The 131,051-nt window shown below is 37.8% G+C and overlaps 6 protein-coding genes across 9 annotated transcripts; 2 read left to right on the plus strand and 4 right to left on the minus strand.

Moving 5' to 3' along the window:
* Positions 1-5,690: 5,690 nt before the first annotated feature.
* On the minus strand, positions 5,691-6,263 carry LOC121870178 (U1 small nuclear ribonucleoprotein C-2-like). Its single transcript, XM_042371941.1, has 2 exons — positions 6,017-6,263; positions 5,691-5,809 (listed from the first exon to the last, which is right to left on the minus strand). The coding sequence occupies exons 1-2, from the start codon at positions 6,261-6,263 to the stop codon at positions 5,691-5,693; spliced, it is 366 nt and encodes a 121-aa protein (XP_042227875.1).
* A 3,122-nt stretch (positions 6,264-9,385) lies between these two features.
* Positions 9,386-73,388, minus strand: LOC121867476 (E3 ubiquitin-protein ligase HECW2-like). 2 transcript variants are annotated; one of them, XM_042367417.1, is made up of 24 exons: positions 73,315-73,388; positions 71,741-71,863; positions 69,520-69,771; positions 45,095-45,196; positions 44,782-44,979; positions 43,942-44,105; positions 42,811-42,950; positions 39,001-41,438; positions 38,603-38,744; positions 36,094-36,646; positions 35,197-35,314; positions 34,441-34,594; positions 33,694-33,854; positions 32,562-32,866; positions 32,121-32,306; positions 30,445-30,594; positions 23,882-23,983; positions 20,157-20,323; positions 19,688-19,900; positions 17,715-18,080; positions 17,058-17,250; positions 16,627-16,825; positions 15,641-15,839; positions 9,386-13,776 (listed from the first exon to the last, which is right to left on the minus strand). In XM_042367417.1, exons 2-24 carry the CDS (start codon positions 71,805-71,807, stop codon positions 13,665-13,667), a joined length of 6,681 nt encoding a protein of 2,226 aa, XP_042223351.1. In that variant the 5' UTR covers positions 71,808-71,863; positions 73,315-73,388; the 3' UTR covers positions 9,386-13,664. The 2 variants fall into 2 exon arrangements, with proteins under 2 accessions (XP_042223351.1, XP_042223359.1); XM_042367425.1 differs by lacking the exon at positions 23,882-23,983.
* Positions 73,389-74,708: 1,320 nt separating this feature from the next.
* LOC121867497 (peptidyl-prolyl cis-trans isomerase sig-7-like) lies at positions 74,709-81,251 on the minus strand. Its single transcript, XM_042367460.1, has 4 exons — positions 80,897-81,251; positions 79,115-79,231; positions 77,749-77,869; positions 74,709-76,768 (listed from the first exon to the last, which is right to left on the minus strand). The coding sequence occupies exons 1-4, from the start codon at positions 80,964-80,966 to the stop codon at positions 75,421-75,423; spliced, it is 1,656 nt and encodes a 551-aa protein (XP_042223394.1). The 5' UTR covers positions 80,967-81,251; the 3' UTR covers positions 74,709-75,420.
* A 209-nt stretch (positions 81,252-81,460) lies between these two features.
* On the plus strand, positions 81,461-97,664 carry LOC121867487 (protein shuttle craft-like). Of its 2 annotated transcripts, XM_042367447.1 has the most exons (15): positions 81,461-81,599; positions 83,021-84,762; positions 85,824-86,049; positions 86,240-86,403; positions 86,791-86,987; positions 87,406-87,684; positions 88,486-88,625; positions 88,802-89,015; positions 89,187-89,417; positions 90,534-90,715; positions 91,111-91,318; positions 91,711-91,863; positions 93,024-93,121; positions 93,843-93,970; positions 97,403-97,664. In XM_042367447.1, exons 2-14 carry the CDS (start codon positions 83,037-83,039, stop codon positions 93,949-93,951), a joined length of 3,927 nt encoding a protein of 1,308 aa, XP_042223381.1. In that variant the 5' UTR covers positions 81,461-81,599; positions 83,021-83,036; the 3' UTR covers positions 93,952-93,970; positions 97,403-97,664. The 2 variants fall into 2 exon arrangements, with proteins under 2 accessions (XP_042223381.1, XP_042223372.1); XM_042367438.1 differs by having other exon boundaries at positions 93,843-97,664.
* A 14,636-nt stretch (positions 97,665-112,300) lies between these two features.
* LOC121867502 (vesicular integral-membrane protein VIP36-like) lies at positions 112,301-119,806 on the minus strand. 2 transcript variants are annotated; one of them, XM_042367473.1, is made up of 7 exons: positions 119,649-119,806; positions 116,978-117,182; positions 115,887-115,995; positions 114,917-115,082; positions 113,835-114,001; positions 113,613-113,673; positions 112,301-112,537 (listed from the first exon to the last, which is right to left on the minus strand). In XM_042367473.1, exons 1-7 carry the CDS (start codon positions 119,776-119,778, stop codon positions 112,386-112,388), a joined length of 990 nt encoding a protein of 329 aa, XP_042223407.1. In that variant the 5' UTR covers positions 119,779-119,806; the 3' UTR covers positions 112,301-112,385. The 2 variants fall into 2 exon arrangements, with proteins under 2 accessions (XP_042223407.1, XP_042223415.1); XM_042367481.1 differs by lacking the exon at positions 119,649-119,806 and adding an exon at positions 118,148-118,180.
* Positions 119,807-124,515: 4,709 nt separating this feature from the next.
* LOC121870189 (chymotrypsin-like protease CTRL-1) lies at positions 124,516-127,351 on the plus strand. Its single transcript, XM_042371951.1, has 4 exons — positions 124,516-124,644; positions 125,016-125,157; positions 125,451-125,593; positions 126,441-127,351. Exons 1-4 carry the CDS (start codon positions 124,516-124,518, stop codon positions 126,606-126,608), a joined length of 582 nt encoding a protein of 193 aa, XP_042227885.1. The 3' UTR covers positions 126,609-127,351.
* The last annotated feature ends 3,700 nt before the right edge of the window (positions 127,352-131,051 follow it).

Consider the following 131,051-nt stretch of genomic DNA (forward strand, 5'->3'; position numbering starts at 1 on the left):
TATGCGAAGTAGCTTATCATAGACAACGGGAAATTTGTATCATAAAAAATGGGAAATATCTACTTTGCGGGAAAGTAGATTAACGACTTTTTGGGGAAGTAGATTATCGACTTTTGGGGGAAATATTACCTAATTTTGCGAAGCAGATTATCATTGGAAACGGGAAATTTGCATCATAGAAAATGGGAAATATCTACTGTCTGGGAAAGTTGGTTATCTACTTATCATAGAAAACGGGAAATTTGTATCAAAGAAATTGGGAAATATTTACTTTCCGGGAAAGTTGGTTATCTACTTTCCCGAAAAGTAGATTATCTACTTTTCGGAAAAGTAGATTATCGACTTTTCGGGGAAGTAGATTATCGACTTTTTGGGAAATATTACCTAATTTTCCGAAGTAGATTATCATAGAAAACGGGAAATTTGTATCATAGAAAATGGGAAATATCTACTTTCCGGGAAAGTTGGTTATCTACTTTCCCAAAAAGTAGATTATCTACTTTTCGGAAAAGTAGATTATCGACTTTTCAGGGAAGTAGATTATCGACTTTTGGGGGAAATATTACCTAATTTTCCGAAGTAGATTATCATAGAAAACGGGAAATTTGTATCACAGAAAATGAGAAATATCTACTTTCTGGGAAAGTTGGTTATCTACTTATCATAGAAAACGGGAGATTTGTATCACAGAAAATGGGAAATATCTACTGTCTGGGAAAGTTGGTTATCTACTTTCCCAAAAAGTAGATTATCTACTTTTCGGGAAAGTAGATTATCGACTTTTAGGGGAAGTAGATTATCGACTTTTTGGGAAATATTACCTAATTTTCCGAAGTAGATTATCATAGAAAACGGGAAATTTGTATCATAGAAAATGGGAAATATCTACTTTCCGGGAAAGTTGGTTATCTACTTTCCCAAAAAGTAGATTATCTACTTTTCGGAAAAGTAGATTATCGACTTTTCAGGGAAGTAGAGTATCGACTTTTGGGGGAAATGTTACCTAATTTTCCGAAGTAGATTATCATAGAAAATGGGAAATTTGTATCACAGAAAATGAGAAATATCTACTTTCTGGGAAAGTTGGTTATCTACTTATCATAGAAAACGGGAAATTTGTATCAAAGAAATTGGGAAATATCTACTTTCCGGGAAAGTTGGTTATCTACTTTCCCGAAAAGTAGATTATCTACTTTTCGGAAAAGTAGATTATCGACTTTTCGGGGAAGTAGATTATCGACTTTTTGGGAAATATTACCTAATTTTCCGAAGTAGATTATCATAGAAAACGGGAAATTTGTATCACAGAAAATGGGAAATATCTACTGTCTGGAAAGTTGGTTATCTACTTTCCCAAAAAGTAGATTATCTACTTTTCGGGAAAGTAGATTATCGACTTTTAGGGGAAGTAGATTATCGACTTTTTGGGAAATATTACCTAATTTTCCGAAGTAGATTATCATAGAAAACGGGAAATTTGTATCATAGAAAATGGGAAATATCTACTTTCCGGGAAAGTTGGTTATCTACTTTCCCAAAAAGTAGATTATCTACTTTTCGGAAAAGTAGATTATCGACTTTTCAGGGAAGTAGATTATCGACTTTTGGGGGAAATGTTACCTAATTTTCCGAAGTAGATTATCATAGAAAACGGGAAATTTGTATCACAGAAAATGAGAAATATCTACTTTCTGGGAAAGTTGGTTATCTACTTATCATAGAAAACGGGAAATTTGTATCAAAGAAATTGGGAAATATCTACTTTCCGGGAAAGTTGGTTATCTACTTTCCCGAAAAGTAGATTATCTACTTTTCGGAAAAGTAGATTATCGACTTTTCGGGGAAGTAGATTATCGACTTTTTGGGAAATATTACCTAATTTTCCGAAGTAGATTATCATAGAAAACGGGAAATTTGTATCACAGAAAATGGGAAATATCTGTCTGGGAAAGTTGGTTATCTACTTTCCCAAAAAGTAGATTATCTACTTTTTGGGAAAGTAGATTATCGACTTTTAGGGGAAGTAGATTATCGACTTTTTGGGAAATATTACCTAATTTTCCGAAGTAGATTATCATAGAAAACGGGAAATTTGTATTATAGAAAATGGGAAATATCTACTTTCCGGGAAAGTTGGTTATCTACTTTCCCAAAAAGTAGATTATCTACTTTTCGGAAAAGTAGATTATCGACTTTTCAGGGAAGTAGATTATCGACTTTTGGGGGAAATATTACCTAATTTTCCGAAGTAGATTATCATAGAAAACGGGAAATTTGTATCACAGAAAATGAGAAATATCTACTTTCTGGGAAAGTTGGTTATCTACTTATCATAGAAAACGGGAGATTTGTATCACAGAAAATGGGAAATATCTACTGTCTGGGAAAGTTGGTTATCTACTTTCCCAAAAAGTAGATTATCTACTTTTCGGGAAAGTAGATTATCGACTTTTAGGGGAAGTAGATTATCGACTTTTTGGGAAATATTACCTAATTTTCCGAAGTAGATTATCATAGAAAACGGGAAATTTGTATCATTGAAAATGGGAAATATCTACTTTCCGGGAAAGTTGGTTATCTACTTTCCCAAAAAGTAGATTATCTACTTTTCGGAAAAGTAGATTATCGACTTTTCAGGGAAGTAGAGTATCGACTTTTGGGGGAAATGTTACCTAATTTTCCGAAGTAGATTATCATAGAAAATGGGAAATTTGTATCACAGAAAATGAGAAATATCTACTTTCTGGGAAAGTTGGTTGATCTACTTATCATAGAAAACGGGAAATTTGTATCAAAGAAATTGGGAAATATCTACTTTCCGGGAAAGTTGGTTATCTACTTTCCCGAAAAGTAGATTATCTACTTTTCGGAAAAGTAGATTATCGACTTTTCGGGGAAGTAGATTATCGACTTTTTGGGAAATATTACCTAATTTTCCGAAGTAGATTATCATAGAAAACGGGAAATTTGTATCAAAGAAAATTGGGAAATATCTACTTTCCGGGAAAGTTGGTTATCTACTTTCCCGAAAAGTAGATTATCTACTTTTCGGAAAAGTAGATTATCGACTTTTCGGGGAAGTAGATTATCGACTTTTTGGGAAATATTACCTAAGTTTCCGAAGTAGATTATCATAGAAAACGGGAAATTTGTATCACAGAAAATGGGAAATATCTGTCTGGGAAAGTTGGTTATCTACTTTCCCAAAAAGTAGATTATCTACTTTTTGGGAAAGTAGATTATCGACTTTTAGGGGAAGTAGATTATCGACTTTTTGGGAAATATTACCTAATTTTCCGAAGTAGATTATCATAGAAAACGGGAAATTTGTATCAAAGAAATTGGGAAATATCTACTTTCCGGGAAAGTTGGTTATCTACTTTCCCGAAAAGTAGATTATCTACTTTTCGGAAAAGTAGATTATCGACTTTTCGGGGAAGTAGATTATCGACTTTTTGGGAAATATTACCTAATTTTCCGAAGTAGATTATCATAGAAAACGGGAAATTTGTATCAAAGAAATTGGGAAATATCTACTTTCCGGGAAAGTTGGTTATCTACTTTCCCGAAAAGTAGATTATCTACTTTTCGGAAAAGTAGATTATCGACTTTTCGGGGAAGTAGATTATCGACTTTTTGGGAAATATTACCTAAGTTTCCGAAGTAGATTATCATAGAAAACGGGAAATTTGTATCACAGAAAATGGGAAATATCTGTCTGGGAAAGTTGGTTATCTACTTTCCCAAAAAGTAGATTATCTACTTTTTGGGAAAGTAGATTATCGACTTTTAGGGGAAGTAGATTATCGACTTTTTGGGAAATATTACCTAATTTTCCGAAGTAGATTATCATAGAAAACGGGAAATTTGTATCATAGAAAATGGGAAATATCTACTTTCCGGGAAAGTTGGTTATCTACTTTCCCGAAAAGTAGATTATCTACTTTTCGGAAAAGTAGATTATCGACTTTTCAGGGAAGTAGATTATCGACTTTTGGGGGAAATATTACCTAATTTTCCGAAGTAGATTATCATAGAAAACGGGAAATTTGTATCACAGAAAATGAGAAATATCTACTTTCTGGGAAAGTTGGTTATCTACTTATCATAGAAAACGGGAAATTTGTATCAAAGAAATTGGGAAATATCTACTTTCCGGGAAAGTTGGTTATCTACTTTCCCGAAAAGTAGATTATCTACTTTTCGGAAAAGTAGATTATCGACTTTTCGGGGAAGTAGATTATCGACTTTTTGGGAAATATTACCTAATTTTCCGAAGTAGATTATCATAGAAAACGGGAAATTTGTATCACAGAAAATGGGAAATATCTGTCTGGGAAAGTTGGTTATCTACTTTCCCAAAATGTAGATTATCTACTTTTTGGGAAAGTAGATTATCGACTTTTAGGGGAAGTAGATTATCGACTTTTTGGGAAATATTACCTAATTTTCCGAAGTAGATTATCATAGAAAACGGGAAATTTGTATCATAGAAAATGGGAAATATCTACTTTCCGGGAAAGTTGGTTATCTACTTTCCCAAAAAGTAGATTATCTACTTTTCGGAAAAGTAGATTATCGACTTTTCAGGGAAGTAGATTATCGACTTTTGGGGGAAATGTTACCTAATTTTCCGAAGTAGATTATCATAGAAAACGGGAAATTTGTATCACAGAAAATGAGAAATATCTACTTTCTGGGAAAGTTGGTTATCTACTTATCATAGAAAACGGGAGATTTGTATCACAGAAAATGGGAAATATCTACTTTCCGGGAAAGTTGGTTATCTACTTTCCCGAAAAGTAGATTATCTACTTTTCGGGAAAGTGGATTATCGATTTTTAGGGGAAGTAGATTATCGACTTTTTGGGAAATATTACCTAATTTTCCGAAGTAGATTATCATATAAATCAGGAAATTTGTATCACAGAAATCTACTTTCCCGAAAAGTAGATAATCTACTTTTCGGGAAAGTAGGTAACCAACTTTCCCGGAAAGTAGATATTTCCCATTTTCTGTGATACAAATTTCCCGTTTTCTATGATAATCTACTTCGGAAAATTAGGGAACATTTCCCCCAAAAGTCGATAATCTACTTCCCTGAAAAGTCGATAATCTACTTTTCCGAAAAGTAGATAATCTACTTTTCGGGAAAGTAGATAACCAACTTTCCCGGAAAGTAGATATTTCCCATTTTCCATGAAACAAATTTCCCATTTTCTATGAAAATGTACTTCGTAAAATTAGGTAATAATTTTGAACAAAATCTATTTTTTGGACGAAATGCCAATAATTGTAAGGCTTACCCCTAACAGGATTTTTGGCCAAAAATACTTTTTTTCTCAGAACTAAAATTTAATGTACCTAACTATTTAAGTACATCCAGAATAAATCACACGCACCAAGAAATGACCTTGAAAACCCATAAGTGGCGAGTAATTAGCATTGCAAAAGTAAATAAAATTTTCTAAAAGCCCTTTGAACAAGCAATAATCCTTGGAGGGTCCCACAAATCCTGGGAGTGCCCCTGTGGGCGCCGCCGCCCCTGGCAGGGTCCCTAGGGTCGCAGCCTCCCTTGGGAGGGCCTTTGGAGGCCCCACGGCCCATGGGTGGTCATTTGGGGGCGCTGTCACCCCTAAAGTGGGCCCCTGCTAGGGCCCATGGCTGTGCCATAACCCCTGGATGGGTCCTTAGGGGCCCGCCGCCCGTGGGAGGGCCCTTAAGGGCGTCACCACTTGAGAGATGGTCCCTGGTGGGCTGCTGCTCCTAAGGAGGGCCTCTGGGCATGCCACTGCCCCTGGGAAGTCCCCTGGGGGCAGTTTTTGCACTATTTAGAACTCTGGGAGATATGACGTTCAATACACCGCCCATCGCATTTCCAGTATCATCACAGACTGAACAATAATAAAAAGGAGAATAAATATCCAAGAGGAAAACATAAGTTGGGGTGTTGTGCTGACTGACTGCTGTATTCTCCTATTGGCTGAAATTTGTTGGATTTACATTCTAGTCGAACAATCACAGTTTGGTAAGGGATTGCTGGAAGTATGCAATATGTACGACACCAATACAAAGCAAGCTATAGGACTCCTGTTAGGGGGCATCCCTGGGAGGGCACCTGGAGGCACTACCGCCCCTAGAAGGGCCCTTGGGTGTGCCACCGCCCCTGGGGGCTCAACTGCACCTGGGAGGGTCCTTGGAGGCGCTGCGGCCCCTGAGAGGGATGCTGGGGGCGTTGCCGCCCCTGGGAGGGCCCCTGGCATCGCTGCCACCCCTAAGGAGGGCTCCTGGGGGCGTTGCCCCCCTGGCAGGGCTCTCAGGGCGCCACCACCCCTGAGTCGGGATGTGTGGTGTGGGTATGGAGGAGGGGTGTGGGTATGGAAGCAAGATGAGAGGTGTAGGTCGGGAGGAGGGGTGTGGGTATGGAGGGCACAGAGGAGAGGTGTGGGTCAGGAGGAGTGGTGTGGGTATGGAGGGCACGGAGGAGAGGTGTGGGTCGGTGAGGAGTGGCGGGTATGGAGGGCATGGAGGAGAGGTGTGGGTCAGTGAGGAGGGGTGTGGGTATGGAGGGCACAGAGAAGAGGTGTGGGTATGGAGGGCACAGAGGAGAGATGTGGGTTGGGAGGAAAGGTGTGGGTCGGGAGTAGGGGTGTGGGTATGGAGGGCACGGAGGAGAGGTGTGGGTCAGGAGGAGGGGTGTGGGTATGGAGGAGAGGTGTGGGTCGTGGAGGGTGTGGGTATGGAGGCACGGAGGAGAGGTGTGGGTTGGGAGGGGTGTGGGTATGGAGGAGAGGTGTGGGCATGGAGGAGTGGTGTGGGTATGGAGGTGGTGTGGGTATGGAAAGCACAAAGGAGAGGTGTGGGTATAGAGGGCACGGAGGAGAGGTGTGGGTCGGAAGGAGGGGTGTGGGTATGGAGGAGTGGTGTGGGTATGGAGGAGAGGTGTGGGCATGGAGGAGTGTTGTGGGTATGGAAAGCACAAAGAAGAGGTGTGGGTATAGAGGGCACAGAGAAGAGGTGTGGGTCGGAAGGAGGGGTGTGGGTATGGAGGAGAGGTGTGTATGGAGGTGAGGTGTGTGTTGATGAACTTAAACACAAATATATTACACAGGATATTAATAGATATTTTGGATTGCTCATTTATTCCTGATCATTCCATTTCACTTTCATTTTATCTTTTTTTTTTATCATTTATCCTCCATTGAGTAGCAAAACTTCATAAATAAATAAATTACAGATAAATAACACCTCTTATTCTTAAGCAGGGCTTGCTAGTTTGGGTCTTGAAAGTGGGTGGCTCTGTGCATTATGGTACTGTATAATGAAATTTTTTTAGCCAACCCTGCCTAACCATGAGGTTCAACCCACCTCTTGTGGGTTTTAAGTCCCATTAATACCCCTCTACCACTACTATGGCACAAAACTGTTAGAATATTAAATTTTTCTGAAGAGGTCTGTGCCACTTGTCTCCTACAAAATATAATACTATCTTATGAGTGAGATATAGAACACTTGTGATCAATTTGGTTAGGCATGAGGACCAGCAGTACATTTATATGTTCTTGTGGAGATTGAAAATAAGGTACATGCACATAAAAAAAAGTGGGATTGATGCTGAAATCCCTTTTATGACCAAAATCAAGTGTATGGATCTACTTTATGCAGCGTTGCTATATCCAAGTTCCTTCACTTTATCCTGATTGATAATGGATGCCTCAGTACTAAAAGGTATGGATTTTGAAGAATGAGTGTTGTTTATGCAAGATTAAAGATTGAGATCATTACAGTCCCTCCTTGGTCAGAGAAGGTAATTAGATGTAAACCCCATTTTCATTATGCAGTTTTTGTCAGTCTGGCTCCTGCTATTCTGTAAACCATGAAGGATGACAGGATTTTACTCCTTTTCCTTGCTACTGGTCATAAAAGGGATTTTCAGGATAAAGCTCCCATTTAAGACCAGCTGCCAGGCAAATGGTTTCAGAAATAAAAAAATAAGACCAAACCAGGAGGTAGAGGAAACTAATTAGATGTACCCAAAGTCACTAAGAAATAGAACTTAGGATTAGTAACACCTTTAGTCTGTTCACTCGAACCTTGCAAATGAAGCCTAGGGTTAGTCTGTAGCAATGCAGCTTATTGGTTGGCTGACGGACACCCGAAGAGTCACTACGGTTCTTTAGTATGTTGATTATAACTCTTCTGTGTTGATCTGTGATAACTAACACACTTGGAAAACAAAAATTAGCTTGTGAAATGCAGATAACATAAATATTATAAAAAAAGAAAACATTAAAAACTTTCAGTGACATTCTCCACCGTGCTATGTGACGCCACTGGTCGAGGCAGAGTTTATGTCGCTAAACTTCTTTATTATTTTTTTTATTTCTTTATAATATTCTTTTCACCAGACGATCTAACATATTAAGTTTTGCTTCTCAAGTGCAGAAATTATAACCTACATCTACCTTGCCACAACCTAGCTCACCACCTATGCACGGCTTACAACCTACTTATGCACAACCACATTGTACATTATTACAACCATGTCTTGTATCACCTTAACCACCTCCTGCTGTGTTGTCTGTTCTCAACGAATCCTTAGTGCTTTTCAAAAGCTCTCTCATTCAAGCAATACATTCCCTCTAAAAATGCACCGATTTGGCATAAAATTTTCATCCTGTGTGATTGCGAGACTGGCATGAGGATATGATCGTGTACAGTATTACCCCGCCTAACGCGGTTTCACTTAGCGCGTTTTATCATATACGTGGTGCCTCGCCAGAGCTGAACTTTCACTTAACACGGATTTTTTCATCATATACGCGGTGAGTGTCCGGCTCGAGACGCTATTTTTAGATTTGCCCCACCCGCCACCCTGCCTGACTGCCTGTTTTAGCTCATAAAATTCATACAAATTACCCGGCCAGAATATAATTTACATTGCTGGAATTCTTATAATTTGGTGATCATTTTGAATATAAACATCATATATTTTGCATTAGACATACAAATTTTAGATAAAAAAATTTTCTGAGTAACTATGTTATCTTTTGTGCAAAATATATGACATTTATATTCAAAATATTCCTGGTCTTACAAGGAATCCAGCAATGTCAATTGTATTATCCTAACTTTAGTTTGAGGTAGTATTTATTAAAATTTAGTGGTTTTCCCCCAAAAATTTCTCAGAGAGGGAAGAGCCGGCAGTGTAGTGTGAGAGGGGGAGGGAGTTGAGTCCATTATTTGAATGGACATTAACTTGGCGACTGTATTTCTCTATTTCTCTTAAGTATTAATTGTGTGCATGTACCATCATAAAATTAAGATGTTATTTTTACTACAACATAGTTATGTGTCTTCAAAAAGTGGAGTTTGGGGGTCGGGCCGGTTTCTATTGGAATTAATCCCATATGTTCTGTTGTTCACTTAACACGGATTTCACTTAACACGGGACCCTCTGGGTTCTATTGACCGCGTTAAGTGGGGTACAACTGTACACTGGTGCGATGACAAATTTTAAAAGCAATGATAACTGGTGTGTCTGGCATTGTGGTAAAGACAATGATGGAACCTGACATTAACACAGGACATATTTTGTACAAGGACAGTTGGTGCACTCATCCTCTGTTCAGTCAGTACCCTCATGATCATAACACTGGTTCCTGAGGCACAGTTCACACCAACAGGAAAAACAGATCAAAATTCCAGCCATTACTGTCAGTCACAAAAAATTTCATGCTTTCAGATTTGAAGTAAATCCTTCTCTTTTCACTAATTATTATGTACTGTATATCAAGACAAATGAAACCAAACATATAAAGCAACAGATAATAACGAACTATTTATAGAGTAGACTCAAGTATAAACACCACAAATTCACGTAAAGGTGTCGTTTAGGGTGAACATTATGAGGAGGTAGTGCACATGGCGAAACAGCAGCTCAGCTTAGCGGCAACTGAAATACTACAGGTATTTTTATTCAGGCTCTCCATTAGTGATAAACACTATGTATAATGTGTGAATACCCAATTGATATGAACAACTTGGAAAGATTATAAATGATTTACATTTCTTAATTTAAAATGGAGCTAAAATAGATACCGGTACTGTAAATAAATTTAGTCTTTAGCTCACTGAATATTTACATACTGTATATTGTCTCTTATCTTCTCCTAGGTGCTGTGATACCTAGTCGCTTTGACGGAGACAAAATCAAATGTTACAACACACTGACAACTGGGATGTAACTCAGATCTCTGGGAGAGATTTGGGTAAAAACCCTAAGAAAATTCTCAACTCATGTCCCATAATTAACTATGAAAGCTTTGGCACCTTTGAAGAATTTACAAAATTATACCATTTAAAGGAAGCACCAGACACCTTTCTTGAGGTTGATGGGTGGTGCAGGCTTTGTGTCCCAGGATCTCTCACACTATAGGGAACTAGTTCAGTGATTTGGTAAGTTTATAGAATGACTACAAACCAACCCAAACAACCACTTGTTACTAAAACTACAAAACTTCAGCCTAAGATGATTTGCCTAATGTCAAGTAATTATGTGGCTGCTGGCTATAGGAAAAACAAAACAAAAAATTATAAAATATTATAAAGGAAAAATAAATTGATCTGAATCCCTATATTTTCTGTTGAAACTAAGCAGAACAATATGGAGCAATCGCAAACCTTTCTGGCTGTCTTGGTAATAGCAAAGACTAATGAAGGATGGACACTGACAATTGAAGTTTGATCCAGTTACACTACTGGACCAAAGGAAGTTGAGGTATTGTCAGTATCAACACTGGATTCTGTTGGAGTCCCTTTCTTTTAGAACTGAAGCATCCAGTCACGTGATAAAAGATAACTGAAGTCCATTTCTTATAGAGTTGAAGCATCCAGTCATGTGATAAAAGGATAACTATGGTGCTGTTCTCTGGGAAGGTTAATCCTATGAATAATATTGGATACAGCTAATCTTCATAAACCTGACCATTTGCTTCTATAGCTCCGAGAGATCTCTTTACAGATACAAGCATATAAATTGATCTCTGTATCTTAACCATGAGTAATAACACTTGTCTGCTGTTATTATTAATTATATAAATTGTACTAGCAAGCCAAACAAACTCTTTGTTATAATATATTTATCCAGGGCAAACATGTAAAATTCTTTGGTAATACCTGGAAAGTTTCATAAAAAAAAAATAAATAAATAAATCATAACAGTGGTCACGTCATGGCCTTGTGTATGAAAGTGTATACAAGAGATCTTTAGTTTTTTGAGGATTAATTTTACAACAATATATTTGTTGTGAATACTGTTCATGCATAATAATTATCTGTCACACAAACACTGCCATACATAATTTTCTCCATTGTTGGAGCTTAAAAATATAAAGTATTCATGCACCTTCAAATCAAACCTAAAGAAAAAAATATACTGTCAATGCTAACAATAAAGATGAATGGACTCTTTACTTTATAAAAAAAAAAAAATGGAACCTTAGAAACCTAAAGTAAATTTTACAAATTGTTTCCCATTAATACACCAACATGGAAGCATAATGAAATAAATAATAACAGTAATAATAAGGGTTTGTCTAACCTGGAACAAAAAGCAGGTACATGTAGACCAACACACCATGTAAATGAAAAGTTCACATGAACAATTTATGTGGTTACTACTATCACACCATACATAAAGTATAATGAAAACAATTAGAGTTCTGTGTAAGAGTAATACTAAATAACTGTGTATATACAATATGTATCACATTCAAAAGTAAAAATCTTACTGCTGATGGAAGTAAATACTTGAATACTTATACGTATAAATAAAAAAATGTAAAACTAAAACTGCAGATTGATATCACACTAATAAAGCAAAATGCTAAAAACACTTTGAGTACTGTACTTGGCATACATTATATTACAGAAAGACATATATGGTTATCAAAGTTTAACACAAATTAACATTACATAAACTGTACTGGAAGATATGCGCCACATAAGAGGTATACACTTAATGGTATAAACAAACCTTGAACTTCACGAAGTACTGACTGAATGACAGTATATCGTGTAAAGGGCCTTTTGACAATGATAAGGTGCCTGATGCAAGCAATACATCAACAAAACCCTTCACAGGATTTCTATTTCTTAGATTTGTTCTACATTAAAAATTAATGACACAGTAACTGTTAATTACTGCTATGATTGCATTTTGTGTGTATGTGTGTGTGTGAATTCGGTTTTACAGATGTCAATTTCAGTGTTAGCTGAAACATACTATATGTTAAAATCGGTAGAAAATGGCAAAATATATCTTTTTCAAACTATATTTATTTAAACAAAGTATATAATGAACTGACTATATTGTGCACATTTTATGAATGAACTGCTATGACAGAAAAAGTCACTTTAAACATTAGCCAAAAGCTACTATGAAGTTAATTCCAACATTTGTTGGACAGTTTATTGTTATTGCTGAGTGTCACAGTGCATATGGTGACCTATTGTGTCTCACTGCTTGCCATAATCATCATTCACCTCTTACAAACACATACAATATGTACATGCATATATATATATATATATATATAATGGAAATATATGAACCCTTTCTAGTTGCCATCTACTCTAATCAGTAATTCAAGAAAGCTTTCCTAAATTAAACTACCAAAAAGAATGTGAGCTCAAATCCCTCATTTTGAACTATTTACAAATTACAATACTATTATCACTTACATAAAATTGGCTCTTCCAGGCAATGCCATGTATTCATATTAGATAAGTATCATCTTAGTTACTAAGTGCAATATCAATACTTTCAAAACTGGCCTGTGTAATGCCTAATATTTATATGAGCCATTTCTTTGATCCATGGCTGTATCTTAAATGACAATGAATGAAGAGCTGGAAAACATCGCTATTCATTATAAAAAATGTAAAATTTGTGCAGAAAAATAAAACATTGAGTGTAGGAAAATAAAAGGTTAAAGCATTTATAGGAAAATAGAGTAAGACCTTTCTTTGTAACTTAAAAAATTACACTGTACTGTATAAATATTGACTAACTTTTGGACATACTGAAGATCAGAATATCACATGATGGAGCAAAGGTAACAAAGACTTATTAAAATAGAAAAATTATATGAGCTATGAATGTTGATCACACACACAGCCTGTTATAATGTACATGGAAGAAAAAAAAATGCCCGAGGCTGCTTGTCAAAAAACACACTTGAATAAATCCATGAGACTATTGAACTTTGAGTAAAGAAAAAATATGAATAATATCCTTATTTGATGAGCTGTAATATGGATATACAAGACTGAATATATACTGCACTGGCAAGATGTATGACTTCAAGAATGTAAAGTAAATGTGGTGACTAAATAAGATGGGAAGGTTTAAGCATGGATCATTTTATAATGTACAATATGAAAAATAATGATAGGTTACAATATTTCACAAGTATGAGAGACCCATTTCAAAATTGTTATTGAGGCTCCAAATACCTGATAACAGTCATATGTGTTAACACTATTAACAACCCACCATATTTCAGGGAAAAAATAAGTTTCTTGCAATTTACTTCATGAATGACTATTAGCTTCATGAACACATCATTTAAATATCAATGCATGACATGGGAATGACAAGGTTACTCTATGCCAAATGTTGATGTTTCTTCCACAGCCAAGAGCAGCTTGTCATATAACATCTCCGGAGAAGGATAAGGCGGGAGATCAAGACGGTTGAAACATGTGTGAGCCCTGTTCAAAAAAATGTGTTAGAAATTGCGAGCACTTTCTAGAAATAAAATTTATTCTTCTATTATAACTAAGTAATAACACCAAACATGATGTGCAGAAGTATACTTTCTTTTCCATACAATGCCATTACAGGTACAGGTTGACAACCCTTTATCCGAAATTCCGAAAACCGAAAAGCTCTAAAAACCTTAAGTTTTTTTGTGGGCCATTTTTTTTTTTTTTTTTTTTTTTTTTTTTCAGGGATTAGCCCACCCGGGCATAAATCATTGACTCACATCGGGGCCTGGTGGGCGAAAATGTAATAGTAATAATAATTATAATAATAATAATTATTCATAGTAAATAAAATTTTTAATTAAAATACTGTACACCAAAATAAAATAATGATAACAATAATAATAATAGTAATAATAAAATTAATAATAATAATAATAACAATAATACTGTAATAAAATAATAATAACAATAAAGAAATACAAGAATGAAAAAAAAAAGATCTAAAGTGAGAAATGCGACGTAGACCTATGAATAATTATTATTATTATTATTATTATTATTATTATTATTATTATTATTATTATTATTATTATTATTATTATTATATTTTCGCCCCCCCAGGCCCCTATGTGGATCAGTGATCTATGCCCGGGTGGGCTTAAAAAAAAAAAAAAAAGTCTGAAAACCGAAAAATTCCAAAATCCGAAATGCCTCTGGCCCCAAGGATTTCGGATAAGGGATTTTCAACCTGTATATAGCCCTATTTACTGCAGTGGGAAGGGTATCATTTCCTCTCTTGTCTGCATCTGTCCTTAAAATGACTACAGTCAACCCTCACTTTACGCGGTTAATGTAACCCACAGGGTGCCGCGGAAAGTGAGGAACGCGTAAAGTGAATAACATAACATAACATATGGGATTGATTGAAATAGAGTCCGGGCCGACCCCCAAACTCCACTTTTTGACGACACACAACTATGTTGTAGTAAAAATATTATCTTAACTTGATGATGGTATGCACAAACAATTAATAATTAAGAGAAATATCAATAATATTAGGTTTTCTAACATTTACATTAGTAGAAAAGATGGCTGGGCACAAGGGGATGGGCGGTTGGTTCCGAGGCAGAGGGCAGATTATTGGCCCTCACCTGTATCACTTGTATCACTATCCACCATAGAGGCTTGCAGGGCCTCTTTGTCAAACCCCTCAAAGTCCATATAAGTCCATATCTTCACTATAATTATCACTATCACTGATTTGGGCCGGCTGTGGTGGGTGGCGGGTGAAGAACTCGGTAATGTTTTGATGACTGGGCGACCTTGTGCGCACCATGCTCGCGCAGCTTGCACAACATGGCGGATGGCGGGAGGTTTGAATCCAAAAATGGCGCGGCTCGCCAGCCGCTCTCCGCGTAAAGGGGTACACACACCGCGGAATGTGAGCATTCTTGTTTCGGCAGGGTACCGCGTAAACGTTGAAACGCGGAATGTGGGACCTCGTAAAGCGAGGGTTGACTGTACTACAGTGGGTACAAGGACCTAGTGATTGGAAATAAATAACTAAATTTGGCTGAAATATTTAAAAATTAAGATAAAAAATCACTAACTTTTAAATTGTCTGTAGCTATGTATTTAATTACATGTACTTCAAAGTTCATTAATTAACACTAATTACTCGAATTTTAAAATTCTAAACCCAGGTCTTTGACCAGCAAGCAAAAGAGTACCAATGCATAAATTTTGAGCAAAATCTAAATTCTGACCTCATATACTCTGTACTCCATATAAGATAAATGGATAAACGAACAATGCAAGTGCTCCATACTTCCCCTTACTCTGTACTGGAAAGAAATAATTAACTAACCTGGGTAGACTAGATGGCTTGCCCCACTTCTCAATGCAAAATCGACGAGGTCCATTGCTGCCTCTTAGAGCTGCAAAACCCTCATAAGGCACACTGGAGGTGCCTGTAACAAACTGCAATAATCGTAGACGGCGCTCATTGTCGAAACGTTCAATGGCTAGCCAAAACCACTGAATCACAGGATGAGTATCATGGTAACCTGAAATAAAATTTTTAATACAGTACTGTATATGTTTTAACTTTACCAAAATTTATTTTAGAGTATATATCAGTCTTATCATAGGGAAAATTCTTTCTTTCTACATCTACTACTTGACTTGTTCCTCAGTAAGATATGGTTAAGGGTCCATAAAGAGTGACTGATTCATGAAATCCCATTCTTTGCTTGAAGATGATAAGAATGACTCATGATTTAAAGTACTTTACTCACCAATCCCTCATCACCAAGCCACCCACCTTATAAAGTGTAGACACGAGGCTGTGCTTTGGAAAGTGCTAACCTTTCCATTAAATCTATGACTGATCCAATAATTCTCCCATATTATGACTAAGAGATGATCAGATGGTTTGCAATTGCAGGATTTGTTATATGACGGATTCACCTTTTATCATTCCAATAAATGTAAGTGGCAGGTGCTAATGAAGCAGCTGCTTTTCCAATCATACCTGGATCCTTCAATCTAATAATTCTAAAAACAAAAAGGTCTCAGAATGGTGAGGATGTTGCTATTAATCCATTCAGCAGTAACAAAGAATCCTGTCTTATTATGCTGAGGTGAGGCAATACTGTACAGGGTAATAATAATGATATTGTGTGTGTGTGAGGGGAGGAGCTCAGTATGGTAGTCTCATCAGCACTCAGTATCCATTTTTCTTGTAATCCAGTTTTTAGCTGGGTGAATTATGTGTCTAGAACAAAATATTACAAGCAATGAATACACTGACCATAAAAGAGAAGAACTTATAAATAAAAACTTATGAATTACCTGATCTATATTCTGTATTCTTTCTCCAGTCAGTAACATCAATCTCCAGCGTGCCAGCAATGACCAACTCTAATTCTCTTGCATCAAACACTCCAACCAACCGTGGATCAATGACCTCGTAAAAGCCACGAACCATACTCTCTGTCTGCTCACTTACTCCTCGTTCTAAGCGCCATCTTACCATTCTTTCTAGATATTCCTGTCGTAGGATTATAAGGCATGATGTAATTTGACAAAGCAAGTTGAATTTAATAATAAATTCTTATAATTTTACAGTAAAGTAAATTGGTATTGCATTTATAGGTACATATTAAGATATAAAGTATCTGACAAGAGAGATAATCAGGATAATCATGAGCACGGCTCTGTAATAAAGAGTAAATTTCTTTTACATACATACAGTACTGGTAAGTAAACTTGAAATTTTCTACCTTTTTATTTCTCTCAGTAACTGCAATATTTTTGCCTCCTGGTTTTAGATCCTTCTCAACCACATGTCCACATATCTCCTCAGTGACACAAAAGTTGAGTTCCAACATATCAGTGATATCATTGTCTTTCACCCATAAGAGACTCTGATGAAACTCAGAATCAAGTGACTCCACATCAGACAATGAGACAGGACTGAAAGGAAAATTAAATTAATAAATTGAATTTTAAATTATTCCTATCATTATATTGTCTTCGGATGCTACAGACAACAGGGCACTGGTTGGTTATTGGTGCATGGGGTAAGTGTGAGGTTAGCACTGTTGTGTAAGGCAACCAAAATGGATTCCTGGGGAGGGAACTCTTTCCAATTCCTGAACATTCACATTTTAAGACTGACTCTCCCGTAGATAAACCCAAATTTGTAAGAATTTACTGGATTGAAGTAAGGATAGTAATACCTTAGTTAATATATACATGGGCAAACCACTTTTTTTTTTAGCTTACAATTTTACAATGTCCAACTTAACCCGTAGACAAAAATTAATTGATACACCTTAATTAAATTATCTGAAAAAAAAGTGCAATAAAAGCCATGTTAATGGGTTACAACCAAAGTTGAAGAAAATTACTTATCATATATTCGACTTATCACTCACCTGCGAAGCAGACCCTTGTAGAATGGTCTGGTGAAGAAGGCATCAAGCAAATACTGGTGAACTAGAGCCAGGCCTAACACTCTTCCACAAAATCTGAACCAGTCATGGTAATTGTCTACAAATGCAGACATTGGAGAAATCTGAACGGTGTATGTATCATTTGCTGAGTATTCGAAGAGGCCATAGTAAGGATTAAAGAGTTCTCTGGAGAGAAGGAAGAAGAATTCTCGAGATGGACCACCATAGTCAAGTCCCTCTTCACCATAAAATGTAATGTATAATTTAGACTTCTGAAGGTCCTTCTTGCTGGCTCCCATCACCTTATTAAAAGCATCTTCTAATAAGTGATCACGACGGATGTTGAGCCTGAAAAGAAACGGAAACTGCCATTATATAATGTTTTATATTTCATAAACCTCAAGTAATAAGGAATAGTTTTCTATTTATATTCTAATATTGTTAAAATACTTTTGCTTCTGTATTCTATTCATACTGCCTCTTTTTGTGTTCACCTCAAAACTATTTTACTAAGAACAGACAAAGTAATATCCTAATACAGCAATGTGTACATTATACATGTAATACGATTTGGACCTCAATTATGATATATGTTCAAGTTCAGATATGTGTAGTAAGTTGTATGATACACTCCCAAGCACCCATTTATCTCCAAGACTTTAAATATAAGCCTTCTGAACCTAAATATCAATCATTAGCTTCCTCCATCTCCAAATTCTTCATACAGAAAGAAGCCCTGCACAGCACTCATTCTGCTGTTGCTCTATAACAATAGTAACACAATGGCCCTTCCTCAGAGCATTGTAGCAAACAAATAGTTACAGTAAATACCCCAAGTACTGGACACCTGAGCAACGACATGAATCTTGGGGAAAGAAAAAAAAATATATCTTGCAGGTCATTGTTATTGTTGTGGAACAGTGTGGCGGGAACCACATGGTCCTGCCAACCCAGCTGCATCACAACAATACAGAATAGCAAAGGATTGGAGCCTATTCCCTTTTACTCATTGTTAAATCAACCTATAATTCAATCCTAGCTTTTGAGAAATACTAGGTATAATCCTAGACATAATTTGTAGCAAAACAAAAAATTTACTTAAAGTACATATACACTATACAGTATCCTAAGTATGATTGTTTTACTTTAACTAATTTATTTTGAGCATAAATAAGCTAATCTGTGTTAGCTAATATGCTGGCTGTTATGTCCTCCTGCTAATATGGACGTCTGAATAACGGATTTCGTCCGAGTAACGACATCATTGAGGCTTAATTAGTCCGGTTCTCAGGGTTTTTACTGTAAAGACGACCTGTACAAAATTTCTTCTCAATAAGGGTAGAAACTGAACGTTTATAATTAAGTAACTTCTTAAGAGTACCCTTGATATCAGTTTATCCTCAATTTACTGAGTCCTTTTATCATTACTGTATTATGAAATTAAATTCGTTTTGATGTTTTATATCAAGTACCTGTAACACATATACGCCTGTTTCTCCTTCCCTTTCAGCATAATACAGTACAGTAAGTCCTCGCTTAACATCGGGGTTACATTTCTAAAAACGCGACGCTATACGAAACAACGTTAAGCGGATCAATTTTCCCCCAAAGAAATAGAAAATAGTGCATACATATACAAATACTGAGTTTGTATTGGTACTCACTGATGGGTGGAGGTGGTACAGCGAGTGTGTGGTGGGTAGTGAAGCAGAGGAGGTGGATGGCAGGAGGGGAGGAGTATGGCGGGAGCAGAGGAGGAGGGTGGGAGCGGAGGAAGGCGTAGCGCAGCCAGACGAGAGAGGGCGATGCGCCATAAAAAGTAGTCTCTGACGACACAAAACGACGTTGTACCAAGTCATCGGGACGTTAAACGAATTTAGCAACGTAGTACCGAAACAACGTTAAGCGGGCCGACGTTATACAAGGACTACTGTATAGACTTTAAAATAACTTACTTGAGTTTACTTGGACCTTGTCCATAGCCCTTGCCTTCCAGTTTTCTATAAAAATTCCTGAGCTTTGCCTCAAAGTCCCTTCTGTATGGGGCTGGTGCTCGAGCATTTGCCCGTGCCAGTCCTGGTGAGGCTTGTGGAGATGGTTGTGGGGAGCCACGAGGAGATATACCAATCGTGGGTGGTACATAAGACATGATCTCATGTTCAAACAAACTGTAAACAAAAAAATTGGTATATATATATCTTGATAAAATCACACAGGAAAAGGGAAACAACGGAGCACCTTAGCTTTCGTCTTGAATAAAGACGAAAGCTAAGGTGCTCCGTTGTTTCCCTTTTCCCGTGTGATTTTATCAAGATATATATATAAATATATTAATTTGTCTATGTTATCATTTACTTTTCTCAACCAACAAAATTTTATACTTTTCATCAAAAATAATTTACTAAAAAGATATTTAGTCATTACCTAAGAACTATGGTGAGGTCAACATCATGACTGAGTCGGTCCAGAGCTGTGGTGCCGTCAACCCTAATAGCTGTGACTTTGTCCCTGAGAGCAGGCGAGGTACGAAGACCACTATGCCTCTCACACAAAATATCCATAATGTTTGGTTGACGAAGCCAAGCAACCACCTGTGTATGTAGAGAAGCCAATAAGATCTATACAAAATAATGTTAATAAAAATTGGTCATTACAAGAATTTCATCTTGTAAGAACAGAATTTTGGTGACTTTACAGTGTTTGCTTACAGTGCACTTCAACACTCAGTACAAGCAAATAATAAATGAAGTGCATTGTGCAAAAGCCCAAAGGTGTTAGGCAAACTGAAAGTGTTCAGTCTTAAACAGTTCACTCTCAAAGCCACTGATAATATGGAAATACCCATTCATATAAATATATTGCAATATGAATGTGCATTACAAACACATATATTAACAAATTTATTAAACCAAAATGTAATAAGAAATAACATAACTAATGTCTTAAAAGATGTGAAACAAATCCCCTACGCACTTACACTACAGATACAATTTTTAAATATGGAAATACAGTAAATTAACAGATTTTTATCATATAATATTGTACTAGAATTTACCACAAGTAAAATTAACCAAAGAAAAGCAGGATTGTGGTTTTTTTCATAGTTACTTGGCATATTACTTCTCTTTAGTACTCACTCAGTAATGCTAAAAGCAGCTTATCATCAGGCTAACATATTTTCCTTCTCATTCTAAGAAAAATAGAGGATCCGTATATCTAAACACTTCAGTTGAACTTGACTTAGATACTACAGTACTAGCACTATATTGTACAGTACAATAAACCCTCACTATATCATAGCCACATGTACCATGGTTCTCTAGTTCATGGTAAACCAATCAACCCTTTCAGTTCTACAGATGTCTCACACTTGGGGTTAGAGTCCCAAGGAGGAGGAAGCAAAATTAGACTGAATTTAGGACTGAAAGGGTTAAAGAACATATGTTCATATTCCTGTAGTCTATGGCAGGTTGGCTGAGACAATGCAACTGCTGAGTTTTGAATGTTTCACCCATAGCTGCCTGTGGACATTATGGTCATAATAACATTATGACGGCTCCCAATCTCAAATTTTATATACACTTTGAATTTTAAGAACAATATTTGAAAATGTCAATTGTTAAATTACGCAAATGCATTAACAGCTAAAGCAACAAGAAGAGTGAGCAAGCCTGAGCCATAATTGGTTCCAGAAATATGGAGTCACTGGTTGGAATAAATCCAAAAATAATATGAAACCTGTACTGAACTAAATATATTTAGACAACCTCTTCCATCGATACATAACATAACCTCATGCCACTCCCATCAGCTGACAAAACAAACCATCATTACCAAAGCTAAACCTCAAAACATATTGAAAAATTAGCACAGAGGATCTACCCTAACTACATACATTCACAAAATTCTAACACTGCCAATCTGCCACACACAATTCATGGGAGCAGGAGTAGCCAACAGTTACTATACTATTTGACACAATCCTTGCTTGTGACACCAAACTTAACATCTTATGAAATGTGTTCTGAACAGTAACTGCTACTTTATTCCTGGAATACTGTACTACACATCTCACTATCATCACCCCACTCTGAGCCCACCCCAATCAAAGCACATACATAACCTGACCACACTCAGCAACTCATTTCATACCTTGACAATACCACCCACCAGTACACCCACCCAAACAATATGCTAAATCTCATTTTGGTTTATCAATTTGCTCTTTAGTTAAGTTCCTGATGGAAAAGCACAAGCATGATATACAGATAGAGAGACAGGTAAGATTAGTCTCAGCCAAATCTGTAATGGAGGGAAAAAGTATTAAGTTACTGGCCCTTAATATGATATGCTTTCTCTTGTATCCACCACCACCACCACCTTTTTCATACTGTCAGTTCTGCCAATATAGAATTTAACATAAGTAACATACTGAGCCCAAAGATCAATACCTTGAAAACCTACTTCTAACCATGCAAAACTTATGTGATTAATAAATGATACCATGAACATTCCATACAATATATGACAGTAGGTTCCATAATGTTGATGACCGGTTATGAGCAGTGTGGGTACAACGCACTGTATACTAAACCTTTGGTACACAAGGAGGCAGCATGAACGGTACTGAACTTGACCACCTTCATTTACCCAACTGAAAAGCCAGGGGCTCATTTACAGCTGAATGAACAAGAGATGCCCTAGGAATGAACCATCGACCCTTGGAACAAGAGGCGACAGCTGTATCAACTCCACCGCCAAATCCTATACAGGGTATACAGTATTTAATGCCCAATAGAAGTGAAACGCCGGGTAGGGATTAGGAAGTGAAATTCAGCTGCGGTAATAAAATCTTAAAGAACAGGGTCTGCAACCTTTGGATAGTAATTGGCCAGATTACAAACAAGAAATCAGTAATGGCCACAGCCATCATAGTGTAATTATGCAAAAAGTATTAAATTCAGAAAAATAAAACATGAAATTGGGCATTACGAAATATAGAATTAAACAATTTATTCAGGCAAATACTGGTATACAGAACAAAAATTTAAGTAGCCTAATGGGTGGCAATAAATATTAATGCAACATAAAAAATTTATGTTTTGCATTCAACAATACAAGGGAAATGGTAACTAAGATTCACATGAAATTACACTTAATATCTTCTGCAATCTTTGTGAAATCTGGTTCAAATTTAGTAAAAGCTGCTTCCACAAGTTCCTTGTGTGATTATTAATGAGCTTTGAGCAGTATAGTAATTATTCTTTACATAAGAATGCTGGCAGCAGTAAGTTGACCCAAACATTGAAAACACCATGAAATCAATTCATTTCAGTGTTACCTAATTCACCCTCCCCCAAAGTCCAACAATGACTGCATTTCTGTGAACGTGTTACAGGATATTAACCTGCAGGTCCAGGTGCTACAGCTGTCCATCACTAAGATCTCCTTCATCAACATATGGCTGACAATGACTGACCTCGTCTGCTTAAAAAGAAAAGAACTTGAATCAAATGAGAAAAAAATTTTCTTCCTCTGAATCTCAGAAAAACTATCTGTGAATTCTGACTGTAATCATTACAAGTATTTTATGTACTTGTGTGTAGTCAGCTGCCAGGTACAATGTTTTCTGGTCTTACAAAGTGTATCAAGTGAGGTGTTTGCTGCACCAAGTGTTCAACCTTACCTTATCAACTTAGCCTGCCGCTCATCACATATTTTGGATGCCATCATGCGAGCCACAAATACAAATTTTCTGGCTGCATGCGGCCGGAAATATGAGGGTTGCTGACCCCTGTTATAGAAGGATCCTAAACCTGTCTTGTTATCAGCCTACACAAAGGAGATGGGTTACTGACAAAACACAGGAATAACAATATCAACTTATGGGGTAATTTGTAAAATATACATAACTGTAGGTGAAACTTGCACAACAATAAGCTTCTTGAATTCAACTTTAGACTGTTTACTTATTAGCAATACTGAGTGAGTTAAGTAAAACCAATAAATAAATAAATAACAATAGACATCACCATCTCAATATGCCTCATGTGGTTTTAATGTTTTCTTATTGATATTTATTTATATGATGACCATAACATGAGGCTGAAATATTCCTATGGTATCACTGCTGAACTACAATATATCACCTTGTCATTGTAGGCAGTAGGAATGTTAGGGGTGACGTGTGCAGCGATGCCCCCACAAACACTGCCAATTGTGGTAGGTGGGCGTGGCGGGGGAATGGGAACCTGCGTGGGGAGTGAGTCTTGGTAAGAGCTAACTCGGGCTACCTCAACTACTTACTACACTGCCTCTGTGATGATACTAAAAGCAAGCTTCTACATTATGCTCTGTGAAACAATTTGGAATATGCTGCTCTGTCACCATACTTGACACTGTATGCAAGTTATAAAGATAAGCTATGTACAGTACCCAATATACAACTTGAAATGCTGTTTGTAAAAAGTTGCTTATACCTGATGAGAACCCCTGTAACATTATCCATGTGTTTAATAATATGCTTTTAAATGAAACATGCACAATTAATCAAAGGACTAGTAACCTAAGAATGCAAATATTAAGAAGCATGATAAAAAAAAACCACTAAAAGAATATATGTAAACATCATATAATTGTGAATGCAGTGATGAGTAAACAGCAATGAAAGCATTATTTTCTAAGCCACAGTCTTTTAATATTTGAATATATCATTAACATAAATTCATGCAGCAATATTTAAGCACAATGGCAAAAACTACATATATATTCTTCACAAAAAATTGTGTGCTAATCTTTCATGAATGAAACAAAAAGTTAGTGACAGAATTACTATAAAATTCATCTATGCAGATAAAATGTTATGCCCTCCACCACAAATGAATTTTCACTAATCCTGTTTCACCTTAAACATTATTTTATGGTCATTCATACAATTTCAAGCTTAATTCTGTAGAGTATGTGTGCAATTTTCAATGTCATCATCTCTTCAAACAGCTTTCCCAGATAAAAAGTAACTGCTCTGCCCAGATGAATCAGTAATAGTGGAAAGTAACGTTCAAATATCAAACTTTTCAACTAATGAGGAGAGAAAAAAGGAGGACCGAGTCATAAAATCATATTTTATGGGCAAGGGGATGAACGAGTGACCTGCACGATGGACATCCACAAATACCTTTTGGGAAATCCTGTCAATGTTTTGGCTTTGTGCAACATTTAATGGCAAGATGGCATTATCCATACACACATTACATGGCTACAAACTAAATGCTTCAGAGCTTGAGCCTCTTCCTCACCCAATCAAATTTGGATTCAGATCCAGATTCATTTGTTGTTTCAGAGCCTGCTAAAGCTTTGGATCAAGAGTCTTTAGTTCATGGGGTTCATTTTGTTTGAAACCCAATACCCAACACTGTTCCCTGTCAATTTAGGACATTGCAGAAAGGAGGAGCAACCTCATTTATTCCCTTGGCCATATAATGGAATTTCATGCCTCATTCCTTTACGTTTGGCCTAAATCAAATTGGAAAAGCAAGAAGGAAGAAGTCAATTGTGAAATGAATGTCCTTTATGCCCCCTGCCTAGGAAGTGTACCCTTCAATAAGACAAGTACAATGGGCACTGGCAGGATTATAAGGTTAGGCTCCTATCCAGGCTTTAACCCTTAAAATTGACGGCTGGAATTGATAATTCATTAGTACATCTTTCCCATAATAACCATCACCCTTAAAATGGGAGACAAGAAACAATATTGACCCCAGAGGGCTGAAAGTTTATCAGGTCTTGTTGAATTTGGTGCTACAGTAGCTTGTACCACAGTAGCTTGTGGCCAGTCATTGACCACACTGGATTTTTAGTAACAAACCTCAGTCCAGTTAAACTCCACAATAAACCCATAGGGAGGAGCATGGGTTCCAAGTTCCCTATCCTAACTCAGCTTTATAAATGCAATTTACAGGATCCAAGGAAACCAAAGTTTCAAACACCAGCTAGATATAAGGGAGGGGGTGGAAAAATAAAACTAATACAGTATTAATGAGAGCTACAACCCAGAGGGGAAGCAACTAAAATGGTACATTTTTGCATATAAACTTTCCAAAAGCACACAACATACTTGCACTGTCTACTCTATTAGGTTCACCTAATGGTCACTGCTAAAGAACCAAACACTCGTTTTTTCAGAATTGTCTTAGAGACACTCCTCTCAGGAAGGCTGATAACTGCTGCATAACCACTGAGATCATGTGTTTTCAAGAGTGCAGCCTGATGGTTTAAGTCTAATCACCCGAATTTTAATTTTTAGGAAAGAGAGACCTTAAATGCTCTCTGCACTCCTTTGTACACATGAACAAACAATGTGAACCACTTGATAGACCTGATCTCATGAGGTGGTTGTGGAAACCTGCAGACACTTAAAACTGGATACCATGGTAGGTAAAATGATATACTGCACAAATACAAAATGTGGATGCTCAAAACTGCAGTTGGTAAACCTATGGCTGGTGAGGGAGTACTGTATATTTCTTGGTAAAAATTCTTTCTCTTCTCAATGATTGAATTACCAAGTCACTGAGAGAAGAATGGCCAGGATAGAGCTGAGGAAAGTGTGCATTTGTAAAACAATACTGACTTTTCTTTTCCCAAAAATGCCATCCTGTCATACTCAGAAAATACTGTACCTTCTTCTCACCTTCCAAGAAGCTTCAAACACATCATTTTGTCCACAATGGTCAACATACAAGTGATTTCTTCATCAATGACAGTGGTTCAAAAAATGGGTAGTGTCCTAAGGCATCAGTGCATAAATTCTAACCAATAGCACTTTTCTTAAAAAAGCAACAATAATAATATTAATAACAATAGCAATAACAAATAATAATAACAAGTAATAATAATAATTTGTTGCTTTCCACTACTACTGATCTGAATGAGTTTGCAGTTGTACTTTTTAAGTATTGGTTACAGCAGTACTTTGGAAGAAAATATGGAGGATATATCCTGATATCACTTTCTTGTAGAGCCAGTAGCCAACAACTCTCATAATATAGGGCAACTTACTCATGGTCCTTGTGTATTTAGATAAGGCTCCCTAACATCAACCACCCTTCCCACAAACACTAGTGCAAGAAAGTGTCAACAAACATGGGTGATAGGGCTAGCCAATTCTAGGACACTAATCTGAACTCGGAAAGATCAGTAATATACATCATTCCATCAGCATCAAATAGGATGACAGTTTTGTAAAATATAAGTGGCACACGGGATAGTTGGTCTATTGCAACAGTCCTCAGAATGTCAGCCGAGAACTGAATAGAAATAGCAGATAAGCCTGGAATCAAAGAGAATGGACAGCAGCCTCTGCATGTTGAGTGTTAAATTGGGCAGTCAAGGCTCTAAAAAGACCTCAAGACTTTCTGGGCAACCATTACACTACTGTATGTCTCCTTCATTTGATGAAGGTGGTGTTATAGGGGGATCAATCTGTCTGAACAACTTTACAGATTAACCTCTATGATGCTGGGGCCCCCATTTAAAGACATTGGGACCCCCTATTAAATTACCTAGTATTATGAGAGCTCCTGGCTTAAGGACACAAGTCAGAAAGTCCATAACTTACAATTTAATTTTCTTTCTTCCTAATTATACTTTTCTCCTTGACGAGTTGATCATACTCTTGTAGAAATAACCCTCATGATATTAACACATTCTTGTTTCTGAATATGAGAGTTGTAGGATAATTTATATCCATTAAACAGCCAAGCCAAAACATTTCTTTTGATAAAAATTAAGAGAACTAAAAGTCTATCTAGATATATCCTGACATTCACATACAGTAGCTAGGTGGAAAGTTAATCGTAAAAGAAATCTCTGCAGGCAGCCTTCAGCTTTATTTACAGTATACAGCACATCTAATACTGGTAAAATATCTAATCTGCATCATCTAATATCTAAAACAAAAATAATTTATAAGTTTCAGTTTGTACTAAAACCATTATCGTTTTTAAAGACATGAATATATCTTAAAAAGTAGTGTGGATAAGTTAATTAAGCATGCACACATTTCAAATGTATTCTGAACATTATTTTGAATTTACAGTATACTGTATAGGAAATAAAAAATCTTTACTTTTGTTTTAAACCACATTCCATAGATATCGATTAAGATTTTCTTTATATCTGTCTAATGAATATATTAGGTAACTTGAGATTTATCCACTGCACTTCAAATTACATAAAAAATTGCCATAGTAAAATGTAAAAATTTTACAGAAATAAAATCAAGCATCAATATCCACAGCCCTTTGATGATACGAGGAATAAATTCAAGAAATAAAAAAATTACAATGATAAAAATAAGCTATAATGATGGATGTTAATACAATGCATAAAATAAGTAAATAATCTAATATAAGAGCTTTACATTCAACAATCAATGAACCATTGTTTGGGAGATCTTTAAGCTACCCACTGAAAATTATGCAACACGCATGATGAATTCATAATGCAACATCATCAGATTAATACACTCAAAACATATCCGGTTACTGATCTGCCTTTATGTACCACAAGTAATACACAGCAGTGCCTCTAGTTCAGACCTTCTACTCCTAAAACTTTCTGTTAGTGAGAGGAGAAAATTCAACTGGATTTTTCAAGCCTTACACACCTCAAGACACACTCAAAAGTATACTAGCTGCAGTTAGCAATATAGGCCCAGCCAAAAACCAGGCTTCAATTAAGTTACATTTGTTTCAGGAGTGAGTTACCTCTGCCAACACACCAAGTCTTATCCTATGACTAAACTTGCAACTTTCATGTGTGATTGAAGATGTTAAATGTTCTTTATCAAGTCATAACTATAAAGAAATTAAAGAAATCATTAAGTTCTTGTGAGCTTCCTTTACTGTTTTCTATGTAAATACAGTAAAACGTCAGAATCTATTCATCAGTAATCTGAATGTCCCCCCAAAACCACCACAGTACAGCAGACACTCCTCAGTTCCCAACACACAAACATCCACTCAAAACACATCATACTTTAGGACCACGTTTTGATTTTTTTAATGTTTGTTCTGCTTATTCAGCACAAGCCTAATTATTATACATATTTTTTAACATACCACCACCAAACGGCAAACAGCAGGAATTGGGCTGCTTGAATGTGGGAAAACAAATACTGTACTGTATGGACATACTGTACGTACATCACTTTAGCACACAAGCGTCCTCTCATAATGCATCTGCATAGTGATTTTTTTTTTTTTAGTGGCTACCAAAATCGCTACCATTTTTCTACATATTGTAAGAAAAGCCAGACTGCACGTGTTTTACATCAGTCGCACTGTTACAACTACCGTACACTTCCTCAGGTGCAATCCTGGTGTCACTTAGCCTCCGTTCACTCAAAGTCAAGGGCATTTTCTCTTACTCCAATAATTCCTCTAGATTTACCACAGGCACCATTTATCAAGCTGTCTAAATGTTCAGCAGCCACTTCTCTTTCCAGTTCAAGTAAAAAAAAAGGAGAGAAAGAGGTTTTATGAAAGAGAATTGAAAATTTGGAAGAACTTGAAGACGAAGCATATCAGTTGTGGCACATTGAAAAGAGGTAAATGAAAGCATGATTCACAGTATCAGACTGATGGCTGACAACATTCGTGCAGCATAAGCGCAGCCATCCATATGCAAGACCATCCAGCATTCAAAGCTGCCATTGTGCCAAGAAATGGAGAATGCCTTGAAGACTTGGATAACAAACATGAAACAACATTAAGCTGCACTGAGTGGTCTAAGGGTTCAGGTTGAAGTAATGGAAATTAAATTCAAGCTCTGTATCTTGAGAGAGTTGGCAAGCCAACTACTGACGGCAAAGTAAAAACAAAGCAATGCTGGATTCACAGTTTAATAAAATGTGTTGAGCTAAGCTGCATGACTGATTAGGGAGGCTACATCAGCTACACAGGTTTGACAGAAAAAGTGAAGGGAGAACTAACAAAATATAAAGAAGGGAGCAAGAAACCCATAAATTTTTTGGGGGGTTTTTCACGTGTTCAGGAAACACTAAAATAATCTTTGGTTTATTTATTTGAGTGCGCTAGAACACCTTTGTTTCATTTTTTTTTAGGCTTATCAATTAATTCATAAGTGTCAGAGAGAGAGCAAGGATTATACTTGCTTAAACAGTATTTTACATTTTACAGAACTGGAATACAGTGTTGGCATACAATCATTTTCTTATGGTTTGTTTGTATCTGCATGTGCACATACAGTACTGTGTCCTAGTATGGCATAACTGATTATTCACTTTTCAAATATCTTGTGAACAGAAAAGTGTCTTGCAGTGATGACAAGATTCCAATTCTATGTTGCACATTTCAACACTTAACTGGCTGCTATGGATTCCCTACTCCACCTCCATAAGTGTGAAAATGAAATGCAAGGAACTTGAACCGTCCTATGATACTGGCTGCCTTTAAAGGATTAAAAATAAAATTTACCTTAATTTTTTTTGGGGGGTTGCCATCTTTACCTTGGAATCTGCTATACAGTACTTTGGTCTGGGTGCTACTGTAATTAGTCTGTGTCAGGGAGGCCCTACTGTAATCACAAAATTTATGTTTTGAGTACAATTAATGCTAATGATGTTTCCTGAATTTATCCTTTGAATTAAAACATAAACTAAAACTGTGGACCATTTTATAGTAGAACTGACCCGAGCAGCATCATCCTCTCCTGGAGAGCGCGATCTGCGATGATGGGCACTGGGCAGGGCTAACTTGCTGGTATTTATGAAAGGAGCATCAATGGGGAGTCTGGGGTCCATGAATGATGTAGTTTTACTGGAGTGATCAATGAAGAATAACTGAAAAGACACATTCATTCAGTCTTATTGAAATTTTATGCCATTTACTGATTCAGTAAAACAAAATAAAGATTACCTAATTTAAATTCTGAGCTGTAGTTTGACAATCTATGATGGATACATGTGGCTGGTAACGGTTTACTTGTTTAGTTAACTTATGAGAAAAATAATCTAGGTAAAATATCAGTACTATCTAACTGATAGTTTAAAAGAACATGAAAATTTCATGAAGTCGGTGGAATATATAATTTACAATTAATGAATAACTAAAGCATTAAATCCACTTTACAGCTCAAGGATGAGACAAATAACGGGTGAGAAGCACCACTACAGAAGACCCCCTGGCAAAACCTGTCACTGTCTTAGGAAGCTTCTATTACTTAGCAGCAAGACACACTATGCAAGCTCTTAAGTGCCGTACTATCCTAAGGCACAGCAGCCTCATCTAGTTAGTGGAAGTGAGCACCTTTTCCAGTGCCCCTGCCCATGCAAGCCTTTGAAATACTTATTTCAATTATTTATTTTCATAAGTGGCTAAGGGAAACAATATTCCCAAAATTTATGCACATGAAACATACAACCCAACAGAAAAAATTAAGACTTTGACTATGTCACTGAAATTATAAGTCCAGACTCCACACTAAAACAGAATATCTAGGTGCAAAGATTGTTGATTAAGCAATCTGTCAACTGCAAGTAATTCTGAACTGCCTTTATCGAGTGAGGAGATCTACCATCTAGTTTCCAAACCTTGAAATGAAATTGCTCAGGCCCGACGCTGGGAGTTTGATTTTTTAATAAGGCAATAAAGCATTAGACTCAGCAGGAGTCAAACCCATGAGAGGTGGGGACCAAATGAAATAAAACCTCTCACCACTCCTCAATGAGGGAAACTCTTAAGAAGCATCTACAAACAGTGAAGGCCAGGGGGAATTTACATTCAAGGTGTTTATTGTTTCCAGCTGTGACCACTAAGTGCTTCATGGTTTGGGGTTAATTCACACTGCCTTCTGTTAAAGTAACTACTAAGTTCTAACTCAGTTATTCTAAATTCAAAAACATAAGGTGTAGTGATTTATAAATACTATTATAGTATTGTGCTCATTCACAGAAGAATGCCTCAAGTTGAGACCCTCAACAATAGTCACACTATCACATTCACCACACTGATGATCATCACATACCATCTGGACCAGATTCTATCTATTATCTTAAATCCTCTTCTAATCTAGTATGGAGTAGATCAAGGGATACAGAAACATTAAAGAAGGGATGGGGGAGAATAACTGGTAAGATGATACTAAACAAGAGTAGAAATGAACAAGAAATGGCAATGACAAACAGATTACAAGGATACTTATATATATCCTTGACTTGGATAAACTAAACAAAGTGAATCTCTATCATTCACACAGATGCTCCATGCTTCATATTAATTAACTCACATACCATATAAATTACTTAATTAAATTCTTTTTATGAAATACAACAGAAATTAAAATGAAAAAAGACAATTTTCATTATACCTTCCCCGAACGATCATATTTAGCTTCCCAACCCGGAGGCAGGTCACGATCTTTATCTGAAAATTGATTGACGAGATTAACGAGGTCACGGTTGTGCTGGTAACGTGCGAAGGCTGCTGGATCACGTCGTACTCTGGAGATCATATGCCGCAGGGATGCACTCCTCTCGTACACTGCGCAGGCCTCCTGAGGAAAAAAAAAAGTGAGCAGCTTTAGATACACCAAATACCGTACAATACATTATACAGATAGAAAATACAGTACTTTTAAATAAACTTAAACTGGGCAGGTCTTTTCTTTCAACATGCTATCACCACCTACATGAACCACCATAAATAAATAAAATAAATAAAAATAAAACTCTGAATTCACAAGGAATACATTGTCAATACTTATATACAAAATCGACCGAATTTATATACTGTACAGCTACATCCTTACATCATTCATATGCAGAACACTGAAGAAGTCTGATCTGGTAAGAAACTTCACTGCAGGTAACTGTAACAGCATATCCATTCTGTCACTCGTCACAGAAGAGGAAGATGATGACGACGGACCAGAGTTAGAAGAAGGAGGATGAAAAGCAGAAGTTGAAGGTGTTGGTAGGGTGGTGGAGGATGTTGCAAGGGTGAAAGAAGAGGTACATGAGGCAGAGGATGAAGGGGACTGAACTGATGGTGATGATGAGCACGTCATGGTACAAGAAGAAATACTAGATGATGAAGAAGTTGGAGTTGTCACATCTGAAAAAGAAATTATTTAATGAAGCAGAGTACATATGGTTAAATAATGTCAAAACAATAACGCAAATAACTTTTGTTTCTCAACCATGCAAGTAGAGCCACTCCTTGACCCAAATCCAGGTCGTAAGTCGAAAATGCGAAAATAATACATAGAAAATCTAAAATGGGTGTCTCTTTTTCTTCTCAACACCACAAAACTCTCACTTTTAAGCTTGACAGCCATTTTAAATGGAACTACAAATGAAAATTTTGTCAATACACAGAGCAATCACTAACGTCGGGACTCGAAAATACGTAGAGTAATTTGAAAATTTTTTGGTACGACTGGGGCGGTCGTAAGTCTGAGTGGTCGTAAGTTGAGTAGGTAGTAAGTCGAGGAGTGGCTGTAATCTACTTTTGTCTATACATCACACTAAACCAAATTTTCATTATAACGATAGTGTTAAAAATTAGGGATAGGCTCTAACATCTCACTTTATAATTGAGCACTGACTGAATGACTTCAATACTGTTCACAGTCCACTGGCATTGATAACCCTGGATCTGGAGACCTGATATGTGTAATTGACACTAAATAAACACACAGTATCTATGGTTAACAAATCCAGGAAATTAATCCCCAAACCAATTAATCCTTCTACTCAGCAATAAGGAGATCCAAAGGGGGAAACAACTGGAAGCACCAGTTTATTAAGGTTGACAACAAAGGAACCCTAATGGTGCTGCACAACTATACAGGTATAGCCACCTCTTACAACATGCTTCACTATAATGCTCAAAGTACACTAAATTTTTAAATGTAAATACCGTAATTCAAATGATCTTACTATTGGTGGAAGTAGACGTAGCAGATGATAAGGCTGGGACTGAAGCTGAGGAAGCAAGTGTTGGGGTCGAGGTAGAGGAAGAGAGAGTAGTGGAACCTGTTGGAGTGAAGTCTTCCATCTCCACTCTCCTAGAGGTAATTGTTCGGCGGATGCTTTGGTACCTAAAAGTGAACATACATTACATGTCACTGTACTGTATATATAAGGAAGTCCTATAAATGAAAACAATACTTCCTACACAATTTGTGGTGTAATATTCCAAGAGACATTGTGTATTGTAAATAGCTACTGCATGTTATAAATTAATTGTGCCTATCTAATCATTTTGCTCAATGAGTTGATTTATTAGTGAGACATTTGCCTCCACCTACAGTACATGCTCTCAGAGGCAGGAGTAACTCAGGTCTTTTCTTATATCTTTACTGAAGGACTATCCATATAGCCCTGTTTATGAGTGATCAAAACCAACTAATAGAATTCTTCTGTACATGTGAAAGTGTGAATTTTCTCTCATACTTACAAAGTGAACCTAGATGAAATATGCATATCCAACAAACTATAATTGGCAACTGGCCATATAAAATTACTACACCTCATACAAAGCTTTGTCTAATACTCTTATAACATACTATACAAACCATCTAAAAGCTTTTTTACATGGACTGTACTGCTGGAAAAACTTAATAAAATATAAATACCGTAGGTCAATGAAGGAAAACTACTTCAGAAACTATACATAAAACTGACCTTCTATCTAACTGTTGTCTCTGTAGCTGATCGGTTGATTGATTTCTCTGTGTCTGAGCTGTGTCGTTACCAGATGGTCGTTGCCATGTAGTCGTACGGTTCACGTGGTCAATGTAGAAAATTCGTCCATGACTGTCGATTCGTGCTTCCCAGTCTAAAACACAAGAGGATTTTCATACAGCCAGAGCAATATTAGAAGCAGATAATCTTTCCTTTCAAATTTTCTGTAAACTGGTACTAGTTAAGAATCCTTCACACAGTAAAATCTTTGCCCAAGTTAATAGTTGGGGCTTTACATCTTGCTTACAAATTATGCAGCAAAATTTTGTATCGCACTACTGTGTACCTCATTAAAAGAGAAATCCTGGACTAGAAACCAGATTATACAATGCAAGTAACCACAGGATAGGTGGTGTTGTAAATGGCACACATTAGGGTCAGGCTGTAAAATCTCTAGATACTGTACCCACCCTGTAGGTGAATGTCACACTCATAACCTGATATGTTCAGTGTTGCATTACCACAGTGGCTTCTTGGATATCAGGCATTGAAATCATTATACACAGAGAAGCATCATATCATAAGCATTGACATGACAACTTTGTGTCCTGACATCAATTCCAGCCACTTTCCTCTCAACAGAAAGGTGGACTGAGGCATGAGACTTGATCTATCCCTAACAAGAGTGAAAGAAAAGTATAGATAATAAGAGCAGACAGAAATAAGATGGGAGTAAACTGGAGCACATATACTAACTGGTAGGTAAAGGTTCTTCCCCTGGTTGGATTTCAACTCTCTGAAATTTGATGGTTCTCTCTGGGATGGACGGTAACCGCATGGTGCGACTATGACGCTCTGGGTGTCCACCAGCATCCTGTGTAAAGTAGATTTTTATAAGAAAAATATTTGTTATAACATTAATGGATGACTGGCATGGATCAGTTGAAGATAATCTTACATTTCCCACACATGCCAACTGATGGCAACACAGCCCTCCAAGGTGTAAGCATGAGTTTGGAGAGGTAAAAACTCTACTCCCTCTCTATCTTTCTCACTGCTTATAACCTTATATACATAAATCACTAAATGTGATGAAATACTGTAGGTGTATTTGCTTGAATAATACAATTTCAACAATTAAAAAGTAATTATTTGCAGGGGTGTACATACTGTACTGTACTGTACATATAAAAGCTTTATTTACCTTCTAGAATATTATATTTATGCTATGGTCAACTGTACTAGGGCAGACAGGTAATGTAAATGTCCTCTTACTGCTACGTAAATCCCTTTTTCAATTAAAAATGAGTTAATCAGACAAATGGAATGATCTTCAGTGTATTAAGAGAGGTCTTTGTTTACAGTTGGGAGAGATGAATGAGACTGAAAGGTGATGATGGCCTCCCTCACTCCCTTTCTTACAATAATTCAATCAATATGGTAAATCAACTCACTGTATAAGGAATTAATGAGAAAACTCAGGAATATTATGATGGACATATAGGATGAGAAAATATTTAGTTTCCAAAGAAATTATATAAATGCCAACACAAACAATATTCTAAATACTGTACTTAAGGTCTAGCTAGCAATTAGGTTCCTCCAAGACTAAGGAAAAGATACATTTATTATTCTCTACTAAGAATAACATACCAGATCACTTCCAATAGAATGATGAGGGCGTCGAGCATGGTGTGTGGGTGTAGGCGGGCACTGTTGTGGAAGTGGCGGCGGAAGTGGTGGTGTGGGACGAGCAAGACGGTGATGTGGACGGGGTGGTGGTGTCGGTGCTTTTTCGTCTTCATCTGCATCAGTGACATCTTCCTGCCGTCTCCTGTCACCATTTGATTCTGTCAATACTGCCGTTGCTGCTGGTAAAACAGTTCCTGCGGACATTGCCATAACTGCGCCTAGTGGTGCTGCTATTGTGCCATTTAAAATTGTCCCTGATCCTCCATTGGTAGTAGTTGTTATTTCACTTATAGAAGGGGGCAGTGACATGCTTGGTGGAGGAGGTGGGGGTGGTGGGGGAGGGGGTGGTGGTGATGGGCCAATAGCTCCCTCTTCACAATGATCAGGACTTGCACAAGCTCCTCCAGGCACCATAATTGCAGCAGAGGTAGGAGTGGAGGGTTCTGGAGTTACTACACGACTGCTAGTTCGACTTCCACTGCATTCACTCTCGCCACTCTCACATAAAGATCGTCTGAAAAATTAAAACCGGATTTTAAATACATGAACCCATTACCATTATTACTTTATATTAACATCAACAATATTCAGCTCACCTAATTTGAGAGATGACAAATCATTTCTGCATATGCAATAAATATGCCTAAAATTTATACCCTACCCAATTTTGTCTAAAAGGAAGTTCAAAAAGATGAAAAGAAAATGGAATCTTAGTCTGAAATCTGTATGTTCAGATTACAGGCTTCAACCAACTGATCTTCCAAATATTGTCCAGAACCTTCACTTTTAGAAGTGAGAAAAAAGTTTAATCTATAAGTGCTAACTAACACAGAACAAAACATTTTCCTTACCCAGTTTAAAAGTTATTGTAATTGTCATACTGTACAGAGTTACCATGTAACACCAGCAGTGATATTTTATCCTCAATGTTTCATAATTGTCACCAGCGTGAGAAGGGAGTACCACCACATGATAGTGACGCACATAATTGTACTGCAGAGGAAACATTACAGAACTCTACTGCTGCTAATGAAGGTTATATATATATATATATATATATATATATATATATATATATATATATATATATATATATATATATGTATGTATATGTATGTATGTATGTATGTATGTATGTATGTATGTATGTATGTGTGTATGTATGTATGTATGTATGTATGTATGTATATGTATGTGTGTGTGTATGTATGTATGTGTATATATATGTATATATATATATATATATATGTGTGTGTTAACGTGTGTGTCGTGAACATGTGTGGTGTATCAGTCCGCCAATACATGTGTAAATATGTTTTGTAGTGAACTGAAGGTAAAGTGACTAGTTTAATATAACACAGCAAACAACACTGGAGGTAACATCTTGCTTGAGCTAAATGCAAATTATTGGTCATTTTGTATTGTAATGCAGTGCAGCCTTGAATTCTGAAATCATGGGGTGGGAGAGTAAGCATTTTCGGTGAGCTGGCATTGAACTTTCTGTTTCGGGACCTTCTTTGAGTTGTTGGTATATATATATATATATATATATATATATATATATATATATATATATATATATATATATATATATATATATATATATATATATATATATATATATATATATATATATATATATATAAAATGCAATACTTTTTATTGCATTATGAACGAATAACTTATACCACTGGCCATGCAAATTACTAAGACTCTTAGCACTAAGAATGTAAGCCAACCCCACTATACTGGTTGTTAATTCTCTTCAAGAATTTAAAGTAATTTAGATTTTCTAAAAAATAATGAAGGAAATATGATAAGAATATAGAGGATGTAAGAACATCGCTCCAGGTCAGCCAGCGTGTGTGTGACCTGTTGAGATAGCCAGGTGTAAAATTGAGAGTTACGACCCAAAGTGATAATGAAAAGAGCCAGCAGCTAGATGCCCAATATAAACATTACTAATTTTAATAAACCTAAATACCAATCACCTGTGTAGCATGCACCTAACTGTGTTGTACAGATAACATAGTTGGTTGCAGAAATACTTCAACTGACACCCAGATGATGCTGACTGTTTGGTGCAGGAAGGTGGTGTTGAAGACTGGAATGTAAATCCATGCAGCTTCTGAGAATCAAAGGCACCTGACCTGAAATCCCCACTGAATCATGGATGGGAATCACAATTTGACTGGGTGAGAAGGCTGCCTACAATCTAAATATTGTTTACATGTATAATGTGTTCTGCTAATAAGCCAGCTCTGAGGACAATGGCAGAGTGTTTAAAGAGGTTACATCTCAGAGATCATTTGTGAGTACTCACCCTATCTTATATAAGTTTAAAATTCTAATCACAGAAGAGGAAAGCAGCTCACTCTTGGTACAATCCTGAGATGTTCCTTTATTACATTACTCTACTTTACACATTAGTATAAACAAAGGAATAGTGAAACTGAAAGCATCTCCATACCTTTTCTCATCCACCTGAGGTACGAAGAATAAGGGACGGTGGGTTGATAATGGTTTTGGAGGAGGCCATTCCCATGATGTTGTTTTGGCTACATGATCTATAAAGAATATTCTCCCGTGGCTATCTTTCCGAGCTTCTACATCTGAAATATGAGTAGAATAAAAGTTTATGATGACAATTCATTTAATGGGTTTCTCACTGAAAAAAAAGAAAAACGAAAAAAGAAAAAAGAAAAGCCTTCTAAGTTATTTAACATGAATTTCAATTTGGTGTGAATACCTCAGGAATGGATCTTCCGCACTAAGGGGAGGTCTGCTCATATATTCAAATCTAATAGGGTATCATTGTTATTGTAAAGCCTTAATTTCCTTAACTATAAACCTTGTAGCTTTACTTACTTGAAGGGAGAGGTTCATCAAAAGCAACCTCAACCTTTGGGTATCTTCTGAGCCAATCACGAAGAGATGGCTGCCTTGATAACTTTGGGTGATGAGAGGATCCAAGCTTCTCGTCTCTCTCACGACCTTCTTCCTTTCCCAGGTTACTTACTTCTTTGTCTCTCTTATCACTAGTTGTACGTTCTGGAGGTTGGGGTTTGGCATGATGTGTCGGGGTCGGGGGACAAAGAGGCGGGTGAACTAAAGCTTTTAATAGACGATGATGAGGTTTATGTGGCGGAACAGCAGGTGGAATATCTTCATCGTCATTTGTATTAGATCCCTGGGAAATTTGTTCTCTTCGAGGTCGTACACTAAGTTCTTGGAAATCCTGGTTTACAGTTTGAGACTCCTTTGAAGCATCTGATGTAATGTTTAAATCCACAGAGCACGATGCAGATGCCAATGACTCAACATTCAAATCATTGGTTTCTGCAGTGGGACTTGCAAATACAGAATTAGAGGATGAGCTTTCTGTACTAATGACCATGCAAGTTGATTCAGAACCCCTTCTGCCATCCTCACCTGCTTGGGAAGACACAGAACAGGTCATTGACCCACCTGCAGGTGAGATGGATTCAGAGGTAGAGCTCGAGACCTGGAGAGAATCGCTTAGTCTTGGGGATGGTGAGCGACCAGAAACAGATCCGTTTCTTGTTACTCTAAGCATGGCTATTCCTTCCTGATCAAGGCTCTCTGAGTGTAGTGTCTCTGGTTTTGGAGTAAGGCAGTTAACAGCCATTCTAGACTCTTCTTCACTTAGTTCATCATTATTATTTACAGTTTCTGTACATATACCGGTCTGGTTTGCAATTTCACTTGCAATATCTTCTTGTGCTGTGCTTTCACTTTCTTGAGCACTGAATAACATATCACATTCATCTGTTACATTAACTGGACTAGACAGAGAATCACTTTGGTTATTTAATGCTTCAGGAAAAGAATGTCCATAAGAATTAAAGCTTGTAACACAAGATGCATCACCATCACAGGCAACATTGTCACTATCACTATTGACATTTTCAAGAGCTTTCATTAAGCACGTTTCTCTACTGTAACTCGCATTAAAATCGGGATCTAAGGCTTCAAAATTTTCTAGTAGAGTGTCTGTGGAAGTTGTTTCCTGCAGAAGACTTGAATCCTGTTCTGGTGTTGCAAGTGGTGCCACAGTACTGCAGGCTGCTGCATCACTGACACAGTCACTTACCTGTGTGGTTAATACAATGGCAGAAACTTCATCCAAAGTATTCTGAAACATGGAAGGTCTGATTATATCCTCTGAAGGTTCACTTTCCATGGAAGCACAAGAAGATGATTGCAAAGATGAATGAAGTCCCTGAGTTGAAGATTCTGTTGCTTGGCACTGACTATCTACATCAATTTGATTATGCGACATTTCAGAAACTTGTAAAACATCATCCAAATCAACAATATCATAGGAAAATGATCCTTCCATGGAATACTGCATTCTTTTTGCTTCCCCAAAGCTTGTTCCACTACTTTCACTATCACAACTAGACTGAGAGCTGGCACTAAGATGAGTAGCCTTTGGTCTAACACTTGGTTCATTTACACCATTATAAACCTTTCCAGGAGTACCTGTAGCAACCAATATGTTGGTCTGACCATTTCCTACAGTGATTGGAAGTGGCATGGGACGCTTTTTAACCACGGTGGGAAATGGTGGGGGGAGCCCAAGTTGCACTGCCATTGACCTTTCTAGTGGTCGATGGCCAGAGTCTGCAAGAGATTTCAAAAGAGATTTAGTTCTTGGTGGAAGAGGTGGTGGGGAATCTTCATCACTTACTGGTTGACTAGACTCACTGTTGAATCCCCCACTCACTTCACCACTAACAGCAGCAAGATCTCCATCTTGATTCTGATATTCTTCTGTTGGGTAAACAGTTTCATAAATGGCTTCTTCACCCCCACTGGTTTCACTTGAATTTGTCTGACTGGTAACATTAGGAACTTTACATGAATATTTCCATATTGGAGAGTAATCAGACTCTCTACTACTGGCATTTGTCCGCTCATCACTATTGTTCACCCTCACTTCATCAGGTACCACATCACCATTAACAACCACTTCTTCATCCCCCAAACTTGTCCGTATTCCATTGTTCACAGAGGCATTATTATTTGACCGCATGATATTTTTCCTATATCCCATATGGCCATTAGTGATTAACTCTTGATCCCCGTGAGTGTTGATAAGTGCATTACTCTTGAGCTGCATTGTATCCTGCTCCCCTGGGCACTCCAATCCACCATGGCCTGTGCAATTTCCTGCAGTGTTTGACGGAGGGATGAAGGTTACAGTGAAGTAAACATGGCCAGACACAGAATCTGCTGTACTCTTGCTACTTAAAGGGAAGTCTATAACTCCTGTTAATCCACTGAAAGAGAAAAAAGAAAATTAGAATAAAACAAAAGCTATGAATGAGGTGATTTAAATCGTATAATTTTTCAACTAAGTGAGACAGCACATTCCTGAAAATGAAGCATTTAAATAAAAAAATTACTTAATGGCCCAAAGGGAGAAAAACAAGTTACTTGTGTGATCTATTGCCACTAAACACTACCTGGCAGAGTCTGCATGTCTACAGAGATTGATATGTATAGCATTAGGTCAATCTAGGAAAATGTATTGTACTCTGTAATTGATGGTTTATGGATAAAAAGAAAGTTCATTTTTCTTTCATAAATCCTGAAGAATATGCAGAGATGAGTACCAAGATCTAACTCACAAAACTAAGCTAAGTCTGGAAATAATGTAAATAAAGTGGTTCCTCTGATGGCACATGTAGAAAGTATATGCAAGTGATTGGTTTAAGCATAAAAATTTATTATAGCTTTGTGGCAACTGTTTACTTTCTGTTTTTATCATTCAGAATTAAAGATTATTGTGTAGCTAGGTTGTTTCATATACTGTACTGTACACACAAAATATAAAGAGGGGACAACAGCCTACTACTCAACCAACAAATTCCTTTCAACACTAGAAAAAGTTGACACCTCATCAAAATCCCTTGAACCAGATATTACATGTAACATGGAATCCCGTAAATTTTTGGGCCAGGATGGAAAGCGGCCCATAAGATTTGGTGGGTATCATTCATGAGTCAATATAGACTAGCATCAGGTGATAGAACAACCCTTCAGGGAATGCTCTCAATTCTTAATAACTAACATTCTTTATGTCGAACTCTTCAAAATCTAATCCTTTCACCGTAGTTATCCATTATTCAAGAAGAAGTGCCTATTTGATATTTTTGTTATTACTTTTCCAACTTGAAATGGAACATACACTGTAAAACAAAAAATATTTGTTCAAAAATTTTACACAATGGTAAGTTAAAGTTGATGTAGAATGATGTAAAAGTAAAAAAAGTTATAGAGGCCAAGAAACAAAATTAAATGGATGAACATTAATTTACTGTACTGTACTAGGAAAAGTGCAAGTCACCAATCTGTTCATGATAATTTCTTTATATTATGTAATATGATACAAAAAACATTTACCAGCTGTGTAGGTGGAATTTAACTTGTCTGGTGAGTGTCAGTTTATACTCATGTTTATTAAAGCTGCAACAAATAGGGATGTAAGGCAAACATTTTGGCTGCTGTGGAGTAATGTTACATGTAACAGTTAATGTTAATAAAACTTCTTTTGACGAGTTGAATTTGCCATGAAAAGGTTTAAAAACAATTTAATCTTATAATTGGTCCCTAATCCTTTTAACTCTTCTACATTTAAAAACACTTTACCTTTTAATTCGTTCCTTGAGTGTCGCTACTTGGATGGTGAGCCGACCAAGAAAGCGACTAATGATTGGGCGACTTTTGGCAAATTTGTCCTTCAGCTCAACTTCCAATACATCATGTAAGTATGCAACAAAGGTGAACTCCTGCAAAAGACACACCATTTGTACTGAAAAAGAACTACAAAGAACACATGAACATAATGCAGTGAGTACAGTACCTATTATGATTGTAAAATATAACATTTACAGTAATGTTACTTATCTCTCATGGGAATAAATCCCTAAAAAAAAAATGAAAGATTGGAATTGAATTTTTTGCTTGAGGTTTAAGGCAATTAAGTCATGCTGCTAATTCCGCATGTGCTCTTCAAGGCCCTTACTTGGTGCTAGTTACAAACCTCCATTGCAGAAGGTTAATCGTCAATTCCAGCTGATCTCAGTGTTATATATACATTATTAGGGCAAGGAAGTGTTCAAGTCATTTGGTCTAGGCTTGGTAATAAAATAGGATTTCAGTAGCTATCCTTCACTTAAATTTACAACTTAACTCAAGAATCATGTACCTGAAATCAGCTAAATATGGGAAGGAGAAAACCATTAGCTTCAAATGCTAATACAACAGGTCAGTGACCTGTGCCCGGGTGGGCTATTCCTAAAAAAAAAAAAAAAAAAAAAAAAAAAAAAAAATCACAGTGGGTGGTAGAGCATGAAGGCCTGCAATCAGGATTCCACAAAATCATTGTTATAATTGATTTGGCCCAAAGTATTACAAAATTCTGAGATTGAAGAATATACAGTTTACTTTAGTTGTCCAAAATGTTTGTCTACAAAAAAAAAAAAAAAAAAAAAATTTGAACAATAATCATGTGCACCCAGAATAAAGGCAATGATGAGAAAACAGTCACTAGTCAAGTGTATGAAAAACCAATAATTTCACAGTACTGTACAGTACAGGAGTACTGGATTTGCTTTATTTTAATAAATTCACAAAAAAAAGCAATCTGGTATTTTTTTACATTAGTAAACTAAACTTCATATGAAACACCAGAAGTCATCAGCCTGACAAGTGCAGCAAGTATATCATTTTATTTTTTAATGTTCAACTCAGTTCATAGAAGCTTCATGATTGACAAACCTGTCTCTTCCACGAAGGGTTTACAGTGTTTTCCACCACAGACGAGCGTGATTCCTGTCCATGATGAGGTAAAAGGGTCTGAGATTCTCCAGGCAGAATGCGCAGCTTCACATACGGGTCAGGTTGGAAGAATATGCCTCTCCGAAGTCCATGAGCAGAAATATCTGAGAGAGGAATCACTTGGAATCACTTCATAATATGAGGCACATAAAATACCTAGAGGATACCCAGTTCAATAAAAATATCTGAGTTGTACTAAGAGATACCAGTAATACTGTACCATACATCACCCTGGTGTTAGAAAGGGTAAGTTCCAAGTACAGGTATATTTCCTTCAGGGTCAGAGCTTTTATATCTCAATTTATTAGTAGAGAAGAGTGATTTGATCCTGAAATCCCCTTTTAGAGCAGAACCTGAATCAGTCATTTCAGTATTGCCAAATAAGCCTACATGCTGAAAACACGGGGTTCCCAGAGGCCCCAACATTGCAGGCTGGAAATAATTTGTATATTTAGGGTCCAGAAAGTGAAAGGTATCACGGCACACATACTGGTACTTCTTGACCCTCACAGGACTTTGCTAAAAAATAATAAAATTATCCTGAAAATCCCATTTTACAGTTAAGTAGGAACAAAGACTCGTGTACATAAATTTGTTATAGAATTATTAACCAATTAGGGAATATATTTCACACTATAGGATATGATACAGGCTTCCCTAAAAAATAGCTTGAATTATGAGAGCCACCCAGCTAAAGAGTATACTACAGTACAGTATATTGGAAAAGACATTATTTGGATAAAGGGCCTCCTTATGCAAGGCAAACTACTGGTGACTCACTTGAAAGTGTGAAACGGATGAGTCTTGTGCAGGAAAGACAGCGTTGTAAAGTCAAGGATGGATGAAGAGTCTCGTCTTCTGAGGAGTCAGAGGCAGACCCATCACTCAATCTTACAACACGTAGCACCGCAGATGATCCCAGACACACATTACCACTCTCCTCCCCACTATGGTAACGGATTACCACACTGCCTACATCTGCAATAATGAATAATATAAATTACATAAAGTTATGAATGAGTAATATCATAGTAGTTAAACACATTATTGATCGAGGAACAAACAGGCAGAAAACAGATTATGATCCACTTACTTCTGGGCAAGACTGTAGGAACATCGATGGTCCAGCATAGTTCCCCTTGTGATTCACCATTACTCCTTCGCTGATCCACACACTGCTCAGGATTGCTCTCACCTGCAACACAAGACACCAATTAACTACAGGTACAGGTTTATACATTCTGACAGTAACACTTAAACAAACAATATCATAATTTTTTTTTCACTGAACAGCGACATCCAATAGTTGCGCTCATGTCTTACCATGTCTAAAGTAACACAAGCAAACAAACTCTACTCAAAACAAAAAAGGCAAGGAGAATACAATAGACTTTTGATGAAATAAAAGTAAACACTGTATTGTAACTCAAATTCTTATAAAAAGAGGGGGGGGGGAGATTGAATGCAAGAAATCCGTTTTATGATGAAGAATGGTGCGAATGACTTGTGACTGAGTGTGTGTGCTCATGAAGAAGTCTCTGTTGTCTTGTTAGATAATACAGTACTGTAGGAAGAAGTACTGTTGCTACACCTACAGCACAGTACTCTTCCAGCCATAAACACATCTCATAAATGGGTTCTCTAGTGAAACAGCCATCAACACCCACCACCAGGTCGTTAACCACGTATACAAATTCTAACAATACAATAAACATCAACAGCATAAAACTACAGCATATTCAAGTGTTTCTCAAATATAACACAACCTAGAATCACAATACAGTATATATAGTATAGCTCCTGTCAATCATTCCTCCGGTGTGTCACAATACACACCAGGGAAGAAATGATCTGGGACATACAGTATAAAAAGTCTTCATAAATCTTGGCTAGGTACTCAATCTAATGGTAGGATGACCAGTAACAAAATATGGCTGATTTTTGTTTCACCTTTATGACTTTGACCAGACCTTTTCTAAAGGCAGACATCACCCTGTAACAAGAAAGATCACTGTACATACTATACAATACCTAAGGAAAATATGCTCTTACGTATGAAGCAATACCAGGCGAAGCAACGGTAAGGTATTGTCTAGAAAAGAGAAAAGACTGGTATATGACCTTTAAATTTTGTCCATAATAAAACCCCCGTATACGTAATATTTTGCTGAAATATCAAGGGTCAAACGTAACAAATTGAAAAAAAAAATGGTCCTTGAGCCCTTTAAATCCATTACACAAGGTCAAAGTTCAAAATTAATGGTAGGAAACCATTAACCCATTAAGGTTGTTGATACCAATTAAAAGTTGTGCATTTACTAGTTGGCAAAAGATGCACTGTGCATTAGACCTAACCTCCCATGTGTCCTTCCTCAACCACTGAAATCATTGTTTAACTTGGGCCTTTATTATTACAGTACAATACAGTAATTACTTTACCTTCCACCATATATACAGTAATTACTCTGCCTTCCTCATCCACCATATATAATTACTCTGACTCCCTCCCCCACCATATATACAGTAATTACTTTGCCTCCCTCATCCACCATATATAATTACTCTGACTCCCTCCCCCACCATATATACAGTAATTACTTTGCCTCCCTTCCTCCATCTACAATCATCAAAAGTTGTCTCCCCTTACCATCATTGTTCGTTTAGCCTCCCCCTTCTCTTTACCGTCATTAATCATTTTGTCTCTCTCCTTTACCCCCAATAAAATTATTCTGCCTCACTCCTCTATTCTTGTCATAACATTGTAATGCAGTAGTTTTTGTGTCGTGGTAACAATGTTCTCCATGACTACTCCGTTAAAATTGGAATATTAACCAGCAACGGTATTAAAATATAATACAGTATTCATATGACAAGGTTGGACTACCACACAACCCTACACTGGTCCATCCAGGTGTGAAACATTAGCACCTGTGCCAGTAATGTATACCTGGCAGTATTTGTCAGTGAAAGAGCAGCAGGTGTGAGTACGGGTGTGGATGATGTGGCTGTTGCAGGTGAATCATACTAGGGTGCGGAGGGACAGGTACTGTGTGGGCAGAAACCACACTCCATATGGATGATGATCCTGGAGGTGGTGAATATGGAGACCACATGTCAACTTCACACAAATACTGTAACTGGACCTCATAACCTAGTACTGTATCAATGTGGCAGCTCTTGTTACTGAAATATACATAAAAAATATATTACCATATCCGAAATGTTGAATTACCTGAGTGAGGCGAAATGGACAGAAACGTTTATATAAAGTTTTTGTTTTAGCCGACAGGCCTTTAAGACAAGAGAACAGAACAAATGTCTACAAAAAATCACAAAAGTCCAATCTCTTTCAACAATCACACAAATAAAAAGTTTTATTCACATTTAGCACAGGACAAGTATAGACGATAATTATCGAAGATTATTTTTCGACAGCATGAAGTTATTAAGAGAAGTACTGTGAATGACGGCGAATGAACACATAAAAAAACCGCTCACTCACATAGGGGTAGTATGCACATTGCTTTATATGGGAATTAGGGGGTTATAAATAAGACTTAAATATCTCAAAATACTATGATATATCAAAAAATGTATACGTTGGTTTGGGTGTGAAAGGCTGGAACCTGCTGGATGAACCAACATTGTTAGATTGGAGTTTGTTAGGTTGTAATACAATACATTACTAACAGATTCACCAACAGTATTTTAGCAGAAGCAGTATGTGTGGGTGTGCGTGGGCCGGGTGAGAGAGAGTGTGTGCGGGCGGTATTACCTCGCTCTCTCTTTCAACCTGCGTAACCGGATGTGGCCTCCTCTCCTCTCTCCCTCCCACCGGCCAGTCATCCTCCTCTCCTTCCTCTCTCCGCCTTCTTGTCTCAACCGTCCCTCCACTGTCTTACAATTCAACTACTGTATCAATCTTTTCCCAACAAGATTTCCTTCCATTTCCCTTTTATAATACTCTTCCAAATGAGTTATGTAAGAGTCTATCACACACACATTCATACATACTTGAATACAAAGCAAGTCTGGCTGGGAAAAGTGTGATAACACAGAAATCTCCCACGTTCCAATAACAAATCGTACATTTCTTATTTTATTTTAGCCCAGAGTGTTTCTTGTAAACCGACCATGAGGCTACCACAGCACTGTGTACATCACGGAAGTTCTTGCAAGTGTCAGATGAACACAAGTCAAGAAAAAAATCCCACCAAACCATTTCCAACTGGCGAACTTCATACCAAGGATTGTATATACTGTATAAGCACTATCAGATTGGCTACAATTGGACATAATCCCCGCAATAAACACAATGGACACTCTTGTTGCCGCTAGCTGTGGCTCCTCGGCAGTTTCTTTCGTGTAGTTGTTGTTATAATGTTATCACTGCGCTTCAATAACTAAAGTCGTTAAGCACGTAACAAGGTTGGTAATTACACTATTACATCAACAATTAAAAATTATGAGAAAAAACTCTCATGACGGGCAGGTTTAAGATTAACCTTGACCGTCGCCAAAAAATTTATTACGCCATATTTTATAGTTATTACGTGTTCCACAAAAACTGTGCTCTGTAAAGATTTGTTCTCATAATACAACTTATGTTTAGGTATGTTTAGGGGTTGGATACAGGTTAATCTAAGTTTATATTTTAATCTGGGAATAGGTGTAATTTATGTTCAAGTTATGTTTAGGTAGATAATGTTAAGTTGGGATACGTTTGTAACTGTTGAAAACCATGTAAATGTTTAAGTTCGGTAAGTTTGGGTAGTTCTGATTTGTTTATAACGTCTTCAGCACAAAGAGTTTCTTCCGGTTATGAGGGTCACACAGTGGGTCGAGAGGAGGGCGCCCTTTACTCCACTTAACCACTTTAAAATAAGAGGATAATTTGTTACTCGGAAATAGTACTCCCAAGAGCTGAAATACGGCACCACTTGAAGAGAAAACTCTCAAGATAAACGCCTGAAGATCACCAACAATGGACACATTTTACCCTTTCGTGCTTGACAATAATCTAACCATGAATTAGACATAAAGTGGCGGCAAAATTACCCTGTACTCGCCTGCTTTGGATCTTTTAACTTTTTTCCTACAATTCATAAAATGTTATTCGGAGTCGGGCATAAACACTCAAAAAGCACCGTGATGGGTTTGCTTAACGTATTTCCAAAGTACATTTTTCTCCCACGTGATTCAAGAAAATATTAAGCGATGGGACTAGAGGTGCGAGAATGGGGAGGGAGTTAGTCCTTTGAATAATCCTAAATGAAGTACTCTACCCTCTTATTTCTTCTATACCATGTCTTGAATAATCCTAAAAACAACATAAATCCACAATCTTTTCTTTTCTTTCTAGATCAGTTTTAATTACGTCATAAACATCAAAGAATTTACCGGGATTGGATATATGCCTGACAATATCTAAACATTATACGCTTTTTGACATTACTGGTGTTGGGTATTACGGCTCAAGTAATAAATTATTAACAACAAACTCTGGCACTGTAATCTAGAATCTCTGACCTCGGAATCTATTCATTCATAAAAAAAAGTCCGTAATTCAACTTAATATCAAAGTTCAGACGTCAGCGCGGTATGACGACACCAATACAGTGATCCTGACCTTTGACCCCAAGTTCCTCCCAGTCTGCCCCCACCCCTAAAGTGTAAATAACATTAAGATACAGACTGAAAATATATATATAAGAAAGGGGACTCAAATCTTCAGTATCATTATAACAACACCATGCTAATGAACAAATGTGGAAGAGGATTGTGGATAAAGTAGAAGATTGCGAGCCACAAGAGCATTCACACTCCACGAAAATGTTCACATTCTCCCTTCCAGAAAATCAAACCATAAACCTACCACCACCTCAGGGTCAAGAATGTCTCTATGCAACACATAACTTAAGACTTTATAATTCAAGGGTATTACGAACGTCCGTAGTCATAGCGCTTCCCCAAACGACAGCTAATTAAGTACTTACAGAATAACACATTTACACCAAAATCGCACTTTGTAAAACCATAGTTGGCGAGTAATTTGCATTGAAAAATATAATAAAATTTTCCAAGCAACATTACAAGCACTAATTACCCCGCAATCGAATCGTGGACCATGTATTCGGATTCAGCATGCTCTGGAGTACCTATAATGTGATTTTCAACAAAATCAAATTTTCGGGCAAAAACTGTCGAAAAGGTAAGCCTTACCCCTTAGTAATTTTTCGACCAAAATATACTTTTTTTCTCAGAATTGAAATGTAAAGGGTTTAACTAATTAAGTTCTTACAGAATAACACATTTACACCAAAATCGCACTTTGGATAACCATAGTTGGCAAGTAATTAGCATTGAAAAATATAATAAAATTTTCCAAGCACCATTACAACCACTAATTACCCCGCAACTCCTGGTTTATCATTAAATGTTTTTACCAGTCTAGGGTTATGATACTATTACCCACTTCTGAAAATTATCTGGTTTGTTTAAATATTAAGTGCCACTAACACTTTTGAGATCACGTTGAGATTTGAAACCCCAGTTTGTTTCACCTAAAGATTAACCACCCTAACACTATCGAAATGGTTAACTTAGGTTTGGTTAACGTTAGGATGATTAATCTAAAGGTGAAATAAACTGGGTTGTCTAATCTTCAGATGAAATAAGCTGGGGGATGGGCAGGAGGGTGATGGTGGTGGTGGGTTGGGTGGAGCAAGGAAGGGGAAGTACACATGAGGCTGTAGAAACAAGATCTAGTGGGCGGTAAAGAGATGTGAGGAGGAGAGGGTCGACCGGAAGTGGGAGGATGAACCACTTGAGGGAGGCCAGGGAGGGGAGGAGCAGGGAAAGACGCTGTAGTGTAGTAGGTGCGTTATGACGATGCAACAACAGCGACACGGCAAGGTACACAGGCAAGACGCATGAGGTCTAGCTGCAGTAGCCTCAACCTGTTGCTTGCGAACACCGCTGTGCTCCCTGGTAGTCTTGCAGTGCTCATAATGGTGCTTGCGAGCTTGATAACACTACATTATAATTTTTCACTGAGTTATTAAGCAGAATAGCTTATTGTACTACAAAATCCGTCGCTGATGCCAGTTAGTTTTAAATATTATAGCAATATAGCTTATTCGTGTTGGAAGTCACGTTTTAAAAGTTTAAACGATGCAAAAAAAAAACAGCGACGGATTTTGCGGAGAACTCGTTAGTTCTGCTCAGTGTACACAGGACGCTGAGCTGATGGGGGGATCTTTTACGTCACCAGCTGACGGCGGTTGTTGGCTGCAATGTTATCTTTACACCTTGGTTAGGTGGAGTATACACGTTCAGTACGGTGCAACACTGGCCTCTGTGGACTAAGAGTCTGCGGCATCAGACCAACTTTGGTTATGTTAATGTGATGCTACACATGTCTGAACAAATTTGGACTAGTTTCATTATTCCTTAATTTTGCAAATATGCAATGGTGCTCCCTTGATCATGAAAAAATAAGCTGGGTGCTCACCAGAAAGGTTGGGAACCCTTGCTTTTAAAGGAAGTTCATTTTCCCTTTGTAATTGTTGATGGACTAGTCTTAATTAATCACCTTGTTACACGTACTTAGAGACCTCTGTTGTCTGGTTGTTGAAGCGTAGTAATAACTTTGTCACGTCAAAGGGGATCATGAAGGCAGAGTGACGAAGTGTTGTGAGGAGGAAGTGGATGAGGACGGGCGGGTAGGAGCGGCGGATGTGGTGAGGCAGGTAAGGGGCAGAGGAAGCCGCTCTGGTCAGCCTTAAATACCACCAACAACGGTCTTTATATATTTTTTTTTTCAATCGGGAGGCGAAAGAAGTTTAGTGGGAGGAAGGAAAAATAAAATAGACCTTGAAGAATCAGAGAGAGGGAGGTAACGGTATTAGCTTGTTTATTCCTGGTTATATACCGCATATATACCTAAGGCAGATTCACGGTTTGTATCTTGTTAATATTCTGGTGTAATAGAGTACAGTACTTGTTGTAGGTGTGTTGCAATCATGTCGTCAACATCCCTCACTCCTCTCCTCTCTTCTCCTCATCAACCTTCTTCCTCTCCTCCCCAACCTTCTTCCGCTCCTCCCCAACCTTCTTCCGCTCCTCCCCAACCTTCTTCCTCTCCTCCCCAACCTTCTTCCTCTCCTCCCCAACCTTCTTCCTCTCCTCCCCAACCTTCTTCCTCTCCTCCTCAACCTTCTTCCCCTCCTCCCCAACCTTCTTCCTCTCCTCACCAACCTTCTTCCTCTCCTCCTTTCCTCCCTCCTGTCTATCCTCTCTTCCTCCTCTCTTCCCCAACTTCATTCATCTCCTCCCCAACCTTCATTCATCTCCTCCCCAACCTTCATTTATCTCCTCCCCAACCTTCTTCCTCTCCTCCCCCAACCTTCTTCCTCTCCTCCCCAACCTTCTTTCTCTCTCCCCAACCTCATCTCCTTAATCAACAACTATTCCTTTCCTTCCCACACCTTCCCCCTTATCTCATATTTCCACCTCCTCCCCCCTCCATCTCTCCTTCCCTCCTCTTCTACAGTTTATATCTACAGTACCTCTCTTATTTCCTCACCACCCATCTCTCTCTCTCTCTCTCTCTCTCTCTCTCTCTCTCACTTCAGTCATCTATTGCCCATCCACACTAATACTGTCTAGAGTGCATTGTTTGTATACCTGCTGTACTCTTTTCCACTAACTGCTTAATTCGACGTAGACAAATTATTGGAATAAATACTGTATTACTGGTAGCTGTATGTTTAATTTAAACGTTTGTATAAATATTAAATATGACAATATTAATAAAAGGAATAATAATGATGATGATGATGATAGTAATAATGCTGTATTATTTTTTATTAACTTAAAACTGTTCCTCGGAGCCATAATGTTTACTTGACCACTTTAGAATATTTATGTACAGTATGTACGTTATTTTGTAATTATTATATTTGTCATTATCCAAAGCCTAACTGTAGTAAAAATATATATTGTGAAGGAAAACATTTGTAGCATGGGATCCAGTTAACTATTATAATATTACATCCGGCTCATTTTCAACTAATCACGCGAGGCTTCTCTCCCTCTTCCTGTTACACCCTAAACAGTTGTCGCTGTGTAATTTACTGTAGAACTTAACAAGCATACAAAATACAAGTATGTACTAACAAATTAAGTAAATATCACATGTATACAACATTTACTGAGACGAATTTACCCCGATATAAGGTTAAGAAATAAGACCTTTTTATTTATTCTTTCCCCAAAGAGTTCTGCCTGGCCTCTTCCTTACGAACCCGAAAACTCTTGGTGTATACAGATTTTCTGGAAACTTGACACAAACATTATTTCCCCCATCAACTTAGTGGGTTAATAATAATATTTACTACTGAACATAAAGTCAGGTTTCTTACAACCACATACCGTTACCCCTCAACGTTGGATCAGAAGTATTATACCGAAAGTCCGTAGCCCACTTTACGCTGCGCCTTTCATCATAAATATTAGCCATGATAAAATTTTAGGAAGATATCAACGAACACTACATAGGTAAATGGAGTTGCAAAAAAAATTAAGAATTACAAAATAACGTACATACGTAAAAATTATAAAGTGGTCAAGTAAACATTATGGCTCCAAGGAACAACCAATACACCTCACCATCAACAGGATAGCCGCGCGGGAAGGAGACCACAAACAACCCTGTTAAGAAATATAAAGTGTCCCCAGAACCCCAAGGGAGTTTAGGTAGGTTGCCCAACTTCCTCTCAACAATCCATCGCCATAATAGCCACCACCACCACTCCTAGCTTCCTGTCTCACACACCTAACACCCAACCGTTTCCGTCGCCCGCTGCCCACTAGGGGTAATATGGTTTCCTCCTATACCCCAAGCTACCACCTTACTGACTATAACAAACCACATAACATTCCTTCACCGATATATTAAATAAACAAAATATTACTACCTCATGTTTCCTATTAAAAAAAAACTATTTGGTTAGCTTTGGTTACGCAGAATATATTTTACAATAACTAAAATAACAAAAAATACTGACATCATAATACGCCATGATTTCCCATACAGACGGGCATATTCACGCCAATCGGATAAGCGGACGCAATTTGTGTAAAAACTTCTGATTGGTCACCATGTCAACTGTTAATTGGTGGGCTGGTGTGTGTGTGTTTAGTACTCACCACAACACTAGACTGGTTGGTGCTCTAGCTTGGTTTACTAACACCAAAAAGGAATCAATCAACCATCTTTAAGTTGTTTAAGGAAGACATAAGACTCAGTTGTCATATTTACTATAGCGCGTTTTCTCTCAGTTGAGAAAAAATGCACTAAAGTATTGTTAATATGTTTGTTCTCAATCATTATGATTTTTAGTTAGTTGTATTTTCATCATTGTTAATACTGCAATTGCTGCTATTTTTGCCGATACAGTATTACGTTAATACAAAATAACACAGCATTATTATTATCATTATTATTCCTGCTATTAATATTTGTCTACGTCGAATTCAGCTGTTAGTGACAGAAAGTACAGCAGGTATACAAACAATGCACTCTAGACAGTATTAGTGTGGACGGGCAAAAGATGACTGAAGTGAGAGAGAGAGAGAGAGAGAGAGAGAGAGAGAGAGAGAGAGAGATGGGTGGTGAGGAAATAAGAGAGGTACTGTAGATATAAACTGTAGAAGAGGAGGGAAGGAGATGGAGGGGGGAGGAGGTGGAAATATGAGATAAGGGGGGAAGGTGTGGGAAGGGAAAGGAATAGTTGTTGATTAAGGAGATGAGGTTGGGGAGGAGAGGAAGAAGGTTGGGGAAGAGAGGATAGACAGGAGGGAGGGAAGAGAGGAGAGGAGGAAGAGAAGAGAGGAGAGGAGGGAGGAATGTTGACGACATGATTGCAACACACCTACAACAAGTACTGTACTCTATTACATCAGAATATTAACAAGATACAAACCGTGAATCTGCCTTAGGTATATATGCGGTATATAACCAGGAATAAACAAGCTAATACCGTTACCTCCCTCTCTCTGATTCTTCAAGGTCTATTTTATTTTTCCTTCCTCCCACTAAACTTCTTTCGCCTCCCGATTGAAAAAAAAATATATAAAGACCGTTGTTGGTGGTATTTAAGGCTGACCAGAGCGGCTTCCTCTGCCCCTTACCTGCCTCACCACATCCGCCGCTCCTACCCGCCCGTCCTCATCCACTTCCTCCTCACAACACTTCGTCACTCTGCCTTCATGATCCCCTTTGACGTGACAAAGTTATTACTACGCTTCAACAACCAGACAACAGAGGTCTCTAAGTACGTGTAACAAGGTGATTAATTAAGACTAGTCCATCAACAATTACAAAGGGAAAATGAACTTCCTTTAAAAGCAAGGGTTCCCAACCTTTCTGGTGAGCACCCAGCTTATTTTTTCATGATCAAGAGAGCACCATTGCATATTTGCAAAATTAAGGAATAATGAAACAAGTCCAAATTTGTTCAGACATGATGTAGCATCACATTAACATAACCAAAGTTGGTCTGATGCCGCAGACTCTTAGTCCACAGAGGCCAGTGTTGCACCGTACTGAACGTGTATACTCCACCTAACCAAGGTGTAAAGATAACATTGCAGCCAACAACCGCCGTCAGCTGGTGACGTAAAAGATCCCCCATCAGCTCAGCGTCCTGTGTACACTGAGCAGAACTAACGAGTTCTCCGCAAAATACGTCGGTTTTTTTTTTGCATCGTTTAAACTTTTAAAACGTGACTTCCAACACGAATTATAATATTTAAAACTAACTGGCATCAGCGACGGATTTTGTAGTACAATAGGCTATTCTACTTAATAACTCAGTGAAAAATTATAATGTAGTGTTATCAAGCTCGCAAGCACCATTATGAGCACTGCAAGACTACCAGGGAGCACAGCGGTGTTCGCAAGCAACAGGTTGAGGCTACTGCAGCTAGACCTCATGCGTCTTGACTGTGTACCTTGCCGTGTCGCTGTTGTTGCATCGTCATAACGCACCTACTACACTACAGCGTCTTTCCCTGCTCCTCCCCTCCCTGGCCTCCCTCAAGTGGTTCATCCTCCCACTTCCGGTCGACCCTCTCCTCCTCACATCTCTTTACCGCCCACTAGATCTTGTTTCTACAGCCTCATGTGTACTTCCCCTTCCTTGCTCCACCCGACCCACCATTACTCTCCTGCCCATCCCCCAGCTTATTTCATCTGAAGATTAGACAACCCAGTTTATTTCACCTTTAGATTAATCATCCGAACGTTAACCTAACCTAAGTTAACCATTTCGATAGTGTTAGGGTGAAACAAACTGGGGTTTCAAATCTCAACGTGATCTCAAAAGTGTTAGTGGCACTTAATATTTAAACAAACCAGATAAATTTATTTAGTGGCTAATAGTATCATAACCCTAGACTGGTAAATTCATTTAACGATAAACCAGGAGTTGCTAAAAATTAAGTTTGCCTCAGATTTAATTCAGGTACCCAAAAAATATCCAGATTATTTTTTGAATGGTAGTCACACGGACGCAAGCACTCACACACACACACAGACAAGAACAGTTCTGTACTGGGTATCAAAATAAGCCCTAGACAATATTATCAAGAACACTGGAAGGATTTTACACAGGACAACTGGCCCCTTTCCCTTGGTTTGGCCATCTGTAGTGGGTGGCCCTGGGGTAAAAAGGTAAAAAAACACCCGTACACGCAAATTGATGACGCTACACCATCACCTCCACCAAGACCCTTCACCGTCACCCCCACCAGAAGCCTTCACCATCACCTCCACCAAGACCCTTCACCGTCACCCCCACCAGGAGGATGCCCCATCACCTCCACTCGCTGTGCCCGAGTATCTCAGTTCCAGTAGCCACACCCACACCACCAGCAGGAGGACCAATCAATGTGACAATGGCAGGGGAGAGAGCCACCTGCAGCAGTATAGGAGATATCTAATCTTGGCCGTGTGGGGGCGAAGCGCTGACGTCACCACCTCCCTCCTACGCCACGACCCCCTCTTTCTCTCCCCACCAACTACACCTGCCAGAGACTTACCCGGTACATCCTTTACTTACCATTAACTCACTTAAAAATGATTCCATCTCCAAAATGCAAAACAAAAAAAACCTGCGTTCGGGTGGTTGAGCTGTTCCTTGTTATAACCTTCATCGTCCAGTGTTAGTTCAGGATAAAACCGGAGACGAGCACCCAGTAGCAAAAGTCTCACGTTTGGTAGTGTCACACTGGATAACACCCTTCTCACATCTGTCCCGGACCGGGGATTAAACCCAGGACTTTGCTGAAACACTCGTTATCGCTGTACCACAAACATAACAGTTATAACCTGGGAATCGAACATGGGTCCAAAATGTGGGAGTCAGGATCATTACTACTAAGCTCCCTGCTTAATTTTATTTCATTATACTGACTGTACTGTACAGTATATACACATTCTTTGGAGCGTGATTCAGTCTAAGGGCGACTCAGAGTTTAAGGCTCTGTCGACCTGTCTGTCATTTTATATAGCATGACGACTCTACCTGTCACTTCCCCGCGGACGCCAGGAGGAAAACGCCACCACTCTAAGCAACACATCATTACACTAAACTGTGTTAGGCCGCCGCTTACGTTATGATATATCCAGGGTATTGAGGGCATGAATAACTCTAATTATATATAACACCAAGTCTAAGAAGCTACACATGGGCGTCCTCAGCGTGGTGGCCGAGGGGACGTTTGGCCCACGGTTAGGTTAGATCCTAACATCCCTGGCCCAAAAGTCCTGTATTCGGATAAACTTACCTGAGTAGGTAGCTGGGTCTTCATGTGTATTGACCAATTTTAAATACAGAAACTCTAGATATATTATGGTGTCAAGCTAAGTTCCTGCCTTCTAGTTTTATGGTCATCTGTATATTATAGACGCAGAGGAACACAGGAAGATTAACCCCTCCAGCTTATTTCACCTGTAATTATCCACCCTAACGCTACCTGAGGGGAGGGGGTGAGGTTAGATTAGCATTAGGATGCTTAAACTTAAGGAAGGTGAAATAAGCTGGGGGAGGGGGGTAATATTATTCAGGTGATCTGACGTCAAGCCTTTTTCATCCACAACCTAAGCCTCATACGCACCTGTACCCTCTGAACTGCTCGTTAATTGACCGTCTTGTTCACGGTACCGTCATAGGTCGTCACTTCACTAATCAACAGAGCTCCTTGTCCGACATCATCCGTCCATCCATCCACCACCTGTTATAGTAAGCCGACACGAAATTTGAGGAAAGTAACCGAATTCAAAACCATAACAGCTTCTCTAATTCACTTTCAATTTTCAGCGGATGTCCAGGTAAAACAATCAAGTATCATCTACTATCTCATCACTCGACAAAACCAACGCCAGCACAGAAGAACAGCTAGCGTGACGTGTGCTAAGGGGGTGAATCGCATCCAGACGGAGTCGACACGAGAACTACACTCTCTACGGCAGTCCACGCCACACTGCCGAGATTGCCGACCACTGACATGACCGGAGTCGAAATTGAGCGCCGAAAATTGTGTGCCAACCATGTGCCGACCTACCACCCCGTAAGAAACTATGAATGGGCATACACAGCTTTTATACATAAGAATAAATAAAGCCGTAAACTCATCCATGAATCTTGATAAAGAGAAAAAGGGGGACACAACGAATAAATCCAAACGAGCAAACATAAAATAGAAAGATCCTGGCAACCGACACATCTGAGTTGTCGGTTAGTGACGATGAAACGTTTAAGGCGGAGGGGACGGCCCCGACGGTGGCGAAGCAGTGTTCCCAGATACGGCTGTTTCCCGCTATTTTTTATTTATTTATTTTTTTACGGGCAAAGGCCATTTTTATTGACCCACATCAAGGCCTGGGGGGCGAAAAAATAATAAAAATAATATTAATTATGACAATGATGATGATGATAATAATAATAGTAATAAAATTAATAAAAATATATAAAAATACATAACAATTAGAATAAAGGATAATAATAATAATAATAAAGAGCCATCAATAAAAATTAAAAAAAATAAATAAAAAACTATCAAGAGTGAGAAATTATATATGCATGTTGTGTTGTCAAAGAGAAACAATTGAGACCCTACAATTGTGTGAAAATGAGGCAGAAAATCAGATTAGCAACCTGGGACTTGGTCAAAATTTTTGTGATGCCATATGGCAGCAGGGTCTACCATTAAACAAAACATTATGCTTCCAATATCTTCCCAGGCGGTAGTACCTCCTTTGATAGCTGCAAAATACGAGAAAGGCGAAAAATTTTCCTGTAACTATGTAATGAAAGTACATTCTCCAAGTATTTTAACCAGTTTCAGTGCACAAAACCCTCAGAAATATTAAGCCCGGAGAATCATTGGATGGCCAGAAGTGACACTGCCGTTCCAGCCTCAGTTTTATATGAGTGACACAGTTAGCTCTTGTATGTATACATTCATTATTATAAGGATTCTGCAGATAACGAACCAACCAAAGAACTCCCTGGCTGTGTTTTAAGCCTTCTTTCGCCTCCTGTTTCAAATGCAAGGATAGAACGTGTCCAGTCAGGTAAATATTCTAACAAATAATCTGCGAAAAAATATGACTCCGAATACTCTCGAAACCCAGCACTGCATTCGGTTCTCAGTGAAAGTTGGCAGCAAATGTTGTGAGAGTTGTGAAGCTGAGAAAAGTAAGCTTGGTAAATGTAATTCTTCTGTCAAGTAAAGTAGATGTGTCAGTATATAGTAACAGTATGTCTGAGTTATGAAGACAGGCGTATATGTTCAACGATTTATGAGTTATGAAGACAGACCTACATGTTCAACGATTTATGAGTTATGAAGACAGACCTACATGTTCAACGATTTATGAGTTATGAAGACAGACCTACATGTTCAACGATTTATGAGTTATGAAGACAGACCTACTGTATATGACGTCTAGCTAAACAATACACATCACATGTTTTCATATGATAATAATGAACTACATAATAATTTTTCCACAAAACTATTATAATTACGAACTCGAGGCTCCTAGTACACATAAAATTCAGCTGGAAATTTAGCGGATTTTTTGAACTGGTTTAGCGGCTTTTGGACTGGTTTTCCGCTAGATTTTAGCAGGCGGGGAAAACTTGATCTGGGAACATTGGAGAGGGTCGGGCATGAGGAGGAGGAGGCGGTGGTGGTGATCAAGGACGGTTGTCATTGTATATATCTTTACTGGATCTGCACACCTGTTCCATACCGCTTTACTTTGTTTCTTTCTTGATTTTTTTCCCTTTCAACCACGCCTCTTCATTTCCTTTCGCGCTAAGAAGCTATTAATATCATATAACGCCATTTTTAACCCACAGAACACAAAAAAACAGTAATAACAATTTAAAAAAGAGTCACACCGTTAGCGCACCTTCTAGCTATTACGGTAACAATCATTTTTTTTTACCCCATGGTCATAAAAAAACAATTCCTCCCTCCCTAACCACACACACACACACACGTAGGAAGACAAGAGACACACGACACTGAAAAAGAGACAATGTGATAAAGGAGAGAGATGTATACAGGACAGATAAATATAGATGCGCGCAGACAAGTAAAACAGGTGGACAAACACACGGACGCGGTTACAACATACTTTTAAACAAATGGTGAAACTGCGACGGGAGAGATACAAGAGAAATGCAAGGTAATAATAATAACAATAATAAACATGATAATAATAAAAAAAAAAATAATAATAACTTTAGTTCGGGAATAATAAAACAAACTTTCACACATAGTACACAAAAGAAACGAACCATCTTACCACCTTACTATCACCAATGGAGGAGGAGGAAGAGAAGGAATGGTAAATGAAGGTGATGGTAGATGTAAGGGGGAGGATGAGGGGGAAGGGAGGGAGCATACAGAAAGGAATAAGGAAGAGAAATGGAAGAGGACACAGAAGGAGAGGAGGTGGGGGGAATGGGGCGCAGAAGGAAGGGAGGAGAGGGAATAAGAGAGGGGGGGGGAGATGGATAGAGGTAGAGGAGGAGTGAGAGGGAGAGGAGGAGTGAGAGGGAGAGGAGGGGTAAGAGGGAGAGGAGGGTTGAGAGGGAGGGAAGATCCGGGAGGGTGTGAGCGTCAGGTCAGATGGAGGTCATTACAGTGCACGCTGCTCTTGATTCCACCCCCCAGCATCCCTCCCTCCTTTCCTCCTTCACCCCTCCTACCCTCTCAGTCCCTCCCTACCTTCTCTCTCAGTCCCTCCCTACCTTCTCTCTCTATCTCCTCCCTCTCTCTCCCTCCACCTCTCTCTCTCTCTCTCCCTCCCTCCATTCCTCTCTCTTTCCCTCCTTCCCTCTCACTCCTCTTTCCTTCCCTCTCGCTCATTCCTTTTCCCTCTCCTACCTTCCGTCACTCCCTCCAACCCTCGCTCCTTCCCTCTCACTCCCTCCCTCACTCCTTTCCTTCCCTCTCACTCCCTCCCTCACTCCTTTCCTTCCCTCCCTCATCCTCCTTCCCTCTCTCACTCCTCCTACCCTCTCTCTCTCCTTCCTTCTCTCTCTTTATCCCTCCGGTGAACTAGAGAGAGCAAGCAAGACCCAGCAAGAGCCAGTGAGCGTTATAGAGAGCCAGCAAGAGCCTGGCAAGAGCGAGTAAGAGATTACACACTCTCTCGCTAAAGCAGAACCAGCAGTGACCTGTGGTGTTCCGTCTCCACCCTGGGATACACACAAAGAGTGAGAGAATGAGAGTTAGTGAGCCAGTGGAGTGGTTGTAAGGGAAGGGTACGGGGGTGAAGGGGTAAGGGAAGGGTTGAAAGGATAAGGGGAGGGTTGGAGGCATAGGTGAATGGAAGGGAAGGGATAATGGGGTAGGTGAAGGGCGTAGGGGAAGGGTGAAGGGCGTAGGGGAAGGGTGGAGGCTGGAGTGGAAGAGGTGGAGGGGATGGTCGTGGCCTGTGTTGCATGATGTTATAAGTGGATAATATGTGGTTAGGTTACATATTTTGTGAGGCTGTATGTATTTTGTTTATTATCTTTGACACCCTGAAACAAAATGACGGTCTGGGATGGTCGATGACGTCACAGTAAACATCGGTGACGAAGTCGTTGCCTAGGTGACGGATCTACATACTCAAGGTAAATATTTCATTACGTTATATATATATATATATATATATATATATATATATATATATATATATATATATATATATATATATATATATATTCTGTATCCCCCTATTAACCAGAATATTTAATAACTAATATGTAAGTGTTTAGGGAAGTTACACTCAGCTATAATTACCCTGGGTAAAGATGATTGAAAAATGGCGACGAAAAGACTAATTGATAATCACTGAAAATTAAAAGCTAAGGTAAAAAACATAAATAAATAATGAGGGAATATATTTTATTTCCCTTAATAAAACGAAGAGATTGAAACACACACACACACACACACACACACACACACACACACACACCCACCAGGACCTAGCAAAGCCAACTCGGGGTCAAGCGATGACCCTCAAGGACGTCCTGTGAGCCACCTGCGCGCACATGGGTGATACATACACAGCCGCTGCGCACATGGCTGATACATACACAGGCGCTGCGCACATGGCTGAGGGTTACAACGAGGTATACAGTGAACTCTGACCGTGCGGGTATACAAACAATGTTAAAGAGTATGGCAATTCGACCAAGGACAACAACAAAGCCAGCAGATACTTGGCAACTGCATGCATGAGTTACCGCACAGAGGTACAGGAGGGAGGGAGGGAAGAAATGGAATGGCAAAAGGTAAGAATGGGGAAGGAAGGAAGGGGAGAAGACAACAGGAGGGAAAGGGTGGATGGCAGTAAAAGATGAAGGGGGTGGCAGGGCAGTGAAGTAGGAAGGAGGGGGGCAGTGAGGAGGAAAAGGGTAGCGGAAGGGAAGGATGGAGTGAGAGGCAGTCGGGGGTGAAGAAGGAAGAAACGAAAAGAAAGAAAGAAAGAAAGAAAAAAGAATGAGAGAGAGAGAGAGAGAGAGAGAGAGAGAGAGAGAGAGGCAGGAGGGAGGGGCTGTACATCCGTGTTGGGTCACCAGAGGCGCCGCGGGATGTAAATGCCTGAAACCGTGGCCCTCTCCATACCTGTACCCTCCCTCCCTCTCTCTACACCTGTACTCCTCTCTCTCCACACCTGTACCTTCCCTCCCTTCACACCTGTACACCCCTCCCTATCCACACCTGTATCCTACTCTCTCTCCCTCCACACCTGTACCCTCCCTCCCTTCCTCCCTCCACACCTGTACTCCCCATACACACCTGTACCTTCCCTCTACACTTGAACTCTGCCTCCACACCTGTACTCGCCCTCTCCACCCGCATTTTTACCATCATTCTCACCACACCCCAGATGAGAGCAGTGTCGATCAAGCGATAGGTACACAAAGTCCTTCCCTAGTTCACCTCCCTCACCATCACCACCATACTATGATTCACTCCCTCACCACCATACCATATCTCTTCTTATGCATTTCTTCCCCAATTTATCAACATCGTCATTCCATTTTTTAATCGTGTATTCTAAATCACCCTTAATATCATTCCTTCCTGTTTACTCATGCATTCTTACCCAGTCTTTCGTCAGCCAGTCTTTAAGCCCCCTTTTCCGTCTCTTCTATCATTCTATCTTCCATTCTTTCTTTACTATCACACATTATTTCTTCTTCTATATCTATTTCTTCTTACAACTTTTCACCCCTTCATACAAACCATAGTCTCGTAAGTCATGCTCAATACGGGATCATTCCAGCTTAAATGGCATAATTAAGCTTGACATGACCTTCCCAGCTTAAGATGGTACAATTGACCTTTACTCGGCCTTTCCAGCTTACGATGGTATAAATGACCTTCACTCGACCTTTCCAGCTTAAGATGGTATAATTAACCTGGACTCCTGTATGAATGTGGAGATGCGATAGGATACAGGTGATGGAGAGAGAGAGAGACCACAAGCCACACACAGTTCCGGGTGCGTCCTACCGTCAACAGGGTTCACACACTCACTTGTGGATTCGCCTCACCACCACGTCTCTCCCCGATGTGGCTCCTCCACTCGTCTACCACTGACTCCGCCGACCGACACCATGACAATGTATAGTCTTCTATCTCACCCAAGTGTTCACAGATCAAAGTATAAACTCATTGACATAGAAAACCAATCTTTCATTATAATCTCACCTACTGTTGTCTCATCAAGGTTCAAATCTATAACTATAACACCTAGGTATATAGGTTTAAAATGTCAATACTAAATATCTCCCCAGCCTTTAAATGAATTATCTCTTCCTCAATTAAGTAGAATTAAACTAAAATCTCCAACACTCCCTCTCCAACACCCACCACCCCGTAATCAACCTCTGTCAATCATTTACTCCCTCCTCCCCCACCACAAAAAATCACCACTTTCACCCTAACATTTGCGAATTATAATCCTTCCCCACTCTATTTCTCCTATCCTTCGACATGCTAATCCCACCCAATGCCCCGGTCCGCCCCTCCCCTTTTCCCGCACCTCCAGGAAACCACAAACACGGATATGACGAAAGAAATTCTCCGGTATACAAGGAGGAAACTGGATAAGAAAGAGCTGGTGTCGTGGTAGTGTCCGCAGGCGTCCGTGTGTGTGTGGCAGGGAGGTGGTGGATATGTTTTCGACGAATTCTACCGCAGTATCTTGTTCGTCTCTTCCGTGATTATATGATAACATCTCTTCCCCCTCTCTTCCCTCCACTCCTCCCGAGGTAAAACATAACCTTGTCTTGGTTTAACTTACGCCCAATGTCACCAAACTTGACTTTTACCTAACCTAACTATACCTACCTTGAATCTCACCAAGTCTAATTAAACATAACTTTTAAAATAATATTAAAAAAATAAGAAAAAAGACGCCATGTTTTTTCCCCTACATTATTATTATTTTTGTGGTGGTAATGTTTAATAGTAAATTATGAAGTGTGAATCGTGAGGATCTTGTCCGGCGTGCTTTTATCAGTACAGTGCAGTAGGCTACACCATTTCCACGCATCGTTTAAACGGAGACTAAAAGCAACAAGTCAAGGCAATATCACTTGTAAATTTAAACGTGTAAGCGCGCGCGTTTGTGTGTGTGTGTGTGTGTGTACATAGGGATATTCATACCCATTCGATGAAGCCTTAAAACGTAACTATAACGTTCTTGTTCTTATTACTGAAACCCAGTAGAACTTAATTCGCAAATGTTCATGTTTACTGTTTCATAAAAGACGTCGTACATTATCACAACAAAACCAAACTAGACTTAAAAGAAAAGGTTAAGTTCAATTATCGATAAATAAAAGACTAAATATAAATGGGTTACTTCGCAATTATCCCAACGTAACGTGATATATATTCATTACATAACAAAAACTATAATTAAGACACGAGGCTGGAGTATGTTCGTTACTTATGGGTAAATGCCTCAAGAATTCTGAAAGACTCGTAAGTTTAAGTATTCCCAGTAACTAACTCTGGCAATTTTTTAGTACTATACATTATATACTTCATAATGGACGTCATGTTTATGCTGTATCTTTATTTAAGTTATCCTGTTCTCATCTCTAAGGAAAAAATAAAGATTGTCTAACCTAACCTCTGTATCGCAATTGTGGGCCATGACACCTGCCTCTGAAACACACATGACGTACAAGACAAAAAGGCGGCAGTGGCATAGCATGGGCGTATAACGTAGTGGTGAACAGCCCGTGACCCCCTCCTCCTTATACGCCCACCGCATGTGTTTGACGACCTTGGTTACCTGATGCATCGTGACTTACACACACACACACACACACACGGCTGGCAACACTTAACAACCAAACAATCTCTTAGTATTCCCAACATCAAGTACCCTGAACCAAGGCACATTACATCAACTCCCAACAGCGAGTCTTGGTGGTGCAACCTATACTACTAATATCCCAGCGTCGTTACCCGGATCACCCAACGATTAGGCACCCTAGCTTTTTTTCACGTGATGGATAAATGCTTTAATCCTACTTGGAAGGGTTAGGTTAGCACTAGGGGTGTTTAATCATCAGGTGAAACAAGCTATGGTGTCTAATCTGCATGTGATCCCATTATTCGTGGTCTGCAGCGAAATATGGGCTCCCGCCAACCAATTCACCAAAATAAATTCCCCTAATAGTTACAGTATATCACATGACTTCATACCATCCGGCTTACCGCCATCGCAATATCATCATATCAGTAAAAAGTGGGAGAACAATGAAGAGGATCAAAACTTTCTCACTCCCTCACACGCCTGTCAGCACCGCCCAACTCTCTCCAATACATGAAAGTCACAGAGAAAACTTGTATCATTCTAATATTTAAACCTGGGACAGAACGAGACAAGTATATAGGTATAGTAAGGTATATACACGCACACAGGAGCTAAATGAGACCTAAACTGATTAATGTTACGATGTGGTGTCGCAGAACCTGACGTGCAGGAGAGGGGGTGGGAGGTAGCAGCCCGGATATTCTGGAGGTAGGAGAGTCCATGCGTCATTTCCCGGCTGCATTGTTATCGTTGTTTCTAGTGTTGTTCCTACGATTGTTCTTGTTTAAACGAAATATGTCATTAGTTAATGCTGTCGGCAATAGTGTGGTTGCTTTATTGAGCGTACAGTATGTTTGTGTTCCGCAAATTTTATTTTGTAGCGGGTGTTTGAGGGTGAGTATCCGTTCTCTGTTAATATTTCCCCATGTTTCCAGAGTACCATTTCGCTGTGGTAGTATTTAAGTCCGCGTTTGACGCATAGGCACAACATAACGGATAAAACGGAACATTAAACAAACTTTGTTAGGTTATCATCAATTAAACATTACATAACCTTAGTTAGGTAGTCATATCATACCACTAACAAGCACAAGTGACGGCATAAAATTAGGTCAGGTAAGATTACGTAAAGTTTTGTCCGACTAACTTAACAAAAATCTCACCTAACCTAACTCACCCAAGTATATTCTATTTGCGGCATTCCAGTATCTCATGATTTCTAATTGTTGATAGACTAATGTTATTACTAACCCTAACCTATTTACAAGAGCTTAAACACATCAGATGACTAAACACAGTAACATTTTAACGTCAACGCACCAATGTTCCCGTCTTATTAATAGCTTAATAGTCTTTACGCAAATTTGGCTTAACATATCCTTATGGCGCAAATTTCAGTTTTGAGCAGAGAGAGAGAGAGAGTAAAATACTATATACATAATCAAACTCCGGAGACACGAGAGCAATAAAAGACAACAAGAATTAACTACATCCTGGTACGACTGTCCCCAACACCTACACAATAATGAACTCTGTGGAAACCCAACTTTCTACTCTAATACCTCCATTCCTTTCTCCAACACGAGTGTGGTAGTTGCATCCCATCCACAAATCCATTTTGATTTAATAAATTATTATCCACTTACCCGACAGATAATCTCCTTAAATTTCCATCCATGCATTCCCATCCATATCCACTTCACCATTAAGTACAATGCTCACGCATCTCTAAATACAATGCAGTGATCAAGGATTTAAGTATACCATATTGGCAAGTTTGGTGCAATTCATCGTTAATACTATTGCATTACTAACACAAGCATATCTAAGCTAATGGATGGACGTGAGGAGAAGAGTGGACCAGGAAAAGAGGAAAAAATATAGGCAATATACTGTACATCCAGTATATATATCAAATAAGGAAGCTCAACTGACATATTCCCATTATTTTCAGAAAGGTCCCAAAATTTTATTACAGCGCCACCTCTTCTGAGTGAAGTTACTACTCAGAGAGAACGTATTGAGAACGAACTGGACAAACTAAAAAAATGTTACTCATAGAAAACGATGATTGTTTCACGACTAACATTTGTCATAACTAGAGCCAAAAATGCACTATTATATATATATATATATATATATATATATATATATATATATATATATATATATATATATATATATATATATATATATATATATATATTATATATATATATATATATATTATATATATATATATATACTGATAACCACAAGGAAAGAAGAAAACACGAAGTTCCCAAGTGCTTTCGTGTAATTCACATCTTCAGGGGTGAGTACAGACTAAAGAGGAGTACAAAACAAGGTGTATATATACAGAGGAGGGTGAGACCAGGTCCACAATGGTCAGGTATTAGGTAATGCCCCCAGATACCGGTGGCCCCTAGGCCAATGGCCTACTTGGCCTATTGGTAAATCCGGCCCTGGCTCCCGGTCTATGACACCAACAGGCAATTAAAGTTTACCACGCAGGTCTGTCTCTCTCAGTCTGAATCATCCTTCCAACCATCATGCACCTCCAAGATCCTCCATGATTCTATCTAGGAACGTTTGAAGTTCTAACTCAATTTTAACTTAACCTGATCTGACCCAATATAACTAACCTGACTCAACCTTACCTAAACTAACCCAAGCTACTAATCCAACCCAACCATACCTAAACTAACCCAACCAACTTAACCAAATCCAACAAAAAAAGTGTTTGGGTGGTAGGAGACAAATCCTTCCTGGTTACATGTAGCTTCATGCACAAAGAGGATCGGGATTTTTACGAACCAACACAAATACAAAAAGAAAACCCAGGTGCAAATTTCCAGGGTCCCATTAGTATGCATATTAAGTTTCAGGTCTCTAGGTTTCATGGTCTTGGAGCTATGACACTAACAGACTGACACACACACACAGGGTCTTTTACAATGATATAAATAATGTAACTTTAATAGCTATTTTCTTATCATTCTGAATGCACCCGTGTACTGTACATTCAACCACCAGAGTCATCTTCTCTCCTTGACCTCCGTGACCCTAGAGTCATCTACCCCGGAGAAGGCTGTGGAGTTAATACTGTACAGTCCTTTGCCTACATCTAAACAGGCAGCAACTTGGTTAATACAGCAGAATTGTATGTGGATTTGCAGCCTGTCGTGGAAGCTAAAAAAATAAATAAAGCAGGTTGTCTTGTCTCTTGTCTTTGTATTATGTTCACCTTATGATTCTTTGGGCGGGTTGTTGAGCCAGGAGGGTAATTGAGGAGCAAAGAACCAATGTAGGATAAGCACCAGTATGCCTGAAAACAATATCTCTGGAGTCTTTCACCAGTATCAATTAATTCTGCACTAACAAGGCTACAAGCTGCCACTTGAATCATTTTAATTTCTACACTGGTTCCAAAGTTATGGTAATTTGAAGGTTCGCAAACTTTAACTGCACCTTTCCCTGTTTTTCATTTATGCTGTCTGTCCTACTTCAGTTCTGTGCTCTACAATTACAACAGTGTAATAATGTTTGAACTACTGCATAATAATCAGTGTGTCAACATTAAAGTCTCTACTCACCCGCTACATAGAGCCCAAGCCAATCAGTCGGAGCAGCTTGATCTTGTAGCAAATTCCATCTGACAGTCACATTTTCATTTGCACTTGCCCCTATGCAACTACGACTGAGTGTTAGGAAGCAAGACGATGCAGGGGTATAGGGGGCATTGGTAGCAGGTTCAGGACTGGGCGGTGCATCTGGACAGCGAGACATCGTTGTCATCCCCCCAGTGCTACTGCCACCACTGCCCCCCACACTACCATCTAAACCATCTGAAAAAGATACAAAATATACATGTAATCATGTTGCTTTCATGCTATTGCTCATCTCAACACAAATAATCCAGGATTCAAATTACCTGTACACAAAACTATTTCAATAGTACAGTACAATACTTGCATAAACTCACTAGACCATTATCATAAGACAACAACAAAATTCTGGTTGGAAGTATATTCTGCAGCCTTTATGTCCAATTGCTGATATAAATTATCTATTACAGAACTCAAATTTGTATTCTTTCCTGGTCTATTCTGTCACAACAGTGTGAAACTTAGATCATGAGGCAAACTTTCCTGGTTCTTATATTACTGTAAAGTGTACAGTAAAACCTCACTTATCATTGGATAATTCAAATTGAATGAGGAAATTACACTAAAATTAAATTTTATAACCAAGCATGGATTGGTTGACTCATGTTTTATACAGTCAACCAGTCACTGGTTTAACAACCAGCACGATTTGTGGCAGAAGGCAGAGGATGGAGCTCTGCATCTGTGGCTGGTGTATAATGAACAGGAGAATCATATGTATTGCAGCTTTAGCTGTGTACACTCGACAAATGACAAGCAGCAACAATAAGAAACTTTCATGGGAACAGATGTTTTCAAACAAGTTAATAAAAACCCACGATTATTGTGAAGGCCACACACACACTATAAACAGAGTTCAGAAACAAACAGGAACTATGAGAGATGCCAAAGCATTCTCTTTCAGGGTCAGCTGAAAGATTTCCATGCCAGTAGACTCGGCTTTGGAAACTGGCCCGGCTGGCCAGCAAGGGTAACTAAGATTTTTCCACCCGTAAATTTGTAAATGAATTTACTTCATAATCTACATAAGTACACAAGTTCAAGTTGAAGAGAAAACTAGCAAACACCTCACCATGACCAACAACAGCAAGCCCACAATGTACTGTACCTATAGCCCCCATAGGAAATGCGTAAAAAATATGAATGCTCCAAGAATACGACCCAATGCAGTATAGCACTGACTACCTGTCACGCCCTTGAAAGATTCTCTGTCCTGATACCCAACACAAAAGAGCACAAAATAAATCTCAAAAGGAATTGATATACTGTATACAGGTCTGATCACTACTATGCTGAACACCTAAAGTATCCCCAACCAACATGTAAAATATGTACTGTAGAATGTTCTGTAATTACATGTCAAACCACACCAGGGTACCCCCTTACCATAGGCCAGATAAATTCTTCTGAATTCAGCCAATCACACAGAAAAGGTTGAGCTATGCACTGTGAAATAAGGTTTTCTCTTAATGTGGTACTGGGTTATTGGCCCCACATAGTGACACACCAACTAACATCAAGCTATGCCATCAAGTAACTGTAAACACTCTTACAACATGAAAATAACAAAGGTAATAAACACACCTTCACTGTTACTAATGCTTAGAAGATATAGACAAGCAGTAAAGTGTCAACGCAGAAAATGGAAGTTCATACCGATAACTTGAGCCAAATGACAGTCACCGAGCGCACACATTAGTGGTGGCTAAACTCAATGCGTTCAACCTTGATTAGTGACTGTTGCATACAAGACTTTTAAAACACTGTCCCTAGATGTATTGGTAAGAAGAAGGTACAAAGTGATCAATGAATAAAGTAGTACAAGCCACTAATGAAGAGGGTTCCCATGTTAATATGTTAGTCACACAACCAAAACATTAGGTTATAAAATAAAATTATACTAATCAACAGAACCATATTATAACCCTGAAAAGTGTCTTTGTGTGCTATTTCTTCTGGGTTTTTGTCTTCTGCCTGAACCAACATAAACGTGAGACAGCTATAGGATTGTTTTGGTCCAAATTACATTACTAGTCCAAAGTAACTCTAACATCTGTGAAATTGATTAAAATGTGTAGATTCATACAATAACTAACATTGTAAAAGCAAATGACTTATGAAGTTTTCAACAAGCTTATGTGAGCCTTACTTTGCCAACTGTTGGTGTTGTGAGAGATGTCATGGCCTACAGGTTCATGAGAAACATCAGCAAGCATTGTCCAAGGGCTCAACTCCTTGCATCTTTAATCTCTTGCACATTATCTCACAGAGTCTGAAAGTCATCAAAACATACACAGTTTAGAAAAGCATGTTCAAGTAAGTCACCGACATTAATGATCATCTTTAACAAACATGTTTGCTTAAAACCAGTGCATCACTATTGGTTACTTGTGTTAAAAAAGTAATCACAAACCTCATATAACATAAAAGGGGTAAACTCCCTAGTGTTATCAAAATGTCCGTAACAGTTGTGAGTGTATTGTACCGTATTATATACCTAAATTACTGTACAATGGTCCCTCACTTTACATAGGGAAAGCTTCCTGGAACATAGCGTGTATGTCAAATCTGGGGGTCACACCGGATAACGCCCTTCCCATCTGTCCCAAGCCAGAACTCGAACACAAAACAAGAGTAGTGACAGATACACGCATTGTATACAATACCACTGTACCACCAACACACCTTAATCACTCCCTCATATGCCATCAGTTTCTTCAACATTGAAATCCTTGTTAGAAGAATTATCGGCATTTGTATCACTCACCAAGAATTAATATATATATATATATATATATATATATATATATATATATATATATATATATATATATATATATATATATATATATATATATATATATATATATATATATATATAAAATACCTAACTTAACATTCTGCCTTCAATACCCCCAAACACTTGAAATCTGTGCTCAGTCAAAATGGGGTCAATTGTTCTGAACCACTATGTTTGAAAAAGGACCAACACGTATTTAGTGCACACATTACAAGTACTAAAAATCATAACAAAAAGGCAAAACTAACAATGAAACACTATATAACCTAACCACACCCCTCTAAACATTAAAAACATTGCCGGGGATGTGACAAATTTAAAAGGATGGACTAGAGTACACACTGTTTTCACCAAATGGCATGAACCTACACCCAAATGAGACAAAACCGCCAATAAATCCACCCACAACAATGATTACATAACATAAACACGTCCCACCCATCACGAGTTATGGTATTATATCCAATATACTTTTCTCCTTATTCTGAATCTTTGCCTATAATTTTATCACGTCTCCTTAACTCTACACAACTCTATCACCCCCATCACCACACAACTTACAGAAACACTTAGTCTTAACTTTGTTTAAATTGGATATAAATCGAGAGCTGTGACTCGTGGCGGCCTAAGGTTTTCTTCACTCAAACAAGTGTCACAACAGTACGATATAAAAAAAGAGAAACATCAAACACCAGATGGAATTACTATCTAGTAAAACTCTCTTGTTGAATACATTATTAGTAGCCCTTTAGATGGAATATATTATTAAGTTGTTGGATTACTTGCCACTTCCTTCACCAGACATTTGAGAATTATCGTATTCCCTTATAACCATTTTCAACATTACGAAGGCTTGAATATTTCTTTTACGACAACTAACGCTTCATTACCAATCATATAAGAGTGATTTATTAATATCATACCTAAACCAGGGTTGTCAGTGGAGGATAACCGAGTACTATGCATGGGCTGTACTCATGAAACAGATCAATAGTAAACTAATAGGATGGATGTCAACAATATACGAAGTCTTATAAAATATTTCCATCTACAGAATTTTGGGGTATTTACATAAAATATATATATTATTTTTGTTCTAAAGAATTAATTATAATTTAATATAGATATAAAGTTGGTATTTATTTTCTCTAAAGTTTTATAATCGTTTGTACAATGATGTAATATTACTGGAACCATAAAAGAGTTTAACTTTAGCTTTAGGGAACAAGGAACTAAATATGGAACAGTTATGTTTAATTGTTATTGTTGAAGTTATGAAAAAATAAAGTTAAAAAACACATGTAAAACACTTTGAATATTATACATAAATACAATTTTCATCAAATGTATTATTGACTTGATTATATATCTAAACGACGTAAATAATTACTACCCCCTTGTCACTCTGTAGGAAGACTCGGAATGAACAAAAAACTCGGAATATATTATTAAATGCCAAAATATCCCGAATGTATTAAAATTTACAAGTATAATATCAGAAAGAACGTCTTCTATGTATACTTTGACTGATATACAGTAGATTGAAGCATGAATATTGATACAGTATATTTATGCTGGTCAACTCTTGTGATTTATGAATAAATTGGAGGTCTTTCCAAAGGCTTCGAGTAACATGAACATGTATGAATGACTATGAAATTTGCCTGAATTAATTTATTGACTCAGTAACTTAGCGGGCCGTTTCACGAAAAATCGTTTTTTTTTTTAATTTCTCCATAATTAAGCATCTTTAATTTCCATTTCTATGAGATATTTTAAAAATACTTTAAGGTAGTTAAACTCTCTAATTACGTTCTACCACTGAGAGAGGCTTACGTCATCACAAAAAATTCTCGAAATTCAGTTGCTAGAAGAGTATAGAGGTTGATATTAGTTATACCGCTAAACAAACCATTTTCTATCATTATATGTCAAGAGAAAACGATGTATACACATGTCAGGGAGAACTATAATTTTGTCTGATGTCCTGCAGGTGTTTTTGCACTCTGTGCCGCTAAGGGATTACTGTACTGTACTTTTTGGGGGACTAAGAAATCTAAAACTTACACCAGTGTTTCATTATTGTGTACCCATTTCTCAATGCTCATATCATTTTTTTCATCGTTCAGAAACCTTATTGGGCCTTTATATTGCTACATAGGATGTATGGTGTAGGTACGGCAGCCATATGCCAATACATGGTGGGCAGACTATAAAATGTGTTACTAAGATGGTCTTCTTTCTGACTAAGTTAACCTAACCTATCCTATCCATACTGATATTGAAAAAATTTCTCAAAAGAAAAAGAAAACAAATATTTCCAGTTTGGAAATTTATTCAATTTCTGAAATTTATGACATCAATGGTAACATCATCATTATTGTCACAATACTTAAGTTTACAAACTTGCTATTATCAGTACAATAGTATGAAATTATTGTTGAAAAATACATTTGCCGTTATTTTAAAATTTATCTTTTATAATTTGTAAAATAACTTTTATATTATAAAATGAAGTGAAATTTCTGCCAGTATATATATACGTATGTACTGTGCAGCATTTGTGTATATATAAATATATATATATACACACACAGCCTTTCATTCTTAAAAGGATGAAGAAATTACTTAATCTATTAATCCAAGTGAAAGAACTTTTACATTAAAGTTTACTTTTTTTCATGTACAGTATACAAGACCACCCCTATTATGATGCAAGGTGGGTGGCCGTAGGTACTGTACTGGTCTCCTGACTTGGCAGTCATCAGCCAGCTAGTAAGTAAACCCACCCCACTGGCAGGATGCTAGTCCACTGAAGGGTCATTCCACCAATGACAGAGTACCCGATAATGTACCGAGTCACTGCTCAGTGCAAGAGACTAGTGGGCAAACAGAAACCCAATCTTTCATTCTGCGGTGAATGCTCTACCCACAGTATGTTTACTCATGCATTAGAATTCAAGAGTGAGTCAGCATTCAAAAGTTTTCAGAGGTTTCCACTGTACAGCATTGTATTGCAAAATTTAAAGCTAATCAGAGCTGTCTGATGTGGAACTTTCTTTCTTCTTTTTTTTCTTTTTCTTTTTACTTTTCTTACATTTCTTCTTTGGTTCTGAGTCTGAATCAGAATCTTTCTCACTATCACTATTTTTCTTTTTCTTTTTCTTCTTCTTATTTTTCTTCTTCTTTTTTTCTGTCTCTGAGCTGTCAGCATCACTATCACTACTATACTTCTTATTTTTCTTCTTCTTCTTCTTCAGCGACTTCTTCAGATGTTTGAGCATTTTCTCCCTGGCTTCTTCATCACTCGGCACATCATCACTATCATCCACCTCGTTATGACTTCTCTTAGCAGTTTCATGTCTTTTATCTCTCTCCATCCTCCAGTTATCTTTATGTACATTCCTGCCATTTTTCTCATCTCGTGGGAAGTGTTTTGCCTCGTCATGTCTGTCCCTGTGGTGTTGACTACTGTTACCCTCCCACGACTGTTGTTTCTGAGGAGGGGATCTTGCATTCCGGCCCCATACTTGAGAGCGTCCGTGATCTGATTGTCGTGAATCTCTATTCCAGTACTGACCTTTCGTGTTATTTCTATTCCTGTTCTTTGATTGGTTACTGTATTCTTTATTCAGATCAAATGACTGACCCTTCTTCTCGTCAATTTTCCGCCCGCTGTCATCAAAGAACTCCACTCCTCGCCCCTTACCTCTCCACTTTATCTTTGAAACTGACTGACTGAAGTCTACATGTATTCTACGGTCATCAATTAAAACATTATCCATCTTAAAATATGCATCTTCACAAGATTTGGTCTCATTAAATTCTATGAATGCATAATGAAGGGAATTATTTGTCAACTTGTCACGTATTACCTCACATGACTTAATCTTCCCAAACCTGCTGAATATAATTTCTAAATCTTCTGAAGTTGTAACTGGATTCAACTTACATACAAAGAGGACGTTTTCTGGAGGTGCCATTTCAGCATCTGGTAAGTCACCAACCATCTCGAGGATTGTAGCTCTAGCTTTGGCTTCCCTTTCTTCAATTTCTTCCCGTATTTCCACCATTGTCTTGCCTTCGGTGTCGTCGATAGTCTCATCTGCTGCAATGTAGTCGGACTCAAATACTTCTCTGGTAGGCTTTGGAGACTCGTCAGGAAATTCAATATCTTTGGGATCTGGGTAAGGATCTTCCAAAACAACGGTATGGGAAATACGTATATCTTGATATGGGCGGTTTTTTTCATCGGTTAAGGTTTGATTTAGCTTACATATTACTTCCAGCCCTTCAACAACTTGTCCAAATACTAAGTGCTCAGCATCCAGTGAGTCTAAGTTTTCACCCAAGGTTATGAAAAACTGTGACCCAAACCTGTCAAGAAGAAAATACATTTAGACAGCATTCATTATATTACTGTTAAACATTAATTTCTTCCTAATGGAGAATATAAAACACCTTTTTTCAGTTTGGATTGACAACTAGAACCAACATAGTGTACCTCTCAGTCTGGCTGTGGTATAAGCTAAGACACATAGATTGTTTGAAAATATAAGGACAGAAGGTGGTGAAGGATTAGTATAAGATAGAGGAAAAGGGTCCACACTTTTCCTCCTTCTGGCTCCAATACACTTACAGTATTCTACTCACTCCAACTCATCAAGCATCCTTCAACATCCTCATTTGTGAGTATTGTACTAAGTTGTTTGTTTGATCTTTAAAGTTAACTTCACATAGGATTTAGGGAGATAACTTAATATTCCCATTTTTTGACATATGTTAAAATTTTTCATATTTCATGTACAGCATTTCTATAATTTACAGTAACAAAGCTAATGTTATGGAGAGTAGAGGTTGTGTAACTCAATTTGTTTGTCTAAACATTCAGTTGTACTGCATCTGCAGAAAAAGAGTTTGCATAAGTCAAGACTTTACTCTTCTAGTATCTGGAAAATCAAACACAACCTTTCAAATCAGTGATGGCTGGAACTACAGCTACAGTAGTTCACCAGGATGATGTTTTTCTTGAATTATAATGAAATTAATTTTTGTTACATAGATACACAAAGTTGAGAAATAGTAACCCAAGAAAACACAGCTAAGTACAGTAGTGTTAATACTAGGGTAATAATGATGTGCTGATGAACTGATGAATAAACGTCCAGTAATGTAAGTAAATTGGGAGAGTAATCCTTGAACTATACTTTGTTGGCAGACATTGAGGAATGTTCAAATGAATAGTGTAGACTGCACAGAGTCTTGTGCTACAAAATCCCTTTCATTACCCTATACAGTATATATAAACACTTCCAGAATGAGTGGTTTAACTACAAATAACATATACTGTATCTTACAAGTGGCTGCCGCAGGAAACCATGGAGACGGTACCGATCTGTGTGTGCTTGAGGAGTGGCAGTTTCTCTCCTTCATAGAACCTTGCTTGTTCTCCAAACATCTTCTGAAATACACATTCACCTAAGGGGGAAAAAAGAAAGTGTAATAAAATATGTCGCAGATAATAATATGGTAAATTTAAGCCAAATCTGAATGAAAAATGAGACAAAGATATCATACTGCATTCTTCAATCAAGCCAAGTCATAATAAAAGTCCTGATTTGTCATTTATATCCCCCAAAACTCACTTGTCTCCATCCATCAGCTACACATAAACACTATACTCTACCCTTAGGCTCTCACACCTGCTCTCTCCAATTTATTTCTATGACCTATAGTTAAACAGCGAGTGACCACCGAGATCCACATTGCTAAACACTCCCGAGAAAAGCAGCCCATGAGCTTGAGTCTACATATTTTGTGGCAAGACACAATATCAAGTGAAAATTCCAAATGTTGTTCTCTGGTGTGAGCATCAAGATATACCCAAAGTTTCAAATGGGTCAGGGTCACATACCTCCTATTTGCATCAGTGGTTGTCTCAATGTGCCTCAAACTCTCTTCATCCATATAAGGAAGTTCATATGCTAATCCCCCTCAGTAGTCTCCTTCTCATCAAACAATCAACATTACAACATTACCAAAATCTAAAGTGCTTAAAAATATCTATACATAATTATGTTTGCTGTAAAAAGGATCTACAATTTATCTTTCAATAATAAAAGTTATTAAATTCTGTGCATACCAGCAACTTTCCTTTCATAAAACCAGCATTTCTGGTAAAATGGTATTACAGTACATACAGTTGTGATTTTACTGTAATAATTGTTCTCTCTTTCAGTACAAGCAATCTACTACAGTATACTATACCTTGAAACTCCATCTGTTGTCTAACAATTAACATTCTCAAACTAAACAGCTTTTATATTATACAAGATTAATGCTTCACAAACTTTACTCCCTTCTCACAAAATACAGATTAATTATATTTCCTTATTTCCAAAGTCAACCAGGAATAAATAAATACTACCTACTACCTTGACGAGATGCCAGATCTCTCTATCGGACACAAATTTTCTCATTTCCTATGATGCCAACTGAACATATCTTGAGTTAATTAAACTTCAATAAGGAAATTTTTTTGTGGTGATGGAATTAATCCCAACCTTCCTTTATAAGATTATTGTTCTGCCATACAAGGATACAAGTGAATTAACTTTTACTATTTCATTCAAATTTTTTCTTCATCAAGCAAGAAGATGTACTGTACTGTACTTTGTAATCACAACTACAACACACTCTAGATAACAAAGGTTAAGGTCTCACCTCCACGTCCAGTTGCCGATGGGTCACCCATTTGGGCAATGAAGTTGCGTTCTACACTGAAGATTAAGTTCAAGTTGTAATATTTCATCTTGCATAGCTTCAAGAAGTTCATGCATGCTGTAAAACAAGAGATGATTATTGTACAGGCCACTTAAAGATTTAGAAAGTTACAAGATGAAGATGAATTTTCAAAACCCACTCTTGTTTATATATTCTCAACATTACAGCAAAAGTTTTATTGGTACATTACCAGTTTACAACAACTCGTATTATTATGAGTAGCTTTTGGATAAAAACTCTACAGAACAGAGCTTGTTTCTTAACTTTTGTTTATCAATCAAAGTTTGGAGGAATTGCAACTTTCCTACTTTATGTTTTTCTAACTTTTTTGTAACAGAATTAACTCTGGTGGAGCTGCCACCTCTGAGCACTGCTATTATCAATGAGAGCTCTATAAGACAAACATCTGTGCCCATAAAAAATTGGCAGCAGCACCTTTGGAAAATTTTTGTAGTGGTAATTATACAGAAAGTTGTTACCTTAAATAAATAAATACCAACAAATAATCAGGTTTTAAGGCAATTTTCATATTATTAGTTTGTCTCCTCATACTCATGAACAGTCCCCAGTGTCCATCTACCACCGATGAATTATCGTAATTAAGACAAACCAACCAACCAACCTAAGCTAACCTATTATACCAATCCTATGACGGAAGTACAGTATTTTAGGATAGGTTTGGCAAGTTGGATAGGGTGTTATTTTGTTATCAACACTTAATATGGAGAATTTCCTGGAAAGGTTGCTTAGTATTAGAATCCCTTTGCTGGCCAGCACGTCAAAAGTTTTAACCTTAAACATGGCTGCGACGATGTCCGCCCCAAATTTCCTTGTACGAAATACCATAAAAAACAAAAGCAGCAAAGCTGCAATTCATTCTTTCTTTTATAGAAAAGTAAAAAAAATAAGTTTTCTTCAATCATGTTTTTTCCTAAAGTGGTTTATAATAACACATGCTATTGTAAACTATAGTACAGTATTATTGTACTGTTTTATTGCTATTGAGCAGAATACTAAGTACTGTATATAACTAATACAGTGCAGTACAGGGGGGGTAGTTGACTTTCCTTTCACATTTCAGCTATGGTACATACAGTAATTGGTTGGTTTATTTTATGTATGATATTTCACCAGTTGCAGAGAAGTATTTGTATGTATGACCAAATGCTATTTAGGGCAAAATCACCAAACTAAAAAAAAAAAGAACTGTAAATCTTTGTTATTTGTTGATATATTATTAACAAAAGTGAAACATTGTAATCATCTATACACAAATGTTCTAAAGTATATGGAATGGAAGCATGAATGTCTATGAAATGTTTGTCTTCTGGCACTAACAATAAACGTTAAAATTAGCATCACACGAAGCTAGCGCGTCAATGTTCATTTGTGTTCAGGATGAAAAAAATTGAAAACACAAGTACGAAAGTTGCAATTTTTCCACTTTTTTATATTCTAGAGGGAAAAAGGTTTCTCTATAAACATGTTTCTCAAAGGTGCTCCTTATCATGAGTTGGTGTTCCAGACTAATACAACTACCTAGTACATAAGAGTAAGAATGGTAAGATACTCCCAGGTATACGCTCACATTTAAAATTCATGAACTAATATGGCATGATAAACTTAATATGACTAGTTAAGATGAGTCTGTCTATTTTAATGAATACTACAAACACTATATTACAACAAAATAACTCCTAATGCTGATGAGACAACACTTACTCCTGGGTCTGGCATCTGTGAATAAATCCAGAGTGATATCCCCCACAGTGGTCTCTATCACGACTGACATCTTGGTGAAGAGTTACACAGTGACTTAAGGGGCGTCATTCAGGTTCCTCAGCGTCAGTAGGGAGGTGTAATCTTCACTTCAATAACTCAAGAGGGACAGTAGGCCACACACCCCGGCCACTCATCAACACTAACGTCAACAACCAACGTTTGAGTCTCCTTGAAGACATCATTCATTAACTTGTTAGTTTCATCCTAAAAGCTTGTGTGAATATTTTTATGATAAGTAAAATTATTAATTATTAACGATATAATTATAAATGATAAAATATTTTGTTAACAGTGTCAGGTTGGTTGTGACACTTCTCTCCCTTCTTAATTCAAGATTTATAACTATGAATTACAGAATAATAATTTTCAATGAAATGAAGAAATTTATAAATATATAAGCGAAATAATTAACTTAAATTTGTTTCTATTCATAAATAATTAATTAGTATGAGAATAAGTGAAGGTATATGAGATAAAATAAAAAAACCAAGGGGTGGTGGTGACTGTGGTGGTGGTCCTGGTGAGGGAGGTGACGGCTCAGTGCAACACATCACCTCTCTCTCCTCAGCCAGACACATCTTCTTGTTAATTCTCTGGTTGCGTCACGCCACCACACCATGCTTCCTAGTGGTGATCCCAGCTGGTGGGTTATCCTTTACTTATGTTATTGCATCATATAGTAAGGTAGAGAGTGTATGGTGGCCTCGTGGAAGCTGCACCAGGTTGGTCAGGAGGGACACCTGTAACTTGTTAAGGAGGACGGCCACCACTTGATATCATGATAATGCATTATCTGTTGCCACCCTCGCCTTTACAACAGGGCGAGTCATTGTACCTCAGGTCATAGGGAGCTACACAAGTCAGGTCGTCACGTGAAAACATATGCTGTACTGTAATATTTTATAGATTCTAAGTTTTGACAGCCGGGTTTACTCATTACTGTGTTTGTAATTTGGTAACACTAAGGTACAGAATTATTAACTTACCAGTGCAGTATATATAAATAATTGAGACGACTGTGCACCTATTTATGCTTTTTAGCTCACCTCAGAAACTAGTCATATTTTACTATAGTTTTAGTGTTGGTTTTGTGCTGTACAGTCTATAGTATTTCATTGTCGTTTTTCTTGATTCACTTTGTCAATTTTGTTACTATCCTATTCAGGTTGTTCCAAGGTTCCACCAGTCATTGTGAGAAACAAGTTACTTAAAAATTGGTGTGGAGTTGTTTGTTGAAGATTTTGTAGTAATTCTCTCTTAGCTTATTTAGGTTTTGATGGAAGTATTGGTTTTGTTTACTTTTGCTGCACCTTTCATTGTCTTGAAGGTTTCTATTAAATCTCTCTTTTCTCTCCTTTTGTGTGAAGCGTAACAGAGACGTGACCGATAGCCCAAGTGGCTAATGAGTCGATCAGTGGCGAAGAGGATAAAAGTAAAAGTAAAAAGAAATGAGTGTACTAAGTCTCAGTCTATTAAGCCATTACTTGTGTTGTAAGTTGCTTTTCCTCGAGCAAGAAGCAAGTTTTGGGGGTTAATCTTATAATTAATGGGTATAAAATCATGCACTTCATTGTTTGCATTCAGCAAGTCTGGGAACTTCCCAAAGTACCAGATACTGCTATATTATGCAAATACAGGAAATTATTTTTCATGAGGTAAATTCCTACAGATCCAACAAAAATTAGGGTCTGAAGAAGCTTGTTACTCATAGACTGATGTGTACCGGTATGTGAATTTATTTTGAATTTCTGTTTCCTTATGTCTTGCTAACCTAATTATTTTCATTACTTGTAATTAGGGGTAGGATTTAGTGAAGATGGTAACACTCCTTCCCTTTAAGTTTGTAAGTTCCTCACTGATCAGTGAATGCTGTACATGGGTAATTGGTTTTTAGATGTTAGTTTTTCCATGAGTAGGGCTGTTGATAAGGCATTCATATTTTATCTAATACTTAGCTGAAGCATTTAAATCTTTAAAGGTGTTCAGGTTCTATAGTGAATGGGAAAATTTTAGACATAAGTTTTACATAACTGGGATAAATGTTTCATCCTTATGTCTTTCTAGATTTCAGAAAAATAACATGGCAGAAGGCAGCGGTGGCCGGCATCCCAGGCGGGGGGTGGGTTATTATAACCTCAGCTATCCCCCACCATTAGTCCCCTATCCACCTGTACCAATGGCCACATACCAAGGACCACCCCAGGAGATGTATATGCCATCATTCCAGAGAGGCATGCAGTATACTCAGTACCAGGATAATACTCCATATCCTGGCAACTCCCACTTCTCTGCTGGTGCACGCTATGAAGCCAACACCCACTATCACGGCAATAATCAGTATCAAGGAAATGTGCCATTCCAGGATAGGACTAATATGCAGTACCAGTCCAACTGTGTGATGCCAAGCAACACCACAACCCATGTACCTTTTGACAATAACTACTCAAATTTTAATGCCAACCATACTCCTATGTCTCCCAGTGCAGAGTATTGTTCTGAGGGCAGCAGGCAATACAGCCCAGGAGAGCAGAGTTCAAGGCATGGGTTTAGTGTAGATGCAAGTGTGAATTACCTTACTGTTAACCCAGAGCAGATTGGATCTTCCAGGGCTGAAGTGAATGGTGCTTCAGTTAATGGTCCCACTGAAGAAAAGGCAGCTAATGTTGAAAGAGACGTTGAAAAAATCCCAAGATCTTCTACCAATTATTTCTCTAATAGTGCACCTGTAGAGGATAATTCAACCAGTAATAATGCCAATGAAAATTTTGTTCATGGTTTTTATGGTGATAAAGTTGGTCAGGGGAATTCAAGTGACGGCGGAGTCAAGTCAAAGGGATCAACACGGGGGCGTGGAGGACAAGGACGACGAGGCAGTAGGAGGGGTTATGGAGGAGATAAGTCTGGCCAAGTTTACAGTAACACACAAAACTCCAGTAATAATTATGGCAGGTACGATAGTCGAGCCAACAATGCAGATGAGAGGAGGCGCGATCGAGACACTGCCCTTGTGGAGACAGCCGCATTTATGAAAAACTTAAGTATTATGAAAGGAGGTACAGGTAATGTAAACCCCAAGGAAGATAATATTAATAATGAAAGGAGAAGTAGAGGTGGTTGGGGAAGACAGGACCGAGGAGGAGCACGTGGAGGAGGCAGCAGGCGTCAACAAAGGGACTATTTCGGTGAAGAGAAGCAAGGGAAAGAATGGATGAATCGGCAAGTGAGGACAGATGACGAAAAGGGTCACAGTGAAGTACATAATAGATATCTCGAACAGAATGACATTTACGATAAGCCACAGAGAAATGACAGGTCCAGCAATCGTGGTCGGGGAAAGTGGCGAAATTATGGCCAAGATGGAGGCAGGACTTTCGAAAACAATGAACGTAGTTGGGAGACAAACAAGGTCCATGATCCGGACGAGGGTAAGGCAGTTAACTTTAGACAGACGGCAAGCGTTAAGCCAACTAGGGGAGGTGGTCGAGGAAGACAAGATAAAAGACTTTGGGGTAACAGTGATAGTAGCAGCAGTCCTAGCAGTGATCCTGGTAGTAGGAACGCTAAGAAAGAGAACCAGTCGGCGAAGGAAGACAGTTCGACGTCCTCCTGCAGTCCCGTGACCGGAGGTAACGAGGACGAGGAGACGCAGCGCGACCGCTTAATGGAACAGCTAATGAAGGGAGCGTATGAATGTATGGTGTGCTGTGACCGCATCAAGCAGCAGCACGCTATATGGTCGTGTGTCAACTGTTATAACTGTTTCCACCTGGGATGCATTAAGAAGTGGGCCAAAAGTTCTACTGGGGGTGAGTTTTACCTTATACCGTAGACCAGTGGTTCCCAACCTTTTTTGGCTGCGACCCTAGATTTCCCAACAATACGAATTCGTAACCCTCAGGCATATAATATATTATACAGTATAGCTTGAATGTTAAGCAAAAATTTGTTTGACTGATAAGTACTATATTTTTTAAATTGTCTGAGGGCCCCTCGCGACCCTACTGAGGACACCCCGTGACCTTGATTTGGGTCACGGCCTGAGGTTGGGTACCGCTGCCTTAGACTAATACTGTTTTTCTCCATAAGATGACTTTAATCTAAACTCCTTACCTTGACACTTGGACTCTAAATAGCTACTGTGTGATATAACCTATACCATATCAAATATAAGTTGAGCTGCACTTTTTAAATACTTTGCACAGTTATAAAAAGTTTTCCTTCACTGGGTAGAGCATCGGTAATTGTACGGTGGCCTTTCCTCTGAGGTGTGGAACACTATACTGTATCTGTGGACAACTGTACATTCAGTCCTTTGTTGCTTTGGTGGTTTTCTTAGTTTTGTTCATTAAAAACATTTCGATTTTATAACCTTTCATTATATCAGCCTTACCATGATTTGACAGATTCCCCAAGTCATACTTCTGATAATGAAAGTTTTCTTATTCCATGTTGATGAGTCAATCCTGTTCTGTCTTTCTGTATATCAAGCTTTCTTCATTCATAAGAAGCAGTAATATGATGCTATTGGAAGAAGAAGTACATAAAAGATGGGCATAAATATTTTATGTTGTGGACTATAGACATTAGCTTACATTCATGACCTATGAGGCCCTCTTTCCTCCTCCGTATCACTGGGCTAGCCTTGTCATTTTCCATTTCCCCTTTACACATAATGTATACATGTCTCCAGCTATTGCCTCCATCAACAAAACCCCAAATTTGACATCTACAAATACCATATACTGTATAATTGTAGGGGCATTGGAACACCATCACTGGTCAGTTGGGGCCTCTTGTAGGGCTCCCCAGATCATCATCACTCGATCATGACACATCATTTTTTATCAAGGGTCTACTGTACTTTCAGATACTGGTTGGAGATGCCCTGCCTGCCAAGGCTCTACCCCAAAGGTCCCAAATGCTTACAGATGCTTCTGTGCAAAAATGCGAGAACCTGAGTGGAATCGACGTGACATGGCTCATTCCTGTGGAGAGATATGTGGCCGGAATCGCAAGATTGAATGGTGTAAACACAAATGTAATATCCTTTGCCATCCAGGACCATGTCCACCTTGCTCAGCCTTTATTAAAAGGTAAGTTTAAATCTTAACAACAATAGATAACATATGGTACATAATTAATTTTCCAAATTCCTTTTCTGCAGTTTCAACAACTTATGTGATTTCAAGACTAAATCCGAAATTTAATGTGAATTTTGTTTAGTCATGTGAATGTCATACAGTAGTTGTTCAGTGTCATTTCAACTTGATCTCACCCTGTAAGGTTGTGTCCCTGTGGAGCAGAAACCCGTGAAGTAAAGTGTAGCGTGACAGAACCATTTATCTGTGATGGAGTGTGTGGGAAGTTACTCAACTGTGAGGGCCACACATGCGAGAAATCCTGCCATAAAGGACAATGTGTAGACTGTGAACACCAGATCCAACAAAGTAAGATATCACATTAAGTGGACAAATCATACTGTATATGATCTTGATTTTTCCAGTGACCAGTACAGTATATATTACAGTGACCACTTACTTGTATTGACTTGGGAAGACTCATTTCCAGATGTTTAGGTCAGCAAACACTTCACACATTGTTGTCCTTAACTCTCAGTTACAACACTCAGAAAGGGTAAGAATTTCTTCATTTTGATGACCATTCTTACATTAAGATTTTAAGAATTTTGTTAAATTTGTCAAGGGTGAAAGAGAAGAGGATTTTTTTTTCTTGCAGAGTATTGTCATGATAATTTTTAGATACATAATAAATTTTTGAATTTTTGTATATAATTCTGGTTGTTCTTTCAATTTATGGAAAGAAATTACTCCTAGGATGCCATTGTGGAAAAGAGAGTCGTGAAGTTTCCTGCACCAAAGAAACATTCAGCATAACTGAGTACGGATGTGAGGAGAAATGCCGCCGCCTCTTGGAGTGTGGTAATCATTATTGTGAGGTATTGTGTCACCCAGGGGACTGCCAACCATGTAAGAGAGCAGTCAATACCATCACACGCTGTCCCTGTGGCAAAGTGAGTTACGCAGTACAGTTCACTTGATATGAAATAACTGGAGAGATATGTTGGGCACATATGAATAGGGATGAAAGGAGAAGAGTTGAATAGGAACAGCTCAAGAAGTCAGTTTTTGAAATTGTAGGTGAGTTTTGTGAATTAAAGATTATGGTAATGAAAAACAAGGAAAGGGAATTAAAGAATAAGAAATTGGCTATGTGAATTAAGGAGAAGAGAAGGGTGTTTGAGTACTAATTGCAAGGAAGGAATAATGATAGAGAGGAGGAGCATAGGGAGATACAGAGAGAAGGTAAGGAAATAGGCCAAAGAATGCAAAAGAAGAACAGATGAAAAGTAGGGAAAACATTTATCACAAGACAGGTTTTAAAGACACTTTTAGTTTGAATTTACTGACTACAGTATTTTATTTTCTTAGGTCCCCTTAGAGAAATTGTATGAACGAGATGGAGCAATTCAACGAAAGTCCTGCACAGATCTCATACCCACCTGTAGCCAACCATGTCAGCGGATCCTCAAGTGCGGTGTGCCAGGATCATATCATGAGTGTCAGGCACTGTGCCATGAAGGCCCATGCCCATCATGTCCTCTGGAAACTCCAGTCAAATGTCGTTGTGGTGCTATGGACCGCAATGTATTGTGCTCTGAATTGACAGCTAAAGCTGATGAAGTAACTTGTAAGAAGCCATGTAAAAAGGTAAACAGTCTTTTCTTGTTTGATTTAGAGTTTCTGTAATGTTGGTATTATTTGATTATAAAGGTGTTGATTAGGTTGCTATGGAAACACTAGAAGGAGGAATGATTTTTGTGGAAGTTAATTATTTTGTCTTCTTTCTCGTCATTTGCAAGAGAATCTCACAACCATCAATTCATTGTACAGTACTGTGTTTTATTTAAAAAAAAAATTTTCTTAACTTGAATTTTACTAACTTTTCATTACATTTGAGGAGTTGATAAAAATTATGTTCCTCTGATCAAAGCAAACATGCAACTGTAGAGTAGTTCCACCCACAATATGTGTCAAGCTTAAATTTGTTATGGTTTTGGTGGATTTGTCAGTCTCAGAGGTAAAAATGAGAAAGTAATAAGGGAGGATAAAGTGAGACAACCAGTACATAAGCTCAAGAATGATAAGGTATTGGAGGTAGAAGGGATTATTGTTGAAATGACAAGGGTGGGAAGTGGAATAGTGGCCACTCCACACAGTGATACTACAGTCAGCAGCAGCTTTGTTTACAAGTCATTCATTTGCCTGACAATGCATATTTAGCCAACAAGGGTCCTTTCCTTTTGTATTTGTACTTGGATTCACTGGAAAGCCCCTCCCTCCGAGTACATGTTTTTTAACCATAATATGATTGTTTCGTTTTGGGCTTGACGAAACAAAAAATTAAAACTTTTCAATGCTCCATGAATTTTCCTGTCTTGAGTATTTTCTGATCTATATATGTTAATGGAGTATCCTTTAATAGATTTAAAACTGTGATTTCTCTAACAGATGCGTCACTGTAGCCGACATAAATGCGCCACCAGATGCTGTATAGATGTGGATCACTTGTGCACTCTGGTGTGTGGGAGAATGTTGAGCTGTGGACTACATAAGTGTGAGGAACCATGTCACCGTGGCAACTGTCCAAGGTAGATACATCGTTAGAGCAGATTTAAGTAGACAAAGAAAGATTGTAACCTTATCAAATTTGATAAGTCACAGGAATATATTTCCTGTGTCTCATACGATCCTAGGTATGTTTACATTTATATGTATATTTGGCTAACCCATACAAGTCACCTAATTTATGGTTTTTGTGTTTTAGATGCTGGCAAACAAGTTTTGAGGAGCTTACCTGTCACTGTGGGGCATCTGTGATTTACCCACCTGTGCCTTGTGGAACCAAACCCCCAGCCTGTGAAAATCCATGCCGCCGCTCCCAAAACTGTCCTCATGAAGCATCCCACCTCTGCCATCCAGATGAACCCTGCCCCCCTTGCACAATGCTTGTAGATAAGCAATGTTTTGGAAATCACAAGGTAAGAGCTTTTGCTATTTTTGCAGCTTCACAGATAAGATGATTGGTGATTTTGATATGATCAACTACAAAGAATTATTCTTGTGTTTAGGATCACATTGTAAAGGAGGAAAAAGGTTAACTATAATTTTTTTTCAGATACACTTGCCTCATACATGACTCTCTTTCTCAGCTCATGCGCCGCACCCTCTGCTACTTGACCGCTGTTTCATGTGGAGGCGTTTGTGGCTTTCCCTTACCGTGTGGATTACATAAGTGTCAGCGTGTATGCCATGAGCGTCCATGTGTACCAGAAGGAACGTTGTGTATACAAAAGTGTTTAAAGCCTCGAGACACCTGTGGTCATCCCTGTGCTAACCCCTGCCATTCTGGGCTATGTCCAGACACATCCTGCAAGGAGATGGTAAGTTTTATTGGTTAGTGGAGGTTACTGCTTGTATTTAAAGACCTGTCTAATACATAAACGGTGAGTGGGAGGAATAGATGATAATACTGTACAAGGTAAATACATGGATATAAAATATATAATTGGATGGTATTAGATAGATAGAAGTACAGTACAGTACAGTATGTGATACAGTATTCGTTACTTAAGTTAAATTGATTGTTGCATAATATAGAAATAATGGCTGGTAAAAATGAAAGTGAAAATTCTAGAGCAATGAAGTTATTAAGCTTACTTGGATAATTAAGAGAATTGTGGCACATACTGAATGTGTATTGGGGGAAGCACAGTGCGGGGTTAGAAAAGAATGAGGCTGTGGTTATGGTGATCAACTATATGTCTTATGAAGTGTGAATAAAATGTATCTTGAGAAAGGTTAGAAACTTTCAGCATTATTGATCTGGAAAAAGCACGAGATAAGTGACAGAAAAGTAATGTTTGAGGGACAAAGTGGAATAGATAATTGGGAAATAGTTGAATGTTGTGTGAAGAGTAAATGTGTGTCATATGTGGCAGTAATAGGGGTGCAAATAGGAAGTGAATCAGCTGTTGTTTGCAGATGCTGTAGCTCTGCTGGATTAGTGATTCAGAAGAACAGTTTTAATTGTGAGTGAATGAGTGTGGAAAAAATATACAGTAAGAGAAATTGTATTATTGATAAAATAAGGAAAGCAGGGAGATGTGATATGTATTTTAAGTTGAGACATAGTGGAGGAAGTGAACCATTTCATGAATACATTGGAGTGATGTGTCAGTGAATGGAATCAGAGGAGCTAGGAGAAAATAAGGTATTATGTGCACTGATAAAAATATATATAGAAAAAGAACAGTATCAAAGGCTGCAAAGATGGGTACTCCTAAGGGAATAGTTGGGCTGACATTACTGTATGGATGTGAAGCATGAACTCCAACTGCAAGAAGATTTAGATTAAAAGATATGGAGGTGACACGCTTGAGACTAGTACAGTACCGATTTCAAGTCTTTTTCTGCAGTGCTATGGATAGACTGGCTGGTATCAAGAGGAAATGGACTCATTTACTTTTATAGAATAATGACAATATTTATATTTGCAGGTTAAAATTTCTTGTGAATGTGGGCATCGCAAGGCGACTCTGCAGTGCTCAGATAATGATAGGGAGTATCGCACTCTTGCTACTTCCTTATTGGCCTCCCAGATGCAGAACATGAACAATGGATGCTCTGTTGACTTGTCTGATATATTTACTGCTACCGCAAGACCTGACAAGCTCAAAAGGTAAGCCGTTTGATAATGTTTACAATTTCAATAAAGAAGGATGACATGTGTAGAGTAAAGTAAGCTGAAGAGTTAGTATATACTGTATTGATTAATGGTTGAGTCATCTTACAGGTCACTTGTTTCTTCCCTCTGGTTATAGGATAGGAGTTCTTTCTTCAATCCATAATTTATAAGAACTTTAATTTGTTGTCCAATTCAGTCAGTTAAACAATCATTTAGGTAATTTTGTCCTGTGCCTTATTTTTAGAGAACAGTTTACAAACAAAAAAAATTGAAAACTGAAAATACCATTCATGTAGCTTTTATAATACTGTACAGTAATTGAATTTGGTTGGACAATGCTGTAGCTATAACTCTTTTTAATGCAATGTTGTTATGTGTGCAACTTGTAGATTGCCATGTAATGAGGAGTGTCAGACAGCAGAGCGCAACCGACGATTGGCTTTGGCACTGCAAATAGAGAACCCTGAGGCCCGAGAGAAGCTTGGTCACTCGAATATCCTCTACTCGGATTTCATGAAGGATGAGGCTCGTAAGGATCCAAATCTTGCCAAGATGGTTCATGATGCACTAACTGATTTGGTCTTGAAGGCCAAAGAGGTACGGCAAATTGATTAATGTTATTACTGTAATAAGACGGAGATTAACAACCTCAGTGTTATTGTAAATTGATTGGAGAGAAATTGGAGATGTAGATGATTTCAGATGTTTGAATCTGTATTTGTTAAGATTGAAAATGGGAAAATCTGAAATTTAAAAAAGTACAGTATTACAACATAAGTTTGTATATTGTAGTCTTCTTTATCGTATGGTACTTGTTACACCTACCCTGTTCTTTGTTATTAGAAGTGGCCTGTAGTCAGTAAATAGTTAAATAGGGATTGTTCCTGCAATTCTTTATTTTTTCTTAGTAATTTATATATTTTTATAATGATAAGATAGATCCACTTGCCATAAGGATACTAATGCATTGAATGATCTTTTTCTCTCAGTCCAAACAAAAAAGTTGCATCCATTCATTTGCTCCAATGAACCGAGAAAAACGTCAATTTGTCCATGAATATTGTGAGCATTTTGGATGCCAAAGTCAATCATATGATGAAGAGCCCAAGAAGAATATAGTTGCCACAGCTGTACGGGGAATGGTAAGCAGTGCTACAGTCTTAACTTCTGTTTCATTTAGTATATAAACACTGTTGCCCTAATTCGTAGGAAAACAATTTACTTATTAACACTAAATATTTGCAAATATTATAGTGTACTGTATTGTGGATGTTTTGCATGTGAACAATTTAGAAACAAATAGAAGAAGGTTTATGTTTTAAGGGGTGTGTGCACATTGAAGGAACAGAATGTAAAGGAAGAGTGAAAATAGCTAGCAGACAGTGTGAGGGGTATTGTAATGAGATGATGGGCCAAATCAAAGGAAGTTTTGTTCTGTGTGGCTGGTCAAAGATCCCAACCATACCTGCAGTAACATGGTGGTGTAATGGTGAAGTGAATAGAGTGGTTAAGGAGAAAAGTATAATGGATAAAGCCTGGAAGATGGGTGGTGATAAGGAAGAGCGCCTGGAGACCAAATGCATGGCTAGAAAAAAGGTTAACATGGCTAAGAAGTGTGAACAAGATGCATATGCAGATAAGCTGGATAGAGCAGAAGCTAATGAATGAAAGATGACTTAACAGTTTTTGTTTCTTGAGTCAGCATGTGCATGGCAAATAACTTGATTGCATGATTTAGGGTGATTTTTGAAGAATTAATTTTGTTCATGTGTAAAATATACTCGCTACAAGTACTGTATTACGAGACGAAAAATAACCGTAACCCCTCACAGTTTGGCAAGGTTAGCCTACAGAGAGCATGTCCCGGGTAACTATTGTTCAACAGAAATGACCTGCGGAAATGCATAAAGATTTTGTCATGAAACTTAAACTATACTTGAGTATAGGTATACAGTACAGTACATTATATATCTTGTACAAAGGGTAAATACAAATTAAGATTGGGGATGGCTATATGAAAGAAACTGATGAAGATATGAATATACTGTATGCTGTTAACCCAGTTATGCAAAAAAAAAAAATCGATATGGAGAGCAATTTTCTGTGAACTTTGGTTTTATTTTGTTTTGCTTTCATGAACTTCCATTTTAAATTACATTGTAGGCTTTGCAAGTTAACTCTCAGATGCCAAGAGTGTGTATCATATGTATGTAATTTTATTTAGTTATATGATAAGAGTGAATTAAAATATGTAGTATTTTTGCTTTCTCTTGTAATATATTTTGAATATTTTGTGTACCAGTGTTACCTGCCGCCTGTGAGTGTGTTGACTCTCACACTTCGAGAGCAAGGCCAAAGGAAGGTTCCTGCTCCTGTCTGGACTCTGAAGCCTACGGTCAGGTATGTGTTGGGGCTGTGGGTGGATGGAGGTTTGGGAATATTTATGCTGACCTGTGGTATTGTAGATGGCATTCTTATTTCACTTTCTAGGTTGGGTGGAAATGTGGTACAGTTTCATGGTACCATTTGCCTCTGTCTACTTAGTGACTGGGGCCCAAAATATAAATTGATTAACTCTTTATATTCCAGGTAAATGGTTAAGCCAATTGGAGATGTTAAATTCTTCTGCTCATCTTGGTCTTTCCTTTGATGCCTAAGATTTGCAATTTGCTAACTGTAGGTGTGGTTTTTATGGAAATTAATGTCAGGACAAATGTGTTGTTTGGGAATAGAGCAATGCCTTGTAATGCTTGGCAATCACCTGGACGTGCCTAATCCCTTATGTTTCAAATTACTGTTTATCAGAATGGAGACAGTTTTGAGTTGTCTTAATTTTACAGGCTTTACTTTGGCTCTGACTTTGAATCAGAGTGAGAATAGATGTACAGTATTCTGTAAAGCATAGTGTGTATGGGTATTATGTCCTTCTGTCAAGTAAAGTTTATTGATTAACACATTCATCTCTAGCAATCATAAGGGATTTTTTCTAATGCCTATATTTTACATATTATGGTCATCTACCATCTAGATGCTTTGCTGTGTAGAAATAAGTAGTTAACATGATATTGATATTGTGATCAGATATATTGTAATTATAATTGAAGAACTTTACATTTTACAGTGACAACCGACAAGGAATGCAAAAGCTAGAAAAGTCGAACACTAAGAAGGAGAGTGAATCTACAGCCAACAAACCACCACCCATAGATTACTTTGATTTTGATGAATAGTGGAAGTCGCTCTATTCTGGTGAGTGGTATGCATAGTATTCTAAACAAATCATCTCACAATGATGTGCTTTCTTTATAAGAGGGCAAATTATTTTCAATATTTCAGAAAATATTTCTACTGTATTACTGTACAGCCCAAGTGCCTTCTTCCACTGTACTGTACTGTATACTGGGAAAAGGTTTTCAGGCAACACACACACACACACACAGTAGAATCTAGAAGTGATGGGCAACCTAGGCTAGTGAGGGGGCCGCGTGAGTGGCCCCACTTCATCTCGGTAGGTCACAAGATTGAATTTTGGTACATGCACTGACCATGACCCCACAGATAACCATAAATACATTTAAAGCAGGCCAAATATTTCTTAATGAGTTAAGAAAAAGTTTATCACTTAATAGAATTGTCATCAGCTTCAAATAATAAAAGCAAAAGAAACAAGTAACCTAACCCACATGTGGCCCACAGGTTGCCTACCTCTGATTTAGAACCTCTCCACTTCGAAAGTCTTGGGACCAAGACCTCTTCGGATAGCTGATCTTTTTAAGATTCCTGTTATAAATTGATTTGGGATCTTGAAATTTATGGTGTATTATAATATCAGCAGTGTACTGTATATGGTACTCAAGTGTAATGCTAACTGTACAGTACTGTTCAAGGGAGAATGAAAACACATTTTAATTATTGATACAGTATAAGGAAAAATCCATGTTAAATATACTGTAGTATTTATTTGTGCACCGCAGAACTAAATACTGTGTCTACGTATATATAAATTAAGGCACATTTATAAATGAGTGGCGGTGGCAGCAAATGGTGTTAGTGGCTGTATTGTTGCCATTTAGTACATAGTGTAAATGCACATGGCAGTCAAGTGTACTCACCTCTGTGCAGTACTTTTAAATGGAGAATGAAGACAATGTAATAATCATTATTGTAACAGAAAATCTAAATTCACTACAAGGTGTCTTCACTTCAATTAGTTTTGTTTCATTATGGCATTGCTGGTTTATTAAGTTCCTCTTAGCTATGTGAAGTGCAACTACATTGTCATGCAGAGGGAGGATTCTTAATGTTCCTACCTCACTCTGCATGTTCATCCATCAAGTAGTGCTTTTGCATTGCAGTTCTTGGATATACAGTATTCCCTTTATTATTTTTCCAAATGTACAGTCCTGTGAACTACGATAGGATGAGTGCAAAATGTCCATCCCAACAAAAAGAACATTTTTAAGTTTGGGTCCTAAGTTAGGGCATTTTGATGCTGGGTAAATGAAATGCGTGACAAAACTGAAATTGACAGGTAGTTGGGAGGAAATGAGCATTGATGGTCTTGGAGAGGAGTGGGAATAGGGACTGTTGGTGGGCTCATAGGAATAGGTGTTACTGGCCAAAAAATTTCATCTAATCTGGCTCCAAGTTACCCTTTTCCTCCCCCTCCTTTTTTTTTAACTTATTTTTCTATTATAAATTTTTTTATTTAACATTTTATAAATCTTTCAGTTTACCTGAGGCTTTTGAATATGTGCTGGTCCAGTTGACCATAGGAAAATTAGGGTATCGAAGATAGACCAAATAGGTACCAGTACCTCTTTTTGAGGAAGAGGATATTGCTCCAAGATTATTTTATTTACCTTCTGGAATATGTAGGATCTTTCTCAGGAAAATTTGATAATTTCTAGGAAAGCATATTTAACTTTCACCTCACAGCCATATTTTGTAGTTTTACTATGGTGTAGTGGTATAGTGTTCTCTATTGTTGTGTGGCACATATCTCCAATCAGTTAATGGTTTTATTACAGGAACTTTAGTTATACTCGACTCATTTTCAGTTTTTATTTAAAGACTGTTTCCTATAAGGAAATAAGTACAGGGTGAATTTGCATTTGAAGATTCTACCCTTTACAGCTCCTGCATTATGCTCCTGTAAAGTCTATATTTTTCTTTTCACTGAATGTCTACAGGTGGATTGCACAATAGAAATGGAGCAAATTTAATTGTATGATGTTCCTGCAGTTCTCATCTCCTTTTTATACATACTCCAACTAACAGCAGCTTGAATTGAATTTATTGGTGGCATTATAGCCAATTGCTTCCTCATAATCTGGGGGCAAATTTTGAAACACAGGCTTCCTTTTTATGTATTGTACTGTACGATATATGGTATTTTGTAGAAAGAGGTAATAAAAAATCTTGATTGCCTTCTCCACCTTGACTTTTTCTTGGGAATGAAGGTGAACATGAGGTCAGGCATTTGTTTAGCTTATCACATGATACTATGCTAAAAAAAAATTTTTCTTGTAACATGACCTATGTCAAGGGGGATTGCATACAAGATATATATAACACAAAGGGTAAAATCGCCAATTTTCCGTTTTCTGTGGATTCCCCGAGGATACAATAGAAGCTACCAGATGGTGAGAGCTTCTAAGACAAAGGGGACCTTGAAATAGGTTTGGCGAGGGGTGGAAAATGCGTATTTTTTGTGTGATGCTGCCTCACCGGGTGTGGCAGCATCAGGAAAGATAAGACGCGAAATCCTTGGCCAGTGTAGAGTGGTAGACGATTATTATATTTTTTATTTACTCATATACCCAATTTATATAACAAATTTTGTGTGCAAATTATTTGATAGCTAATTAGTGGTCATTATTTTGATAAATTTGGCAAAAATCTAAAAAAAGCACATGTTCTTTTTGAATTAAATTCATTGAAGTGGGCTTTGAGATGAACAATTTTGTGTATGATTTATTGAAATTACCCAACAATATACAAAAATTAAATTACTTAGACTTTAAGTGCAATTACAGTATATCTAAAGTCACTTTGGTGAGTTTGCCCTTTGTGCTATATATCCCTATAATTTAACTTTAATTTAAGTGCTTGTACACCAGACTGAAATGAAAACGTGAACATGTACTCATTCATCACTGTACATACCACAAAAAGTGGACCTCTAATGTTTGGACTAGGTAAGTACTGTAATCAGTAATATTGTTGGTGTGACATTGATGTTGTAGGCAAGTTTCACTTCAGATAAAAGAAGTGATACTGTATAAAGTAAATTTTGCTGTAACTGTTAAGCAGTCCATCTCATTTTATAGAGACTGTGGTATGTAAAATAAGTTCACAGTTAAATACTGTAGTGGGTTTCAGTGAAGAAGGTTTTATTGAAAGCACAAATGTCTGACCAGTACCTCTTTTGGCCTATAGAATAACTATTATGAGTTTGTAAGTGTTACTATGTTGTCTGACATGTATTTTGATAACATGTGGCTCTCCTCATAAGATCAATGCTGTTGGCTGAATTGACAACAAACCAATATACCAGATTTGCATATATTTTTTAAGTTCCACATTGGCTTGCCTCATATATAATGTTTCACCAATCATTACAAGCTTATGTAATGTTTGAGTCATTCCTCCTTATATACTGTACTGTTTATCTTACAGGTTCGTTTTTCTTCAAACTTGGGGATTAGTTTGAATATGAAAGCTGTATTGATGCAATTTTGATGTTGGCATATTAGTTTAATGATATTACTGTAAATGCTACTTTCTTTTGTGAGTTTAGGGAAATTATTTTCAGGAGTATATCAAATTTTATGGCATTTCATTTTGTTTAGTTGCATTATAAATTGCTGTACAGTATTGATTCACTGATTTGTATTGGGGCTATAATTTATAAATGGGAATAAACAAGATACAATATAAACCAGTCCTTTTATAATTCCTTTAGATGTGTCAAATACATTATCTTTGATGATGAACATGTACACTGCAGACTTTAATGATGTACAGTATTATTCAGGCACATTAAAATTAGCTGTTTATCTTTAGCCTACCAATTCTTTCCAAGAAAAGACCAATTGATAGTGATATGTTTACCATGAAGTCATTGTGGGGGGAGGGAAAACATATTAACAAGTCAAGATGACCATCAAACGATGCATAATGGGAATATCTTGGCAACACACAAACACCTATAACCTCGTACAGGTACAATACCTCATAATAAAACTCATTTATATTTTATATATGTCGCCTTGCAGTTATTTGTGTATGTATTTATATTTATTACATACAAATTACAGTTAACCCTCACTTTACGCTGTTAATGTAACCCGGAGGGTACCGCGGAAAGTGAGGAACGCGTAAAGTGAATAACATAACATATGGGATTAATTGAAATGGAGTCCGGGCCGATCCCCAAACTCCACTTTTTGACGACACACAACTATGTTGTAGTAAAAATTTTATCTTAACTTTATGATGGTATGAAAAAACAAGTAATATAGAAGAGGTTAGGTTAGGAAAGATAAAGGTTAACATAGGAAAAATAAATTTAAGGTTAGAAAACTAAAAATTAGGTGTAACTTACGGTAGTTGAAGAGATGGGTCGGCATACGGGGATGGAGGCTGGTTCCGAGGCAGAGGGCAGATTACTGGCCCTCAGGTGAATCACCATCACTGTCACTTACAGTTGTCAGAGCTTCCCTGACAAATCCCTCAAAGTCAACTTCACTGTCACTATCACTGGCTTGGGCTGGCTGTGGTGGGTTGCGGGCGAAGAAATCTGTTATGCTTTGCTGACGGCTGGCGTTGATGTTGTCGTGATACACCTTGATGTACGGCTCCATAGCCTGCACCAGCCGGGTATGGAAGACTTCATAGCGGTCATCGTCATTGTCGCGGGAAAGGAAGGACTTCATCTTCTCTGCACACTCCATGGCACCCTTAATATCACTATGACTTAAATTGTGTTCTTTGGAGACTGACGCACCTTCTTCCTCCTCTTCACTGACGTGTTCTTCCAACATCTCGTCGGCAGTCACTTCAGGATCTCTGATCACCTCCAGGATGTCGTCGTTGGTGGTCTCGGAGAAGCCTGGAACTGTAACAGTCTGCGCAGCTTCTCTGGCAAGGTCCACTGCTACTGCAACATTCTGAACCTCACCAGTCACAGATTGACTCCTCCTCTCACCTGGTATTCCATGCAACACATGTCTCCATGCGTGACGAATTGTAGCAATAGACAGCTGATCCCATGACTCCACCAAGAAGTCCACAGCTTTCTTGATGTTAAATACTCTCCAGAATTGTTTGAAGAGTATTTTTTGCTGTTCTAACTGTTGATCCTCATCTTCTTCGCTCTTGCTATCGGTGGTGGTGTCACTCAGGTTACGCAACTCTTCCCTGGTGTTGGTGTAGTCGTTCAGGAGCTGGAATTTTTTTGTTGAGAATGCAGCTTTCACATTGCAAATCAACTCCTGGTCCATGGGCTGGATTAAAGACATAGTGTTGGGAGGAAGGAAGACCACTTTTACGTTGGGGTGACGATCTAACAGTAGGGGCGAGTGTCCTGGTGCGTTGTCCAGCAGCAACAAAATATTAAATGGGACATTCTGTTGCTCACAGAATTTCTTTACATCGGGAACAAAAACAAAACCAGGAGAGGGACAGTGTAGAGAACATCCATGCCTTACGTGCGGTCAGCCAGTGGACATTTAGCTTGGTCATGTCCATGCTCTTGTAGGCGTGCGGCTTGCGGGCTGTGTGGATCACCGATAACTTGAGCTTACAGGTACCGGAGGCATTGGTGGTAAACAGGACGGTGATGCGTTCCTTCTGCATTTTCCGGCCCCGAATCCTGCTGGCATTCTTCACAACGAAGGACTTGGAAGGTAGTTTTTTCCAGAAAAGACCAGATTCGTCCATGTTAAACACCTGGTCGTCACTGTACTGTCCTTCCTCCATAATCTCACGTAAAAACGGAGGAAATTCCCGAGCCGCAGCACGATCAGCACTCGCTTCTTCACCACCAATGTTTATATTGGTGATCTTGTTCCGGATCTTAAACCTCTGTAACCACCCAGAGGAAGCATTAAAGGGTTTGGGCTCTGAAGTTCCCATCTTTCGTGCCACTGCCATGTACAGTTCACGTGCGTAGTCCTTAACAGAGCGCGTGTCGACCGCCATGTTCCGTCGCGCCTGACGCACCAAGTACCTCACAAGTAATTTTTCTGTCTTGAGAAGCACCTGGTTGTGAAAATACTTGATCATAGAAGCACCTGTAGACTTTGTGATCTTCATGTGCTCCTTTATCTTGGCTGAATCCTTCTTTATAGTCCGGATCGTAGATTCGTTCACGCCATGCTGGCGCGCCAAATCAACCTGCCTTGTTCCTTTCTCCAACTCTTGGATGATGCTATACTTCACCTCGTAGCTTAAGGAACGTCGTGTCTTCTTTGGTTTAGTGCCGCTGGGTCCAGGTAAGGAAAGGTTTCTCTCTGGGGGTGGTGGTCCGGCGGAAGCCATTTTACGGAACAATGGATGCGCGTTTACACGGAGTGGCCTTGAGAGATGAAACTGCCGCGGCTAGGTCAAGCGTCGTCTTTCCTCCCTCCCCCGGGTGGACACGTCATAATACTTTAAGCCAATTACAGCTAGCAGCAGAGGGGGGTAGGGATGCATGGCCAATCACAGGTCTGATACGTCATATGACGTCAGTGATAACGCAACAAAGACACACACTGCGCAACCTTACCGCGCCGCTTGCCCAAGCGGAGGGAGGAGGAGGGAGAGGCAGGCAGGCAGGCAGGCGGGCGGGTGGGGCGAATCTAAAAATAGCGTGGCGCCGGACACTCCGCGTAATGGGGTTCACGTACCGCGTAATGTGAGCACGTGAGGTTCTGGCAAGGCACCGCGTTAACGTGGAAACGCGGAATGCGGGACCGCGTAAAGTGAGGGTTAACTGTACTTTTCAAAGCTATTGTTTATACTGTACAGTACAATATCACAACTTGGATTGCATACTGTTCAAAAGTACATTTCATTTAGAATTCAGCACACTGCTTGGTCCTGAGGGGTTCAGATGTTTTTAACTTTGAGTGCACAAGTAACCACTGGCCATTTAAAAGCCTAAGAAAAAATTATTCAGTGTGTACAATAAAGCCTAGATAGCTCAAACTAATTGGAGAGTTGAAAATGTGATGTTCTGAGTATTTCCCAATAGGTAAAAAATACTATATACTGTATATGGTAACTATTAACATTTTATTAACAAAGCTGGCAAGAGTCATGGTTGGACTATAGGGTTGACTGTCAGGGTCCTGTCATAAAACTGACTTTATAGAACTTTTATTTCTTAACATACAGCATTGTTAAAATAGAGCAGGGTAGCTGGGTATAGATACAGTGTTCACTGCCTGTCCTATGACAACTGATGCACAGTACAGTACTGTCATCATCTCATGTACATGATTCACACATCAAGTGTCACTTGGCAGACAGATGCCTTGGTATGGTTGGTGCTGATTGGACAGACTCAGCTTTAATAGAATATATTAACCCCTAGAGGGCATCAGTTGCATCCGGTCACCCTCTTTTGGGGTGATGGGGGAGGGAAGGGTAATTGGTAAATTTGATGCATTAATATATCAACTCTGACTAATATTGTGGGGGACCATTTTAGCCCCATCCTTCCCAGAGAGATGCCCTGTATTATGAAGACAATTTTAGCTACAATTCATTACTGTAGTCCATTTAAAATAAATTTCTAAATTTTCTTCACATCTTGGCAATGTGGGGACACCCAGGTCCCCGTTACACAACCTGGAAACCCCTGCCAACTCTAAATTTTCTCTTTGAACTTAAGCAAATACTGTATCAAAAGTGATGCTGTGACCTAAATGCAAGAACTCTGGAGCAGTCCAGTAGAATCTCAGGAACAAAGCATGTTCAAGTGAGCTAATGACATTACTGTATAAAAAGCTAATATGATGATACAGACAACTAATGGATAATGCAGAAATAAACCAATAAATAAATAAAAGACTTTTGTAGATATTGATCAATAAGAGATATAATAATCACTGGAATGGAATAACATTTGTTTTTTAAGAATATCATAGGTATATACGTACTTCACACAAATTTCACAATAACTGAATCTGCAAAAGCATGTTCAATTCTACCTGAAAGGGGTGCCTGACAAGGCACTATTAAATTTTGCTCCAAAAATCCAAATTCAGTATTATATGCCTGTCCTGTGTATACCTGGTGTAAAATATGGAATACAGTATTATATTCTCAACTTAAAAAACAAATCAGGAGCCACACTCACTGATCTTCATCTTGACAATCAACATTCTTATTTTTATGGAAAATAACTTCCAAATCCATTTAATTAATAAAAACTGATAGTCAAAAACAATTGTCACCTGTCTGATACTCTACTGTGAGTACTTATATGGTAATTCACATGAACTGCCAGAGAGGCTTGAGTCAATATATACGATACTGTACAGTACAGTATATGAAATTACCAAGAGTAAGGTTCAGACATTGGTGCTTGGAGAAATTATCACAGACAAGTGACAATTTTTCAATGCTCACAAACAGTCAGGCAGAGTTACAATACAAGGCTAGTCATAAACTTAAGATGTGAATAATCACAAAAGCAAATATTTTTTTTTTCTTAATTATTACCTGGGCCTCACCCAAACTGAATTTATTTAGCTATTTGGCTTACCTGATTTTTCAATTTTTGTTATTTTTTATTTTTTGGGGGGGATTGAAAGAGTTTTGAAATATGATTTTTCTCAGTCTGTCCAGTATACAGTACTTAATCGGTTCATTTTTATACAATCTGGTCCATTCAGACTAAAACAATAAAAAATGGTTAACACAACTATTACTGATTAAAGCAATTACTGGCCAGGACGGCCTGCCGGTTCATCACTTGTGACTGTCACACATTAACATGGCTCACCCAGCTGAAGCCCCACATCTCAGCCCTTGTTTACAATACAGTACTGACATTGTGCAGCCATCACACTAGCATTTGTGTATTTTGATATGTCTGATTTTTTTGTGTTTAGTATTCTCTTTTTCATCATAATGGTGAGTACAAGTACAGTGCAGGTATACCCTGATTTATGAAGGGGTTACATTCCTGAAAACCCCATCGCAAATCAAAATATCATAAATTGGGATCATTGCAACGTGGGGTTCAATGACATATGTTCCCAGCTAGTCCGACACCCACATGCATCACCGAAAAAAAAAAATAATAAAAAAATCCTACACAAATAAGATAACTAAAAAAACAATTAAACAACACTCTCCACATACTGTATTTAAGAGCAAGTCTGTCCACTTCACAATGTCAAGCATTCAAGCTTCACCTCCACAGACACGGTTTTCCTGAGCGCCTTGGCCTTATCAGACGCAGGAGCCTTCAGCAACAGCTTGCTAGACTTTTTCAAAGTTACACCATTTACTTCAGTCACAATTACAAAGCAAAATCACTTGTCACAAAAATAAAGCGAAAGCATTTCAGTCACAATTAATGTGAGGAATAAATAAAATTAATATTAGTAAATAAAATAAACGAAAAAATACTGTGCTGCAATTTGGCAATCTTTTCACGGGACAAGAGACAGAGAATAGCTGAGAGATCCCTCCACTTTCACTCTCTCCTGCTCTGAGGGTTAACTCCAATGCAAGTAAGAATGTTTTTGACCTTAAGATATTTTTTTTTTTGTACATTTTGTATGAACGATTGTGTATGCTTGTAACAGTGACGCAGCTTACAGCTTGGCCTAGTATGGGGAGGCTGATATCCCCAACATCGATCCCCCTTCACCTTCTACGATCCGACGCTAACTCCCAAGGACATAAAAAAATTATTGTTCTCTTTGTTTTTGACCTTAGGATAATCATTTCCTTTTTTTTTTTGCATATTCTGTATGAACAATTGTATACACATGTAACAGTATAACAAAATGAAGTAAATTAAGTTATCTACCCAAAATTGTGTGTTGAACAATAACATAGCTTATAGCTCAGCCTCACCCACTCTGAGGGCTACTGGGTGGCGAGTCAGAGACTGCTACACAATTACGTACCATCTCCACAGATATTATCCCCCGTAAAGGATATTATTTCTTTTTATCTCTCGTTCATCGATCGTTTTGCATTATTGATGGGTTTTCATGAACATATCCAAATTTTTAAACAAGGGATACCTTTACAGTATTCCACTCATCAGTGAGTTTGCCGGGACAATGGCCATCATTCATGTAAGTTTTTTTAATCGTAAATAGGGAGGTGGTTGTAAAACATCAACATCGTCAAAGCGAATATCACAAATCGGAGAATACCTGTAGTAGTGGCAATGGTACAAAGCCAAAACAAGTGTACAGCTCTCACCGGTCCTGAACAACAGCCCCTACACACCCAAGAGCTTGGGCTCAGTGGGTGTAAAACTTTTTAGCTTATAATTTCTTTGTTTATGAATATAATTGTAATGTCAATGCGTTTATTTTTTATGTATAATAGAACATAGGTTCAAATGGGTATTGTAAATGCATATTTAAAATAGTTGTACAGTGGAAACTGCCAAGAGTACAAGTTTATAATCATGATGAGCTAAATCAAGATCATTTTATAGGGGGGAAACTAATTTGTTTTCCAATCAAGGCTTAGCTACATATAGGGAACCCCTAAGCACTGAGCAATAACATAAAACCCATTTGGAGATCAATATTGTATGACTTGGGAAAAAAAATAAAATAAAATAATAAAATGTGGAATATAAAATCAGTATACAGTACAGTACTGTAAACACATGCCAAAAAATCGGTATACAAATTTCTACATGTTAGTGATTGAGCATTTTTGCGGTTGCTGGCAGATATACAGATAATCCTTGAGCAGCAATGCATATACAGTACACTAACAACATTACTAAAACAAAAAGACACTGGCTACCAATACACAAACCAACAAAAAGAAAGAGGACAAGACTGTAGATGACAAACTATTATATTAATGAATTAAAACATTTTGGATGTGATAAGGTGGTCGGTGATAAAGCTTCTGGAGAAAATTTTCTGTAAATTTATGGCTTGGAAGGTACTGTAGTTACATACATAATAAATGGCTATGGAAAGTATTTTATCTTATAATTTCTTCTGTCATTCCAAGTGCAAAAATAACGAGTATTGATCCTGAATCTCGTCTTATATCAGTCAGGATCAAGCAATGTTATATAATTGGCAAGTTTGGGGGTTGAAACCTCAGTCCCTAGGATCCTAACTTGTGACTGGAATAATAATAAAAAAAAAATATATATAAATTAATTAATTAAATTATCTCTCATCTTTATACTGGTGTGCCAAACTTGTTCACTTCTCAAGATAGTTGAATATGGTTAAAAAGCTCTCATTCCTGAAACAACCCAGGAAGATGGGTTGTTTGACTATAACTTCATAATAAAACAAGATTTTTGGTTCAATCTTCTATTTTTAACCTACCAGTATGTCAGGTTCAAGCAACTCTGTATAATAAACCTGCAAAAAAAGGAAAGGATATCCAAAGGTTCCAAGTGTTATGGTCACTTGTACTCATAAAGGCATTCATACAGGTTGATACAGTATAATAAAGCATCTGTCAACTGATAATTTGGGGACCAAGAGGCTTCTATATAGTGGATACTATCATGAACATGTGTCCAAGGAAAACATGTAATAAACCAGAGTATTTGTGTCAATTTGGTTTAGTATTAGTTTCTGCAAATACCGATATACTAACTTAGTTCATTATTCTTTAACACTCTCACTGTCATTAAGTCAACAAATAAGCTTTCAATGTCTCATCATTCTCCTCAAGCTCATGTAAAGACAGATACAGTAACTCGTAACGCACACCACCGCCACAAGATCTCTGAGCCAGTTACCCGAGTGTTCAATTTCTCCTCATTTATTCTCATGTAATACAGTATGTGGAAAATCAGTACAGTAAAAGAATTTTAATCTATATTTTCAAATTTCATATTTAGAATGCTTATATCTTCTGTAAAACTGATTATTTTGTGATAAAGATTATAAGTTGACATACTCTACTGTTGTAGCAAATAAATAAAAAACCTTCAGCTCCTCTTAAGCCATGCAATCGGAGGATGAAGAACCAACAACTGGCCTCAACCTCTTGGGTACTATGGGTCTCTCTCTCTCTATTGAATAAAATTGTCTGGCATTAGCCAAATAAAATAGTAAAATTGATGTCCATTAGTGATTGGGTAAAATGTTGATGCTGCTGCCTTTACTGAATGATCACTTGCCAATCTGTAATCCTGAGCTCTCACATATACACATCAACCCACCAGATAAAACAGGGTAAATTACAGTTCCAACATTATAGCCTCAGTGCTTACAGGTCTTAACACCAGTGCTCCTAACTCACCATTTCCAAAATATCCCTGGATGTAGCTGATATAATTGAGGACAAGGATATCAGACTTCATCCCCTCTCACTAACTCAGTTACTGAATTTATTTGAGTTTTAAATCAATTGTAATTTGTGGCCCTACGGCAGGAGTTCTACTCCAGGCCTTACTGACTACAGCCACTCCTCGACTTATGACAGGGTGAGGGACCCAGATCCAGGTCGTAAGTCGAATTGGTCGTAAGTCGAAAATGCGAAGATAATACAAGTATACATAGAAAATCTAAAATGGGTGTCTCTTTTTCTTCTCAGCACCACAAAACTCTCACTTTTAAGCATGCCAGCCATTTTAAAGGGAATTACAAAAAATTTTTTTGTCAGTACACAGTGCAATCACTAACGTCGGGATTCAAAAATACATAATTTAAAAAAATTTGGGTACGACTGGGGCGGTCGTATGTCCGGGTGGTCGTAAGTCGAGAGTAGCTGTATATGGAGGTGCACAATCCTGATGGAGGTTATTAAATAACACACAGTAGATATGTTTCTAATACTATCTTAGTTCTATAATGCTATCACTGCTGTGACATTGTTTACATGCCTACACTATTTATGTACAATCTGAACCAATGTGAAAGTGTATGAAGATTTTTACCGACTATACATTACCTCTCCTTCCACTGCAATGGCTACCTCTCCCACACACAAACACAATGTTACATATACCCACCTTGTTACACTTACACATGGGTATTCTTACAATCTTTCACACAAACACAACATGACACACACACACTTATAAATTTAAAAATTGTTTGTGATAATTATAATATGAATTGCTTAATTATCATTTTCATACTGGAAATACTTCTAAGTTTAATGAGAGGCCAGGATACTAATACACATCATCATTGTCACTGGGTGCTGGGGTTGAACATTACTTCTTTTCCCTGGACTATTTTGTTCAACACTTTTGCAATATTTGATGTGATGCTGACCACATTGCCTCCTTGTGCTGTATTCACACTACCTATTACGGGATGTTAGGTCTTTCATCCTCAGGAGAACAGGGATGAAAGGAGGGCAAAGGTAAGTCTCTGTTCCTTCTCTCTCTTAACAGAGGTGGGAAAGGGAGGAGCGGAGAGACAGCGACATGTTGAGTCGATGCTGATTTTTTGGTTATTTATAGTTCCTTGTTTTGCGCTATGCAAAAAAATTTGTTTAATTTTTTATAATATATTAAACTACAGGCAGTCCCCGACTTACGGCAGGGTTAGGGACCCAAATCCAAGTCGTAAGTCGAAAATGCGAAAATAATACATAGAAAATCTTAAATGGGTGTCTCTTTTTCTTCTCAGCACCACAAAACTCTCACTTTTAAGCTTGCCAGCCATTTTAAAGGGAATTACAAACGAAAATTTTGTCAGTACACAGTGCAATCACTAACGTCAGGACTCGAAAATACGTAATTTGAAAATATTTTGGTACAACTGAGGCGGTCGTAAGTCGAGGAGTACCTGTTTTGGGATTTCCCTACAAACAAATATAACCAAAAATCATATGATATATGGGTATCCTTCGCTATCCAAATGTTCACTAACAATGCCAACCACTAGCTGGAGGATGCAACCCCAAAAATCACACAACACAATAAATTGTATAGAGCCCCATAATCCCATCTGTCCTAGGGTCCTATATACCCTTACTGTGTCCCTCCAATAATTTCCATAGTTACCGAAATGCAAGCAAAACATTATTACAATATCATACACAGTTCATCACACACACACACAAAATACTGTACACACATATACAGATAACCCTAGTTTAGTGCAATAAATGCATTCCTGGAAAACACAATGGTAAAACAAAACGTGCTATATGAACCTAGAAATACAGGTAATATGGGAGATGCATTCCTAACCAAAGAGGTTTTGGTATCAGCTGAAGATTAGTCCCAGCTAATTTCACCCTAATGCTAGCCAAACCTAAGCTCTCCTGGTAGTGATAAGGTGTTTAATCATGAGATGAAGTAAGCTGGGACAGCTAACCTGTAATAATAAGACACTACTGTACACTCAAATATTGAATTGCTAATACCTATTAAATGACCAAACATAGTTATTTTCACCTCTAAATCAACAGCCTTCCTCTTAGCAATAGGTGGAGCTGAAGATGATTTATGATAGTAAGCATGATTTGAATTTAATTTATTTCATATGTTAATCAAAATCACTACACAGTGATTTAAATTTACAGTATACCTGGTACTGTATACTGTTAATAGTTCATGCTGAAATAAGAACACTTAATACAATTAGGTTGGTATATCTGGACACTGATGTACAAGCTGTCTCCAGCCTTATCTTCGGATTGCATTTTTGATAATTAGATCATTTCCATCAATATGAAGGTCAAAAACACTACAATAAATTAGCTTCAGTAAGTTCCTTGACAGGTGCCAAAAAGAGAAAGTGGAAGGTGTAGTGTAACCTAAATGCCTTCAATGTAAATACTGTACTGTACAGCACAGTACAATGTGTGAATATCTTCTCCGGTATGCTTGCATCAAACAAAACTAATAGTCTATACCAGCTGTCTCAAGGTTTTGCATCTTTTGAACCACCCACCATTTTTGTCAAAAGTGTGGTCTCACTATGATAAAAACAAAACCCCATTTTCCAAGTACGGGTATGTTTACATGATTTTTAGTATGCCATTAACCATTAATGTTTATTTTTAAGAACATTAGAAATTGCAATAATTTTCTGAGATCAAGTTTTATTGCAAATCTGTAAAAAAAATAGAAATCATGATTTAGTCATCACTGAGAAGTCTGTGGCTATATTTCATTGGCAAGCTTGTCAAATAGTGGGGTAATAGTGACTCAGGGAGCTGCTTCAAGACGACTTCTTTCCTTTGTTTTTATTGTTGCCATGGCAGAGAAGACTTGCTTGCAAAGATACTGTACAGTATGTGGAAGAAGGGTAGTAGTTTCTTAACAGCTTTTTGGTAAGTTGTTTAGATTCTGGCAACTAAGTATCAACAGTTAACATTTGAATTTTATATAGAAAATTTCCTAATTATTTGTAGGTTAAAAATAATCAATAGGCACAGAAGATGCAGAGAAGCAAAGCTTATTTTTTCTTGGATTTATCAGTAATTATTTTTTTAAACTTTGTCCCATTTAGACAATCTTCACATCCAACCATGGGACACATCCCATTGATCAAAAAGCAATGGTCTATACAATATATAGTACTAATATTTTTGTTCATTGCAAACATACTAGAAAATATACTAACGCATCTAATTAAGTAAATGCTTATTTCCCTCAACAGATTTCAATTAAAAAAACAGAATTAATATACTGTACTGTAATGCATAACTTAGATGTCCTCTAGTATCCCCTATAGCATATTTTCATCAAAGAAAATTAATACACACTGAAATGCATATAAAAATTCTTTAGTTTAATAATAACGCTAAAATTTTGGTCATCCTAGACATACCTGAATACTGTGGGAGTACAGAAATGACAAGAATAATCAAACTTGACCAATGTGTATGGAGTTTAAAGACTTGGAAGATGATGTGGTAGAGTTGCACAAGTCTCATGCAAAGAAACAGACAAGGGGATTTGGTGGATCTAACACAAGAGGAACCCTCAGAAGAAAAAGAAGTTATATTATAAAACAGAACTAGCTGACAACAGAGAGGCAATCTCATTACCTTGCATCCATCGACCAAGTTACCCACTGCAATAGATATTAATTTTCATTGTTCCAAAGAAATCCAAACCCTTTGAGAACCAAGGTGGCAAGTTTCTTTCTATTGATTTTAAACTACCAACAATTCGGTAAACTAGGGAACATTATTACTTGTATCTTTCAAATCTAATGATTACTTTAATTACTTTCCACTTACCAAGGTCAAATGGTAAGGACAATGAGTTTCAGTCATTTACTAAACTCTTTAAGATTCCCTCTGTACAGCAGAGGTGTGTGAGTAACCTCTCCACCCTCACTGATGATGAGCGTATTTTCCAAGTGAGAAATTCCATCATGCATAAATGAAACTTTTATTTTTTCTTATAAATACAAATTGCTGCAAATTATGACTTGCTACACATACAGTATATATATATATATATATATATATATATATATATATATATATATATATATATATATATATATATATATATATATATATATATATATATATATATATATATATATATATATATATATATGAAAATAATTAAATTTGGAATTTATGTTGTCACAAGTAAATGACTCAATTATGTTACAAAGAAAGAGTATGTAATTATAATAAGTAAATCTAGAACTTAAAATTTTAGTTTAATTATTAATTTAACTTCAAAAATTACTTTGAACCAGATAAATCATCAAGGTAATGATATCCTATTTAAAGTACAGTAATACCCCGGTTATTCCAAAGGATGTGTCCCTAAAAGTCACTGCAAATACCTTGCCAATTTTCCCCATAAGAATCAATATATTTAGAGGGGGAAGCATTCCCAGCCGGCAACTTTCACTACATTTTTTTTATACACTTAATATACTTGTAATACACTGAAATAACTACAATACCATAAAAACAATACAAAATAAAACTGTACACACATTTTATTTGTAAAGCACCTTTAATAAAATTCAAATAAACAAAGACTACCAAGTCACTACCTGTGTAAAAAAATTCACTTCCATAAACATAGACCGACACCAATATTTTGATAACTGCAAAACTAAGATTGTGTGTGTGCGTGTGTGGAAAATGTGAGAGTGAGTGGTAGGCATTACAAAAACCTTTGCGATAAGTATTAACGCTACCACACAACGTAACAGATCAAAGCAGACAGAGAGAGCTCTTTTGCGTAGCCCGACGCATGAATACACAGCAAAAACACGTACAGTACTCTCCTCGACTTACGACGGGGTTCTGTCCTGATGACCAGGTCTTAAGTCGAAAATAATACATAGAAATTCTAAAATGGGTGTCTCTTTTTCTTCTCAGCACCACAAGAACTCTCACTTTTACGCTTGCCAGCCATTTTAAAGGGAAATACAAACGAAAATTTTGTCAGTACACAGCGCAATCACTAACGTCGGGACTCGAAAATACGTAATGTGAAAAATATTTTATACGACTATGACCGTCGTATGTCCAGGTTGTCGTAAGTCGAGGAGAGACCATACTTGCACAGTCTGTTCACACAGCTTGAGCCAACAAACACCCGAGATGCCACACACCTCTAGCACATGTTCCCCATTTTGTTTGAGTAGAGATATTCATCCTCTCCTCGAAGGTTAAAGATCATCGTACATAAAGAACAATACTCCACCGTTAAAACACGTATGGATCCGACCCACAAAACCCCACCACACACAGAGCCGCATGCTAAACTTTGACGTATCGTAATTATTTTTCTAATGTACTTTACTGATAAGTGGATTAAGCTTTGCAAATATCAAATATGGGAATTAAAAACAATTGTGAATAGCAAGGTATTACCGTACATGCCAACTATGATTTTTGTCATAAACAAAGTCAGTTGGTCACCTGTGTCATACCTTGAGGATAAAATTATGACTTAGTTTCTCACACAAAAACTCACCTAGACTTTCAAATAGTATGTCTCTATATTCATGATAAACTCAGCCACAATACTCTTGGTCTAATCTCACAACACTACCACCACAGAGATGATGACATTGTAATGCCCGTTCTATTAAAGAAGTACAGGATATTTACTTCCATGGTATGAGTTGGATTGTAAAATGCCACTGTAATAAGTTTTGGCTAACACTACAATTTACACTATTCCAACTATCTGGCCCTAATTCTCTCCTAACTGTACAAAATTATATAAAAACTTGTATTGGATAATCTCTTACAATATTTCACTTCTACACAGAACCAAATCTAATAAAAACTTCATCACACTGATCCTTTAGTTAAAATATTTCTGTGCATTATATACAACTCAAGTGACATAGTTTCACCAAGAAAGTAATATATTTGGAACCATGTGATTCATATCCGTTAACATAACAAAACTCTTCTGGGATACTGAATATTTTATCAAAACAAAAATTAAAGACAAGCAGGACTCTGTGTTTTACTTCATGTTTCCATTAAACTTAAAGAGAATTCTTAAACAACAGAAGTAAAAACTGGTTTAGTAAAACCTTTTGCGCTGTTGTTCCTTCTGCTTGGTGTAGAACAAGCCACCTATGAATACACACCCACAGATGGTAATCACACCAAAGACAAGAAGTACTACCTTCTTCCAAGTAGTCAAGGATGATGGTTTGGGGTCTTCGACATGATCTGTGAGTATAAGAAAACAAAAATAAATACCGTACAATTAATTTCTGACTAAGGAGGAGAAAAATTTAAACAGTACTACTGAAATTCGCTCCAGTACATCTAGCCCTATCTCAGTTTTTAATATGCAGCTCATTGAATTGTGGAGCAAAACATTGTATAATAAATCCACCTAAATTCATGTCGTTGGTGGAATGAAACACAGAAATACTGTACAGTATATCCATAATTACTTTATAAGGTATGTCAACATAATTCATATGGGGAAACTATAAAACCAACAGAAAGAACAGTAATCAAACTTCATGTTCAGCAGAAAAAACTCTTTCACTCACAAAAGTAAAATTTCCGACATGTGTCTGCACAGTTTGGCTAATTTAGAAATTACAGTATATCCCCTGTACCATACAGCAATAGAGTTAAATCATTGTCAAATACATTTTTTTTAATTCATGATGATTGCTAAGAATAAAACCATGATGAGATATACAATTAATGAAAAAGATTACACCAAAGAGTGAATTATTAACTGACAACATTCCTACAAAACATTCTAGATGAGTTGGGATAAATGGGATTTGTATTCAAGCTCTTTTTACCCTATTATACCTGTACAGTACTTCATGTGATTCCTGGTTTTGTGAGCAGCATCAGTCCTCAGGTATTGATATACACCATTATCTACTAAGTGGATCAAATTATCTGGTAACATTTTTGAGCAGAGAACTCCCTGAATTTGAAAATGACCATGTATTTAATTTTTAAAACTGCAAATACGTACTTTATAAATACAATACTGTACATTTGTTGTGTATATTTTAATACTGTTACCAATATGGACAGCAGGCATACAGTACCAGCATATGATGATGAACTAGATATTATACCAAAGTATTTCATCCCGCATTTGAAATTGTATTGATGGAAAGTGTAACGATACTTTTTTGGAAGATGAAGTAAATACATTGCCTCTGTACCCTTGATTATTACCATTAAATACAACAAACAACTAAATTCTTACATGATGTAAATATTTAACACTACTGCAAGAAATAATAAGATACTGTATTTTACTTACCTCTTGGAGGCTCAAAGAAAGAAGCAGAAGGCATAATGTTGATCCGATCCTCAAGAATGTCCTGAAAAAATATCAATTATTATTTACAATTCCAAAGCAGAATACTAAAAGTAAATTCATTTAAGCATTTACTGAAGTGCAGTGTAGTATCCAAAAATAGTTAAGTCAGGGCAATAGCTGTACAGATATATATAAAAAAAACATATACTGTACAGTACTTACATCATCAGGAGTAGATAGGTCATACATCTTAAGTGAGATGATGTCGTGTCCATCTGTGAGGTCACCGGTAGCAGCAGACACTCCAAGAAAATAACCCAGTGGCAGCTTTACCCCGGCTACTGAGAAACATTCCTTGAATACTTGCTTATTTTCAATGTCAGTCATCACTGTAAAACACACCAAGTGACAGTCAGTTACAGATAAACAGGTACATACCGTATTTTACGGCATATACGACACACCTTTTTGTCTGAATAGTGACTAAAAAAATCAGCCTGCATCCTACATGTGAAGTTGCGGTCTCACAGAAGCTAATGAATCCTCCCGTTGCTGTCTCCAGTAGGCTAAATTCTACCTAACCCAACTCCAGAATTCAAAATATGTTATTGCCCACTTAAACTTTATTATTAGTGTTAATTAATTAAAAAATAATTATTGTAAATACAAAAGCTCAATCTATAACTACTGTACTGTACTCAGTACTGTACTGATTCTATCTTATAATTGACTTAGGATGAAGCAACTCTGCATAGTCTGCAAATCTTAAAGACAATGCACCGTGAACCCAACCAATGACTAGGATCTAAAAATCAAATAAATTTGACAATTAACTTCATCTTTAAACTGTACTGGGATCCCAGATATCCATTTAGGAATAAGGTGCCACTTTGATTCCATCCACAATTGGCATTTTACCATTTTTGAGGTGCTTACAGCCTCTCATCTCATCCCCACTTATCATTTTTTCTTCTTTTTGTTCTAATATTTTCATATTACAGTATTGCATTCCGGGCAGAATAACTCCACGTTTTTCATATTTGTTACATTTAGAATTTGCCATAAAAAAACTCACTGGCTGAAGGGCTATAAGTCTTCATGCAATCTTGGAAAGGCTAAAAGGTTCTAATTTAGTTGACTAGTGTCACCTCTTTAAGCATCTTTGATTTAGTGCATTAGAATATAACAACAGGAGTTATTGATGTAGTCATACATGTACTTATAAAACACACAAAACATTATACAGTACAGTACAATGATGACCACCAACAACACAAAATAAAAGCAATGGAATGTCTCCCTACCTGTTAGTGTGTCGTGGACATACTGGATGGAAATATATGTATCATGATCCAAATTTCTGAATTTTGAAACGCAGCCTGACGACAACTGGGTGTGAGTACCATCACGGTCGTGGTCGTAGTGTAGAGTGCCATTGTTGACCATAGCTGAGATGTATGGATGGCCATGCTGTTTATTGGGAGAAAATAATATTGAAGTACAGTAATCTCCATGATCCACATCACAAAGTGTAAACCTTCATACATTAAAGTTTACCTGACCATAAATATATTTTGGGTAATAATCACTTTTTTACAAGTGGTTTAAGCAGGGACTACACCAAAGGTAGTTACATTTATTGTTCAATGAAATTTTAACTGTCCTGTTACACTTGTTTTAATTTCAGATGACACATTTTACTTTGGTTTATATTAGTCTCAAAATCACTCATTGGGCATGCAGAAACTAAACTATGGAAGTAATGTACAAGATGAAAATAATGCAGAATACTTGTATATACAGTATAAATCACAATGACCATCCCTTCTGAGGTGTATAACAATGTTACACTCTACATTTTTATACATTCATGAGATATTCTACCTGTATCTATAAAATCTAAAGCTTAAGGGTTTTCTTCCCTTCAAATTTTGTTCTGAATGAAAAAAAATTACAATGCATGATTTGTTGTCCACCTGCTAACTAAATGGATATGCTGGGGGTAAATCTTTTGGTGACTACTGATGTCCAGTGTCGCCTCTTCTTGGGACAACAATTCCCGTGAATTATTATGTGCTTCCTTATTATTCAATAAGATAGTAATATACCATGGTGTACAATACTGTACCTTCCAGACTGGCTTGCTACCTTTGCTGTGTGAGGATCCCTTGCCAGTTAGTAATTGGCTTACAACATGGCATTCTGAAATCTGCACAAATATGTAACTTAACACTAACTTCATCATGTATCCTAAAACAGATTTCAACAGCTTACATTATGTGGACCATTGTGGTTACTATAGGTGTCCATGACCACTGCCAGTCCAGTGAAGAAGTCCTTGCTACCAAACACATCACCCTCCTGCATGGGTTCTTTCACATACCTGTAGAACACATTACTGTTAGTGAAATCATTCATCTTGAAATATTATTGCCGATGTAGAATCAATAGAATGCAGGTAAAAGTAAGATGCATAAATACCTGCAAGCTAAAACCAACAGCCAATGACTGCCACATACTCAACTGGTAATTTTCTTATATTGGAAATAAAAAAGAAAGCAGAGCAATTTGAAGAGATTAATTTCAGAGTACATCTCTACACACATAATTATCTCTCCTGGAATTTTTAATTAAGAAGCTGAAAAGAGACAACTTAAATGGATCAAACAAATATGGCCAGACACAGCAGTTAGTTAACAATTCAGCAAGGTGAACTACTGTTAATGACAAACACAATATAATACAGTAAAAAGTCACAAAATGTATTTAAAAACCTTAGGTAATAAAAAGATCTGGAAATTATTCACTAAATAAACAAAAAAATTACTAAAAATTATAATGTACAAAAATATAAGTAAAATTAGAAACCCATGGGGCAAAGAGTAAAGGAAGCAGACGATGCTACACAAGTGGGCCTCTGAGCTCTCCCACAACCCACATGACTCAAGGTCCATCCATTGAGCAGTGTCTACAAGTAATTTGTCTGCACTCTTTCGAACTCATATGAATAACATGTGTAATTTTTCTCACAAATCACCCACTATAGATGTGTTACCTGTAAATAAATGCTGCCTCATCTCCTATCTACAGTGTATCCTATATTATTTAGTAAACTTTCCCCTGCTAAGTACCCACTCTTCCCCTCAAATGATAAATATGTTTCACTTTCCCTTCAAAAACTGATTAGCACTTGACAAATTCATTTTTTTTTCAGATTTGCCCCCAAGCAGTTCTGCATTTATCCCAAGTACATTCTTTCCCTTTTCTGAACTCATACAGTACTGTAGTGCTCTTCCTGCTGTTTGGCAGAGGGCTCCAAGTTAGAAACAATAATTCCAGTAAAAAAGTACTGAACATAAACTTACCAGAAAACAAATCCATCTCCAAACAAATCCTTCCCACGGCCATGAACCTTAAAATGAATTTGCATCTCCCAGTTCCGTAGATAGCAAGGCGCTTTGTTCCATATTGCTCCACGTAAACTCTGAGCATCAGCCGTTAGTCTAATATAGTTGTTGGTCACCATGGTGCTTCCAAGAAAATCCCAATATGGGATAGATGTACCCAAACCTGTAAATAGTAATTGATTAATGAATTATAATAAAAATACTTATTTAAAAAAGCTACTTCAAAAGGAATACCCGGTAGGTGATAAAATCTATTACTGTACTGTAATAATACAAGTCCTCCCACATTACAGTACGTTATACATTTACTTTCCCATATTCAATGCTGGATATATCCTTTGGAATTTTTCATTAGTAATGGAGAAATGACCCTGAAACCCTATTTCTGGTCGAGTATGTAGCCAGTTAGCTCCTTTGACTAGGGCTCCTACTGTGTGCCAGGGTTGATCTGTTAATTATATATTATCCAAATGATTGCTCTTCCTTTTCCCCCCAAGTAGTCATTCTCAACTGGCAATTGGTTTATCACTTGGAAGGGATGGAGGTGGAATGGGGAAGTTGAAATTCTGTTTTGACACAGTCCTACCCGTGACCATCTTGTGAATCTGGATCCACACACCTTACACATACCAGTTCCAGGTGGTTAGACCTAATTCCCAAAAGAGGCAAGAAGGTATCTGAGTAACATAGAAAATGTCTTTTGCCAAACAACTCCTGTCACTCAAATCCCACTTTAAACACAGGGATGAGGAAGCTTTATTAAAAAACTGAGGATAGGGAAGCTATAACCTCCAAACTGAGAGGTAATCCCATCTATTAATAGGTCAGGAAAACTAATACAGCACAATAGTTCTGGTGCTATTGTGGATCCCTCCGAGAAGTTAATTCTTCAGAATTCAGTCCCACAATTCAGCTTGTGCTCGAGTTATGAACAAAGTTTTATACTGCTTAACTGTCCATTTCAGCTAATATAAAAAATAACTAAATCTGTAAGAGTTGGCTTTAATTTAGCAGACTCCAAAATTGCAGGCAGTCACTGACAGAATTTTCTGGTAATCATGATAAACTTTTTTAATACATGTTATGGAGATGACTGGCATAAATTCATCTCTTAGAATATTCCCTTACCTTATAGAAGAAAGGTCGTTGAAAACACCAAGAGCTGCACAAAAAACCTGGGGGAGGATAAAAAAAAACATTTAAATTTCACGATAAAGTTAATGGCCACGGCAACTACTGCATCAGAATTTGAAGTTGGACTTTAATATAGTAATGTGGTAAAATAGCTTAAAATAGGTAAATTCATTGTAAATCAGTAAGAATCATTACAGTATAGCACTGGATGCCCTATGCATCTATGCTGACTGAGGACTGACGAGCAGAGAGATAACTATGAGTACCTTGCAGCACACTGCTGACTTTAAATAATCATCACTGGATTATGTCTGATCTTAGGAAAAAGTACTTTCTTCTTGTTAATTCAGACATTCTGTAGTTTCAAATAAACTTTAAATTGGCTGAGTTTGTCATGCATCAGTCTGCTCTCCAGAATTTGTTAGATGTAGACATTACATAAATGCACAGCACATCCAGTATGTACTCTTATTATAATAAGTGTTTACTGATTTATTATGAATTCATCCTTTTCATTAAATTTTACCACTATTCCCACTACTAAAGTCCATTACTATATGGTAAGTGGTTACACATCTTACTTATTGTTTTCAGCATCACGTTTTGGTTAAATGTTTAATTTATCAACACTGCAGTAGCCTGTGGCCATTAATTCAATCATGAAATATAAATATTTTTGTTTTGCCCTCCCAGACATCTGTGCAAATCATGATGGTACAGCAACTTTTCTTCTGAAGTAAATTTCCAAAGGTAAAGTGGCACCAATCACCTTTGAAAATTGAAAGTTTAAGGTAATTACTTGATAGAACTGAATGAATACAGTAGAACATTTCTTCTATTTGTACAATGTATGAGATTTCTGATGATAGTCTAAGAGGTATTTGTTCAGGACAATATCACAGTCCTTTTACATCATGCAGTATAATGAACTTCTTTTAAACCAAACAAAACTAAGCAACCAACTCAACCCAATAAATCTTGTTCTAAATTGAGTTAGGGTTGGTTAAGGTCAGCTATGCTTGTCCATACAATTTTTGCCAAAACTTAAAAAAAATTGATGTAATGCAGAAAAGTAATGCAGGCAACAAACTATTGTGACATCAGCAGTGAAAGGGTTAAACATAATTGTAGACTTTGAAATACAGTTTGAGGAAAGCTTAAAACAAGGTTAACTGAATGGAATATTTCGACAGGAAAGTGTGTAGGGTGGGAGGTGATGAGGTGAGGGAAGGAGAGTTAATAGTAAATTTCCCTCTGGCCATGGCCTTAGCAATAGTGGTTCACCATATCCACCACAAATTAAGCACTTTCTACTGTTCTTCCTTCCCAAAAGCATCAACCAAACTGCACAATTCATCCTTACACACTCAGGAAGGCCCCACAACACACCTAGTAACTAGCACATCCAGCCAGTACCCCAAAGCTCCCAAATGTTCTGGAGTCATATTATTTTCCTTAGTTTTCATGACCGAGAAGAGCCTAGCTGAAGCCTTACCTTGATAGGGTTTCACCAACGAATGTTCTCTTATCATATATTCGTGGGTGTTCCATTCTCTGGTGTATATAGTAGAAAAGAAAGAGATGACGAGAGCAGACCTTAGTAGCCCCATGTTGAGCATCATCATTACACACGGGCGACAGTGTTGACGCCGCCACGCCACCTACACAACTCGCCATCACACCCGCCAAATACAAACCTCAACTCTACGTCACCTTTCGCCTCTCATTTCTCTATTTTAATTTCGAGACATCTAACGGCTATAATAGACTTATCTGCTTTGCTAAGATATGTATGTGCATTTCTTAAATTGTCCTTATTTAAAGGTAGTAAGTTATGAAGAGCAACTATGACAATGATTCTGTCAGAGTACAGTATGCGAGTCACTATCTTAAACTGTACATAAGAACTATATAATTCAGTGAGTTTTCCTAATATTTACATGTATTTGCATCTTTTGTGGCTATTATTACATGCTTCCTGCAACATAATTATTGATTTTATTCATTCTCCTGTCCCTCACCTAGATGAATTCACGGGGTTCGTCAGCGTGTGTCACCTACGGTACATAACAAGCAGGACAACTGGAATGCATTCGAACCAAATTTGGCACATAGCTAATTATAATAAGAATCCACAAGTATTTGACACACCTGTGACCTTCCTGAGCGGCTTATATAAACAAATTTACAGTGCACATCTCTGTAAGACATACTATTTATTTTTTTATGCAATTGTTATAGATTACATCAGAATAGACAAGTTGTTACACCACTCAAAATAAAGCTTCTGACTGAATAAATAGATCTTGGTGAGCGTGCCGTAGCAGCTGCCCTACTCAAGCAAAATTTCACATGACACCAGCACTAATTGACATATAAGGCGAGTGACACAGATGCTACTTTATGACCGACGTGTATAGGTGTAATGACAAATACATTTCCAGTGCATGAGTCTGGTGTTAAGTTCCGGACATTGAAGAGACAACTGCTTTTAGTAATTAGTTATGTCACTCTAGAATCCTTACAGCCATGCCAACAGTCTGCTGAGAAACAAAAAATTTTAAGAATACACCTTTTTTATATATATTTAAAAGCCTCATGTTAAGAAAACTTATGCGAACAATAAATTATTGATATTTTATATTTTTTTAAGATTATAGGAAGTTTTGTTAATTTCGTTAAGAAGTTATATCAAGGTTCCAATTATATATATAAAAAGGCTTGGGATTAGGCAAGTTCTTCGCATGAACATGATAAGGTAAACATCCATTTTATCACACCTGCTGTTTATCGTAACAGGTGTAGGCGGGCTAAGGCGGCAGGCATGTGCTAAGTGGCGGTGAAGCTTAATTATACAGTATACCAGCGAGAACAATGAGCATTATATATGACGACACTGACAGCAGCAGAGGCATCGTTTAGGTGGTTTAGGTGCCAGCCATGCTAATGTCTTGTTTCTTTGTGAGTCCCATGGGGTGTCCAGAACGTCCTGTTACTAATGCATTTTTCCTCGGTAAAGTAGACAAATAATTGATATATATGGGTCAATGATGTAAAATTTTATAGGTTATTTACAATTTTTACCACAATTAAAAAGGTATGACAATTTAAATTTACACATTTGCGTTTCCATTAGCAAGAATAGTAACATTAACAGCGACAAGATCACCACATTAGCAACGACACAAACGACAGTAAACATTGAAGGATCTAGGGTAGTTCCTGTGAGTGAGGGAAGGAGACAAACACATCACACTCGTGGACCTCCACAACATTTTCAAAGCCTATAACCTCCGATCATTCAATAAGGCGCCTTTCGAGCAGAATGTGAATCATTTTAATACTTCGATATTTTTTTTTTATTTAGTGAGAGAGTGAACATCAATGCGTTTAAGTAAAGTAGGAGAGGAGGGAGCTGAGGCCGGGTACCATCCTACTACCCCCATGAACCAGCCAGTGCAGCAAGGTTACAGTATATAAAGCTTAAGGAAGGTTCAGAAGTATTATTCGCTGGTGGACCTTCACCAAACACACACTGCACCAGCACGGGGTTTTCAGCTCTCTTTCTATGTATCTTCAGTCACTTGTGTGTGTGTGTGATTGAGCTGTTCCCCACCGCAGTTTGTCTCGGCACAGCCAGCATCTAGCACCCTAGAACTGCCCGTCTAACACCAGTCCACGTTCAAATTGATGATCCAATATCGTCTGTCCACATTGACGTTAACATCTTTATGTGTGTATTTCAGGACACTGTAAAGATGGCGAGACTTCGGAGGAGCCAACCTTCAGTACTTCTACTGATGTTACCGATGGAAGCAGTTTACCAGCCATCACTTCACGCCCGATCTGTGGTAGGTGTATGTGTGTCCGCTTAGCTGTTATTATACATGTGTGCGTGCGCGCGTGTGTGTGTGTGTAGTAGGACGACCTGTGGTTTCAATTGGCTTGCGGATCGTATTCTGGGATAATGGTTAGCCAGTGCAGTTAGCGAGTTGTCCGGTCTTCTTGAATTATTCCTTGACGCTGGTGGGTTAAACAACACGTTAACTTGGGGAGTTGCTGCGTTGGCAAGAGCTCTTATGCGTTAAACAAATTCACGCCTAATTGGCTCTCGTGCCGGCCAACGCAGGACAGGAGAGGCAACCATAATTATTATTACTTAAGTATACCCGTTTTTCTCCACCTCACCTGTAGATCAGAGTGCCACTCCACCTGACCTAACCTAAACTAACCGAACAATGGAATTTTGTCCATCATAGAGTTTGAGTGGTGGGATTTTGTCCTATGGGAAATTGTCAGGTGGGATTTCTCCTGAGAGGTATTGTCCAGAACGATTTTGTTTCTATTATTGGTAAAAGTTTGTCGAGTGGCAAGCCATTTTGTGTGATCTGATAATGTAGTATTTTTTCCGTGCTCAAATGACCTCGCTGCACGCCCATCACGACAGAGGAGTGTGGGCGTTTGCAGATGTCTGTGCAGAGGATCGTGGGAGGGTCAGAGGCTAACCGCAACGAGTATCCATGGTTGGTGTTCCTTCACATGAAAACAACGTTGGACTCCTTTAACTGCGGCGGCGCCCTCATCACCAGAGACTTCGTCCTCACCGCCGCCCACTGTGTCTCAGGGTAAGGAAGCCGCCCTCAACAGAAAGAAGGACGGAGTGTGTGTCCTGTTAAACTAGAGGCGTAAAAAGAGCGGGTAAATACACGTCCAGTTGAGTATGAATGACATGTAAAAGAAGGGATTGTGGGTAAGAATGGTGTCATTTAGACATCGTTTTGGGCAAGACTGGCAACATAAAGAAGTATCCTGTTATGTAAGAATGCTGTCAAAAGAGATATCATTATTGAATAAAATTAATGTCGCTCCTGAGTAAGAGTAATCAAGAGGACTATCATAAGGTAAGATAAACTCAAATAAGTCATTCATTACACTGTATGTATTATTAGACAGAAAGCAACAAAGACGCCCTGGAGGTGAATGACACCGTATTTTAAGTCACAATAATGCGGGACCCGGAGGTCGCTTACAATCAATAACAATGGAAGCGTGTGCGGGTCGTGGATGCTGTCGGGACTCCTAAATGTTATCGGACATGGATGAATTCCCGACAGATGCATCTTTTATGACCTCTTATTTTAGAATAGAAAAATGTGTCTCATAATATATTAAAAGTATTTACAAGAGAAACATACAATTTAAATATCTAAGGTACTTAATGACTCTTAACGTGATAGTAGTTGTTAGTGGTAGCAAGTGTAGCAATAGTAGTGGTAATAGTAGTCGCAGTAGTAAAGTAGTGATAGTACTGGCAGAATCTGCTGCACCTACAAATAGCAATGCAAGGAACTTTAATAGTACTATAAATATGAACATCATCAGTAATAGCCGTACGAATAAGTAGTAGCAGTAGTACAAGTGTTAATGGGCTCGTTTTTTATTTCATATTTATTCTATTTATTCTTCAATACTTATATACTTGCTTCATATCTATATTTTCTATTAATATTATTTTCTTAGTCTTCTGTCTCTAAGTATCTATCTTGTATTTCACTGCTTATATTTTCTAAGTCAGTATTCTTTTCTATACTTTATTCCTTGTCATATATATTATTGTATTTTCTGAATTTTATATCCTGTCTTTCTCTCAATTTATTATCATGCTTTAGTTATATTCTATACCATAAATTAGTCTGGGAAAACCATGTCATTCTAACTATAACACTTATTATACTTACAACGGCAGCCTGCCACCACCCAGACTTTTATTAGAATATAAAATATCTCACTAAACTGTTAGGTAGTATGCTAGCGAGCTTCTAGGCACGTGAGTTACAATAGTTATTTTCTGAGGACGAAATGTTAAGAGGGATAGAGCGGTGATACTCGTAGTTTACTAATTCAACATTGATTAACGTAAGGAGTAAACAAGATGTTAATTAAGTACACTCAGACAAGACTGGACCACCTAGGTCTTACTTTACAAATAGCAAAATAGATCTTCAAATTCTTGGTTACAACATTAAACAATCATTATATTATTTCATTGTCAATGCAGATGGTTATATGACACACTTGACAATATCCCAAATTAAGATATTATTTAGCACATCATGTTATTTCGGAATGAACAACATGGCACTTTAACTAGAACTCAGCTGGTAGTACATATGAATAATATACTCATAACCCACATAACGTTATTACTGGTCATATCAATATTTATGGGTCAATACTTAACATGGGATAACTATATGTCTGCTAATTATCCCCAATCAGGTAGGACTCAGCTGGTAGTACACTAGTATCATAAGTAATAGCAGTAGTACAGTACCATAAACAACGGTAACCTGAGCGTGACAATGGTCGGCAGGGAACTGGAGGGTGTGTTTGTTTACCTTGGGGCCCACGAGTTCCCGGACACCAATGACACCTCGACCGCTGTAGTGGCCTCTCTTGTTAGTGTCCATGATGCTTATGACGACTACAAAGTGAGTACTGTACCACGACCCCACTGATTACTTCACCCTTATGTTGTGTATGTTACCACGACCCCACTGATTACTTCACCCTTATGTTGTGTGAATTACCACTAACACACTACTAACTTCACCCTAATGTTGTGTCTAAACCACTAACAGTCACTCTGCTTACGTTACGCTTTTCTTGTGTATACCACTATTAAGACAAGTGATAATCTGCCATGTTGTAAATACTATACCACCAACATATGTTATTCTCATTCATGTCATAAAGATATGTTATAAAAGTTAAATAGAACACTGATCACTAGTCACACCTCCCCATAATACTTAAGTTTTAAACCAATTAAATTAGACTCGGTGGTACCTTGATGTTGCAGAAGTTGAACGACATTGCACTGGTCAAGCTCTCGTCGCCAGCGAACTTCACGCTTAAAGTAAGCCCGGCCTGCCTGGGACTCGATGGGGATGTGCAGGTCGGCGACAAGGTGGTGGTGGCAGGCTGGGGCAAGTTAACAAACGGTAAGCTCGTCTCTGAGTCTCTTCATCTAGGATAACGTTTATTTCATGGTATTTGTTCACTGTTTATGTCTGCCTCTCAACTTACAAGTATACCAAAGACCTAAGAATCGTAGAGGTAGTTTTCAAAATAATCTTAACCCGCTTCATCATCTTTATCTACACAGTAAGAAAATATTAATTAATGATAAGTTCACACCTGTTGATAACACTCACGTAATACAATCTCTCCTTCACCCATCAGTAAGTTTATATGATCTTCACACGACAATTAAAAATATATGTGCCCTCCACAGAGGGAGATGAGTTCCCGAAAACACTGATGAAGGTCGACCTAGAGGTAGTGGATCCGATGATATGTAAGGAATCATACAATGGCACCATCGAAATTAATGACAACATGATGTGCTCGTTTGCCAGTGGCAAAGACTCCTGTGTGGTGAGTTTCCCTAGTGCCTGGTCGGTGATTGGGGATAGGGGGGCCATTAGGTGTACGGTGGATCTTGGTGACTGAGAGGAGAAGGGGGTGCTGAGTCTTGGTGGGGACGGGAAAGGATAACGAAGGTCGAAGAATCTGGGAAGTGTAAAAAATCGAGAGTCCTGCATCTCCTCCCTAGTTTACACGGACTGGCAATCTTATGCAACAAGCATATAATTCTTCTATGCAATGCAGAAAAAAAGTAATATATGAGCAGTTTGACAAACAGAACTAACAGATGAAAATATATCCTCTGAGATAAAACAGACTTTAACAGATACTTTATGAAATTTCTAGATATTCTTAAATGTCTGTCTTACTGCAAATCGGACCTCTAGATTTCCCTTCTCACACATACGCATCCAGAGTCAGAAGGATTTAAAGATGCCGGTCAACTCCAGTAATTTATCATAGTTATTCCTCCTAAACCAATTCGTTTTCTTTCATTGTACCGTATACCATAGTAATTCTAACTAGCTAACAGTCTCGTCTTTATAATGACTGATATTTCCACTCATATTCTTATCTATATACGTTTATCAGTCTTATTTGGCAGCAGTTATTAGACACGTTCATATTATTGGCATGTTCATTGGGATAGAGGCTAATCAGTGGTGAAGAGGTTAAAGTAAAGTGAATATTTTGCCTTATGATTGCATATACTGAACATCTAAATTATCTCAATAGCAAACAGTTTGGGGATATTATAGCTTTACCCATAAAATCTTCCCTTATACCGGTGTCTCCGAAATTTACTCTTTGTTATTATTATTAATTATTATTATTATGTGGTGTGCCCCGTGTGTAGGGGGACAGCGGCGGCCCCCTGCTGGTTGAGGTAGGATTGGGACAGTGGGTTGCGGTGGGCGTGGTGAGCTTCGGAGCGGGGTGTGCCCAGGAGTACCCAGGAATTTACACTCGTGTCTCAAAGTACCACAACTGGATCAACGAAATCGTCCAAGACCCCCAGTGCTAAGGCTGCTCCCGTATACACGAGCGTATTACACTCACATATACACACACACACACACCTCTGACGAACGACTAAGATTGCTGGAGACTGCGTTGGCGCACAACTGAAGACACTTTCACCCCTTGGCTTGCTAAAGACCGGAGAAACCATGGCGACGAAGAATTATTCCATCAGAAATGCACAAAAACTTTCTACAGCGTGAACGATAATGAAAACTCTCAAGGAACGACCAAAATGAAGCAACAAGGAGACGAAAATGTTCAACCACGACTATGAACCCCCAAAGAAAGTTTCGTAAACTTAACAGTTCAAATTAGTTTCAACAAGACGAATAAAGCAAAATTTTCGCTAAAACAAAAGAAATTCTGAGATCTGCAAAGCCTCACCAAGTAAAACTATCCTACAAATTTCCTTAAAAGAATAACTATATCAAAGTTCAGCTAACCAGAACAACCTGAGAATTTGTCACTTGTCTGAAGAACATTTCCAGATACTATCACTTGTCTGCAGAACATCTCCAGATACTATCACTTGTCTGCAGAGCATTTCCAGATACTATCACTTGTCTGCAGAACATCTCTAGATACTATCACTTGTCTGCAGAACTGTACCACTTACCTAAGATGAACAATAATTGTGTAAGGTGAATGAAGGCGCATTAATGAAACCATATTTTCTTCTTTCTAATAGATTTAAATTAACATGTATAATCTTGCCAAGGGGGATATCAATTTTGAGAGTACAGTATAATGCAGCTGCGCTCTTTGTCTCAACTTCACCCATGTAGAAAATCATGTACTGTACTAGAAAAATAAAACTTCTAATCATAATGTTCTTGTTTTTTCTTTATAACACTCTTCCTATTATTATCTGTCCTGTTGATTGTTGTATTATTTATCTATCCCAAAGTGGAGGTTATAAATTGATTCGAAAGCACTACTTATTTGTCTTCTTCGCCTCTTGTCGCTCACAAACATCACTATAATAGCAGTAGCAGTAACCGGTCGGTTAGTTCTCGTTACGTAATGTTGGCAAGTGTTGGCATGCATGGACTCTTGCATGTGTACCTGAACATGTGCCAGACTGCCAGTGTTTGTGAAGTATTCATTAAAGAAGCTCACACTTGGTGCTGTCACAACTTTCTCTGGCAGGCCATTCCAAGAGTTCACATCTCGTACCCCAAACGTTAGTTGTAACAGTTTACTGTACTTGAGGCTAACCTCTAGTTTTCATGTTCTTGCTAGTTGTAGCATCCCGAGAGGACCCCAATATAATAGATACAACCAAACTGTACTTACTAACAGTGCGTAGCACTGAACTGCCCAACTGTTAAAGACAACTGGAAAATGTATACCGCGCTGATGTTAGGTCTTAAATCATTATAATTTTTCGAGCTCGAGTCTTGCATGAGTGACAACACCGAGTCACGTAAATCACACTAGATAACGGTGGAGGTAAAGGTAGAACTCGATTTCGTTTATTTTTCCACAGTAGGTTCTTTGGAAGATAATAAGTAATAAAAACGTTACGACAATGCATAGAACCTGACCTAACCTAACCTACCTAACCTTACTTAACTTCCTAGCCGGGGGATGGCATATTAGACAGAAAGAACTTACTTTGATATCTGGTATCAATGGAGGCAACTGGCTTGAAGCCGTACGGTATAATTTTACGTTTTTTATGGACGTGATAAGGACGCCATTGAAAAACAAGAATACGAACATACAGTTCACTTAGAATCTAATGCTACTCGAAAGGTATTGGAAATGAATCAAAACCCATAATACTTACTATTAAAATAAAAATCTGTATTGCTGTTATTACTTTCATCTGAAGAACATGTGGAAAAAATTAAATCGAACAACTTCTGGTGTTAGCCGTCTGCTCCATTATTACCACGATGGTTTGTCATAACTGCTTGTTAGTCAACATAATTATAAGAAAGGGATTACTGTATTGTTTTGCCCTGCAGGTTCTGTTTTGAGATGAAAACGATACCAGCAGAAAAAGATATGGGTGCACATAACAACAGGTCTTATCTGGTGCAACTACTGTATAGCGTGCGGCCTACAAAGATGAATTTAGTCTAACTTAACCTAACCTAGCCCTACGTAACCTAACCTGACCTAAGCTAACTTAACCTAAATATCTTGTAAACCGTACGTTATAGTAGCAGTCTTTATCTATTGCCGATAATTTCTTCTATTCACTCATTAGAAAACAGTTCACTATGACTTTCCTCGCTTATTTAAAAGCTCGTCCAATTAAATAAATTTCAGAAGAGCATTTATGATCGAAAGTGTAAAAAAAAATATCAGTGTTTCTAAAGAACTAATGATATGTAGAGGAAGGCGGTAACCAAGAAAGATAGGCTTTTAGTAATATGGATGAATAAGCAGAACGCATGGAATTTACTCAAGCATGCGGAACCCCGTATACCTCGTGAACCCTAAACTCTCTTACACTATCTTTTGCGGTTGTCTTATCTGTTGGATTATTAATTCTCAAAATACTTGTTCTGTACCACAAACCACTGGCACAACTCCCCGATGAATGAGTCAAGACAAACCATTTTACAAACGTATTGCATTTTAACTTAAAAAACAATCTAACGTCTGCGAAAATTAATTAATCCCAGGAATTTTTCATTTACTTAATTCATCTAAATTCAATAGATACAGTAAGAATAAATGAATAAATAAAAAAAATATATCTCACTGGTCCGCCCTCAACTGCAGTGCTACAGGAGACGCCACTTTCATTAACTCTCCATCCTGGTTCAAGCTCTCTCATATACCTCTCTAAGATAATCCCATATAATGTACATTTTCTCACATCTTTATCGAAATTATAATATATATTCCCATCGAATTAGATTTCAGAATTACACGATAACCCATAGACGAAGTATCATATTGTAAAGTGTTCATTCAGTTGTTCTTATTGTAATATTGCATACTATACTAGCATTGATTTACTATATATTTTCTGATCAGGGAGAAAACAGCCATTTGTTTTTTGTCTATCTGTCTGTTGGCTTGTCTGTCTGCCTGTCTATCTCTCCAACTTTACACTTACCAAATTCCACACTTGGTGTACATCCTCCACTAGACTCCCAAGCTCCCTCAGGTCGCGCCAGCTCGCCGCCGCCAGTCACTATACCATCCACTCTGCCAAATTCACCGTCCAGATTACAATATTGGCCCCGTAAGAACACAAAATTGGCTCCTTGAGTCCATCAAATATGTCTCCAAGATGGCTAAATTTGCATCCACGATTGCAGTTCGTTCTACCTCGCACACAATTTGCCGCCATTACTGCCGAAACAACAGTAACAAAAACTTTTATCCTATTCCAAAGGTTTGCTACGCGTGGGAAAAAATCCCAAATTAGTTTAAAACACATTATTATTATTATTATTATTATTATTATTATTATTATTATTATTATTAGTAGTAGTAGTAGTAGTAGTAGTAGTAGTAGTAGTAGTAGTAGTAGTATTGAGATGATGGTGAAGTTGCATGGAAACTTTTACATGCTGTTCAAAGTTTATCACGAGAGGAGCTGTGCAGTTGTGGGGTACGTGATATAGGTTCAAGGAATCCACTACACAGTAATGGTTCTCAGTACAAGTAGGGGAACATACAAGAAGAGTAACGTCACCATGGTTATTCTATATATTCATGGATGGGGTAATATGAGCGGAGGATGTAAGAATGATGAAGTGAAAGTTTGATTGATAGGGATAAGGAGTGTAAGTGGGAGCTGGAGTAGAAGATATGCTGCCTGCGGGAACTTTTCTCTGTCGAATGATTCAGATAATACTTTGCAAACGGTAATGATTGACTTTGCAAGAATGTGAAGGAGAAGAATGTTGATATTAATTGGGAACAAAAACAAAGTGACTTAAAATAAATAAGAGACGGGAGATTGAGGAAAACATACAATAAACACACACACACGTATACTCTCAGCGAGGGAAAGTATTAGATTCTGAAGAAAGTAGATCTGAGGTCAAGGTCACGGATGAAGGTCTTGAATATAAGGAAGAGAGAACATATAGTTCGAAGAGGAAGAAACAGCCATGAACTACATACAGACTTAGAAGAGAAAAGGCGTGTTGACAACTACAGAGTAAACAGGCTGGATAGATTCATGGATGATAGAGAGTGGTAGTAACTCTCGACAGGAGCTGCCATGCACAGGCCAACCGGCTTATTGCAGACTCCTTATTTTCTTATGTTCTTATGAATGGCAGACAGCGGATAACCAGAGGGAGAGAGAGCATTATGTACTGACGTCTGAGAGAATGTGTAAGTCATATAACTCACCAAAATTTTATTGATATTAAGTAGGCCAACTTTGACAGCACACAACGTTAGTTAGAGACAAAAATATTTACCTGATTTGCCTACCTTTACCACGCCTAGACATGGGAGCATT

Source organism: Homarus americanus, unplaced genomic scaffold (genome assembly GCF_018991925.1).
Source record: "Homarus americanus isolate GMGI-L3 unplaced genomic scaffold, GMGI_Hamer_2.0 scaffold32583, whole genome shotgun sequence".
NCBI classification, from domain to species: Eukaryota; Metazoa; Arthropoda; class Malacostraca; order Decapoda; family Nephropidae; genus Homarus; species Homarus americanus.

Coding starts and splice junctions, on each gene's coding strand:
- LOC121867476 (XM_042367417.1), bottom strand. CDS start 71,807: ATGCTTGCTGATGTTTCTCATGAACCTGTAGGCCATGACATCTCTCAC. Junction 36,647..38,602: donor CCTCAGGTGGATGAGAAAAG/GTATGGAGATGC, acceptor TTAATTTTTCAG/ACGATCTTTATGTGAGAGTG. Junction 18,081..19,687: donor CAAGGTCCAAGTAAACTCAA/GTAAGTTATTTT, acceptor GTTTCTTTTCAG/GCTCAACATCCGTCGTGATC.
- LOC121870189 (XM_042371951.1), top strand. CDS start 124,516: ATGGTCGGCAGGGAACTGGAGGGTGTGTTTGTTTACCTTGGGGCCCAC. Junction 124,645..125,015: donor ATGCTTATGACGACTACAAA/GTGAGTACTGTA, acceptor TTGATGTTGCAG/AAGTTGAACGACATTGCACT. Junction 125,594..126,440: donor GTGGCAAAGACTCCTGTGTG/GTGAGTTTCCCT, acceptor CCCCGTGTGTAG/GGGGACAGCGGCGGCCCCCT.
- LOC121867497 (XM_042367460.1), bottom strand. CDS start 80,966: ATGTCAGTCGTGATAGAGACCACTGTGGGGGATATCACTCTGGATTTA. Junction 79,232..80,896: donor CACAGATGCCAGACCCAGGA/GTAAGTGTTGTC, acceptor CTTGTTTTACAG/CATGCATGAACTTCTTGAAG. Junction 77,870..79,114: donor ATCGGCAACTGGACGTGGAG/GTGAGACCTTAA, acceptor TTTCCCCCTTAG/GTGAATGTGTATTTCAGAAG.
- LOC121867502 (XM_042367473.1), bottom strand. CDS start 119,778: ATGATGATGCTCAACATGGGGCTACTAAGGTCTGCTCTCGTCATCTCT. Junction 117,183..119,648: donor GTTGGTGAAACCCTATCAAG/GTAAGGCTTCAG, acceptor TACTATTTACAG/GTTTGGGTACATCTATCCCA. Junction 115,996..116,977: donor GGAGATGGATTTGTTTTCTG/GTAAGTTTATGT, acceptor TGTGTTCTACAG/GTATGTGAAAGAACCCATGC.
- LOC121867487 (XM_042367438.1), top strand. CDS start 83,037: ATGGCAGAAGGCAGCGGTGGCCGGCATCCCAGGCGGGGGGTGGGTTAT. Junction 90,716..91,110: donor AGACCTGACAAGCTCAAAAG/GTAAGCCGTTTG, acceptor TGCAACTTGTAG/ATTGCCATGTAATGAGGAGT. Junction 91,319..91,710: donor TGGTCTTGAAGGCCAAAGAG/GTACGGCAAATT, acceptor TTTTTCTCTCAG/TCCAAACAAAAAAGTTGCAT.
- LOC121870178 (XM_042371941.1), bottom strand. CDS start 6,263: ATGCCAGGGGCCCTCCCAGGGGCGGCAACGCCCCCAGCATCCCTCTCA. Junction 5,810..6,016: donor TCCCTTACCAAACTGTGATT/GTTCGACTAGAA, acceptor AACTGCCCCCAG/GGGACTTCCCAGGGGCAGTG.